This window comes from Thalassophryne amazonica, chromosome 7, assembly GCF_902500255.1.
Source record: "Thalassophryne amazonica chromosome 7, fThaAma1.1, whole genome shotgun sequence".
Classification (NCBI taxonomy): Eukaryota; Metazoa; Chordata; class Actinopteri; order Batrachoidiformes; family Batrachoididae; genus Thalassophryne; species Thalassophryne amazonica.
In genome coordinates this window covers 31,245,689-31,389,867 of record NC_047109.1, presented here as the reverse complement: position 1 = coordinate 31,389,867, position 144,179 = coordinate 31,245,689, and the positions used below count along the sequence as shown (strand labels likewise).

General features: G+C 41.6%; 2 protein-coding genes and 1 long non-coding RNA gene across 6 annotated transcripts in view; all 3 read right to left on the bottom strand.

Annotated features, from left to right (window-relative positions):
* cdk14 (cyclin-dependent kinase 14) overlaps nt 1–1,382 on the bottom strand; it is a 715,009-nt gene extending 713,627 nt beyond the window's left edge. The window contains exon 1 of one of the 2 annotated variants that reach the window (XM_034173976.1): nt 1,030–1,382. In XM_034173976.1, coding sequence (XP_034029867.1) covers nt 1,030–1,123 — 94 coding nt within the window. In that variant the 5' untranslated portion in view covers nt 1,124–1,382. The remainder of the gene's footprint in view (nt 1–1,029) is intronic. The other variant, XM_034173975.1, reaches the window with a different exon arrangement.
* A 27,825-nt stretch (nt 1,383–29,207) lies between these two features.
* Nucleotides 29,208–111,601, bottom strand: LOC117513740 (pituitary tumor-transforming gene 1 protein-interacting protein). Of its 3 annotated transcripts, none has more exons than XM_034173971.1 (7): nt 111,349–111,601; nt 111,199–111,245; nt 104,589–104,697; nt 89,358–89,466; nt 85,096–85,161; nt 64,110–64,156; nt 29,208–29,656 (listed from the first exon to the last, which is right to left on the bottom strand). In XM_034173971.1, the coding sequence occupies exons 1-7, from the start codon at nt 111,470–111,472 to the stop codon at nt 29,607–29,609; spliced, it is 552 nt and encodes a 183-aa protein (XP_034029862.1). In that variant the 5' UTR covers nt 111,473–111,601; the 3' UTR covers nt 29,208–29,606. The 3 variants fall into 3 exon arrangements, with proteins under 3 accessions (XP_034029862.1, XP_034029863.1, XP_034029864.1); XM_034173972.1 differs by having other exon boundaries at nt 111,199–111,249; nt 111,359–111,601; XM_034173973.1 differs by lacking the exon at nt 29,208–29,656 and adding an exon at nt 63,903–64,019.
* Nucleotides 56,497–62,555, bottom strand: LOC117513741. The gene is made up of 2 exons (XR_004561701.1): nt 62,245–62,555; nt 56,497–56,818 (listed from the first exon to the last, which is right to left on the bottom strand). It is a non-coding gene; the product is annotated as an uncharacterized LOC117513741 (long non-coding RNA).
* Nucleotides 111,602–144,179: the final 32,578 nt, after the last annotated feature.

The window sequence follows — 144,179 nt, the reverse complement described above, 5'->3', positions numbered from 1 at the left end:
ACAAAGGTGCAGATAACAGTTGCTTTAGCTGCATTTCTTTTGAAAATGCAACTTGAGGGTTTTTGGCTCCAAACTTTTACATGTTTTTTTTTTAAGCAGGACTTATGTCCTGTGGTGGTTTTTTTTTTTCTGCAATCAGGATACCTGAAAAAATATGAAAGAATTCTAGAAGTGATACTTCCTGGATCAGGGGAACTGAATAAATTTTGGTTGGTGTCAAGAAAGGGAGAAACCAACATCCCTGTGAGGAAGACACCTGAGCACCACATCAGTCTCCACTCATGCTCTCATCTCTCTCTCTCTCTCTCTCTCTGCTAGAGCACAAAATTTGCCACAAACCCCAGTGGGAGATTAACCTGCAAACTAAGCAATATAACCTCATGACCTTCCATTATCTCATCATTTACAAAATTCAATTTAATCTCTCCTTTATTTATTTATTTCTGTAATTTATCTTAAAACAGTCTGGCATTATGACATCACAAGAAGACTTGACAGGACCAAATTAGAAATGCTGGATGTTCCCCCTCCTGCTGGGCAGCAGAGGTAATAATTCCTTCTCCAAAGTATGTGCCCTCAATGAGTGTCCATCTAGTTTTTATGAGCAATAAAACTTTGACGACTAATGATTAAAAAAAAAACTATGTCAGAATAATACAATAAAAAAAATCCAAGCTGACAACTAAAAACTTTTGTATTTGATGTATTTTGGCTATAAAAGAGCATATAAAAAGAACCATTTCCAAGAAGCACAATAAAGCATAAAACTTATTTCCACTGACTGTGATTCTCTAAAAAAAAAAAAAAACAACAGTTCAAAGATATGTTAATGCCAAAGAAAGAGAAGGTCCAGCCAGAAAGTTTGGTTTTGAAACCAAACCAATTAAATTCTAAACTAATTTCAGGTTTACTTTATAGACGATGTTTACAAGATGATGTTTGGTTTTTGTTTTTAGTTTCTCCCCCTCAGTCTCAGCTCACAGTTCTGACACAAAGGGTTGAAAAGAAGACGGGGGAAGAGCTTCTTACCTATACTCCTGAAACTCTCGGATAAAGTTCTCCTCAACTTTTTCATTTTGCCCATTTTCTGGACGGGCTGAGAGGCTGACATCAGGTCGCACATCGCCGCAGAGGGCAGGCGGGCAGGAGGCGGAGCGGCGCTCGGTGCGGCCGCGACGAACACAGTGAGCCGCTGGACTTCTCACATCAACTAACTCCAGCTTCCAGAGTCAAACCCCGCTACATGTCCACGCGAGTCCACAGAGTCCACGGCACGGTCGTCCTAAGTGCTCTCTGAGCGCTCACAAGCACAAACTCAGCTCTTTTCCTCCCTTCGCTCAGTATCCCAGACGCTCCTAGCTCCACCTCAACCGAGATGTCATTTTTGGGATCCTCGCGCTGGTTTCGACCCCCCAAGCCCCGCCCCCGCACGCCGCCATTGGTGCACGCCCCGGGAGCACATTTATCGCTATTGGTCAAACTCGCTGTCAGTCAAACCCGCAGCCCCTCCTGTAATGTGTTGCAGGAGGAGAGGAACCGCTGCCCACTCTGGAAGCCACACATAAATTACATAAAAGAAAAATAGCGAAGCCATTGCTGTTTGGCATAAGTAAAATATTCAGTAATAGTTAGGGTTTATTAACATTGTCAATTCAGTGATTTTCCATATTAACTTATTGTGTAGAAATCTGGGGATCAACATATACAACTTATATACAACCTTTGTTTATTCTGCAGAAAAGGGCTTTAAGGGTGATTAGCAACAGTGGTTTTAGAGATCCATCTAATCCATTGTTCATTAAGGTCAGGGTTCTTAAATTTCGTGATTTGGTCGATTTGAAAAATATTACAACAATGTACCAAGCAAATAAAAATACTTTACCAACAAAACAGTCAAAATATGTTTGAGAAAAGAGTAAGTAGTTATAAACTGAAAGGAATAGAAGTCTTTAGAAACCAGATACAGACCAGAGTAAAAGAACGGAGGTATTGCAGTAAATGGTGTAAAATTATGGAACAATCTCAACAAAGAAATTAAAGAATTAAGGTCGCTTAAATTATTTAAAAAACGTATTAAACTAGATGTATTAAGTAAGTATGAAACTATAAAATAAGTTAGTGGGCTGTAAGGAAGTAAAAAAAAATGTAATTTGTTAATAATGTATAAAATGTTTTAAGTTTAAAAATGTAAACCTGTCAGAGATGTAATCTATTTAATAATGGTCATAATTATGAAATAAGTCCAGTGGTATTTGACAAGTTAAAGAAATACAATCTATTAAATATGTTGAAAAAAATGACGCTGGGATAGTTGAAAGATTGTATTGTAAAAGGGGCAGAAAATATAAGACTTGTTCTTCTCATCTGCTCCTTTTCATTCTGGTAATGGAGATGCTTTATTTCTCTTTTCTGCTTTTTTTTTGTTTTTTTTCTTTTTAAATGAATGAAATAAATATGTGAAGATTGCTTTTGATTTGAGCTCTTTGCTGCTGGAGACAATACATTTCAGTTTCTTTTATAGACAACAGGGAAAAATAAAAGTTGTGTTTGAAAATTTACATTTGTGTATGTAAAATTTTTGTATTAAGCAATACGTTTTAGACAAATATTTTTGTTTCTGGAGAGATTCGTTTGAATACCAAAAATTACATGTTCAAATTTTAATAAAAATAAAAAAAAGCCGAATCAAATTTACTGATAAATTGCTGACAATCTTTCCAAAAGATTTTCGTGATTGGACAGTTCCAGAAAAGGTGATGAATAGTTTCAGGGGGCTTTTTGCAAAAGAGACAGCTGGGATCAATAGTTTTGATAAATTTTACCATATATTGATTAGTGGGGTAATTCAATGCAGACGTTTAAAACGCTACATCTTTCATTTTGTTATTTATCACAAGTTTTGGAGGATTGACCAGCTCGGTTCCAGGTAGTATCATTACAAGTTTCGCCACTACAAAATTGCATTGGCCACAGATATTATATCTTGTTGAACACGAGAACAAATTCTTTGTTATTTTTACGAGCGTTAGATGTAAAACAAGTTTTTCCAATGGCAATGTCAGTTACACATGATACAGACATATTTCCATTAAAGCAATTCGACGCCCACTGTGGGTCTGTACTCCCCACTAGAGGTGGGTGGATCAATACTAATATCAATAATATCGATACCAATGCTGGTATTGATATTGAAGAATCCTTATGTAAAAAAGAATGATACTCAAGCTTTTTCTCATCACCGCACGCACTGACTGCTGCACACGCAGATTCATCAAAGTCTACTCTCTGTCTGTAAGACCAGCGCTGCTCTGTGTCACACAACACGGAGCAGCGCACCCTTGTATTGTGGTTTGTCAGCCCTCTACCTCAGGAGATTTTGTTTTAAGTTGTGGTTGGTGATATTTTGTAAACAAAAAATGTTGATTGTGCTAATAAAGTATTTTGTTGTCACGTACAATGTTTGGGTGAAATTCTATCCTAGGTTCTTTTGGATCCTTTGGATCTATGAGCTTAAATATGAAAAAGTATTGGTATCGGTATCGATTTCGGCAATACTGGGCCTGTATTTACTTGGTATCGGATCAATACCAAAATTCCCGGTATCGCCCACCTCTACTCCCCACGGCACACTGTGTGACGTCACTTCAATCCAACAGATGAGCAGTGTTACTTAAACTGAGCGCCACGTCTGTTTTAGAGCTCCAGTAACATTACAAAAGGATTTCACATCACGTCTTCAGTTCAATCTCTAAATTTTCTCAATCACCACATACTCACAAGGCACCGTAGGGGGCGCACTATCATTACTGCCTTCTTTAGTCAAGCTTTATGCCCCATCACACATAGCCAGAATCACACAGAATGCATCAGAATGACGAATCGGCCCACATCCGAAAAGTGTCCAGTTGCAGTTCAAAAACGTTCTGACAGCCATCTGCGAGAGTCCACACAGTTGGTCAAAATCGGCCGGCGGTCCCGAATGTGATGCCTATGTTCAAAAACCCTCCTGGCGCCATCGAGATGGGACACCTATCCGACGGCACACCATGTGCAGTCTGAGGACCATCTGACCGCAATTTAATATTCTGATGGTGGCAAAAACAGGATCCAAAAATGATTTGATCGCATACTACTGGAACCTTGAGATGGTCTGGCACGGCCAGCCTGCCAGTATACCTGCATGTGCCACATATAATAATGTCCCCCCCCCTCCACACACACCACACACACACACAAAACACACACCACCCACACACACACACAACACACACACACACCCACACCCGAGCACAAAGGAACTGTTGAAATGTATGTGGCACGCTTCATCATAATAATAATTATGAATTATTATCATGTACAGTAAATGTGAACAGCAGCTATCAAACCGAAAGCACCGTGTGCTACTGTGAACATGCCACCACAAATCTGAACAGGCTTTTATATCCACAATAGATCTTACAGTACAGCTATGTGTCCACGCCTTCCATAGGTGACTTAAATAATGTGAACATTGTCTCCATCTATCTCTATATACCACGGCAGCTGCACCTCTTCCGTGGTGCGCAGTAACGCATCATTGCAGGGCTCAGGCTCGGAGCTGAACGGATCTCACCGCTGTAATATACATCACCTTTTAACTCTGTAGGGAGATATAGGAACTGTTGTGCCAGGGCTGTGACAGCATTAACAAACCTGAATCTCCACCTCCAACATGGGTCCAGGAGTGTTTCACAGTGCAGATGTGGACGTGGAGCTGGACGCAGCTGTGGTTAAAACCTCTTACATGGCTGCTGTGTGCTGGACTCAACCACACAAAAATAAGTCCATGTGATAATCCAACCATCGCGGTGTCCAGAGTTGCGTTGTGCTGCCGAAGTGAGCCAAAAAACACACAAAAAAGAATTAAGTTCTGTTGGTATTTTCCTCCTCCAACAGTTTTAAACCTTGTAACAGACAACAGAGTCAGAAACCCAGTGAGACAGAAAGTCAAATATTACCTCGGAGTGCGGCCAGGGCTGTACACCAAGGCTACACTAAAGTCTGGCCTGCGTTTCCGCTCTTTTTATTAAGAGACGCCCTCATCACATAAACAAAAAACTTGTCCTAAGGGTGGGGGGTGATGACGCACGAGACAAGTTTCTTCCCGTAACATAAACGCATACTCAATAAGTGCAGCTGTAAGGAAGGACACTTTCTTTTACACAGGTCAGCACATCTCGTGCGTCTGTTGCAGTTATCAGCTGTCTGCATCTGCCTGAAGTGTCCTGTCCTTCACATCCTTCACACTAAGCACCACATCACAACAGTCAAAACGTTCTCTTACTCCCAGTCGTTAAGAGGCTGCGAAAACAAAGTTATAGTATAATAATAGTACAATCCAGCCCTTCATTCCAGCTCAGATTGACCCCAGAGTGCTAAAACAAAATTGAATTCTCAGGCTTGGTTAAGACAGGTGCAAAACGCACAACACCGGTTCTCATATGAAAGAAGACAAAGCTAAAACAAGTTGAATAACACATACATTCTCAGGGTGAAGTGCAAACAGCACAACACCGTTTTCAGTAAGACAGAAGACGAAGGTCAAATGGTTAACAGGTATACATATAGTATATAGTATATAAAATCCTTACATTTCCCACCTGTTTATCACCTGTTAAACATACAGTAGGCATCACCCAGCTTAGTTAGTTAGTTTATTAACTTAATCTATTCTGTCCACGTTTTTATTATTGAACACCACCACAGATGGAAGATTCGAATCCAGCTGCTATTTGATCAACCAGTTTTATCTCGCAGGCTTCCTCGGGGGACTCCTATTGCGTCAATATATGTTGGATTTCCTACCTCCTTTCCAATCTCTTTTTACGCTATGTCTGGCTATGCCTTCTGCCAATCCTCAGGAATAAGAGAGGCTTCATATGTCGTAACGTCTTCAGGGGTCATGGGTAACAATAATGATATTAATGCACAATAACCTGACACTTTCGTGGCAGTCTGTCAAAGATTCTGTTATCACCACACCACCACCAATACATCACTCCTACCGACTGGTATAAATGAACTGTTTTTTCTGTATTATGCGACTACACCACTTGTCTTTTTTCAGCTAAAGCTTCGAGGCTAAGAGTGTGTTTAACTCATCACGTCAACAGTTCAAGCCGTTGAACTGGAGTTGTGAGCTTTCAATATCATCATAATTCTCAGTACAGTCCATTACAGTTTTCTCCACTAAGGTCTGACGGTTTCAATGCTTGATATTTTGCGCATAGTTTGTTGAAGGCCAGATTACACTGTACAAATGTATTTGACACCATTTTGCCAACCATTGTTTTGATATAAGGGATCACACAACACATGCAAAGTCCAATCAGAATTAGGACTATAATAACTGGTGTCACCATTTTCAATAGTAACTGCCAACATGGTCCTGAAGTCACCAGGACCAGGGATTCCACCGGTTCACGGCTAGGGTGTCTTTAGCATTGCATCACTAAGTTTATTCAGCTCTTCCATGCAGTCCTGCATATCCCCTGAATGAATGAGTCTGGGATGAAAGTACAGCATGTTGTGTTCAGCAGAACCAAACTCCTCCTGTGAACCAGTAAGCAAGTCTAAAACCATGCGATTTTGCATCACCATGGTACGTAAAGCATCTACTTCAGTGTTTTGAGCTGCTACTATTTTTTTTAGTTACATTCATGAACAGACCCAATCGATAATTCAGAGTTTCAATCATTAATGAATTTTTTCCCACTCCTATCCAGGGGAACAATGAATGTGCTATTTTATCTCCTACAGACCACAATTTGTTGGTCCTTTAGTACATCCGAGCCCCACATGTGATCATGTGGTAACACATCTGGGTATATCAATCTCCTCCGTCTGGTGCTGCCATTCTTCTCTGTGGAGGTCCTACCACATATGTATGGTCAGTCACCTGGGTAGGTGCACACACACCACCCCAATTTGGTGGGAGACTCATGTACAGTCTGGAACCATAAAGCCAATAGATGTCATCATACACCGGAGTACCATTTATAGGTGGTAGCAAAAACTTACTAACATAAGCACATAATTCATCCGTTCCCCATGGACAGGAGCCTGTATAATTACATCCCCGTCCAATGTGATGAAGATAAGTACCATCCACATATTATGTTTTGGTTAGGCTTAAATTATTTGATAAAACATACGTTTGGGTACACAGACGTTTCTTAATTTTACCTACATTTTTATTCCCTGTCCCGTAAAAGCAAATTGGGAATGGCCGTTGTGATGACAATTTAACGTGATGATATTTTTGCGTTTCCCTTCAGTCTAGTCAATGGAGCAGCACTTGGGCACGCTTGTACGTCCTCTGTTGAAATCCCTATCATATAAGTGGTTGCACTGAGGCAAGTGGTGTTACATCTTATCAGATTTGCTGAGAACTGCTGCCCCCGAAATACAGTTTGATTATGCATCCGTATGATAAGACATTCTGTCACCCTAGCAGGGTACGGTTTAGCCGCCAGAGCTGGGTGTGTTGAGGATATAGGTATCTGTGAACAAACATAACAATTAGTAACGTAATTCCATTCCACCAGGCCAGGAATCCGAGGAGCACGAAACACACTAAGATCACAACGCAACCGGCTGCCCTACCAACAGTCCGGCAGCGGCGGCGCTGAGCACGCCGCTCCGGGGTCTGCTGTAGTTCAGTCATGATTGCTAGGATACAGTGTTGTTAACCCCTCACCTAATAGTGCAAGGATCTCCCCTGCTTCACTGGCATTGAGACAATCTATTGCTAATTAAAATAGACTCCCTTTGTAGCCAACCTTCCCCTTCCACTGTGGAGGCCGCCAACACACGCTGTATCTTACAGTGATGTATCCACGTTATCTCTCCGCTATCTTTACTGCAGTTGGTGTTGTTACACACTTGTATAGACCTTCCCAACGAGGACTGGACTCTGATGACACCCAGTCTGCCTGGCTAGACTACTGGAAGGCGTCCTGTGGAAGATCAAAATTATTCTGCAGTAAATGTGTTTAAGTTATATTCTTTCTGTGTTAATGTCTTTTTCATAAAATTTGCTAATGTTTGTTCCTCATCTGCTGTTTTAGTATCCATTCAAAATTGTAGACGATATGGTCCGTCCATAAAGTATCTCAAATGGTTTAACCCTGATGGTGTTGGTGTTATTCTCATATACAATTTACTAGTCCAACATTCAATCCAGGTTTGTTTTGTCTCTTCTATACATTTCCTTAATCTTATTTTTATTGCGCCCTTTTATGTGCCCTTTGTCCTTTCCACTAATCCGGCACTGTGTGGTTGATAAGCACAATGATTTTTGAGATTGACCTGTAGCGCTTCTCCTACGTATTGCACTATTGTATTAACAAAATGCGCTCCATTATCTGAATAGACTGTTTCTGGTATTCCAAATCATGGAATGATGTCTTTGCACAATGCCTTAGCCACTGTAAGTGCACCTGCATGTTTTGTAGGGAACAATTCTACCCATTTTGAGAAGGCATCAATTATGACTAAACAAAATTCCTTCCCTTCATGTTTACTCAGCTGTATATAATCCATATGAACCACTTGAAAGGGATATTGTGGTGTTGGAAATTTACCTCTTTGGGGTCTCAAATTGCCTTGTGAGTTGTGTTTTGCACATGTCATGCATGCTCTACAATGCTGTTTTGCATATGCATCGAACCCATAAAGACAAAAAATAGATTGCAATTGCGATATCATACCCCCTGATGAGACATGCGTCACGCCATGGCTCATAATAGCTGCCCATTTAAACATATTTTTTTTTGGCAACATGGGTTTCTTTTGTGGTCATATCCGGAGGGGTGTCATATAGGAGAAAAATAGAAAGAGCTGTTGCCGCCTTTGCGGTTTTGTCAGCAACGTCATTTCCTTTGAAACACTGTCAGAGCCTTTGGTGTGAGCCGCACATTTGCATATAGCAATTTGGTTAGGCAATTTCACAGCGTACTGAAAGCGTACTGGCTGTCTGTATAAATTGATACAGCCGTACCTTTAAACAGATAGCAAGCTGCAGTTAAAGCAACTAATTCAGCTGCTTGTGCTGAAAATGACGATGGCAATGAAGCAGAATCCAATACTTCTGAATTTGTGACAACAGCATATCCAGATTGTGTTTGTCCATAAGCTTTGTCAGTGGAAGAACCATCCACATACACAATTGTACTGTTTGGGATGGGTGTGTCCTGGAGGTCTGGACGTGCTTTCGTACAGACCGTAGCTACATCAAGACAATTGTGCGGCTCACCATCCTCAGGTAAGGGTATCAATGTGGATGGATTCAATGTTGTACATCGCTCTACCGTAAGATGTGGTTGTGATAATAGCAAGGACATACACGAAAGATGTCTTGCTGGGGACAAAAGGCTCATTTTTGTCTGCAACAGAAGTGCAGAAACTGCATGTGGAACTTCCAGTGTCAACTGATGGAATAGAACAACATTACTGCTACTTTGAACAGCCATAAAGGCTGCAACAACAGCCTGTACACATGGTGGTAGAGCACTTGCCACTGCATCCAATTTAGATGAGTAGTAGGCAACTGGCCTCAATTTTGAGCCATACACTTGAACCAAAACACTAGTCATGAACTTATTCTTACAATCAACTGTTTGAATGGTTTACTATAATCTGGTAGTGCCAAAACTGTGGATGACACTGTTTGTTTTACTTTTACAAAAGCTTCCTCAGCATCTTTGTTCCATTCCAACACGGTTGACATTGAAATATCATCCTTGTACATCAAATCAGAAAGTGGACTAGTCAATTCTGCATAGCAGGGAATCCATGCCCTGCAGTAATTAGTCAGTCCAAGAAATGACATCATCTGCTTTTTGGTTTGTGGTTTTGGAGTGTGCAAAATTGCTTCCTTCCTGTCAGACAGGATAGTACGCCCTGTGGCTGATAATTCATGTCCTAAATATTTTACTTTATCCCTACACAACTGAACTTTGTTTTTACTCACTTTGTGGCCATTATCAAATAAGAAACATAATAATGCTACTGTGTCAGTTATGCAGTTTTCTCGTGTGTCAGAGGCAATCAGAATGTCATCAACATACACTAATAGTTGGCTATCTGCCGGTGGAACGAAATTGGCTAAACATGCTGACATGACTTGAGAATAAATAGTTGGACTGTCTGCGTAACCCTGCGGTAATCCGGTTAAATGTATATCGTTGTCCTTTAAAGGTAAAAGCAAACCAGAATTGACTATCTGGGTGTACTGGTACAGAAAAAAAAAAAAAATGCATTACTGATATCTATTACAGAAAAACAACTAGAATTTAATCTCAATGAGCTTAACAGTGTGTGCGGATCTGGTACACATGGTGCTCTTTTAATCACAGCAGCATTTACTGCCTGCAGATCTTGAATCTATCTCCATCCCACTGAGGGCGGAGCCTTTTTTTACAGGAAATATGGGTGTGTTACATGGTGAATCTGGACATGGCACTATTACTCCTGCTGTTAATAAATTCTCTATTACCGGCCTGATTCCTTCAATTGCATCAGGTTTCAATGGATACTGTCTTACACATGGTCTGTATTCTGTTTTTGGTCTTATAACTACAGGTTGTGCATTTTTTATCAGTCCTACGTCTGAAGGACCTGTTGTCCACAATCCTGATGGTACAGAAGAGAGAAGATCATCCTCTTCAGGACTCAACTGAAACACTCAGGATTGTGAAGTGGACACATTAATGTGTGTTCCAGCTGTCAGCACCAATGAGACATTAACTGGCACTTTATACAATTTAGTTGATGGACTGAACTCCGTTCGTGGTCCAACTCTGCTCCAATCAGTGGCTGACAAAGCTGTTATGACTGTCAGTCCCAATTCTTGCCATTCTGTCAAATATGGTTTACAAAGTGACACATGTAATGGCATACCTGTGAATCTCAATTTTAAAACATCTTCAGTGGCACCTGTTACTGTTATGACAGCTGTTGAGTTGCCATCATGAATCAAATCGGTCATTGTCAGCTTCACAGGTGAAACATTTTTCAATTTGTTTTCATACACTGGTGTTCCTGGCAATATGCCACTATGGACTCTAAATACACTCTCAAATCTGCATCTAAACTCTATCCATGGCTCTCCTTCTTTCTGAGTTGTCCTGGTAATTTCAGTATAATTTATCTTTGGTCCTAACACACCTTTTGCACGTGTAATCGTAGCTTCCACTCTTGTTTTCAAGACTAGATCATCATGTGTCAGTGGTACGCCTTGTTGATCTGCAGGATTCCAGTCTCCACGTACCTGACTCCATTTAGGGCCACATGCTTTCATCCACACCTGTTGGACTTCAGGTCCATTAAGGTGGTAAGATGTTCTAATGTTTTCTATATCCTGCATAAATCCCTCAATGTCGACATGTGGCGATGGTATCATGTCGACTGCTGCTTTGATATCATCAGCATTCCATGTCCGATATACGAGCATGGTTGATCGCTGTCCTGCTGTTCCTGCACGAGGATTTGGTACTTCTACCATAGGATAGGCACCTCCCTGGTCACTGTGTTCCACCATGGGAGGGGCTGTGGGCACTTTCGCTTGACTGCGTGTTTGTGGTTTTTCTGGTTTTTCACTTTTACCTTAGGTTTTACTGCTAAATCATACTGTGGTGGCGGTACATCGTCATCCTCTGGTAGAGAGGGATATAAAGGTGTGTTGTCACCGACGATCCAGCCGGCCGGTGATTGTTGAGGCTGTTCTGTTCTCTGTGCTGAATTATCACATCTTCTTCTGCCTTACCTACAGCTTTCCTTTTTCCTTGCTTTCTCTAATCGTCGCTTCTCTGCTCCTTCTGTCTGTTCTCTGCTTCCTCCTCCAAAATGCCACTAAATCTGCCCCTACTTTCTGCATCTTTTTCTCATCACCTTTATGTTGCTGTTCTAACTCCTTCTTCAGCTTCGTGATACTGATCAGGTTCAGTCGTTCCGTCAAAGTCATGTTTATTAATCCAGGTCTCCAATTTTTTGTTGGTCTGGATTTTTTTTGCTTCCATAAATTTCCAGTCGTCAGGTTGATAAATTTTCCTTATTTATAGACGATCTTACCCCCACCATTTTTATTATCCCTTGTTATAATTTGGACTTCAGACGGGGGCACACCTAGGGTGTTCTAAATCTGAAGTTTTCACACTTTCTTTGGACGTGACAATTAATTTGCCGTCGTGTGGTTGATTCCTTTCACCTCCCCGTAGGAAGCGGAATCACTTGCCTCTGCTTCCACACGCACGGTTGTCACTAACGTTGTCCAAAGTATTACACACACACAGTTTTCACACAGTTATTTACACTTGCGCAAAACACTACTTACACATGAAACACTCCTAATAATCGTACGCGTATCTTATGCCAGGGGAGCTCACCCTCCTGTGAAATTTAACTAATGTCCTGCATTAGGGGACTCCGCCGTCCCTGCCAAATTTAACTACTTTTACAGTGCACGTATTTCTACCCGGGATTTCCTTTACGTATTAAAACAGAGGAGTCCGTATCCTCCTTCCGGAATTTAACTACTTGCGTCCCTCGCAACCGTAGAGGAGTCCGCCCTCCTTACAGAGTTTAACTGTGTTTCATTAACAGACGATTCTGTATCATCGCTTACGGAGTTAACTGTTTTATGTGATCACTTTTATCCCCTACCGGTACGCGTATATAAACAGAGGAGTCCGCACCCTCCTTACAGAGTTTAACTGCTTTGCATTAACAGACGATTCTGTATCATCGCTTGCGGAATTTAACTGTTTATGTGATCTGATCACCACTCACTCAGTACTATTACAAAGAAATTCTACTCACTGACTCGACTTCCTGTCTGTCTTCTTCGGGAAAATCTCGTCAACCAGACGATGCCAACGGTGGTCGACAATTGCAGACACGATCAATCGACGGACCTTGGCCAAGATTTACGTCTGGACTTGACGACCTCCGCTGGACACCTCCGGTATTGTGAGATCCCGGACGAGCCCCCAGTCAATGTTGGGTATTTTCTCCTCCAAACATTTTTAACCTTAACAAGACAAACAGAGTCAAGAAACACCAGTGAGACAGAAAGTCAAATATTACGCGCGGAGTGCGGCCAGGCTGTACACCAAGGCTACACTAAAGTCTGGCCTGCTTTTCCGCTCTTTTTATTAAGAGACGCCCTCATCACATAAACAAAAAACTTGTCCTAAGGGTGGGGGTGATGACGCAAGACAAGTTCTTCCCGTAACATTAAAACGCATACGTCAATAAGTGCAGCTGTAAGGAAGGACACTTTCTTTTACACAGGTCAGCACATCTCGTTCGTCTGTTTGCAGTTATCAGCTGTTCTGCATCTGCCTGAAGTGTCCTGTCCTTCACACTCCTTCACACTAAGCACCACATCACAACAGTCAAAAACGTTCTCTTACTCCCAGTCGTTAAGAGGCTGCGAAAACAAAGTTATATTATAATAATAAGTACATCCAGCCCTTCATTCCCAGCTCAGATTGACCCCAGAGTGCTAAAACAAAATTGAATTCTCAGGCTTGGTTAAGACAGGTGCAAAACAGCACAACACCGTTCTCATGAGAAAGAAGACAAAGCTAAAACAAGGTTGAATAACACATACATTCTCAGGGTGAAGTGCAAACAGCACAACACCGTTTTCATAAGACAGAAGACGAAGGTACAAATGTTTAACAGTGATAACATATATATATATATATATAAAATCCTTAACAAGTTCCCTGGAAAGGTTGCGTCTGACGCATAGGACAGCATGGCCCACTGCCAGCAGTGTCCAGTAGCCCCCGGCACACACGCGCATGTGTGCACACATAGCTGCTCATTCAGCCATTGTGAACACACACACACACACACACACACACACACACACATAGTGATTACGTCATCAGTCCAGCTCTGCTCTACGCACACATGCACACGCACGTGAGGTCACTAGCGCTGGGAAGTGGAGAACGGGTGCAGATGTGATTAGTGATGCCGGTAACGCGTTACTTACTCTAATCTGACCACTTTTTTTAGTAACGAGTAATCTAACGCGTTAATCTTTCCAAATCAGTAATCAGATTAAAGTTACTTCTCCAGTCACTGTGCGTTACTATTATTTTTCATTGTGGGTCGATAGCAGCATAAACTTAGTCCGTGGGCAGGAGGTCGGGGTTCGACTGAACTGCCCACTTTAAGCGAGCTGTGAGCTTTTCATCCGCGGTTTTTTTGCAGCTGCTCGACTCGTCCTCACCTCTTAAAGCGCGGTGATCAGCACACCTGCACTGAGCTTTACAAAGACATTTTTATACTTTTTTCCCTCCTTTATTTAGAATTCTGAGCTGAGCCGCTCCGTATCGTCTCGTTAAAAACAGCTGATCCTCCGCGACGCGTCAACAACTAACACTATTAAAAGTGTTAATGCACCTAAACTGTCTTTCTGATGACCACATGATGTGAAAACGCAATAAAACTTTCTTACCTGTAAATCTGGTCATGTTTTCTGCATAAATAAATGTATCCATTCTTTGTGCTCAAACGCCAAAGCAGGGGCGAATCCAGATGGAATGGGGGCGTGGGGCAAGGATGTGCCCCCCTCCCCACAACACCCCTAGATTAAAGGTCCAGTTTTGAAGCCGTTTTTTTACTACAACTACTAATATTGCTTAAAATAATAATAATTTTGACAAGTAAAATGTTTAGAGAGAATTTAAATGTTAGAAAAATGTTAGAATTTAATAGTTACATTTATAAACAATGTAGGTTTGAAATTGCAAGTTTTACTGTTACAGTGCTGTCAACAGGTTAAATATGAGGTCAAGAAAGAGGTCTTTATTTTACTTTTTATAGAACAAGTATTTATTTTCATTGAAGTCAAGAAGGGTGACTATAAGTGAGTTTTGGCAAAACAGGTATCATTGTCATGTTGACGTGGTGTTGTCGGCAGCTGGGGAAAGTAACTAAAAAGTAACTAGTAATCTAACTTAGTTACTTTTACCATTGAGTAATCAGTAAAGTAACTAAGTTACTTTTTCAAGGAGTAATCAGTAATCAGTAATTGGATTACTTTTTCAAGTAACTGTGGCAACACTGGATGTGATTGCATGAGTGAGTGAGTGACCGCACCATGCTGGCTTTGACACATATGGCGTGAGTCTGGTCCATACGTTGGTTGTACTCCGATGTTCAGCACTGGCAGGGTCACTAATTTTGTCCTCAGAATTGAGTGATTCATATTTTTTTCCCTCTGCTTGGTCTAAAAAAGTAACCGTTACTGACTGCCACAATTATTTTTCCTGATTTCTTATAGTGTTTCTTAAGCCAGAAAGTTGCCATTTGAAATGACTTTAGTTTTGTGTCATGTCTGTGATCTGCTTTTCTTCTACAAAATTAAACAACTGAATGAACATCCTCCGAGGCCGGCGGTTCCATAATTTTTCCCAGGGGTTGTAGTTAAGATCTGAAGTGGCAGGCCAAGAAAAATCTCAGATAATAAGCTGAAGTGAAGGATGGTGTAGGAGCCTAAATGCAGTTTATTTTACTTGGAATATTTTTTATTTAAAAAGATGCAAGTTCATAAGTAAGATAAATATTGTTTGTAATTTCATGATTGAAAAAGATTTAAAATACTATTTACACATGTACATTTCATTGATAGTGTATGAGTAAGATAGGACTTTTATTGTGACATTTAAAAACCCACCAGTGGGGTGACTTAGTTTGGTTGTCATGGGAGCGGGGTCAGTAGGAACCAGAAAGGAGATTGGAGCGCAATAGTTTTTTGACCTCTCTTCCCAGGCTCTCTCCTTTTGACTTTGAAAGCCTTGTAATCGTGGATATCTTTCAGTTTTTGTAATGTTGTTTAAGTTTTTCCAAGTAAACAGTAAATTCAAGGACTTTGTTGAATTTGTGAACAAGCAAGTCAAGTACTTACTACACCCTCTCTATGGGAACATAAAAGACAATACCACCAACACAAAGGATTCAATTCGACAGAAACCAAAAGCACAAGAGCTAGATCCAAGAAGGTTTTCACGACATCCGTTGCTTCGTCAGCAGAAAACAAAGACCAGAAGGAAAATGAAAGCTCAACATCTAACAAAACAAAATCAGTGGATGCTTATGGGAAACCATGTCTTTACTGCAAAGGATTCAAGAAGAAGCACATAAGGAAAAGCTTGAGTTTTTGAGAAGGGCTGTGCTTCGCATGCTTCAAACATGGCCATATGAGTAGCAGCTGTACAGAGAAGGCTCAATGTCAAGAATGTGCTCGTTCACATCCTACTCTGCTGCACATCACATTTAAAGAGTCAAAGGAAGAAACGACGAAAGACAAAGAAAGTAAAGATGAGCAAGCTGTCACCAACGCTCTTGTTCAAGCATCTGAACTATGTGGTGTCACCGGGGCCGGTAAAGAAGATTGCTTCCTGTCCATAGTTCCGGTACAAGTCAAGGCACAGAAAGGAACCAAGATAGTGACCACGTACGCGTTTTTGGACCCAGGCAGCTCTGCTACCTTTGCTATGGAGTCACTAATAAATGAGCTGAACCTGAATGGACGCCGCATAAGCATCTCCTTGCGAACCATGGGGAATGAGTCTGTGGTGAATACGCATATAGTGACAGGACTGGAAATCAGTAACCTGGAAGGTAACCAGTTTATTGAACTTTCAGAGGTGTTTTCTGAGAAGGCCATTCCTGTGACAAAGGATAATATCCCGCGCCAAGAGGATGTCAGTAGGTGGCCTCACCTAAAGGAGGTGAAGCTTCCCGCCGTTGAAGCAGAAGTTGGACTGCTAATCAGAGCTAACGTTCCCAAGGCCATGGAACCACTTCAGGTGGTGAGTAGCGTGAATGACGGGCCATATGCTGTGAGGACAGCGTTAGGCTGGACAGTCAACAGTCCTCTTAAAGAAGGCAACGATGGACTGAGAACTAAGTCGTCAGCAGTTACAGCTAACCAAATCTCAGTAGCCAGGCTAGAAGAGCTTTGGCATCAACAATTCAAGCTGGATTTCCCCGAAGCAGGTCAGAGTGAAGACATTGAAATGTCAAAAGAAGATCACCAATTTATGAACATGGTGTCTCAGTCTGCACAACTGAAAGATGGTCATTACAGTATTTGCCTTCCACTGAGAAACAAATCGCTGTGCATGCCAAAAAACAGATCAGTAGCAGAACAACATGCACTGAACTTCCAAAAAAGATTCACTAAAGACACAGACTACCTTGAAGAGTATGTTGCATTTATGGAAGACATTGTCAAGAAAGGCTACACAGGTCAAATCGACAGAGCTGAATGCAAACCGACTGAAGGAAGAACATGGTATCTGCCCCATCATGGAGTCAGACACCCAGTCTTGTGCGTTGTCTTTGATTGCGCAGCAAGCTTTGGAGGAACATTGCTGAATAAGCAGCTTCTACAGGGACCAGGCCTGACAAGATCGCTAGTTGGGGTCCTCACACGGTTCAGGCAAGAAAACATTGCCATTATGTCAGTCGTGGAAGCCATGTTTTACCAAGTGGCAGTGAAGGAAGAAGATACAAATCTACTCTGGTGGCTGGAAGGAAATCATCAGAAAGAGTTTGCTGATTTCAAGATGATGGTGCACACCTTTGGTGCAACCTTGTCGCCAAGTGTTGCGACTTACGCCATGCAGACGTGTGCAGCTGATTTTGAGGATGAATTCGGGCAAGAAGCCGCCACCACAGTGAAGAAAAATTTCTATGTGGACAACTGCCTCAAGTCAGTAGCTGATGAGGACGCAGCAGTCACTCTGTGCTCCAACTTACGAGGCATGCTGGCAAGAGGTGGTTTTCGGCTAACCAAATGGGCAAGCAATAGCAGGAAGTTGCTCAACTCAATTCCTGAAGATGAGCGAGCACAAGGATTTCAAGATCTTGACTTGAACATGGACAATTTACCAATGGAGCGAGCACTGGGAATCCAGTGGTGTGCCGAGACGGATCAGTTTAAGATCAAGATCTACCTCAAAGAGCATCCACACACCAGAAGAGGCCTGCTCTCCTTCCTGAGCTCCATCTTTGACCCTCTGGGGTTCATAGCTCCAGTGGTACTGCCCGCCAAAAGAATTTTGCAAGATCTGTGCCAGAAAAGGTACAGCTGGGATGGAAGCCTACCAGAGGATGTCATAAGGAATGGACAAAGTGGACATCGGACTTGCAACAGCTAGAGCGGTTTGACGTTGATAGATGTATCAAGTCGGAGGCGTTTGGTGCACCAGTCTTCGCTCAGCTACACCACTTTGCTGACGCATGTGAAGACGCTTATGGAACCACAAGCTACCTTGTACTATGCTCCTCAGCTGGTGAGACCCAATCCTCTCTGATGACGGTGAAGGCACGGGTAGCGCCCTTGAAATCCCCGACCATACCAAGGATGGAGTTAACTGCGACCTCAGTTGCAGTCAAGATGGACGAGCTGCTGAAGAAAGAGCTTGAAGTGGAACTCCATGACTCGGTATATTGGACAGATAGCACAGTTGTGCTAAAGTACTTGAACAGTGAAAACTCCAGATTCAAGACTTTCGTGGCCAATAGGGTGTCAGCCATCCTGCAGCACTCTCAGGCTTCACAGTGGAGGTATATCAATACCAGCCTGAATCCGGCGGATCATGTGTCCCGAGGCCAGTCTGTTGAAGCTTTCTTGAAATGTTGAAATGTGAAAGCTGGCTTTCCGGACCGGATTTTTTTGTGCTGCGAGGAAGACCAGTGGCCAAAGAATCCAGATCCTGGAATGATAAATGTGGATGACCCAGAGGTCAAAAAGGTTCAATCTCATGCCATACAAGTGCAAGACTTAAAGGACCCGATGGACCAGCTGATGTTGTACTACTCATCCTGGATGAAGTTAAAGCGTGCTGTAGCCTGGTACCTGAGATTGAAAGATCTTCTGAAAGAACTGAAGGCAAGCAGAAAGACGGAACCAAGTCTATCAATCAAGCAAAGAATGCACAGATTCAAGAAAGAATATAAAGGAACAAGACTTACCTGTGAAGATTTGACAAAAGTAGAGACAGAAATTGTGAAATACGCACAAAAGAAAGGATTCCAAGAAGATCTGGAAATGCTAAAAGAACAACAAAGGGTCAAGAAAAGTAGTTCGCTTCACAAGCTAAACCCAGTGCTACAAGATGGACTCATAAGAGTGGGAGGTAGGCTGAGCCGCGCAACAATGCCAGACGACTGCAAGCAGCAAGTTATCTTGCCAAAGGACTCGCACGTCACAAGGCTCATTCTTAGACACATTCATGATGTAACAGCACATGCAGGAAGGAATCACATGCTGGCTCAGTTGCGTCAGAGATTCTGGATCCCTGGAGCAAATGGAGTCATCAGGAGAATGTTGTCTAAGTGCATCGCCTGCAAGAAGATGCATGGCACAGCCGGCAAGCAACTCATAGCAGATTTACCAACATGCAGAGTTCTGCCTGACGATCCTCCATTCACGCGAGTTGGCGTCGACTACTTCGGCCCATTCCTGGTGAAAAGAGGAAGAGGACATGTAAAAAGATACAGTGTCATTTTTATTTGTCTCGCAGTTCAAGCGGTGCACTTGGAAGTTGCGTCCTCGCTTGACACTGATGCATGCCTGAACGCAATAAGAAGATTCCTAGCAAGAAGAGGACAAGTCAGAGAGATGTATTCAGACAACGGGACGAACTTCAGAGCAGCTGAAAGCCAGATGAGGAAAAATGATAAGTGAGTGGAACACAAGCAAAATTGAAAGGCACCTGCAACAGAAAGGTGTACAGTGGCACTTCAACCCTCCGACAGGTTCCCACCACGGAGGAACCTGGGAGCGGCTCATCCGCTCTGTGAGAAAGATTCTGAACGCCACAGTGAAAGAGCAGATGATGGATGAGGAAAGCCTCCACACCCTGTTGTGCGAAGCAGAGGCCATCATAAACAGTAGGCCCATTACCAAGGCGTCTTCTGGCATAAATGATTTAAGGCCTTTACCCCTAATCACCTTCTGTTACTGAAAGTCAAGCCTGAGCTGCCTCCTGGAGTGTTCAGCAAGGACGATCAGTACACAAACCAAAGATGGAGACAGGTCCAGTACCTCGCGGACATATTCTGGAAGCACTGGTGCAGGGAGTACCTCATGCAGCTCCAAGAGCTGCAACAATGGTTAACGCTAGACAGGAACTTCTGCGTCGGTGACGTGGTGCTGATTGTCGACACGTCTCCCAGAAACTCCTGGCCGCTTGGAAGGATCACAGAGGCTTTTCCAGACCGGAGAGGTTTCGTTCGGCAGGTGAAGGTCAAGACCCGGACCAACGAGCTCTTGCGCCCAGTAACCAAGCTGTGCCTGCTGCAAGAGTCGGAGACGGATTAATGGACTTTCACATATCCTTTTCATTGGTGATAGAGTGATATAGTTATGCACTTAGTTAAAATGTTATACAGTTTTGACTTATGTGAGCTTAAAGTAAGATAATGCGAATAAGTGTAGAATTAGGCTCCTTGTGATTTAAGTTTGAGTAATTGTTTCAAGGCATTGATAACAATTAGGGGCTGGAAATGTAGGAGCCTAAATGCAGTTTATTTTAGATGGAATATTTTTTATTTAAAAAGATGCAAGTTCATAAGTTAGATAAATATTTAATAGTAATAATAATAGTTTTTTGACCTCTCTTCCCAGGCTCTCTCCTTTTGACTTTGAAAGCCTTGTAATCGTGGATATCTTTTCAGTTTTTGTAATGTTGTTTAAGTTTTTCAAGTAACCAGTTAAAATCAAGAAGTGGACTCGAGTGTTTTGTTACAAGGGAGTCTAAAGCTAAAGCTTCAATAGGAACAATAAGAACCTACAGATGGTGAGAACAGTCATAGTCAACTCACAGACCTGCTCCAAAGACCTACAACATGATCTTGCTGCAGATAGTGTGCATCGTTCAACTATACAGCGCACTTTGCAAAAGGAGATGCTGTATGATGCTGTAATGCAGAGGGAGCCTTTTCTGCTTACACGCCACAAACAGAGTCGCTTGAGGCATGCTAAAGCACATTTGGACAAGCCAGCTTCATTTTGGAATAAGGTGCTGTGGACTGATGAAACTAAAATTGAGTTATTTGGACATAACATATGCGTGGCTGAAAAAGAACACAGCATTCCAAGAAAAACACTTGCTACCTACAGTAAAATTTGAAGGTGGTTCCATCATGCTGTGTGGCTGTGTGGTCAGTGCAGGTACTGGGAATCTTGTTAAAGTTGAGGGTCACATGGATTCCAGTCACAGATTCTTGAGAACAATGTTCAAGAATCAGTGACAAAGTTGAAGTTGCGCCGGGGCTGGATCTTTCAACAAGAGGAACAAGTACAACATTCTTGAATGGCCATCTCAGCCACCAGAGCTTAATATTACTGAAAATCTGTGGTGTGATTTTAAGTGGGCTGTCCATGCTCAGAAACCAACAAACCTGAGATGTTTTGTAAAGAAAAATGGTCCAAAATACCTTCACCCAGAATCCAGACTCTCATTGGAAGCTATAGGAAGCGTTTAGAGGCTGTTATTTCTGCAAAAGGAGGATCCACTAAATGTTGATGTATTTTTTCTGTTGGGGTGCCCCTGCACCTGCCAAAAAGGATTATGCACCTGCCAAATTGTGTTGAAAAATTATTACACACTTTCTGTAAATCGTAGAAACTTCATTTCACCTCTCAAATATCACTGTGTTTGTCTGCTATATGATACAGTGGGGTAAAAAGTATTTAGTCAGTCCCTGATTGTGCAAGTTCTCCTACTTAGAAAGATGAGAGAGGTCTGTAATTTTCATCATAGGTACACTTCAACTGTGACAGACAAAATGATAAAAAAAAAAAATCCAGGAAATCACATTGTAGGATTTTTAAAGAATTTATTTGTAAATTATGGTGGAAAATAAGTATTTGGTCACCCACAAACAAGTAAGATTTCTGGCTCTCACAGATTTGTAACCTCTTCTTTAAGAAGTTCTTCTGTCCTCCACCTGTTACCTGTATTAAATGGCATCTGTTGGAACTCGTTATCTGTATAAAAGACACCTATCCACAGCCTCAAACTCCAAACTCAACCATGGCCAAGACCAAAGAGCTGTCGAAGGACACCAGGAAGAAAATTGTAGATGTGCACCAGGCTGGGAAGAGTGAATCTACAATAGTCAAGCAGGTTGGTGTGAATAAATCAACTGTGGGAGCAATTGTAAAAAAAAAATGGAAGACATACAAGACCACTGATAATCTCCCTCGATCTGGGGCTCCACACAAGATGTCATCCCATGGGGTCAAAATGATCATGAGAACGTGAACAAAAATCCCAGAACTACATGGAGGGACCTGATGAATGACCTGCAGAGAGCTAGGACCAAAGTAACAAAGGCTACACACTACGCAGAGAGGGACTCAAATCCTGCAGTGCCAGGCATGTATGCTTAAGCCAGTACATGTCCAGGCCCGTCTGAAGTTTGCCAGAGAGCATATGGATGATCCAGAAGAGGATTAGGAGAATATCATGTGGTCAGATGAAACCAAAATAGAACTTTTTAGTAAAAACTCAACTCATCGTGTTTGAAGAAGAATGCTGAGTTGCATTCCAAGAACACCATATCTACTGTGAAGCATGGGGGTGCAAACATCATGCTTTGGGGCTGTTTTTCTGCAAAGGGGACCGGACGACTGATCTGTGTTAAGGGAAGAATGAACGGGGCCATGTGTCATGAGATTTTAAGCCAAAACCTCCTTCCATCAATGAGTGCATTGAAGATGCAACGTGACTGGGTCTTCCAGCATGACATGATTCCTGGATTTTTTTCCCCTCATTTTGTCTCTCACAGTTGAAGTGTACCAATGGTGAAAATTGCAGACCTCTCTCATCCTTCTAAGGAGGAGAACTTGCACAATCAGGGACTGGCTAAATACTTTTTTACCCCACTGTATATTTAATTTACGGAAACTGTCTGTAGCAAGGGCGTAGGTTTGGTCTCAGCTTTGGTAGGGACAATACCACCACCCCCTAACCCACTCATACCATTAGACGCACAAGTACAGCATAATACATAACATATGACGACATAATGCTGAATAATTTAACACTTTATTTACATTATTAAGTGTGTAGGCAGACAAAGAAATAGCTTAAATAACAAACCCAAAATCACAAATCTATTCTATAGGCCTACACCTGAGAGAACAAGACAAGAAAAAAAAATACTTGTGGAGCTAACAAAAAAAAAAAGTTTTTGCAACCAAGATGTATAATCTATTCTCATCAATAATGCAGTTGTAGGTATCTGGCAACCTAATTTGCCAACAAAAAAAAGGGCTTTACAATGATATATATGGTGTATTACGGTAAACGTAAGCCTGTGATGTCATAACGCAGAGGAAAAACACGGAAGTTTCACACTAGTGCGCCGCTGATTCTCATTACCGTAAGTTCTCATGTAAGCCCTCACGCTGAAAAATTTCAACACTGACAGCAAGCCAAGAACCCGTGCTTTCCAACAGTATGCTATATGTTGCATATATTACGGTAAAGTGCGTTCGGTGACTTTTGAAACGAGGGAAAAGTATGAAAAAGAGCGCAAAAGTGACAGAAAAGTACAGAGACAGACAGCAAACATAAATGTAGTAATTTTTGAGGAAAAGGCAGGGTGTTAGTGTCATTTGTGAAGGTGTGCGTGCGTGTTTGTGTGGGTGTGCAGTTTATTTTAAGTGTGGCGCACAGCATTGTTCGCAAGCCCTCCGCCCCGCCCTTCTTGTTTTTCTGCACCGGAGCAGTGTTGCCAGATATGAAATATGAAACTATCGTACCAAAACCTCAAAATGATCGTATTTTGGGAGAAATTATCGTACACAAACAAAACGCATACAACGTAGCTATTTTAGCGTTTTTTTTTAATTTACAAAGAATTTTATGTCACATTTTTAAACAGTAATTATAGTAATGGGGAAACTATGGCACAAAAAGAACGCAAATGCACAAGCAAATGCACTACCAGACTAGAAAGATTTTTTTTTTCTGTGAAGGGACACAAACGTGTTAATTACCAGACTAGAAAGAGTCGAATTCAACCTCGAGGTCGCTGTCGTCATCCGATGCCATGGACACGTGCAGATTTTGTTGAACACAGAAAAAAATGTTGACACCTCCATAAGGAACTTGAACTTTTTTTTATTCTTCTTGTATATCTCTTTGCTCTTGTGTTTTGTTCGTTTGTTATTGCATTTGTTGAAATAAAGTTTCGAAAAAAAAAAAAGATGTTGGTTGGGGAATCTTCCTGTCACGGCAGAGATTGGATGGGAACTCATTACTTTGTATAGAGAGGGGGCGGGCTTTCAAATGACTGTCCCGGTCGCCCAAAGCCAGCATTTGATGCCGCCTGAGTGCAACACCTGCAAAATGATTCTTGGGTGTCAGAGAGAGATGCGTGTTTGGGCAACCAACTGAAATTATCGTACATATTGGATTTTTTCCCATTATTGATCGTACATTTATTGATCGTACATCGTACAGAGGGCAAAACTATCGTACAAATACGATCATTATCGTACATCTGGCAACACTGCACCGGAGCCACCCATCCTCTGCGCTCCGGGACCTCCCACTTTACAAATGAAGCACTGCCTGCCACGAGATGCGCTTTGTTTACGTCCATGTGAGAAGAACGTGAGCTAATGAAATTGCAACATGGGTAACCCTGTCACTCTGGCACGTCGAAAACACAAAACGTGACGACTAAAATTATAGTATCGAGTTCGCAAAAAAATAGTGAATGATTTTGTTATATAAAAAAAATTCTAAATATTGGTAGGGACTATTTTGCCATCCCAAAATATTGGTTGTGACTTGTCCCTATGGTCCATATGCAAACCTACGCCCCTGGTCTGTAGTCAGTTATCAAAAACTGAGTGACTCTTCCACACTGAATATCGTGAGGGAAGTCATCACAACCGCTGACTTTATTTGTTAAAGATATTTAGGAAACAATGTCTGGCAATGATATTTATGTTTTTTTAGTTGTAAAAATTAATCAGAATGACAAAAGGTCTTTGAGATAAGAAAGCTGAAATAATCTTTAAATTGTGCAGCACTGAGCTGTTTTGTGCCGGCTGATCATCTCCGATCTCATCATGTGTGCTGCAGGCACTACAGCAGCCGCATGACTAATTCACAAGAATCACAAGAACAGTGGAGTCAGAGCACAGTCGTGTTTGTGTGACCGCCACAAACCATCACTCTGTGGAATCTGCAGGAATGTTTGTTTTCAGGATAACTGAGATAAAGTGGCCGTCCGCTGAGGCAGCTTCATTAATGAGTGACTGCTGAATGTTTACGTGGTGTCAAACAGTACCTGAGCAGCACTTGCGCATACTAAACCCCATCTGGATCTATATGATGACTTGGATCACACGAGGTCATGTTGGACACATGCTTTATTTATTTTGACCTCACTAATAAAAATCTATTTGGAGAAGCTGTTCTCTTGGCATAGCAAAAGGTCTTTGTATCGGTCAGGCAGTTGGGTGTCATCCTGATGGACCAGAAGAAAGGAGCTGTTGTTCCAGCATGGAAAAGGTGACGATGAGACATAATGTTCTTTTACCTCGTAGACACTATTGTTAGATATATGTGGGTTCATTTTCTATTTTGTTTAGGTATCAAATATTTTACTCTACGTAAGTGATCATACTTATGAATTATCGTTGTTAGCTTAAACGTGCATGTAAACTGGGTCTAACTAGTTTAAAGCCAAGTACACAGAGCCAGGTTTCAGTATGTGCCATACATGCGTAGGCTTCAAGATATAAGGTGGACTTCCCCCTCTGTCTACAGGAAGCCAATAAGGATAGGTTTTGCGAGAATAAAGTCCACCCATTCCAAACGCCTACTGGTGTCTTTTATAAAAACTGTTTACTTCCACTGTTCGTGGTTCTTACTGGGCAAAACTCCTGCGTGAGCTTTGTCGGTGAGAAACCAGGCCTGTAACCTCACCGTAACTTTGAAGAAATTTAATCTGAGAAATAGTTTGTTTCCGGACCTTAGCCTGGACTAATAAAAACAACAGAGTGAAGTTAATAATATGGTTCTGATAAAGTGCGTAAATATGTTACTCAATGCGAAAAGAAGATCCCGGTTTTAACTGCTGAAAACAACAGACACAAGAGTGCTCTGAGAGCACAATATCCCCTGCTGGTAAATGCTGCTTTGGTACAACTGCCCACTACATTCTGATAACATTTCAAGGTGTTTGATAATTGATGTTAGAATGCAAACACCAATTCATGAAACTGGCAGTGTCCATGTTTCTTAACCAAGGGCCATAACTCTGGTAAAATAGGCCCGATTTAAATGATATGATGAGTATTACTAACCAATAACAAGGACTTGCATCAAGTTTCACGAAATTGTAAATGTGTGAGAGTTGATTTCAGGATGAATGGGAGGACAGATAGAAATTGCCACGACACAATCCCCCTTTGGGTCTTTGGCCAGCAGGGGATAAAATGAATGTCACAAGAGTGGATACTGCTGGCGATTGCCATTTGCTTTATGCATCATTCTTCGCAGCTTGTCTTTCATTTTCAAAGTAAACTGCAATAACTGCTCAGTTCTTGGAGCATGCACTCATGTCACACATCTCCAACCACCCAGGAAGACAACCGGTCCATCCTCACCTCTGAAAACTGGCCCTAAAGCCTGTCAAAGATGAACTCGTCTGTTCATTGGTTAGTAGCATTATTAAGCGTCTCACTTGACATTTCTCCATAAAATTAATAATGACTATAAACTATGAGATGAAAAGAAAACTTATCTCACAACCTGAAGACAAAAAGATAACAGTGAAGCAAAGTTGTTGGGAAAGTGTCGTGACACAGACCCACAACATGGGGCGGTAATGAACGGACAATGGATAAGCCAAAAAGTAACAATTTAATGTTGTGAATCGCACAACGAAGTACAGACAATAACAATATGGTGGAATGTCAATTATACACAAGGTGACGTGTGGGCAGGCTCGAAGATAGAAGACGTCTGGCGAGAGAAGAACCGGATCCCACACAGCTTCCACCACCAACGGATCTGAAGAACACCGGAGCCGCCAAGCCTGCGCCCCAGGTGGCCACTGTCTTCAGCAGTCAGACCCGGTACTGCTGGCAGAGAACAGAAACAGTATTGATGAGTGCGAGTTCGCACACTCAGTAATCCCACAGTCTGTGTTCTTTAAGGAGGGAGCACCTCCACCTCCAATCACACGCTCGTGCAGCTCCTGTTTAACCACTTATCTGGTTTGGGGTGTGAGGCGAAGCCGTCGCAGTCCACACCAAACGCCAATACCGCAGATAAGAACGCCGTCACAGGAAAACAGCTGCAAATGAGAAGTTCAGACTATTACTCAATGTTTTGTTCAGCAGAAAAAAATTTCTCGGCGAGGAGGTGGAGTTGCAGTCCGGCCTTTATGGAGATGGTGATAGTTGACTGAGTGACAGCTGGTGCTGATGAAGAGTGACAGCTGTCACTCCCAGTGGCTCCGGCGCCCTCTCCTGCTTGAAGCCCGCACTCCAAGCAGGGCACCATCTGGTGGTGGTGGGCCAGTAGTACCTCCTCTTCAGCGGCCCACACAACAAAAGTGAGATTACAAAGAAAATGTTATTAACTCTTCTCAGAACCAAGCAGCACAATGGTGAAATACCTCCATTACACTTGATTACAAACTATTGCCAAACCTGCAACCCCCACCCCCAAAAAAATCCATCTTCAAATGATGTGAGAGCTGAGACTTGGAATAAAATGTTTGTGGGTAGAGCTGAATGGAGCCATTTTCCACATGGTGAGATCAGGTGTTCTAAATGTTCTCCAATGGGTGATATTTTTTATATTTAAATTGTATGTGGACTCAGATCATCACCTGTATTTCAGGGGCTCTTCCAGTGACCAATATGTTAGATGTTAGAAGACAAAAAGGCAGACCCTTGCACTGAGCATACCCCGCCGGTCATTTTTACCACAGCATTCAAGTGGCAGCTCTTACACCCGGCTACTCCACTCTTGATGTCTCAGGTTAACATGTTTCCTGCTTGGTGTGAACACTGGAGGACAAGTTGTGCCGATCCTGCATGAGGACGTCTGGAGATGACCACAATTTGAGTCACGCCGAGCAAAAATTTAAGGTATGTTCAAAACCAGTGAGTTCAACAGATCTTTCCCAACCACCATTGCTGGAGGACATGAATGCAACTGATACTCAAAAGTCCTTCCTCTTCGTATAAATTTGTGAAATCGGGTTCTAAAAGTGAACTATTGGTGATCATACCCCTCTGGTAATCCATGATGAAGAAGTCAATCAGGTCAGCTTTTACAGGTATCTAGGCATTTACTTAGATAACCAGTTCAGCTGGGAAACGCATGTTAATAACTTATGCTCTCGTTTACAGCAGAGGTTATATTTTCTGCGCAGACTTAGGGCGTTTGGGGTTGAGCAGAAAATCTTGTTTTTGTTTTATCAGGCTGTTTTGGAAAGCATTATCCGGTATGGGATGTCATCTTGGTACGGTAATCTCTCTGTCCAGTTAAAATCTAGGCTTGCTTGTCTTGTGAAGACTGCTATGAAAGTAGTAGGGAGGATGGGAAACTCTTCCCTGCAGTCCATGTATGAACAGTCTGTTCTCAAAGGAGTGCAGCGAGCTTTGTCAGATCCTTCCCACATCCTCTATCCTGAGTATGAACTACCGTCTGGTAGGCGATACAGAGTCCCTCAATGCAAATTGAATCGCTTTAAAAACTCATTTGTGCCCACATCAATTAGAGTCTTAAATATGGTTCCTGGGATAGGTAGTAGGATTGTGCGTTAATGACATGGTGGCATTGTTATTTTAGTGTTATTTATTCACTGTTAGTATTTTCCTTAACCATATGTGGGAGATGGCTGTGCAATAGGGGTATGTGTTTTTAGAGATATGTGCAATATGCATGAATTATTATGGGAGACCGCTGTGCAATACGGGCATGTGTAATTTGGATATATGTATTAGGGATGTGCAATATGTATGACTGATGTGTGTATTAAGTTATGTAATTTGTATGAGTTATGTAATTATGTCATGGCAGTTTGACTTTTTACTTGTGCAGCTCTTGGAGTCTAAGACAAATTTCCCGGAAGGGACAATAAAGTGTATCGTATCGTAACTTTATTCATGCCACCATACACATCAACGGTACAATGATCAGCTTGTATGTTGTAGAATAATACTCAATACTAATGTACAAAGTGTAAAATCTGTGAAACTACAGTTAAAAAAAAAATCATCAGGTTATTTCACAAAAGAAATCAGCATTTTAAAAACAAGCTTCAGCATTTGCAGGACACAGCAATGGAAAACAGAATAAATTCAGACACTCTTCAATCAGGATTCTTATTGTTCCAAAAAATGTGAAATTAAACATTTGCCTGAATTTGATCAGTGTGGATCAATGTATTTCTGTTTTGTGTTGCATCAGAAAAAGGCATGACTCCAAGCTAAAACAGAAGACGGGTGAGCAGCTGGACAGACAGTCCCAGGGACGGCGCCGTTACTCATTTTCAAACTTGCTGTAAGGATGGTCCGAGTCGCTCATCAGACCTGCAGGGAGGACAAACATGTCAGAGAGTGCACCGTAAATCTGCCCTTCTGTTCAAGGAAGTCTGACATTTTTCAACGTGGGCTTTTTAGAGGTTTTGGTGGTGGGGGTGCAACTACTGACTTGTTGTTTAACAGATGGATTATTTTCTCAATTAAGTGATTAGATGTTAGGCCTATAAACTGTCAGATAATTGAGAAAAATGTTGATCTTTTTCCAGATGACACCATCACATGTCTTGATTTGTCTGGATTTTGGGGGGGACTCAAAAATAATTAATCAATCATAAACATAGTTATTGATTAACTTAATGGTTAATCATTGCAGCTCTATTTGGGATTCATCATTTCACTTGGGACAATTTTTTTTTAAATTTTATTTTATTTTACTGGCGCATTATTGGATGTGGCACTAAGAAACAGTTTCGTAAGACCCAGCACATCCTTGACCGTCCACATGGAATCATTGAGTGATTACAGCGAGAGGAGGGTGGTGAGGCTAAGGCCAGGCTAATCCATAGTCTTTATATTAAAAAAATTATATGCACTTAGTGAGGTGAACACGCACACAATCAGCTCCAGATGGTATCCACGCAAAGGACACCTCTAATATCATTTTCACCTGTTCAGTGGTGACAAAAGTGGTTTGCTCTGAGGGTTTCTGAACATTAATTAGCCGGTTAGCCCACAGCGGTATTAGCATTCTAAATAAACAATGCACTGATTCAACAGACCGTTGTTACATACTGAGTGCACATGCGCAGTGGTGTGTAAACGTAACAGAATTAAGTATGAACTTTCAACTCTATTGCCGGCACAGAGGGACCAAACATTTAATGCATATTCATCCAAAACATGTCCAAGGAGCAGCTCTCAGTGCTGGTGTCGCTAACTGATAGGTCCCTCTGTCTGACCGGTCCCCTTGCCTTCACTGCGCATGTGTCATTTCGGAGCGTCAGCAGCGATTCACCAATTATTGCTTAAGAGTATTACTTTGTCATCTGATGGTTAGTAATGACATTATTCCCCTTGATCGCTGCGGGTGTAGAGAGCCAGACTCAGAGAGTCGCACTCTGATCACAACCCACCCCCGTCTTTTATGACGAAATAATGCTGAATTTATGTGGAAATGATTGTTCTTCAAAAACTTTAGCTATCGGTCACTGGTGACTGGAGTGCAGTTTTAAGCAGAAACGAGGCGATATTTGGTGATTTGCTACTGATGCTACGAAATGATGCAAGTGCAGTGAAGGCAGGGGGACCTTCACTGCGACAGGCTAAGGTCCCCCCGCCCTCTACAGTATGTATAGTTGATGGGTTGGGTTGGACTGGTCACGTCAGCACAATGTTCAGCCTCTTAAATTTTTTATTTTTTTTTGGTACGGTGGATCATCAAGTAGATTTATCATCTTCACGAGCAGAAAGCTGAATGACAGAACACTGATCACCAATAAATGGAGCAGTGTGAAGCAAATAAAACCTTTTTCAGCTTTTAAAGTACAACCTCAATTCCAGTGAAGTTGGGACGTGTAAAATGTAAATAAAAACAGAATACAATGATTTGCAAATCCTCTTCAACCTATGTTCAATTGAATACACCACAAAGACAAGATATTTAATGTTCAAACTGATAAACTTTATTGTTTTTGTGCAAATATTTGGTCATTTTGAAATGGATGCCTGCAACACGTTTCAAAAAAGCTTGGATAGTGGTATGTTTACCACTGTGTTACATCACCTTTCCTTCTAACAACACTCAATAAGCGTTTGGGAACTGAGGACACTAATTGTTGAAGCTTTGTAGGTGAAATTCTTTCTCATTCTTGCTTGATGTACGACTTCAGTTGGTCAACAGTCCAGGGTCTCCATTGTCGTATTTTGCGCTTCATAATGCACCACATATTTTCAATGGGCAACAGGTCTGGACTGCAGGCAGGCCAGTCTTGTACCTGCACTCTTTTACTACGAAGCCACACTGTTGTAACATGTGCAGAATGTGTCTTAGCATTCATCGTCTTGCTGAAATAAGCAGAGACATCCCTGAAAAAGACGTTGTTTGGATGGCAGCATGTGTTGCTCCAAAACCTGGATGTACCTTACAGCATTGATGGTTCCATCACAGATGTGTAAGTTGCCCATGCCATGGGCAATAACACACCCCCATACCATCACAGATGCTGGCTTTTGAACTTTGCGCTGGTAAAAATCTGGATGGTCTTTTTCCTCTTTTGTCTGGAGGACACGACGTCCATGATTTCCAAAAACAATTTGAAATGTGGACTCATCAGAACACAGCACACTTTTCCACTTTGCGTCTGTCCATTTCAAATGAGCTCGGGCCCAGAGAAGGTGGTGGCATTTCTGGATGTTGTTGATGTATGGCTTTCACTTTGCAAGGTAGAACTTTATCTTGCACTTGTAGATGTAGCGACGAACTGTATTAACTGGCAATGGTTTTCTGAAGTGTTACTGAGCCCACGCGGTAAGATCCTTTACACAATAATGCAGTGCCGCCCGAGGGATGGAAGGTCACGGGCATTCAATGTTGGTTTTCGGCCTTGCTGCTTACGTGTAGAATGTTCTCCAGATTCTCTGAATTTTCTGATTATATTATGGACTGTAGATGATGGAATACCTAAATTCCTTGCAACTGAACATTGAGAAACATTGTTCTTAAACTGCTGGACTATTTTTTCATGCAGTTGTTCACAAAGTGGTGATTCTCATATTTGCTTCTGAATGGCTGAGACTTTTGGGGATGCTCCTTTTATACCCAATCACGAGTGTCCTCAGCTCCCAAACACTTATTGAGTGTTGTGAGAAGGAAAGGTGATGTAACACAGTGGTAAACATACCACTATCCCAACTTTTTTGAAACGTGTTGCAGGCATCCTTTTCAAAAAGAGCAAATATTTGCACAAAAACAATAAAGTTTTCAGTTTGAACATTAAATATCTTGTCTTTGTGGTGTATTCAGCTGAATATAGATTGAAGAGGATTTGCAAATCATTGTATTATTATTTTTTTTACATTTTACACAACATCCCAACTTCATTGGAATTGGGGTTGTAACTGATTTTTTTTTTTTTTTCCTTTTTGTCAGTGGAGTGACAAAGCAGCAGCAGGATGGAAAATGCACCTGGACCACCGTATTACACTGAGGTAATTATTCAGAAACACTGTATTTATCCACAAACAGTTTCTACAATAAGGAATTAAAGTATTTCCAAAACAAGGTGGTCTTATCTGGACAGCAGTGTGTCTATTATGATGGATCCAGATGAAAGGAGGCAATAATTCAGATTAAAGGACTTTATTTACTCTGTGTGTGCAGGTCGGCTTCACATAAGGCAAACGTCTGTTTTGTGAATTAAAAAGAAAGAAAATACAGGCTCTAACGGCTTTATTCCTGTTTGTGGGGATTTGTTTCGGATGGACAAAAACATTAAAACGTTTGTTGAGTTCGAGTTGGGTTTGGACAGGACTATGAGGCTCGATCCAAACTTTTAATGCCCTCCAGATCTCCAGATTTCCTGCTTTCCTCCCAAACACAATTGTGCTATCAACTGTGCAAAGCAGGTTTCAATTGAGACATTAAATATAGATTCACACAAGCTGTTTTTATTGTTGCAATATTGATTGATGACAAAAATGTGCGCACAGTGTGTACAGGATTCCCGCTGACAGCGGAAATGTTCTCCATTAAATATTGTCTTTTTGTTCAGATTGTCACATCTGGGACACATTTAAGGGAATTTGCCCACACTTTCTTTGGGCAAGTTACAAAGATGTCTTAATTGGACAGCAGTGTGTCTATGATGATTGATCCAGATGAAAGGAGGCTAAAAAAAAAGAAAAGAAAAAAAGTTGATCATATCTTATTTTAGGAAAATTTATCGCAGTGTTCTCCATGAATTCAGTTATGTTCATGTATTTACACGGAGCCTGCGGGTCCACATTAAAAGGCGCTGCTCCCAACGCTGCTCTACATGAGTGACTACGCATGAGCTAAACAATGTACAGTAGTGTTCAGAATAATAGCAGTGCTATGTGACTGAAAAGATTAATCCAGGTTTTGAGTATATTTCTTATTGTTACATGGGAAACAAGGTACCAGTAGATTCAGTAGATTCTCACAAATCCAACAAGATCAAGCATGCATGATATGCACACTCTTAAGGCTATGAAATTGGGCTATTAGTAAAAAAAAAAAAGTAGTAAAGGGGGTGTTCACAATAATAGTAGCATCTGCTGTTGACGCTACAAACTCAAAACTATTATGTTCAAACTGCTTTTTTAGCAATCCTGTGAATCACTAAACTACTATTTAGTTGTATAACCACAGTTTTTCATGATTTCTGCACATCTGCGAAGCATTCATTTTGTTTGTTTGGAACCAAGATTTTGCTGGATTACAAGTGTGCTTGGGGTCATTGTCTTGTTGAAATACCCATTTCAAGGGCATGACCTCTTCAGCATAAGGCAACATGACCCCTTCAAGTATTTGACATATCCAAACTGATCCATGATACCTGGTATGCGATATATAGGCCCAACACCATAGTAGGAGAAACATGCCCATATCATGATGCTTGCACCACCATGCTTCACTGTCTTCACTGTGAACTGTGGCATAAATTCAGAGTTTGGGGGTCGTCTCACAAACTGTCTGCGGCCCTTGGACCCAAAAAGAACAATTTTACTCTCAACAGTCCACAAAATATTCCTCCATTTCTCTTTAGGCCAGTTGATGTGTTCTTTGACAAATTGTAACCTCTTCTGCACGTCTTTTATTTAACAGAGGGACTTTGCTGGGGATTCTTGCAAATAAATTAGCTTCACACATGCATCTTCTAACTGTCACAGCACTTACAGGTAACTCCAGACTGTCTTTGATCATCCTGGAGCTGATCAATGGGTGAGCCTTTGTCATTCTGGTTATTCTTCTATCCATTTTGATGGTTGTTTTCCGTTTTCTTCCACGCGTCTCTGGTTTTTTGTCCATTTTAAAGCATTGGAGATCATTGGAGATGAACAGCCTATAATTTTTTGCACCTGCGTGTAAGTTTTCCCCTCTCCAATCAACTTTTTAATCAAATTACACTGTTCTTCTGAACAATGTCTTGAATGTCCCATTTTCCTCAGGCTTTCAAAGAGAAAAGCATGTTCAACAGGTGCTGGCTTCACCCTTAAATAGAGGACACCTGATTCACACCTGTTTGCTCCACAAAATTGACGAACTCAATGACCGAATGCCAAACTACTATTATTGTGAACACCCCTTCTACTTTTTTTTTTTTTTTTTTTTTACTAATAGCCCAATTTCATAGCCTTAAGAGTGTGCATATCATGAATGCTTGGTCTTGTTGGATTTGTGAGAATCTACTGAATCTACTGGTACCTTGTTTCCCATGTAACAATAAGAAATATACTCAAAACCTGGATTAATCTTTTTAGTCACATAGCACTACTATTATTCTGAACACTACTGTAACAACAATCTATTCATTTTTGTCTGGAGAAAACCGTGGCCAACAAATGTTCAACTTGTCTTTAATTTTGGCCCCATGTCCTTCATCATCACACTACAGCTGTCCATGAAGGAGAACTGACACCACACACCTTTATCATTGTGTATTACAGCTTTTGTGTTACAATAATCTGTTTAAATATCATTTACATTATGAAGTGATTCTTCTCTTATCTGATAAACGTGGACTTTACGTGAAACTAAATGACATAACCTTTAGTTTCAGTGAGACTTTATGTGTGCTTTGATCACCACATCACCATTTCTTTGTCAATATCCAAACTGTGGCATATGACAGCAGAGCAGAAACATGGATGCAAAGATAATTAGAAAAAATATATTGTTTATAGTGACAAACACCTTGAGGACATAAGTGAGCAGAGTGACTTGATCATCTGAAATGTACTCTGTGCACATCCTCACTGTGATGCCATCAAGTCAAACAACAAACCACAATCACTGATTTGCTTTTCATGAACATCAAAAGGACACAGGAGCAACGAATAAGGCAGAACATGGTGCTGGCACAGTGCGATCCCACAGCTGTGCACTGTGGCACAGCAGCGTGCACAGACCGCTCCATCCATACACAATAATGTGCTGTAGACTGCAAGAAAACACAGAATGGATATGAATGTGTGCACGGAGATGGAGCTCTCTGAAAGGAGCAGGATGCCACATTTCAATCTGCTGCCTACAACTTGATCAACAGTTGTTTAATTATGATCCTGAGGTTCTTTTGGACCTTTAGAACAAAGGTTCAGTCCTTCCTGGATGCTAATTTGGGCCTCCTTCCTCAGTGATTTAATGTCTCCATGGCCCAAAGAGTCATATTTTTCTGCATAATAGATTGTAACATTTCCTGAACATTTCCAGATGATTCTTAAAGAAGGAACTTGATTAGTGGAGATCCAAAGTTAAGTCCCCCCCCCCCCCCCCGCTCTGAAACAGAAAAAAGAACATCTTCAATTATGGACATACAGTTGTGTTCAAAATAACAGCAATGTGTTTAAAAAAGTGAGTACAGCTCAAAATCCTTATAATTGCTTTTATTTCCACACACGCAAATGAATGACGAACACGGCACATTCTATTCCAAATCAAAACATGAAGAAAAACTAATTTGCTATTACTTTACAAAAGGCGAAGAAAAAGGAATACGAGGTCTTTTAGAAAAGTATCCGACCTTTTTATTTTTTGCAAAAACTATATGGACTTGAATCATGTGTGATTGCATCAGCCAAGCTTGAACCTTCGTGCGCATGCGTGAGTTTTTTCACACCTGTCGGTTGCGTCATTCGCCTGTGAGCACGCTTTGAGTGAGCACTGGTCCTCCCCCCTCGTCGGATTTTCATTGTGAGGAAAATGTCTGAATGGCTGGAGCAGCGCTACATCAAATTTTTCCAGAAACTGTGAGAGACAGCCAGGTGGACACCATTCGGAAAATTCAGGTGGCTTTCAGGGACGATTTTATGGGCATCACACAGATTAAGGAATGTTAGAGCCGGTTTAAAGATGGCGCACAATGGCGGAGGGCGCCGCGCTCCGATAGACAGGCTAAAACGACCAGATCATTTCCAAACTGAATGCTGTGTTGATCCGGGACGACATCTGACTACCAGAGAAATGGCAGAAAAGGTGGACATAGCACTTTTCCGGCACATTCCACTGTTAAAGGAGATTTTGTCATGAAAACAGGAGCGGAGGAATTCGCCACGGAGCCTCTAATGGCGCGGAACGAAAGCACCTCCGTGTTGGTCTCACAGGACATGTGACATGCCCAGATCTTCGACAAATTCTCAGATACTCACTCGACTGAAAAGCCACCCAAAGCCGTCTGAGTCTTCTGAATGGTGGAAGAGCTGGGCATGTCCCGTGAGACTTCCAACACGGAGGTGCTTTTTTGTTCTGCGCCATTACGCGGCTCTGTCCTGACGCGCGAATTCTGCCGCACGTCTTTCATTACAAAATCTCCTGTAACAATGTAATGTGCCGAAAAAGTGCTATGTCCACCTCTCTTGCCATTTCTCTGGTAGTCAGACGATGTCCCGGATCAACACAGCCTTCACTTTGGAAATGATCTGGTCGTTTCAGCCTGTTGATGGCCGCTCGAAGCGCGGCACGCCCTCAGCTGCTGTGGGCCGTCTTTAATCCGGTTGTAATGCTCCTTAATGTGTGATGCCCATAAGATCTTCACCGAAAGCCATCTGAATTTTCCGACTGATTTCCACCTGGCTGTCTCTCACAGTTTCTGAAAAAAGTTTGATGTAGCAAAGCGGCAGTCTCTTGGCCATTTTCCTGACAATGAAAATCTGCCGAGGGGGCTGTACCACTCCTCCCACAAAGGGTGCTCACAGGCGAATGACGCAACCGACAGGGATGAAAAAACTCACGCATGCGCACGAAGGTTCAAGCTTGACTGATGCAATCACATGTGATTCAAATCCATATGGTTTTTGCAAAAAATAAAAAGGTCGGATAGTTTTCTAACAGACCTCGTACTCCACCATGCTTCATTATCTTCAGTGTACTGTGGCTTGAATTCAGTTTTTGGGGGTCGTCTGACAAACTGTCTACAGTATGACCCCCAGACCCAAAAAGAACAATCTTGCTTTTATCAGTCCACAAAATGTTGCACCATTTCTCTTTAACCCCTTTATGCTCAGATTTTTTTTTTTTTTTTTTAATAAGTGGAAAATGTTGCCTTCGTACCTTTGAGATTTTTTTACTGTGAGTAGAAAATGACAGTGATACACTTCAGAAACAATTGTTGCCAGCGGGGGAAAACAGGTTAAGCCAGTTAATGTGACCTTTGAAGAAAAAAACGTGATGAAGAGGTTGCAATTTGACAAAGGGACTTTTGGCTTCTTACCCATAGATTGGCTTCACATCTTCTAATTGATACAGGACTCAAGTGATAACTTATTTGATCACCCTGGAGCTGATCATTGGCGGAGTCTTTGCCATTTGGGCAATTCTTCGATCCATTTGAATGGTGGTTTTCCATTTTCCTCCACATCTTTCTGGTTTTATTGCCAATTTAAAGCATTTGAGATCATTTTAGCTGAGCAGCCTATCAGTTTCTGCACTTCTGTATTTGTTTTCCCCTCTCCAAACAACTTTTTAATCAAAGTACGCTGTTCTGGAATGACCCATTTTACTCAGATTTTGAGAGAAATGCAAGACAACCAGCATGAACAATATTTGCTCCCTTTGTCCTTAAATAAGGCCCACCTGTTTGACACCTGTTTTTTTCAATGAGCACTGCAGTGTTCCAAATTCATTTGCGTGTACAGAAACATTTTCAGCTTTACTCACACATACTGCTATTAATTTGAACACAACTGTACACAGTCAAAGGTCCCTCAGTTAATTATACCTGTTAGGAATTTAGAAGCTTTAAAAACAAATTTTCTGTTGTGGTTTTAAAAAGGCATTGGTGTTTGTAAATCAGTGACCCAATGAAAATCTGATATGGAATAAAAACTAAAATACAAATCTAAGTAATATTTTCTTTCAATAACTTTTTGTGGAAATAAAGCAGACACTGAATTAAAACATAAACTGATAAAATGAAAAAAAAAAGTGTCACTGGAAAACTTTAGACTGAACATGTTTAGCTAAGGTCTATGTAAATATATGGCTCATTGACCAACTGCAGTTGTCAAGGGATGCTCAGATGTGAAGAATTAAACTGGTAATCTGATCTTATTGCCTGCCCCCGACCCCATCTCCTCATGTTTTGGTAAACGGAACCTAACTGTATGTAGCCCATTCCAAACTGTTCTCTAAGATCCAGGATATGTTTGGATTATACAGGAGAGATGACTGTGCTGTGAAAACACCCCCAGCTCATGATCAAATTCCATATTCAATTTCTGCAGAAAATAATACCAATTCTCATTTTTCTGGACAAGTGCATGGCTCCCTGCAAGGCTCCTATCAGTGAAGCTGATCCACAGCAACATCCACTTCTTACACATGAGCCTTGTACATAAGTATTTGAGCAGTGAATTTTTGTAATATTGTGGACAATATTACATCACACTAGGCAGCTCTTTAAGAATTGTTTTTCCAAATTCGGAACATTTCCACATTAAGCAAAATGGTGGCCTTTAATGAGCTAGAGGGGGTTGTACATGCATTTGTTTCCTCGTAACTTGATTATTGTTACAGTCTCTTTACATACCTCAATAAGAAAGAGCTGGCCTGCCTGCAGGTAGTGTAAAACTCTGCTGCACAACGTCTTACCCGCACCCACAGGAGAATGCATATTATTCCTATTCTCAAGCCTCTACATTGGCTCCCTGTTTTTTACAGGATAAATTACAAAATCCTCGTGCTGACCTTTAGAGATTTACACGGGCAGGCACCGGAATACTTTAAGGATCTGATCCAGTTTTATGTTTCCAGCAGGAGCTTGAGGTCTTCCAATCAGAACCTACTGATGGTTCCCCGTACTTGTTTTAAAACTCGAGGGGACAGATCCTTTAAAACTGTGGCACTTTGCCTCTGGAATGAGCTTCCCTGTTGTCTTCGCTCTCTGGATTCTGTGTCTGCTTTTAGACAGCAACTAAAGACACATTTTTTTCAAACTGGGTTTTTAGTTTCAATTACCTGACTGTTTTTATATTTGTATGTGTTGTTTTTATTGTCTGTTTATATCATGTGAAGAAATTTGTGACCTTGGTCTGAGAAAAGTGTGATATATATATATTATACACACACACACACACACACGAGGTCTGTCCATAAAGTATAGGTCCTTTTTATTTTTTTTCAAAAACTATATGGATTTCATTCATATGTTTTTGCGTCAGACATGCTTGAACCCTCGTGTGCATGCGTGAGTTTTTCCACGCCTGTCGGTGACGTCATTTGCCTGTGAGCACTCCTTGTGGGAGGAGTCGTCCAGCCCCTCGTCGGAATTCCTTTGTCTGAGAAGTTGCTGAGAGACTGGCGCTTTGTTTGATCAAAATTTTTTCTAAACCTGTGAGACACATCAAAGTGGACACGGTTCGAAAAATTAAGCTGGTTTTCAGTGAAAATTTTAACGGCTGATGAGAGATTTTGAGGATATACTGTCGCTTTAAGGACTTCCCACGGTGCGAGACGTCGTGCAGCGCTCTCAGGCGCTGTCGTCAGCCTGTTTCAAGCTGAAAACCTCCACATTTCAGGCTCTATTGATCCAGGACGTCGTGAGAGAACAGAGAAGTTTCAGAAGAAGTCAGTTTCAGCATTTTATCCGGATATTCCACTGTTAAAGGAGATTTTTTTAATGAAAGACGTGCAGGCGGATTGCAGCGTCGGCTCGCAGCCGCTGCGACGCTCCGCCACAGGAAAAACACCTCCGTTGGAAGCCTTAAGGACAAGTTGGAACATGTCCAGCTGTTAAACAATTTCTCATATACTCACTCCACTGAAAGCCATCAAAAGCCGCCTGGATTTTACAAATGGTTATCAACACGGAGGTGTTTTTCCTGTGCCGCCGCACCGCGCCGGCTGCGTCCCGACGCGCGGACCCGTCCACACGTCTTTCATAAAAAAAATCTCCTTTAACAGTGGAATATCCGGATAAAATGCTGAAACCGACTTCTTCTGAAACTTCAAAACCTCAAAATCTCTCATCAGCCGTTAAAATTTTCACCGAAAACCAGCTTAATATTTTGACCCATGTCCACTTCGATGTGCCTCACAGGTTTAGAAAAAATTTTGATCAAACAAAGCGCCAGTCTCTCAGCAACTTCTCAGACAAAGGAATTCCGACAAGGGGCTGGACGACTCCTCCCACAAGGAGTGCTCACAGGCGAATGACGTCACCGACAGGCGTGGAAAAACTCACGCATGCGCACGAGGGTTCAAGCATGTCTGACGTAAAAACATATTAATGAAATCCATATAGTTTTTGAAAAAAATAAAAAGGACCTATACTTTATGGACAGACCTCGTATATACACACAGTGAGGAAAATAAGTATTTGAACACCCTGCGATTTTGCAAGTTCTCCCACTTAGAAATCATGGAGGGGTCTGAAATTTTCATCTTAGGTGCATGTCCACTGTGAGAGCCATAATCTAAAAAAAAAAGTCCGGAAATCACAATGTATGATTTTTTAAAATAATTTATTTGTATGTTACTGCTGCAAAAAAGTATTTGAACACTTGTGAAAATCAATGTTAATATTTGGTACTGTTAAGGATTTTGTATATATGTTATCACTGTTAAACATTTGTACATTTGTCTTCTTTCTCATGAGAACGGTGTTGTGCTGTTTTGCACTTCACCCTGAGAATGTACGTGTTATTCAACCTTGTTTTAGCTTTGTCTTCTTTCTCATGAGAACGGTGTTGTGCTGTTTTGCACCTGTCTTAATGCAATCCTGAGAATTCAATTTTGTTTTAGCACTCTGGGGTCAATCTGAGCTGGGAATGAAGGGCTGGATGTACTTATTATTATAATATAACTTTGTTTTCGCAGCCTCTAACGACTGGGAGTAAGAGAACGTTTTGACTATTGTGATGTGGTGTTTAGTGTGAAGGAGTGTGAAAGACAGGACACTTCAGGCAGATGCAGAACAGCTGATACCTGCAACAGACGAACGAGATGTGCTGACCTGAAAGTGTTCTTCCTTACAGCTGCACTTATTGACGTATGCGTTTATGTTATGGGAAGAAACTTGTCTTGCGTCATCACCCCCACCCTTAGGACAAGTTTCTTGTTTATGTGATGAGGGCGTCTCTTAATAAAAAGAGCGGAAAAGCAGGCCAGACTTTAGTGTAGCCTTAGTGTACAGCCTGGCCGCACTCCGCGCGTAAAATTTGACTTTCTGTCTCACTGGTGTTTCTTGACTCTGTTTGTCTTGTTAAAGGTTTTAAAAATGTTTGGAGGAGAAAATACCCAACATTGACTGGGGGCTCGTCCGGGAGCTCAACAACACCGGAGGTGTCCGGCGGAGGTCGTCAAGTCCAGACGTAAATCCTTGGCCAAGGTCCGATCGATCGATTGATCGTGTCTGCAATTGTCGACCATCGTTGGCATCGTCTGGTTGACGAGATTTTCCCGAAGAAGACAGACAGGAAGTCGAGTCAGTGAGTAAAATTTCTTTGTAAACAGTACTGAGTGAGTGGTGATCAGATCACATAAAACAGTTAAATTCCGCAAGCGATGATACAGAATCGTCTGTTAATGCAAAGCAGTTAAACTCTGTAAGGAGGGTGCGGACTCCTCTGTTTTAATACGCGTACCGGTAGGGGATAAAAGTGATCACATAAAACAGTTAAACTCCGTAAGCGATGATACAGAATCGTCTGTTAATGAAACACAGTTAAACTCTGTAAGGAGGGCGGACTCCTCTACGGTTGCGAGGGACGCACGTAGTTAAATTCCGGAAGGAGGATACGGACTCCTCTGTTTTAATACGTAAAGGAAATCCCGGGTAGGAATATGTGCACTGTAAAAAAGCGGTTAAATCCGGCAGGGACGGCGGAGTCCCCTAATGCAGGACATTAGTTAAATTTCACGGGAGGGCGAGCTCCCCTGACATAAGAATACGCGTACGATTATTAGGAGTGTTTCTATGTGTAAATAGTGTTTTGCGCAAGTGTAAATAACTGTGTGAAAGTGTAATACTTTGGACAACGTTAGTGACAACCGTGCGTGTGGAAGCAGCAGGCAAGTGATTCCGCTTCCTACGGGGAGGTGAAAGGAATCAACCACACGACGGCAAATTGATTGTCACGTCCAAAGAAAGTGTGAAAACTTCAGATTTAGAACACCCTAGGTGTGCCCCCGTCTGAAGTCCAAATTATAACAAGGGATAAAAAATATAATAAAAATGGGGGGTAAGACGTCTAAAAATAAGGAAAATTTATCAACTGACGACTGGAAATTTATGGAGGCAAAAAATCCAAAAGCAACAAAGAAATTGGAGACCTGGATAAATAAACATGACTTTGACGGACGACTGAACCTGATCAGCATACAAAAGCTGAAGAAGGAGTTAGAACGGGAACATAAAGGTGATGAGAAAAAGATGCAGAAAGTAGGGGCAGATTTAGTGGCATTTTGGGAGGAGGAAGCAGAGAACAGACAGAAAGGAGCAGAGAAGCGACGATTAGAGAAAGCGAGGAAAAAGAAAGCTGTAGGTAAGGCAGAAGAAGATGTGATAATTCAGCACAGAGAGCCAGAACAGCCTCAACAACCACCGCCGGCTGGATCGTCGGTGACAAAGAGACCTTTATCTCCTCTACCAGAGGATGACGATGTACCGCCACCACAGTATGATTTGGCAGTAAAACCTAAGGTAAAAAGAGAAAAACCAGAAAAACCATAAACACGCAGTCAAGCGAAAGTGCCTACAGCCCCTCCCATGGTGGAACATAGTGATCAGGGAGGTGCCTATCCTATGATAGAAGTACCAAATCCTCGTGCAGGAACAGCAGGACAGCTACCAACCATGCTCGTTTATCGGACATGGAATGCTGATGATATCAAAGCAGCAGTCGACATGATACCATCGCCACATGTCGATATCGAGGGCTTTATGCAGGATATAGAAAACATTAGAACATCTTACCACCTTAATGGACCTGAAGTCCAACAGGTGTGGATGAAAGCATGTGGCCCTAAATGGAGTCAGGTACGCGGAGACTGGAATCCTGCAGATCAACAAGGCGTACCACTGACACATGATGATCTAGTCTTGAAAACAAGAGTGGAAGCTATGATTACACGTGCGAAAGGAGTGTTAGGACCAAAGATAAATTATACTGAAATTACCAGGACAACTCAGAAAGAAGGAGAGCCATGGACAGAGTTTAGGTGCAGGTTTGAGAATGTATTTAGGGTCCATAGTGGCATATTGCCAGAAACACCTGTGTATGAACAACAATTGAAAAACGCTCTGATCCAACATTCCAATAAGGATATAAAAGCTTGGATACAGAAACATTGGATTGGATTGCCTACAGGCACATTGGAAGAAACACATACACACTGCTGTCATGCAGAAGAAGTCTTAAAGCAGAAAAAGACAAGAAACAGCGACAAAGGAGTGTATGTAGCACATGGAGATGATGAAATATATTACCAGCAGGGTAACTTAAGACAGCAGAAGCAGTGCAAACGCCCCAAAAAGCCATGGCAAAATAGACAAGGTGGACAGCCACAACGTCAAGGACCATGGCAACCACAACAGCAGCACAGACAGGGAGGGCCACCACGTGGTCCCCTGATTTGTTGGAACTGTGGAAGAGAGGGACATATGTATAGAAATTGTCCGAATCCACCTACTGAGGGAGCAGCAGGGAGAATTCCACAACGGAATAATCCTCCGCAGCCACAGTATCCACAATGACTAGAATCCATAATCCATGATTCCACATCAGATAGACAGTCTGATTGTGATATGGATCTGTGTGCCTTGCTGGGAAATCCGGTACCAAAACCAGAAGTGACTTTGTTGGTAAATGGACGACCAGTGACATTCCTTTGTGATACAGGAGCATGTAGAACCACATGTAATGACAACATACCTGTCCATCAATTAAGCAACGAAATCTTTAGGGTTCGCTCTGCAAATGGACAAACATCAGACGTCCCTATCACCAAACCCATAACGTTGACAGATCCACTTGGCCTGACGTGTACTATGTCAGTGTTGAGCATGCCACAATGTCCAGTTAACCTCCTAGGACGAGACGGATTGACTGCATTGGGCTTGTCCATAATTGTGGAACAAGGGAAATTAGTTGTTGAACGCACAGGAGGCGTTAACATGGTAAGAGAAGAAAGCGCTGACCCCACATTCCACTATTACTATACATTTGACATTTCAGAAGAAGATGCTGCAGGATGGGGTAAAGATGTCGTCTTGCAAGCGACAGCCCTACTAAAAAATCCTGAACAACAGATGTCACCACCTGACCTGCATGTCACAATGTGGCATAAAGATCCTCCAGGTCCGGATGGTGACTATGAAACTAAATTGAAAAATGTTTCACCTGTGAAACTGACAATGACCGATTTGATTCATGATGGCAACTCAACAGCTGTCATAACAGTAACAGGCGCCACTGAAGATGTATCAAAATTGAGATTCACAGGTATGCCATTACATATGTCACTTTGTAAGCCATATTTGACAGAATGGCAAGAATTGGGACTGACAGTCATAACAGCTTTGTCAGCCTCTGATTGGAGTAGAGTTGGCCCACGAACGGAGTTCAGTCCATCAACCAAGTTGTATAAAGTGCCAGTTAATGTCTCATTGGTGCTGACAGCTGGAACACACATTGATGCGTCCACTTCACAATCCTGAGTGTTTCAGTTGAGTCCTGAAGAGGATGCTCTTCTCTCTTCAGTACCGTCAGGATTGTGGACAACAGGTCCTTCAGACGTAGGACTGATTAAAAATGCACAACCTGTAGTTATAAGGCCAAAAACAGAATACAGACCATGTGTAAGACAGTATCCATTGAAACCTGATGCAATTGACGGAATCAGGCCAGTAATAGAGGATTTATTAACAGCAGGAGTAATAGTGCCATGTCCAGATTCACCATGTAACACACCCATATTTCCGGTAAAAAAGGCTCCGCCCTCAGTGGGGTGGAGAATGATTCAAGATCTGCAGGCAGTAAATGCTGCTGTGATTAAAAGAGCACCATGTGTCCCAGATCCACACACCTTGTTAAATTCGCTGAGACCAAATTCTAATAGTTTCTCAGTAATTGACATAAGTAATGCATTTTTCTCTGTGCCAGTACATCCAGATAGTCAATTCTGGTTTGCTTTTACCTTTAAAGGACAACGATATACATTCACCAGATTACCGCAGGGTTACGCAGAGAGCCCAACTATTTATTCTCAAGTCATGTCAGCATGTTTAGCCAATTTCGTTCCACCGGCAGATAGCCAACTGTTAGTGTATGTTGATGACATTTTGATTGCCTCTGACACACGAGAAAACTGCATAACTGACACAGTAGCATTATTATGTTTCTTATTTGACAATGGCCACAGAGTGAGTAGAAACAAAGTTCAGTTGTGTAGGGATAAAGTAAAATATTTAGGACATGAGTTATCAGCCACAGGGCGCACGATCCTGTCTGACAGGAAGGAAGCAATTTTGCACGCTCCAAAACCACAAACCAAAAAGCAGATGATGTCATTTCTTGGATTGACAAATTACTGCAGGGCATGGATTCCTTGCTATGCAGAGTTGACTAGTCCACTTTCTGATTTGATGTACAAAGATGATATTTCAATGTCAACCGTGTTGGAATGGAACAAAGATGCTGAGGAAGCCTTTGTAAAAGTAAAACAAACATTAGTGTCATCCACAGTTTTGGCACTACCAGATTATAGTAAACCATTCATTCAAACAGTTGATTGTAAGAATAAGTTCATGACTAGTGTTTTGGTTCAAGTGTATGGCTCAAAATTGAGGCCAGTTGCCTACTACTCATCTAAATTGGATGCAGTAGCAAGTGCTTTACCACCATGCGTACAGGCTGTTGTTGCAGCCTCTATGGCTGTTCAAAGTAGCAGTAATGTTGTTCTATTCCATCAGCTGACATTGAAAGTTCCACATGCAGTCTCTGCACTTCTGTTGCAGACAAACATGAGCCTTTTGTCCCCAGCAAGACATCTTTCGTGCATGTCCTTGCTATTATCACAGCCACACCTTACGATAGAGCGATGTACAACATTGAATCCCTCCACATTGATACCTTTACCTGAGGATGGTGAGCCGCACAATTGTCTTGATGTAGCAACAGTTTGTACAAAAGCACGCCCAGACCTCCGGGACACACCCATCCCAAACAGTACAATCGTGTATGTGGATGGTTCTTCCACCAAAAATGCTTATGGACAAACGCAATCTGGATATGCTGTCGTCACAAATTCAGAAGTATTAGATTCTGCTTCATTGCCATCGTCATTTTCAGCACAAGCAGCTGAATTAGTTGCTTTAACTGCAGCTTGCTATCTGTTTCAAGGTACGGCCGTATCAATTTATACGGACAGCCAGTACGCTTTCAGCACAGTGCATGTGTTTGCAAAACTGTGGGAGGAGCGTGGAATGGTGACATCGTCTGGAAAGCCAGTGACTCATGCCACTCTCCTAACTGCCCTACTGCAAGCTGTGAAGTTGCCTCAACAAATTGCTATATGCAAATGTGCGGCTCACACCAATGGCTCTGACAGTGTTTCAAAAGGAAATTATTTTGCTGACAGAGCAGCAAAAGAGGCAGCAGCAGCTTCTTCTATTTTTGTTGTACAGGAAACTACTCCAGATTTGCATTTAGGTCATACACTGCTTGCTGACATGCAACAGCAGGCAACAGACAGAGAAAAACAAATGTGGATAGCTAAAGGAGCTACGTATGCAAATGACTTGTACGTATGACCACAAAAGAAACCCATATTGCCAAAAAATATGTTTAAATGGGCAGCTATTATGAGCCATGGCGTGACGCATGTCTCATCAGGGGGTATGATATCGCAATTGCAATCTATTTTTTGTCTTTATGGGTTCGATGCATATGCAAAACAGCATTGTAGAGCATGCATGATATGTGCAAAACACAACTCACAAGGCAATTTGAGACCCCAAAGAGGTAAATTTCCAACACCACAATATCCCTTTCAAGTGATTCATATGGATTATATACAGCTGAGTAAACATGAAGGGAAGGAATTTTGTTTAGTCATGCCTTCTCAAAATGGGTAGAAACATGCAGATTCACTTACAGTGGCTAAAGCATTATGCAAAGACATCATCCCACGATTTGGAATACCAGAAACAGTCTATTCAGATAATGGAGCGCATTTTGTTAATACAATAGTGCAATACGTAGGAGAAGCACTACAGGTTAATCTCAAAAATCATTGTTCTTATCATCCACAAAGCGCCGGATTAGTGGAAAAGATGAATGGAACAGTAAAAAACAGACTTAGAAAGACAATGGAGGAAACAGGCAGACCATGGACGCATTGTGTAGATTTGGTAAAAATGTATATAAACATAACTAGTACCATGGGGTTGACACCGTATGAAACATTGTTTGGCAGAAAATATCGATTGCCATATTATGGACAAATTTGGGATGTACCTGAGGAAGCCAATTTGGCGGATTACATGAGAAAAATGTTAGAAGGACAACGAGGGAGAGATCCAAACACTGATGATCCCATTTCTCCACAGGAGGACCCTAAAGTGGTACCTGGAGACTGGGTGTTGATAAGAAGCATCAAGAGAAAACACTGGCATTCACCTAAATGGGAAGGGCCCTATCAAGTACTACTCACAACACCCACAGCTTTGAAAATTGGGGAAAGAAGTACATGGATTCATTTAACTCACTGTAAGAAAGTCATTTCTGCAGACACAGACAAACAGTAAGAACAGTAGGACAAGACTAGTAATAGTGTGTGAGCTTGGTGTTAAGATCCAGGTTAGACACGAAAGCTAGCAGAAGACATTAAGAAGCCACTGTTCTGAACATAGGTGTGCTGTAGTGTGCAGAAATGGCGAAAGAAAAAAATAAAAAGAACGAGGGTTTCTGGACCCCACGGACAGTCCTTGTTATGCTACTTTTCTTTTTTGAATTGGGATTATTATTAAAAGCCATGAGCACGGGACATGATAATAAGGATCACATCCACAGATTGCAGAGACCAAAAAGAAGTAACGAAGACCCCAGTCCGATAATAAATGCCACAGTACATAGCTGTAATGGGAATAATGCGTACCGATTTGGTGTACAAGCCTGCATTCCTAGAAATACATCTGTGATCATCTCTGTACCATATAGTGGTCTTACCCATGGAATGCCGGATGGTGACAGAGGGACTAATTACGGAAATAGTTTCTCATGGTATATGACCAACGATCAACAAGATAGGAGATGGGAAACGTTGGTAGCCGATGAATGGAGTAGATGGACACCAAGATGGGCACAAACCGAGTGGGCTAAGTACCAGAGTCAAATTCTCAAAATGTATCAAACAGATGATAAGCTGTCTATAGTGGTGAATACCACAGAAAAAGGAACCATATTCCCACCTGATATAGAGGGAGACTGTTGGTTGTTCCTCCTTTGGGTATACAAACAAGGAAAAGATCCGTATTTCCATTTCTTCCTCTGTGAAACAGATAGAGTACAGCAACCAATATTGACCGAATTAAGTACGTCAAAGGGGGTGTCCATACAAGCAAAGGGGGTGCCCATACAAGCAAAGGGGGTGCCCATACAAGCAAAGGGGGTGTCTGTACAAGGCACAAAAGACATGAAGGCAGATGACTGGTTCCTAGTAACTACAGGAATTAGTGGACAAAATAACAATTGGCTTTTAATGGCAGAACAAGCAGGACTAGCAGCAAAGAAGGACTGTGTTGTATGTATGGGACCCAGACCTATATTACAGGTAATACCGGCAGCATTACCCAAAGACTGTCTACTGACTGCTATGACACAGACATACATTGCGGCAAACAACAATTGTTCTAAGTGGGACAAGATTTATCCAGTGACCAAATTGACTAAGATTAAACCTTTATTCTCAAGCAAAGTTGGGCATGCTAACCATACATGTGTACACTTGACAGGGACAAGTAAGACTTTGGGTAGCTTAAACCACACCGCCTGGTGTAAGAATGTGGTCCATAGTACTCCCACATTCAAACCTGTCGGGAGGAGTGACGTATGGTGGTGGTGTGGGGATAACAGAATCTTTGACAGACTGCCACGGAATGTGTCAGGTTATTGTGCATTAATATCATTATTGTTACCAGTTGAAGCCATACCCATGACCCCTGAAGACGTTACGACATATGCAGCCTCTCTTATTCCTGAAGATTGGCAGAAAGGCATAGCCAGACATAGAGTGAAAAGAGATTGGAAAGGAGTGGGAAATCCAACATATATTGACGCAATAGGAGTCCCCAGGGGAGTGCCTGACGAGTATAAACTGGTTAATCAAATAGCAGCTGGATTTGAATCTTCCATCTGTTGGTGGTGCTCAATTAATAAAAACGTGGACAGAATAAACTACATCCACTACAATGTACAGAAATTAGGAAATTGGACTGAGGAAGGATTTAAGGCTGTCCATTCACAGTTAGAAGCCACGTCCCTTATGGCCTTCCAGAATCGTATTGCTCTGGATATGTTGTTGGCAGAGAAAGGAGGTGTTTGTGCCATGTTCGGAGAACAATGCTGCACATTCGTTCCCAACAACACGGCTGCAGACGGCAGTCTCACTCAAGCCATTGACGGGCTGAGGACGTTGAACAGGAAGATGAAAGAGCACAGTGGAGTAAACACCGAAGGCTGGGATTGGTGGCTGGAAGGGATGGGAAAATGGAGGTCTTTGATTTCTTCACTATTAGTGTCTATAGCAGTATTTGCTGCAATTCTAACATTGTGTGGATGTTGTTGTATTCCATGTCTCCGAGGCCTTGTAAATAGAATGATAACCACAGCAATAAGTCCAGGACCAGGAGGGGGTCCGGCATCATATCCACTTCTGGGGACAGACGACAACGAGGAGGACGATGGCTCTCCTGACCTGTACCCAGACCAATGGAAGTATGATGACCCAGACACCGATGATGGTGACAATGACGACATCACCTCTGGGGTGTAAGCCTAGAGAGAGAACATACCATGATGAACCTCTTAGTGAAAATCTCAAAAAGAAGTGCCAAGCTGAGTGATGCCTACTGTATGTTTAACAGGCGATAAACAGGAGGGGAATGTTAAGGATTTTGTATATATGTTATCACTGTTAAACATTTGTACATTTGTCTTCTTTCTCATGAGAACGGTGTTGTGCTGTTTTGCACTTCACCCTGAGAATGTACGTGTTATTCAACCTTGTTTTAGCTTTGTCTTCTTTCTCATGAGAATGGAGATGTGCTGTTTTGCACCTGTCTTAATGCAATCCTGAGAATTCAATTTTGTTTTAGCACTCTGGGGTCAATCTGAGCTGGGAATGAAGGGCTGGATGTACTTATTATTATAATATAACTTTGTTTTCGCAGCCTCTAACGACTGGGAGTAAGAGAACGTTTTGACTATTGTGATGTGGTGTTTAGTGTGAAGGAGTGTGAAAGACAGGACACTTCAGGCAGATGCAGAACAGCTGATACCTGCAACAGACGAACGAGATGTGCTGACCTGAAAGTGTTCTTCCTTACAGCTGCACTTATTGACGTATGCGTTTATGTTATGGGAAGAAACTTGTCTTGCGTCATCACCCCCACCCTTAGGACAAGTTTCTTGTTTATGTGATGAGGGCGTCTCTTAATAAAAAGAGCGGAAAAGCAGGCCAGACTTTAGTGTAGCCTTGGTGTACAGCCTGGCCGCACTCCGCGCGTAAAATTTGACTTTCTGTCTCACTGGTGTTTCTTGACTCTGTCTTGTTAAAGGTTTTAAAAATGTTTGGAGGAGAAAATACCCAACAGGTACAGTAACCTTTGTTTGCAATTACAGAGGTCAAACATTGCCTGTAGTTTTTCACCAGGTTTGTACACACTGCAGCAGGGATTTTGGTCCACTCCTCCATACAGATGGATTCCAAATCTTTCAGGTTTGTTGTTTCAGCTCCCTCCAAAGGCTTTCTATTGAGTTCAGATCTGGAGACTGGCCAGGCCACTTCCGGACCTTGAAATGCTTCTTATGGAGCCCCTCCTTAGTTGCCCTGGCTGTGCGTTTAGGGTTATTGTCATGCTGGAAGACCCAGCCATGACCCATCTTCAATGCTCTTACTGAGGGAAGGAGGTTGTTTGCCAAAATCTCGCAATACATGACCCCATCCATCCTCCGTTCAATACGGTACAGTCGTCCTGTCCCCTTTGCAGAAGAGCACCCCCAGAGTATGATGTTTCCACCCCCATGCTTCATGGTTGGGATGGTTTTCTTGGGGTTGTTCTCATCCTCTAAACATGGTAAGTGGAGTTGATTCCAAAAAGCTCTATTCTAGTCTCATCTGACCACATGGCCTTCTCCCATGCCTCCTCTGGATCATCCAGATGGTCACTGGTAAACTTCAAACAGGCCTGGACATGTGCTGGCTTGAGCAGGGGGACCTTGCTGCCCTGCAGGATTTTAAACCATGACAGCATCATGTGTTACTAATGTAATCTTTGTGACTGTGGTGAACAGGTGTCTTTTATACAGGTAACAAGTTCAAACAGGTGCAATTAATACAGGTAAAGAGTGCAGAATAAGAGGGCTTCTTAAAGAAAAATTAACAGGTCTGTGTAAGCCAGAATTCTTGCTGGTTGGTATGTGTTCAAATACTTATTTGCAGCAGTAACATACAAATAAATTATTTAAAAAATCATACATTGTTATTTCCGGATTTTTTTTTAGATTATGTCTCTCACAGTGGACGTACACCTAAGATGAAAATTTCAGAACCCTCCATGATTTCTAAGTGGGAGAACTTGCAAAACCGCAGGGTGTTCAAATACTTATTTTCCTCACTGTATATATATATATATATATATATATACACTCAACAAAAATATAAACGCAACACTTTTGGTTTTGCTCCCATTTTGTATGAGATGAACTCAAAGATCTAAAACTTTTTCCACATACACTATCACCATTTCCCTCAAATATTGTTCACAAACCAGTCGAAATCTGTGATAGTGAGCACTTCTCCTTTGCTGAGATAATCCATCCCACCTCACAGGTGTGCCATACCAAGATGCTGATTAGACACCATGATTAGTGCACAGGTGTGCCTTAGACTGCCCACAATAAAAGGCCACTCTGAAAGGTGAAGTTTTGTTTTATTGGGGGGGGGGGAGGGGGGGATACCAGTCAGTATCATTTGCCTCATGGAGTGCAACACATCTCCTTCGCATCATCCATGAAGAGAACACCTCTCCAACGTGCCAAATGCCAGCGAATGTGAGCATTTGCCCACTCAAGTCGGTTACGATGACGAACTGGAGTCAGGTCGAGACCCCAATGAGGACGACGAGCATGCAGATGAGCTTCCCTGAGACGGTTTCTGACAGTTTGTGCAGAAATTCTTTGGTTATGCAAACCGATTGTTCCAGCAGCTGTCCGAGTGGCTGGTCTCAGACGATCTTGGAGGTGAACATGCTGGATGTGGAGGTCCTGGGCTGGTGTGGTTACACGTGGTCTGCGGTTGTGAGGCTGGTTGGATGTACTGCCAAATTCTCTGAAACGCCTTTGGAGACGGCTTATGGTAGAGAAATGAACATTCAATACACGAGCAACAGCTCTGGTTGACATTCCTGCTGTCAGCATGACAACTGCACGCTCCCTCAAATCTTGCGACATCTGTGGCATTGTGCTGTGTGATAAAACTGCACCTTTCAGAGTGGCCTTTTATTGTGGGCAGTCTAAGGCACACCTATGCACTAATCATGGTGTCTAATCAGCATCTTGATATGGCACACCTGTGAGGTGGGATGGATTATCTCAGCAAAGGAGAAGTGCTCACTATCACAGATTTAGACTGGTTTGTGAACAATATTTGAGGGAAATGGTGATATTGTGTATGTGGAAAACGTTTTAGATCTTTGAGTTCATCTCATACAAAATAGGAGCAAAACCAAAAGTGTTGCGTTCAGAGCCCATAAGTAATTGGACAAACTAAACAAAACATAAAGATTATTGTTCATAGAAATCACTTTCACATTTTTTTAAAAGACAGTCAACTTTTCCAAGTCATTGTATAAGCCTTGGACTTTATTTACTTCAAGCATTAAGAAATCCAAACAGCATGGCACTGTATGTAAATTTGTCTGGAATAGGTATTTCTCAAAAACCAAAATGTTGCTGCGATTGGCGAAGCTGCACGTAGTGCACCTTGATTTTTACACAAGGAAACACACCAAATCTTTGCTCCAGTCTCATGTAAGGTTGGGACCGATCCGATCCAGTGATGGTATCGGCTTTCGATATCAACGTAATTCAAGTATCGGAAAATACCGATACAACCTGTGGCGTTTTCCGATACTAAAAGAGAAGCCACGTCTGTAAAACCTCTCAAGTGCTGCATGCTCTCTGCTCTATTTACTGCTGAGTGTGAGGAGGTGAGGGGGAGGTTTCTGAGCTGAAGCCAGGCTGTTTGTTCCACAGTCGAGGATTTTAAGCCATGGGTAACGGCAAATTTCCGCCTGACTCTCGGGTTCAAATTGTCTATGCCGCCAAGCACGGGTTTTCTGAAGTACACCTTTACTGTTACTGAAAAATCAGCTACTGCAATGTCCAGAGGCTGTGAAATGCTATGAAACAGCAGCTCAGAGTACAACATAGGAGCAGAGCTGAACAGAATTTGTTTCTATCCACTGAATGGGGAAAAAAACTCCATCAAAATCCTTCAGTATTAATCCAGAGTTCCTCTCGTGAGCGTGGCTGATGATACATTTAGAAATTTACGGCTTATTTTACAGTTAAAAGGCTTCATGTTTCCAAAAAATTCTCGGTTTGCTCGGCAGGAAAACGGCAAGCAAGGGAGAAAGAGAGACAGAGAGAGTGAGCAAGGGAGGGAGAGCGAGGGAGAGAGGATTTTTTTTTTTTTGCTCCAACACTTGCTCTGACAATGTAAATGTGTGTTTCAATTGAAACTGAATTGAGAGAGAGAGAGAGAGAAAGAGAGAGAGAGAGAGAGAGGACTTAATTTTTACTTCAATGTAAGAATATGTTTTTCATGTCAATAATATTCCATTGAAATTGAGGTGAGAGACGGAGAGAGAGCTTTGTCTTTTCTCCTGTCTATAAATTAAAGGACTTAATTCTTTCACCAAAACATCAAATCTAGGCTTCCATCTTAGATGTACCACCTGACAAATTGTAGCTGAACTTTCAGGTCTTCTTTATAAGAAAATCCTCCTCTGAACACTTCATCATGAAGCTGTATAACTGGGAATACAAAATATCCTCATAAAATCAACAAAAATGACAATAATAATATTAAATCAAACAGAGCTCTGGTGTTGAATAGTATCGGTATCGGCAGATATCCAAATTCAGGTATCGGGATCGGATCAGAAGTGAACAAAATGTGGATCGGTGCATCCCTACTCATGTCTTTGTCAATCTGTAGCCAATCGCTGGGTGTTCTTTTTAGGAAAATCCTGTTCTGTGCCACTCCACCGTAAAGCAACACATTTTAAGTGAAGCTGATGATATGTTGCAGTAACAGATTGCAGACCAGTTAGCTGGCCCTGGAGGATGAACCAGACACCATACAACAAGAAGAGATGTGGACTAGCTGGATTGCAGGGGACTAAAATTATTCCATTATCTTCCATTCTCTGCTCCCCCACCTCAAGATCACAAGAAATTTTCTCTTTTATGCTGGAAAAACAATGAGGAGAAAAACTGCTAGCTGATGGCTGCTCTTGGCTCCTGTCTGGGACTGCACTGAAGCTGCCTGGATTGTATTTCACAGGATACCTAGAATGAGTTTGAAAGGAGCACAGCTCATCCTCGTCCCCAAGGAAGTAAACTAATGAGAGCAGGAGGCTGCAGACGCACACCGCTATCCATCACTCTGTCATGTTGTCCATACAGAAAAACCGCATAACCTGACGTCTCACTTCACTGACGCTGCCAGAGGACTCCCCGCTAACACACACACAGCACGGACTCAATCAATGGGAAGTGATTCCTGGGACACAATTGAAATTGCTTCTACATCGATATCAGAAAATGAATGATTCCCTACTTGTCTATGCTGTGACAGAGGGGACACTTTTTAACTTCAAATCTATTTCTCCAGCAGGTCCTCACTGAGCTGTAGTGATCCATCAGTCTGTCCGAGCATAAGATCAGACTATCAGATGAAATGGGACCGTGTTGCCTCCAGGACAGTAACGGGTAAAGGTGACCTCTCCTCTGAAGAGGTCAGAAATACATTACTGTGAACTGATACTGGAGTCCAAGAAGACCCCCGTGTGCAGCAATCGCAACCTTTTGCGAAGCACGAGTATAATTAAAAAAGAAAAAAAAAATCTTTCTTTTATTATCCAAACTACAGAGCGACAACATGCATGTAGTCTTGAGAAATGTTGAGTCATTACTGTTAATTAGAAAATAATGCAGCACTATTCGTGGCCAAGGACAGCTGCATGGCCAACTCTTCTCAGTATATATAAAAATAATAAAAATAAAAAGTCACATGACATCCTGGTCACGTGAACAAAAATAATGATCAAACCTGGCTTGTGGAGTAGGTCTACATTAAATTTCTCAGATAACATTTTCTGGCTGTTGTTTTTGGCTGAAAAGAGGTGTGTGTGTGTGTGTGTGAGAAATAGTGTTTCCTTATTAGGTGGGCCCAGAGAAAAATGGGATGATGAATTTGATGTTTAAGGCTTTAGCCAAATCTAAATTCCTCAAGGATTTATGTTTCACAATTGATCACTTTGCATGATTAATTGTGCACCAAAGCCAGTTCATTAGATTTTGTCATTAACGTGTCATTTTATTTTTCCAAAGCTCCAGTGACGATATTTAAAGACACACTGGTCAACAGTCAGGCTGTGTTAAAACACGGTCAGAATGGCTCCTTGATGTGCAAAGATCAAATGCAAATCTCTCATGGTCATAGAAACCTGTGAATGGGGCAGAAGGCTGACAATTTGTTGAATAAATTGACTGATCAGTTTTCCTACTCACGAACACGCTTCACCCAGACACAGACACATGACAACAAAGTTAATTGCGAACACTTTTGACAATCTATAGTGCATGGTCTAAAGTGTACAGTGATGGTGCATTTGGGGCGTGTACAGATTCACTTTGCCATTAACATGGTGTACCAACAGAGCACACAGTCAGGTACTGGGTACAAAGGGTTTGGATTTGGTCACTTAGTCACTGTTGTGTTTCAAGCATAAAATCAACTCAATCAAAGTGTCACCTGTTAGTGCCTTCAACAGATAAGTGCAACAACTGGAGCATTACTATTGAGCTACCCAAGTCAGAAATAAGTACCCCTCCAAAGCATCAGCCCATAGCCAGTCCAGTAATAAACATATAACACAACCCAGTTATTCAAATTTTATTTTGTCCACTGGTTTTTACTTTCATTTAATTTTTAATTTGCCTGTTCCATCCACTATCTATACAGTTTGATGAGTAATGACAAAGGCTAATCTGCATCAGTGTGTACAAGCAGCGAGTGTGTATGCCCTATGCAAAGCGTACCTGAATACTGCACCAACCGTGCCCACTGAACACACCTCAGTTTAAGTCCAACACACACAAACGAAGCACAAACAAGCAGCAGACACAATATTTAATGAACGTGATCCTTGGCCATGAAAAAGATAACTACATCCAATGGAAACAATTAAGCACACCTGTGCCATGCTTTTTGATGGGTGGAAGACAGGGCTCTACGTCAAAAAAATGGGATTAAGCAAAGAAGGAAGCTTTGCAAACCATTTCACAACATCCATTATGGCTTCATCCACTAATGCATCTATATCGCCCTCCACAGGCCAACGTAGGGCCAATACAGCAGCACAGAATCATTGCATCTTTCAGCACAATGGATAATATAATTTTATAGGATAGATGTGATAATATTTTTGTGATTTCTGGTAAGGTGCTTTTGTGGTTGAGGTATCATATTTAGTTGATGGTGACAATATGTTTTCAACAATGTTTCATTTGGACACTCGTTTGTGAGGCATGAGGTTCCTCATGGGTCAGTTCTTGGCCCATTATTATGCTCTCTGCATTTGGCACCTTTGGAAAAGCTCTTTTGTTGCTTTGGGATTAGTAATTGCTGTTGTGCAAATTGTTTGCGGTTGTATATGCTGGTGAATACAAGAGATGGAACAAATATTGCAACACTGGAGTCTTCCTGGTTGCTGTGAGGAACTGGCTGTATTCTGATGTCCTGCTGTTCAGTGCTAAGAACACTGAGATGCTGTTTTTTGGGCCTGCAAAACTCAGAAGTATGTGATAACGTCAATGTTTCTTTAGGTGGTGGGGTTTATTAAAAACAGTGAGAGTTCAGAATCTTGGTGTTGTTTTTGATTAGTCATTGTCCTTTGATGTGTACATCAGGGAGATGACAAACTGCTTTCTTTCATATGCGTAATATTGCAAAAATTAAACTTAAGTCTAAAGCTACTGCTGAAGTGATAATTTATGCTGTGGTGGCACCTACATTCCATTACTGTAATATGTTGTTTTCTGGCATGCATCTATAAGTCTTTAAAAGTTTTCAGACATTTCAGAATACAGTTGCTCGACTGCTAAGAGACACAAATTTGAACATAGTCACCTCAACTGTTGTCTTCTCATCAATGGTTGCCTGTTTGAGTGAGTGCAGACCCTCAAGGTCCTACTATACCAGGGGTGCCCAAGCTCAGTCCTCGAGATCTACCTTCCTGACACTCTTAGTTGTCTTACCTGCTCCAACACACCTGAATCTAATGAAACCCTGCTAACGCATCTTTCATTTGATTCAGGTGTGTTGGAACAGGGAGACAACTAAGAGTGTCAGGAAGGTAGATCTCAAGGACCAAACTTGGGCACTCCTGTGCTATACATTTACAAGATACCAAATGGTTTTGCACCAGTCTACATGACAGAGTTGGTTAAACCATATGTACCTACATGAGCGCTGCAGTCACAGGAGACTGGTTTGCTGTGCGTCCCCAAGTTCCATTAAAAAACAAAACAAAACAAAAAACAGTGAGCCGCCATGTTATGGCAAAATTTGTCACCCCTACATAAATTGTCTGTCTGCGTTCTACTAATGGTCGGTTTTCTAACAGTTAGTTTTTGCTATGATGGGGAGTTGGCCCTGTGATACCTAGTCAGCTGGTGGAGTTACCACCTTACAGCATGCTGGCAGGCTGCAAATCACCCTCAAGAGGAGATTCGGACAGAACTGCTAATTTGTGTCATCCTGATGCCCCCCCCAACGGTTTACAGGCCATACACCGGGCCCAGTCTAGTACCAGGTAGGGTAAACTGCCAAACCTCGACAAAAAACAAAAACAAAACAAAAACAAAAAAAAAAACAACACGGGGAACCGCGAAACATTCCACCTGCAGTCGGGAGGGACACACGGTCGGACAGATGTGAACGGTACCACGGTGGCGGATGCGTGCTCTCATGCTGGCAGCGCAAATGGCCCCACCTTTTCTAAGTGCCCTGCGAGTGGTGTTGAACGTTCGTGGGTGGCAGTTGGAGTCCAGCTGACTTCCGCCGAGAGTGGGTCGAATGGCCACTCACACGGCATCCAGTATTAATGTGTGTGTGTTTTTTTTTTTAACATTTTAGACGTTATTTATGACTAATATATAATAACATCAAAGGACATGAAACATAACACAATAATGAAACTGGCTCAAGTTGTGGATCTTACAAAAGATATATTACAAATAGGGGTGCCGGAAAAAAATCGATTCACGTCCGAATCGTGATTCTTATTTATTACGATTCTAAATCGATCCAAAATGCCCAAGAATTGATTTTTAAAAAGCATTTTTTAAAACATTTTCTTACTTACTCGTTGCGTGTACTGTTTGTCAGGCAACGGCCTCCATACTACAGCATCCCTGTGAGGGGAGGGTCCGGCGTGCTTCAAACATTCATGAGCTGCAGCTTAGCATGGCGGACAAAGAGCTAATTCAGCCAGCACCGTCTTTGCTGAAGGCAAATGTTTGGGTGCATTTTGGATTTTATTATTTGCTGCGGAAGAAGGAGCTTGACATGACTTATGCAGTGTGCAAAATCTGCAAAATGAAAGTCAAGTACTTCGGAAACACTTCAAATCTGCAAGCCCACATGCGACGCCATCACCCGGAGGTAAAAGAAGTGGAGCAGCGGTCTCTGCTGGCTACTGACCAGCGCTTCGCTAAACTGCCAGCCAACTCTGAACGAGCAAAGCAGATAAGTAAATTTACATCTAGAATCACTTGATTAACCTTGTAAAGCTGCATTTTCTTAAACATAAACTTTTTTTAAGTAATATAACTATTTCTCAGAGCTCTTTCAATCGAAAATCGATTCTGAATCGAATCGTCACCCCAAGAATCGGAATCGAATTGAATCGTGAGCTGTTGTACGATTCACATCCCTAATTACAAATATTGAATTAATATTAAAAATTATCTTTTCTACAAGAAAATATATTGTCAACACCACATGACAATGTGTCTGATCATTACAAATGGTGTAATTACTTCAAAAAGGCTCCAGTCATGGTAGACAGACCAGCAGGTGGTTAAAAAAATGGTCAGATTTTTTTTTTTTAAGGTTGCCTACTTGGTCGCTCCGCTCCCTCACCATAGCAATAGCCCTCATTCTAAAAAACATGCCATCCATACAAAAACAAAAGAGAAAAGCTTTTTATGTCTAGGTTTTCGTGATGAGTATAACCAATCATAGTTGTACTGTTCCATATTACTCCAGCCATAGCTTTTTATTTGTCACTGAGTTTTACTTTCCCAACAAAGGGGTGACAATTTGTGCTGCGAGTGCTTGCATAAAATGTCAGCCCTAAAATTGTAGGGGAGACATTTAATTTAATTTGTGCCAGGAGAGGGTGCATGAATTGTTGCCGGCAAGAATTTATGTTGGGGTGGCAAACTGTGCTGTAAAGGGGTAGTTAAGGGTTTTACATTTGTGCTGTTACCATGGAATAGTCTACCGACTGAAACAAAGTGGTAGGTCTTTAAGACCAGACTTAGAACTCATGTTCTCGAGTGCCTATGTTCACTGAGCGTCTGTAATTTTGTTTTCATCTTTGTCTTAATTCTGTTTGGAGATGTAAATCTTGCTTTTATGTAATTCATTGCTGTGAAGCATTCTGTATTTTGTTATGGCCCAGTCACACAGCATAAAACGATTCCTGAACGAAGGGAAAAAAGTAAAAAAGTCATAATTCCTTGAGAAAAGGTAGACAAACAAGATTTATCACCAAATAGCCTGTGAAGCAAGAGCGCAAAAGGGACGAAAGAGGAACAAAACAAAACCGAAGCTAATGTTGATCTTGACGCTTTAAACAAAATGAGCCTGGAAGTTACAACTGAAGCAGTGTGTGTCTGTATCTCTGAGTTCCAGGACTTGGTGCTGGGATGGAGCTCATAGTGCCTGAGTTCTGGAGAAACCGCAAACAGAAGCTGTGGAGATCTGTGCGCAAGAGTGATCATCTCCTTCATCACCAGAACCCTCACTGTCTGACAACACGCTGCACGCTACGTCTTGCTCCAATAATAAAAAAAAAAAAAACTGGTGTGCCGTGGTCATTGCTCTATCACTGTATTACGTTACTAAGCCATATATAGATTTGTAACAGAAAACTGTCAAAAGGGGGACAAACTATAAGTGTAAAGATGATTAAATATATCAGAGCAGTAAACTGATCAGTCCGTGTGAATGTGCATTGACTCCCCATGTGCAGTTATTTCCACAAGCTACAGCTGATCCACAATGTGAATTCTGTCTTCCAGAACAGCTCTTTATATAATCATTTTAATTATCTACCTGTTGCCACATGTACATAAGGGCTGGATTGTCATTCCTAAACTCAGTTATATTTAATAAAAAAATAATAAGCGCACGCAGGAGCTGCTGCTGTCGATGACGCTGCGTTCATGTACCATCGGAAATTACACAACTTTTTTGTTGTTTCAAATTCAGCAGTTGCTTGTGGCAAAATAATTAATTGTATCCACACAAAATATTAATTCTGTCCTATATAAGGTGCCTGAGCCCAGTGAAGCTGACCCCCCACCCAGATAAAAAAAAAAAAAAATCCAAGCAAGCAGGCTGAGACTGCCCTGTAATTTCCGACAGTACATGAACGCAGCGGCAGCAGCTCTCAGAAACGGCTTTTGCGCTGTGTGAAAACATTCAGCTGGTTGAACGAAGTCAAACTAAAGCCTGGTTCACACGGCAGGATTTTAAAATGATCTTTAGGTTTACAAAACCTAAGAGACCACACACGTGAAGATAAAAAAAATCATGGATCTAACAGGTTTGGTCGTACAGTGTGTGGTGTTTAGCCACACGGTAAGGACAACACCACCACACACGAACAGATTTCACACACGAACATTCACAGCTCAGACAGGAAATCTCGCAAGATTAAACTTGACTTCAGAGCAAACAAATGGAAGTACTTTGTGCACTATTTAAAACAGAGGGAAAAAAAAGATACAAAAAGAAAAAGAAAATGAGTTCTTTAAAGGAGTGGCGACAGCGCGACCACTGGACTTTTTGGTAAGTCAGAACAGCTGTTTTGATTTTATTTTCCGCTCCGTACGTCCATCACCTCGCTTTCTGATTGGCTGCACGTCACATTCAGCAGGCTGTATGCTTGTTTGTGGTCGGAAAACACAACACGCTGCAATATCAGGGCAAAAAAAAATCCAACATGTTGAATATCCCAGATTTGTGATCGGAGCGCACCTGACGTCCTTCCGAGCAGATCAGAGTGCTCTTAACACACCACACACGGGAGGAATATCTGATAAGATTATCTATCTCATCACGATTGTCGGGGCGTCCTTAAGATTGTCGGAAGGGGAAGATCGGGTCCGATATCGTCCTAATTATCCTGCCGTGTGAACCCGGTCTAAACGCTAACGTTACAAAAACTAAGCAAACGATAAAAAAAACTTCAAAAACGACAGCAAAACAAAATACGGATGAACTTTGTTCAACTTTTCGACAGTTTAAAAATACTGACGAAGCGCCAGCTGCAGGAACGAAGCTGGGCGAAGGCTAAATGATGCAAATGAAAGTCCAGATTTCTTGTTTCGTTTGGGCTTCATTGCCCTTCGTTAAGCGCCCTGTGACTTCGTTAAGAGCCATTAAACAGCTACATACCGTCATTATAATTAACATTACTGTTGTTATTTTTAGGTGCTTAATCTTAAGTTACTGTAACTTAGTAGCATGATTATTATTAAGTAATAAGAGTAGAATGCCATGAAAGAACAAGTGCAATACTCACCGAGCCAAACCTCGAACATGTGAAAGGTATCGTCTATAGTACCAAGTTTGTATGAAATCCTTGTGGCTTTATCACGTACACAAGGTTTCAAAGACTCTGCCCCTGGTAGCCTCAAATAGAATAAAAAATGCCCAATGTTGAACTTGCAAAGTTTCATCTTGACACACAAAGTATTTGTGAAGATATTGCATACAACTGTTTTTTGAGACTTGGCCATCTGGTGACCACAAAATTAACTAAAATGCACATAACATAGAAACTGAGTTGTTTGTGAGGTAACCTTGTGGGCCAAGTTTCAACTTGATACAAGATGTTTTTCCTCAGAGTACTGTGCATACATCGACCACACGGACACAGATGCAATTCCTTGCCAAGCAATTCCTTGCCAAGCAATTCCTCCACCTGCTTTACTTTCAGCGAGGCGGGCACAAACCAAATCACCACTGAGTGGGACGGGTTCACCTGCTCGTTGGTGCAAACAAAAGGTAGCAGCAGCAGCTTAACACTCTTGCTCAGGGATGCAGTGCAGCAGTGAGTAATGCAATGCTGACACTGCTAGCATGCACACATGCACAACATGCACTGGCTTACAGATCAGCAGACGTAAAGCAGATTCATCCGACACACAAAAAGACACACATTCTACAGGTTGAAGAGAGTCCACATCAAATAAACCATATGTCTCTGTATAAACCACATCACAGCAACAAACCGCAGACCAACACTCATTAAAACATGCACATGAGGTTTATTAAGTTCAGGCTGATTTCATGGCTCTTGACCAAGGCGATGTTTGAAGATCAGGAGCTGGTCCCTGGCTGCTGCTCATTTGGTGCTTGCTAGTCCTAGTGGTAAGATTGTGTGTAACCGTGACTGGAGCGTTAAACCCTATGGGGATTAATAAAGTGCATATCTTATCTCTCTGTCATACGTACCATACTTCCGGCGGATCTCATCGTTTTTTGCCTTTCTCTCCAATTTCCTGCAAGAAAGAAAAAAGTAGGATCAGTTAATCCACAGGGCTGAACGTTAACATTAATCAAAGTCAATATGGAAGCACCACAAATCATTGTAGTACTTTTACCCCAGGTGACCTGATTTAGCATGACGTGTCTGATGTGTTTTAATTCTCCATTATGGATCCTTTTTAATCATGTGAGTGTGCTGTAACACAGATAAACACCTGGTAAAGTCAGCACGTACTGCCACTATCGTTATCCCTGTCTGGCTTTTGCCTCTATTTGACAAGATGCCATGTGTTATCTCGGATATCACCAGGCAGAGATGAGATTATCATAAAGCCTGGGGAAGTGATCCATCACGTCTGTGCACAGCTTTTAGAAAGTTACAGTGACTTTCACAGAGAGGGGGATCCAGTTGAAGGCAAAAATACAGATTTTAATCTAACCTGTCATAGTTTCCTTACTGCCAGCAAAAATAATTTCAAGCACATGTAGCTACACTTGGAATACTGAGCTTTCAACACCACCATATTGTGCTTTTGATCATTTGAGTTCAGAAAATGGGTTTCCACTGCAGAGTTCTTTTAATGAGCACATATTTTCCACTAAATATGAGGACTGTACTGTCTAAATAGTGACTGAACTATTTGTATAAATGATGGGCAAAGACGTCGATCAGACAAAAGCTACATGCCGGCATTGTTCATCTGTGGTCGGGTATGGAGCTGGTTGTATATTAAGAATTGGACTCCCATGGTACAAGAAAAGGGCAAGTGCACTGCAACCCCAGCTCACCGTGGAATTTAAGCAGTTCCCAAAGCAATACCCAACACCTTAAGTAACGGACAGGCGACCAGCCTGTTTTTGAGTTTTAAACGCATGCCGAAAGTAACAGAGCCCAGTTACAAAATTCCTCCCTCGCTCATAAAAAAAATTTCTCTTTTCCATCGTACTGAAAATGTATTTTTTGTGTACAGGTACACCTCTATTTTGTGACATACATGTCACTTCATAACATGTCATAGGACCTCCTGAACTACTAAAAACAAACAAACAAAAAGAGTCTGGAAAACATGTTAATTATATGAATGTAATTCACATAAGATCAACATTTACTTTCGGCTCCGGCTATTCTGCAACACTGTCGGTGAAGGACTCTTATTTATACTATGTGAACGCTGTCCAAGCAACTTTTATTGTACTCTTAGCCTAAGAGTACAATAAAAGTTGCTATGGTAGTGTTTTAACCTTTCGGAAGCACAAACCCGTAAACAGCAGAATAGGAATGACAATGACATCAATTTGATGTGCCGGCACATGAGAGTTATGTACAACTCTTGTGTCCATTTAAATAAAACATCTCATTTCATTACAAATAACTCACCTGTTTAGTATCAAATCCATTCTGCCTTGTGCACAACTCTGATATTGCAAACTCTCAAATTGATGTTATTGTCATGAGACTACTACTGATTTAAAACAAACACTGCGTTCATGTGTAAAATAATGAATAAAAAAAAAATTCCCTGTGCAAAACATAAGTTATTATGGGTCACCTGGTACATTTACAGAACTCTGGAAAGACCAGCACACACTGATGATGTCGTCACAGCTAAGACATGAAAGTGACGAGAAAAACCTTGTGAAAAATAATTTTTTTGCTTTTTACAATGTGCTGGGGTTATGAAATTAATTTAGGGTGGACGTTTAATCAAATTTAATATTTTTTTTAATTCAGCTCGAGAGGGTGTTTCAATGCACCGGTACGGTAATGTGTCTTTTACTGTTATTTTTCAGATGGCATTGGTTCTTACTTTATTAGTTTATCTTGAAACTAATTAATTATTTTGATGCCAGGCTACAATGTAAATTAAAATTCAATGCAGATTTTGTTATTTTTTTAACTGAGTGGTGGGAGATTTCTTTGCAGCAGGGTGAAAGTGACTAGACCTGGCAGCGGAACACAGTGATCAGTCAGTGTGTGCAGGGAAATGTGTTCAAAGACTCACTGTCCATCTTTAAATTTGCTCTGGAAATACAGTGAACAAAAATATAAATGCAACACTTTTGTTTTTGCTCCCATTTTTCATGAGCTGAACTGAAACATCTAAAGCATTTTCTATATACACAAAGGGCCTATTTCTCTCAAATATTGTTCACAAATCTGTCTAAATTTGTGTTAGTGAGCACTTTTTTGCCAAGATAATCCATCCCACCTCACAGATGTGGTATATCAAGATGCTGATTAGACAGCATGATTATTGCACAGGTGTGCTTTAGGCTGGCCACAATGGAAGCCCACTCTAAAATGTGCAGTTTTGCCTTATTTGGGGGCGGGGAGGGGGGTGTCAGAAACTATTCAGTATCCGGTTATCACCATTTGCCTCAAGCAGTACGAGGTCTGTGAGAAAACTATCCAACCTTTTTATTTTTTTCAAAAACTATATGGATTTGAATCATGTGTGCTTGCATCAGACAAGCTTGAACCGTCGTGCGCATGCGTGAGTTTTTTCACATCTGTTGGTTGCGTCATTCGCCTGTGGGCAGGCTTTGAGTGAGCACGGGTCCACCCCCCTCGTCAGATTTTTATTGTTTAGGAATGGCGGAGCGACTGCCGCTTTGTTCCATGAAAATTTTTTCAGAAACTCTGCCAGACAGCCAGATGGAAACCATTTGGAAGATTCAGATGGCTTTCGGTGAAGATTCTATCGGTATCACACGGATTAAGGACCATTAAAACGGCCCACAGAGGTGGAGGGCGCACCGCGCCCCGGGCGGCCATCGACAGGCTGGAACGAGCAGATCACTTCCAAATTTAAGGCTCTGTTGATGCAGGACGTCGTGTGACTAGCAGAGAAGTTTCAGAAGAGGTCGGGATCAGCACTTTATCGGCACATTCCACTGTTAAAGGAGATATTGTAATGAAAGACGTGCGGACGGATTTGCGCGTCGGGACGCAGCCGCTCATGGCACGGGACAAACAACACCTCTGTGTTGGAAACCATTCGTAAGATTCAGACGGCTTTCGGTGGCTTTTCAGTCGAGTGAGTATCCGAGAAATTGTTTAACAGCTGGGCATGTTCACTTCCAACACGGAGGTGTTGTTTGTCCCGCGCCATGAGCGGCTACGTCCCGACGCGCGAATCCATCCGCACGTCTTTCATTACAAAATCTCCTTTAACAGTGGAATGTGCCGATAAAGTGCTGATCCCGACCTCTTCTGAAACTTCTCTGCTAGTCACACGACATCCTGCATCAACAGAGCCTTAAATTTGGAAGTGATCTGCTCGTTCCAGCCTGTCGATGGCCGCTCGGGGCATGGTGCGCCCTCCACGGCTGTGGGCCGTTTTTAATCCAGTTTTAATGGTCCTTAATCCGTGTGATACCGACAGAATCTTCACCGAAAGCCAGCTGAATCTTCCAAATGGTTTCCATCTGGCTGTCTGGCAGAGTTTCTGAAAAAATTTTCATGGAACAAAGCGGCAGTTGCTCCGCCATTCCTAAACAATAAAAATCCGATGAGGGGGGTGGACCAGTGCTCACTCAAAGCCTGCCCACAGGCGAATGACGCAACCAACAGGCGTGAAAAAACTCACGCATGCGCACGAAGCTTCAAGCTTGTCTGATGCAAGCGCACATGATTCAAATCCATATAGTTTTTGAAAAAATAAAAAGGTCGGATACTTTTCTAACAGACCTCGTACAACACATCTCCTTTGCATAGAGTTGATCAGGTGTTGCATTTATATTTTTGTTCCGTGTATAACATACACCATAATCCCATGAAAAGCATGCCGCACTCTTCAGAAGACAGTTTTCAGAAGTTAGATGTATTTTAGCTTTGTGGAAAGTCTTGTTATGACCACATACATTACTGCAAGAAGCATACGCAGTACTGCTGTCAGCATCAAAGTCTAGGTGTCTTTATTAGTCTACCTAGGGAGAAATTTGTCTTGGCCAGAGGGGTCTACTGCACAAACAACAAATCCCACCCATCTTTTCTGTCCACCCTGAGCCTTCTGCTCATTTATGAGCTTCACTGACAGTGGGATAAACAAGTGTTTGTATCGGTTATATTTACAAAGAGGAACACTAATATTTACAAAGTAGCACAGTAAACCTCATATCATGGGGCTGAGATTAACATCGCTTGTAATCAACGCAAACCAGGTGTATGATTCTATGACATGCAACTGTAGACAGCTGTTGTGATGCATCAGGCCTGATTTCCTTATTTGTGGAAGGAGATAGGCAACTGGGTCCTCAAATGAACAATGGGAGATCATCTTACAGGGCTGTTTACACTGTACATTAATTAGCAAATACATTGTGTAAAAAGTAATAAAACAGGCCAGATTATCTCTCATTTTGGATGTCAGAGCAGAAATATATTCCTTCGTGCCCATCTTCATATGGTGTTCTGCTATTGTGTCAAGGGTCATTAAACTACACCAACCAGTTTATGAGGAGTTGCGCTTACAAGATACGTGGACAGATGCATACACAGAGTGATGACTATATTTTACCACTATGGAAGACTAATATCAAAGCAACTGCAAGGATGGCAAAGATGTAATCCATTCTGTTTCAGAAGGCTGTCTCGACTCGATAAAAATGAGTGTTTTTTTTTTTTTTCTTTTATATCTCATACCTGACATTAAGAAAAAATGAACAATGGGTGACATTTCTCTGAGAATGTGCTGGAGGTTAGGCTCATAATGAAAGCTTGTTGCTGTGAGGTGGTTCTCAGAGTCCAGAAGAAATGGTCTTCTGAGTGTCCCATCATCTGGGTGCTGCTCAGAGCATTAACTGCATCTATGCAGGTCAGTGCACTAACTCTGACTAGGATGATTTTATCAAGCACGCTTCAGCATGTGAGGTTCAAAAATTCTCTCTCACAGCTCTGATGTTCCGATGTCCTGAGCTCTCCACACGATGACAATAAAGCACAGTTAGCAACCATTATCCTGCACGACTGCACATTTCTGAACAAATCATCCAGTCATCCTTACAGGATTAATACACTGGAAGCAGTGGCATCATATAGAAACAAGCCAATATGAGGTCCCCCGCCTATTATGCTGATATGTATATGTGCTGTAATTGATGTAATGTATTTTTCTGTAATTGTTGTATGGCTCTTGCCTTATAATAATAATATAATAATAATAATATAAACCGCCTTGGGGCGACTGTTTGTTGTGACTTGGCGCTATATAAATAAATAAATAAATTTGATTTGATATTCCGTTTGTTAGCTTACAAGCTATAGTTACGTTGCGCTAGATGAATTGTTTTCGGTTTAGATTGAGTCAGATTTATTTTCAGTCAGTTTTAGATTGTTTCAGGTAGGTTTTCCTGGAGCTGCACTCACTTTGGTTTTGACTAGGTTGGCTTTGTGTTTTTGTTGTTTTACAACACAGATATTGTTTATTCAAGTATGGCAGTGGTAGGTCCATGACCTATACGGGATCTAGGCGCTCCCACCATCACGAGCCTCCCAGCTGACTGGGTTATAGCAGTGGGTAGATGGGACTCATAAGCCCTGTTAAGGCGGTCCACCTAGGGGAAGGAAAACCCTGATGTTAAAGCCCCAGCCTGGGTTACTGCCCCCGTGCCTCCGAGGAAGGTTCTTTAGCCAGAGGCTAGGAGAAGGTCACTCTGATGTAAAACCTACAGCCTGGTGGTTGCCACAGCCGTCTCAGCTTGTCTGTGCCACTGTGGAGTGCCACCTTGCCTAAAGAGTGGAATTGGTGTGCGCGAGCTGATCCCCACTTTAAGCAACGAGCGCAGGCGGGAAGGAAAGCCCTGCAGCGATGGGAAGAGGCGAAAACAGCAGGTGCATGATGGCACTGGGAGCTGCAGTCTCGATCCTGCATGCAGGCGGCTCAGGAGCTATGGTCGTTTGATTGCTGACCCGAGACAACAGCATCATCCGGCAGGGCCCTGGGTGACCAAGCAGCCCTGTTCAGGGATAGCCCTGCTTGCTCCACATGGAGACAGACCTAGAAAAGGTGGTCTAAACATGGCTTGTCTCACTAGACCCGGTTGGCTCACCGCTGCCAACGGGCATCACTACACGCGGTGCGAAAAGCAAAACAAACAACCTGAAAATTGCGTGCTGGAATGTACGCACAATGATGGACTCAGACAATAGCGATCGTCCTCGAAGACGCTCAGCCTTAGTCGCCAAAGAGCTAGCAAGTCTTGACATAGACATTGCTGCACTCAGTGAGGTGCGCTTTGCAGACCAAGGGTCACTCACCGAGGAAGGCACAGGCTACACACTGTTCTGGTCAGGGAAGGCTAAAGAAGATCGTCGACTCTCAGGGGTCGGGTTCATGATTAAAAGCGCCATAGCACATAGGTTACACAGTTTGCCAGTTGGACATTCTGACCGACTCATGTCACTCCGGCTCCCCATCAACAACAAGGATTTTGCCACTATTGTTAGTGTGTATGCACCAACCATGCAGGCTGACATCGGAGTTAAGGAGGCTTTCTATAGCGATCTGCACAACCTTCTACAGCGCGTCGACACCCAGGACAAGCTCCTCATCATGGGAGATTTCAACGCCAGAGTGGGTCGCGACTCTGATGTATGGAAGGACGTGCTAGGGAAACATAGGCATAGGCAACTGTAACGACAATGGTCGCCTGCTGCTGGAGTTCTGCTCTGCACATGACTTGATGATCACCAACAGCCTGTTCCAACAGAAAGAGAGATTCAAAACAACCTGGAGACACCCACGCTCCAAACACTGGCACCTTCTGGACTACGTTCTGATGCGACAGCGTGATAGAAGAGACGTACTACATACCAGGGTGATGCCTAGCACGGATTGCTATACGGATCATCGCTTGGTCTGTTCCAAGATTGCTTTCACTTTCAAGCCCCCTCCAAAGAAGAAAGGCCCACAGTTTAAGAAGCTACAAGTCCACAAGCTGCAAGATGTAGACACAAAAATGGAGTTCCAGGCCAAACTAGAGGAGAGACTGGGTGGAGAAGAAGGCCTGCCTGACAACCCTGAACAACAGTGGATGAGATTAAAGACCATCCTTCAGGAGACGGCAGCAGAAGTAGTGGGCTTCTCAGCCAGGAAAAATAAAGACTGGTTTGATGAGTCTGATGCACAGATCCAGGAACTACTAGAAAAGAAACGTGCATGCCACAAGACTCTTTTAGCTAAACCTGATGACCACTCTGCCAAGACAGCTTACAGAAATGCCTGCTCCACAATGCAAAGCAAGCTCTGCATACTGCAGAACGACTTGTGGCTAGCTTTTGCGGAGAAAACACAACAACATGCCGATGCCGGAGACATGCGCTCCTTTTATGAAGCCCTTAAGACCATCCATGGGCCAGCACATCAAGTGCAAGCACCCCTGCGCTCCTCAGACGGCTCCACCCTTCTGACGGACAAGGAAACCATTATGCAGCGTTGGTCAGAACACTTTGAAAACCTCTTCAGTGACAAGCGCACTGTGCAAGAGTCATCAATCGAGAAGATTCCCCAGGTGGAGGTGAAATGGGAACTTGATGACCCCCCAACACTTGAAGAGATCCGAAAGGCCACCACGCAGCTGAATCCAGGGAAGTCTCCTGGCATAGATGGCATCCCAGCAGAGGTGTACCAAAATGGAGGTGAGGCAGTCCTCGACAAGCTTCAGATTCTCTTCTCCAGTTGCTGGGAAAAGGAAATGTTTCCACATGACCTTCGGGATGCAGTCATTGTCTCCCTGTACAAGAACAAGGGCGACAAGTCTGACTGTTCTAATTACCGGGGCATCACTCTCAATAGCAGGTAAGATTTTGGCTCGAGCGCTGGTCAACAGGCTTACCTCTACCACAGCGCATGAAAATACTCCCGAGAGTCAGTACAGATTTTGGGCCAACAGGGGAACCACCGACATGATCTTCGTCCTGAGACAGATCCAGGAGAAGTGCAGAGAACAGAACATGGCCCTTTATGCAGCCTTCATAGACCTAACCAAGGCTTTTGACACGGTCAGTCGTGAGGGTTTGTGGAAGATTCTTGCACGCCTTGGCTGCCCTCAAAAGCTCCTCACCATCATCCGCCAGCTGCATGAAGGCCAGATGGGACAAGTGAAGTACAACGGGACTCTGTCCGGCAGCTTCCCCATCTCAAATGGCGTCAAACAAGGTTGCATCCTCGCGCCCACTCTGTTCTCCATCTTCTTCAGCATGATGCTTCGTGAGGCTAAAGAAGACTTGACAGACGGCATCTATATCCACTTCAGAACTGACGGAAGTCTGTTTAACTTGCGGCACCTTCTGTCCCACACTAAGATCACAAAACAGCTAATCATGGAGCTGCTCTTCGCAGATGACTGCGCCCTCGTCGCCCATACGGAGCAAGCCTTGCAGCACATTGTCAACTGTTTTGCTGAAGCAGCAAGAGCCTTCGGCCTCACCATCAGCCTGAGAAAGACAGAAATGCTATATCAACCGGTTCCCCATACAGCATATACCCCACCCCAAATCAACATCGAGGGTACAAGCTTGAATGCAGTAGAGCACTTTACGTATCTCGGTAGTGTTATCTCAAATGATGCATCTGTTGCCAAGGACCTAGACAGTCGCCTTGCAAAGGCCAGCAGTTCTTTTGGTCGACTCTCAAAGAAAGTCTGGCAGAATCATGCACTGCGCCTTTCCACAAAAGTGCAGGTCTACAGAGCCATTGTGGTCCCTACCCTCCTGTATGGAGCTGAAACCTGGGTTCTGTATCGCCAGCAGATCAGATTACTGGAACGCTTTCATCAGCGTTATCTCCGAAACATCTTCGGGATTAAGTGGCAGGACTACATCTCAAATGAGGACATCCTTACCAGAGCCAAACTGCTGAGCATGGAGTCTATTATACTCAAACAACAGTGTTGTGTGGGCCGCCAGAAGAGGAGGTACTGCTGGCCCACCACCAGAGGGCGCCCTGCCTGAAGTGCGGGCTTCAGGCACGAGAGGGCGCTGCCGCCACGGACACAACCGGGAGTGACAGCTGTCACACATCAACTCATGACAGCTGTCACCCATCATTTCATCACTCCATAAAAGCCGGATGTCATCTCCACCTCGCTGCTGAGATATCATCTACCTGTGAAGGTAATTCTCTGCTGTACTGAAAACTGTGTCATAGTCTGAACTCTTTTTGCAGCCGCTTTCCTGTTGTGTGCCTTATCTGCTGGATTGGCGTTTGGTGTGAACAGCGACGGCTTCGCTTCACACCCAAACCAGATAAGTGGTTAACAGGAGCTGCACGAGTGTGTGATTAGAGGTGGAGGTGACTTTCCACCTTCTGACTGTTTTGGTTACTGGGTGTGCACACACCCACATCTCACTGTTTGGGCTCCTCGCCAGCAGTACCAGATCCGACAGTCGGGGACGGTGATCACCTGGGATTCGGGACTTGGCGGCTCCAGTATTCACCAGGTTCGGTGGCGGCGGAAATCGTGTGGTTCCGGCTCTTCTCAGGACAGACGTCTTCTATCCTCGAGCCTGCCCACACGTCACCTTTGTGTACTGACTGCTATCAGATTCTGAGATTGTCTGTATATTCGTTGTGCACATTCACAACATTAAATTGTTACCTTTTGGCTCATCTATTGACCGTTCATTTGCGCCCCCTGTTGTGGGTCCGTGTCACTACACTTTCCCCAACAGGATATCTCGGCCAACGTCATGGATCCCGAGGGGCGTCAACCATCTGTTGGACAGCCAATGGAAGAGCAGGGTGCGCAGGCGTCAGCTGGAGGCGTGATTGGTGAGTTGCAGCACATCCTCACCGCCTTTACTGCTCGGCTGGACCTGATGACCGAGCAACACATCATCCTTAATCGCAGGATGGAGGCTCTCACCGCGCAGGTGGAAGCGCGCGCTCAGGGCGCTGCTGCAGCTCCTCCTCCTGCCGACCCGGTGCCGAATACAGACATTCCACTGGTCATTCAACGACCCCCCCCACCATCCCCTGAAGCATACATAAGCCCCCCAGAGCCATACGGAGGTTGTGTGGAGACGTGCGCAGACTTTCTTATGCAGTGTTCGCTCGTCTTTGCACAACGTCCCGTGATGTACGCGTCTGACACCAGCAAGGTGGCTTATGTGATTAATTTGCTTCGAGGCAAGGCACGCGCTTGGGCTACAGCGCTTTGGGAACAGAGTTCACGGCTCCTCGCCTCTTATACTGGGTTTGTGAGGGAGCTCAGAACTGTTTTTGATCACCCTAACAAAGGCGAAACCGCATCTACTGTGCTGCTGTCAATGAGACAGGGGCGCCGGAGCGCAGCCGAATATGCAGTCGACTTCCGCATCACGGCTGCGAGATCCGGCTGGAATATGACTGCGCTCCACGCCGCCTTCACAAACGGACTGTCGTCGGTCCTGAAGGAGCACCTGGTGGCTAAGGAGGAACTGCAGGATTTGGCTGAGCTTATCGATTTGGTTATACGATTGGACAATCGGTTAGAAGAACGCCGACGGGAGCGAGGCGAAGGGCGTGGTCAGGCACAAGCCGTCCCTCTTCCTCCCGGGTCCGAAAGAGAGCCGTCTTCCCCACGCTCCACAGCCACAGCGCTCCGTGTGGTTACAGCTCCCCCTGCTGACAGTGCTAGGGACATGAGCAGGGCCACATTCAGACAAAGGAGTCTGGTCCGCGGGGAGTGTTTTGTCTGCGGCTTGAGTGAGCATCAGCAGAGAGACTGCCTCAAACGGTCAAAACACAAACGCCCGCCCTTAGAGACTGGGCTGAGGGGGGGTCAAAACATTCACGTGGGTCATACACATCACTTTCCGCAACAAACAACTTCGTTGGGCAGGTCACGTAGCCAGGATGGATGATACACGCATGCCGAAATTAATTCTCTTTGGCGAGCTCAAGGAAGGGAGACGAAACCAAGGGGCCCCCAAAAAGCGCTATAAGGACCAGCTGAAGAAACAGCTCTCCCTTGCAGGCATTCAGCATCAGTCATGGCAGCATCTAGCTACAGATAGACTCAGCTGGCGTTCCAGCCTGAAGTTTGAGGCAGAAAAAAGTGAGGCCTCACGCCAGAAGCTTCAAAGACAGAAAGAGCGGGCAGCAGCACAAGCCCAGCCTACTCAAGTGTTCATTTGGCCCAAGTGTAACAGGTCTTGTGCATCCCTCTTGCTTGCCTTTACTGGTGGTTGGCTCTCACTGCGGTATTGTATCACTTCCTGTTCCGGAGCACAGCGGTGTTTTTCTGTATCTGTTAGCTGTTTAATCTGCGCAGTTAGATTGATCTAGTTATCTAGATTACGATTTGTTTCCTAGTGTAATCTTTACGTGCCTTAACTAAAGCACTCCTTCTGCTGAATCACCTCTAAATTATTTACACATTATTCACTTTGCGTGTTTTTAGGAATCCGCTAGCTTAGCGTAGCTACTAGCTCTTAGCCGATTTAGCATGGCGGCTTCTCCTGTCTCTCCCGCACTTTTCTGCTCTGGGTGTGAAATGTTTAGTTATTCCTCGGCCTCCTTTAGCAGTAACGGTACTTGTAATAAGTGTAGCTTATTCGTAGCTTTGGAGGCCAGGCTGGGCGAATTGGAGACTCGGCTCCGCACCGTGGAAAATTCTACAGCTAGCCAGGCCCCTGTAGTCGGTGCGGACCAAGGTAGCTTAGCCGCCGTTAGTTACCCCCTGGCAGATCCCGAGCAGCCGGGAAAGCAGGCTGACTGGGTGACTGTGAGGAGGAAGCGTAGCCCTAAACAGAAGCCCCGTGTACACCGCCAACCCGTTCACATCTCTAACCGTTTTTCCCCACTCGACGACACACCCGCCGAGGATCAAACTCTGGTTATTGGCGACTCTGTTTTGCGAAATGTGAAGTTAGCGACACCAGCAACCATAGTCAATTGTCTTCCGGGGGCCAGAGCAGGCGACATTGAAGGAAATTTGAAACTGCTGGCTAAGGCTAAGCGTAAATTTGGTAAGATTGTAATTCACGTCGGCAGTAATGACACCCGGTTACGCCAATCGGAGGTCACTAAAATTAACATTAAATCGGTGTGTAACTTTGCAAAAACAATGTCGGACTCTGTAGTTTTCTCTGGGCCCCTCCCCAATCAGACCGGGAGTGACATGTTTAGCCGCATGTTCTCCTTGAATTGCTGGCTGTCTGAGTGGTGTCCAAAAAATGAGGTGGGCTTCATACATAATTGGCAAAGCTTCTGGGGAAAACCTGGTCTTGTTAGGAGAGACGGCATCCATCCCACTTTGGATGGAGCAGCTCTCATTTCTAGAAATCTGGCCAATTTTCTTAAATCCTCCAAACCGTGACTATCCAGGGTTGGGACCAGGAAGCAGAGTTGTAGTCTTACACACCTCTCTGCAGCTTCTCTCCCCCTGCCATCCCCTCATTACCCCATCCCCGTAGAGACGGTGCCTGCTCCCAGACTACCAATAACCAGCAAAAATCTATTTAAGCATAAAAATTCAAAAGAAAAAATAATATAGCACCTTCAACTGCACCACAGACTAAAACAGTTAAATGTGGTCTATTAAACATTAGGTCTCTCTCTTCTAAGTCCCTGTTGGTAAATGATATAATAATTGATCAACATATTGATTTATTCTGCCTTACAGAAACCTGGTTACAGCAGGATGAATATGTTAGTTTAAATGAGTCAACAACCCCGAGTCACACTAACTGTCAGAATGCTCATAGCACGGGCCGGGGCGGAGGATTAGCAGCAATCTTCCATTCCAGCTTATTAATTAATCAAAAACCCAGACAGAGCTTTAATTCATTTGAAAGCTTGACTCTTAGTCTTGTCCATCCAAATTGGAAGTCCCAAAAACCAGTTTTATTTGTTATTATCTATCGTCCACCTGGTCGTTACTGTGAGTTTCTCTGTGAATTTTCAGACCTTTTGTCTGACTTAGTGCTTAGCTCAGATAAGATAATTATAGTGGGCGATTTTAACATCCACACAGATGCTGAGAATGACAGCCTCAACACTGCATTTAATCTATTATTAGACTCTATTGGCTTTGCTCAAAAAGTAAATGAGTCCACCCACCACTTTAATCATATCTTAGATCTTGTTCTGACTTATGGTATGGAAATAGAAGACTTAACAGTATTCCCTGAAAACTCCCTTCTGTCTGATCATTTCTTAATAACATTTACATTTACTCTGATGGACTACCCAGCAGTGAGGAATAAGTTTCATTACACTAGAAGTCTTTCAGAAAGCGCTGTAACTAGGTTTAAGGATATGATTCCTTCTTTATGTTCTCTAATGCCATATACCAACACAGTGCAGAGTAGCTACCTAAACTCTGTAAGTGAGATAGAGTATCTTGTCAATAGTTTTACATCCTCATTGAAGACAACTTTGGATGCTGTTGCTCCTCTAAAAAAGAGAGCTTTAAATCAGAAGTGCCTGACTCTGTGGTATAACTCACAAACTCGTAGCTTAAAGCAGATAACCCGTAAGTTGGAGAGGAAATGGCGTCTCACTAATTTAGAAGATCTTCACTTAGCCTGGAAAAAGAGTCTGTTGATCTATAAAAAAGCCCTCCGTAAAGCTAGGACATCTTTCTACTCATCACTAATTGAATAAAATAAGAACAACCCCAGGTTTCTTTTCAGCACTGTAGCCAGGCTGACAAAGAGTCAGAGCTCTATTGAGCTGAGTATTCCATTAACTTTAACTAGTAATGACTTCATGACTTTCTTTGCTAACAAAATTTTAACTATTAGAGAAAAAATTACTCATAACCATCCCAAAGACGTATTGTTATCTTTGGCTGCTTTCAGTGATGCCGGTATTTGGTTAGACTCTTTCTCTCCGATTGTTCTGTCTGAGTTATTTTCATTAGTTACTTCATCCAAACCATCAACATGTTTATTAGACCCCATTCCTACCAGGCTGCTCAAGGAAGCCCTACCATTATTTAATGCTTCGATCTTAAATATGATCAATCTATCTTTGTTAGCTGGCTATGTACCACAGGCTTTTAAGGTGGCAGTAATTAAACCATTACTTAAAAAGCCATCACTTGACCCAGTTATCTTAGCTAATTATAGGCCAATCTCCAACTTTCCTTTTCTCTCAAAAATTCTTGAAAGGGTAGTTGTAAAACAGCTAACTGATCATCTGCAGAGGAATGGTCTATTTGAAGAGTTTCAGTCAGGTTTTAGAATTCATCATAGTACAGAAACAGCATTAGTGAAGGTTACAAATGATCTTCTTATGGCCTCGGACAGTGGACTCATCTCTGTGCTTGTTCTGTTAGACCTCAGTGCTGCTTTTGATACTGCTGACCATAAAATTTTATTACAGAGATTAGAGCATGCCATAGGTATTAAAGGCACTGCGCTGTGGTGGTTTGAATCATATTTGTCTAATAGATTACAATTTGTTCATGTAAATGGGGAGTCTTCTTCACAGACTAAAGTTAATTATGGAGTTCCACAAGGTTCTGTGCTAGGACCAATTTTATTCACTTTATACATGCTTCCCTTAGGCAGTATTATTAGACGGTATTGCTTAAATTTTTATTGTTACACAGATGATACACAGCTTTATCTATCCATGAAGCCAGAGGACACACACCAATTAGCTAAACTGCAGGATTGTCTTACAGACATAAAGACATGGATGACCTCTAATTTCCTGCTTTTAAACTCAGATAAAACTGAAGTTATTGTACTTGGCCCCACAAATCTTAGAAACATGGTGTCTAACCAGATCCTTACTCTGGATGGCATTACATTCATGGCATTCATTGGCTTCCTGTTAATTCTAGAATAGAATTTAAAATTCTTCTTCTTACTTATAAGGTTTTGAATAATCAGGTCCCATCTTATCTTAGGGACCTCGTAGTACCATATCACCCCAATAGAGCGCTTCGCTCTCAGACTTACTTGTAGTTCCTAGGGTTTGTAAGAGTAGAATGGGAGGCAGAGCCTTCAGCTTTCAGGCTCCTCTCTTGTGGAACCAGCTCCCAATTCAGATCAGGGAGACAGACACCCTCTCTACTTTTAAGATTAGGCTTAAAAATTTCCTTTTTGCTAAAGCTTATAGTTAGGGCTGGATCAGGTGACCCTGAACCATCCCTTAGTTATGCTGCTATAGACGTAGACTGCTGGGGGGTTCCCATGATGCACTGTTTCTTTCTCTTTTTGCTTTGTATGCACCACTCTGCATTTAATCATTAGTGATCAATCTCTGCTCCCCTCCACAGCATGTCTTTTTCCTGGTTCTCTCCCTCAGCCCCAACCAGTCCCAGCAGAAGACTGCCCCTCCCTGAGCCTGGTTCTGCTGGAGGTTTCTTCCTGTTAAAAGGGAGTTTTTCCTTCCCACTGTAGCCAAGTGCTTGCTCACAGGGGGTCGTTTTGACCGTTGGGGTTTTACATAATTATTGTATGGCCTTGCCTTACAATATAAAGCGCCTTGGGGCAACTGTTTGTTGTGATTTGGCGCTATATAAAAAAATTGATTGATTGATTGATTGATCCCGCATCGGACTTTTCAGCCACCAGAGGGCTTCTAGAAAATAAATAATAATAATAATAATAATAAAAAAAAAAGGCCTTCCCACTATCCTCGCAAGCGATGAAACTGCCAACAACAACATGTGATGTGTACATGCAGTTGATAACAGATAATTGTGGGAACTGAAAACATGAATTTCTATACAATGATATGCCAGAGAGAGACGTATCATTGTGAAGAGTACAAATCACTGCTGCAATTAAAGTGCACGTGTACTGTTCAGTGTCATTAATTATTACCTCAAACCAAAATGTGTGTGTAAAAATGAAAGTAACCATTTTCGGGGTCAAACTGCACCTTTTTTCACTAACTCATGTTTGACCTTGAGATCCAAGGTCAAATGCAGTCAGGTCAAGGGAGTCAGGATGCATGATTTACTATAGGTGTTCAATACAAACGTTAGCTGTAGAAGTGATATTTGGAGAGATACAGTGACAATCTGGGGTCAGGCGGTGAGTGTTGTTGTCGGCCATGATCTTGGATGGCCCTGAAAACCTGGGCCAAGGTCACACGCCTGGATGTCACATTTGTGTCTGTGTACAACATAGTATGGGTGTGTATCATGTATGCAATGGGTAAGAGGGAAATCTAGAGCACTTAAAATGTGACGGATGGATGGACAGAGCCCATTTCAATGGTCCCCCTTATTTCATAAGAGCAGGACGTGATCACTTGTCAAAGCGCTGAAATGCAGCACACACCATTGTACAATTCAGTGAGAACCTGTTTTTTTTCTGTTTCAGCAGCTGGTTCTCCAGAGGCTTCAACTCACTGGTGATCGCATGACCTCAGCTGCTTAGGCAGGGCAACCAAATTGGTGTTTTGGGAGAGGAGAACAATGAACTCCTCCTTTGGGGAAACAGTCTATCTGGGGCTTCAGGAACAACACAGCACACAGCCTCAAACTTTCACTGGTCTTTTTGTTTGGCACTGCGCTATTCTGTTGCAGGAAAAAACAAACAAACACGCCACATACACCCTGTTCTCAGAATTTGAGAGGTGTAAAATGCCTACATTTTGAGAAAATACAGCAGACTAAGCAATGAAGCAGTACTACAAAAGCAGTATTATGAGTCATCAAAGATGTACCTGTCTCCATAGTTACACAATTTTATTTGCTGTTCTACAACAGTTGAACGACAAACTGTTGATCACTCAAAACTGAGTGCCAATATTAACCCTCTGATCCAGCATTTTGGGTTTTTTTTAAAAAGCTAAACGACAACAACTTTCAGAGTCCAAATGTGTAAAAATACAAATTGTTAAGTTTTCAAATTTCAGCCCATCTTTGAACAAACCATGTGCACTGAATGATTCTGTAACGAAAAATAAGCAAAGCGAGGACTTCTGGAACTAGTAAACTGTGAGACAGGTCACAAATAATAAATAATTATTTGAAACAATAAATACAAGCCCCATTTCAAGATAAAATCCTGTCAAACAGATTTTTCTAGAAGTACAATTCAATGCTGAACAGAGAAAATGTAAGTGGAGCTGTATCAGAAATGATTACGTATTGCCACTTGTCAGTGACTGATAGCTGAGTCGGCAGAGTCACAGAGATCAAACGTACACAAAGCTGTGATCATAACTGCAGTTCTATGAGCCGACAAACCAAGAACAGATCAACAATTGTCTGCTGGAGAAAACATCCAACGTGCCTGAATTCAAATGATTCACCAAAGAAGGGTGGGTAGAAACTCCTCCACGCTGGTGGAAAGACTGATGTGACAGACAAGCCACAACACAGGAGCAATCATGAATTCACATGATGGTGGTCCGGGGGGGGGGGGGGGGGGGGGGGGCAGGAACAAGTACTGGGGCTCAGTGGTATGGTCTAAAATTGATATTGCTGTATAATTTGAAGCATGGACAGTAATGGCATACAGTAGTGTTCAGAATAATAGTAGTGCTATGTAACTAAAAAGATTAATCCAGGTTTTGAGTATATTTCTTATTGTTACATGGGAAACAAGGTACCAGTAGATTCAGCAGATTCTCTCAAATCCAACAAGACCAAGCATTCATGATATGCACACTCTTAAGGCTATGAAATTGGGCTATTAGTAAAAAAAAAAAAAAGTACAAAAGGGGGTGTTCACAATAATAGTAGCATCTGCTGTTGACGCTACAAACTCAAAACTATTATGTTCAAACTGCTTTTTTTTAGCAATCCTGTGAATCACTAAACTAGTATTTAGTTGTATAACCACAGTTTTCATGATTTCTTCACATCTGCGAGGCATTAATTTTGTTGGTTTAGAACCAAGATTTTGCTCATTTACTAGTGAAACACCCATTTCAAGGGCATGTCCTCTTCAGCATAAGGCAACATGACCTCTTCAAGTATTTTGACATATCCAAACTGATCCATGATACCTGGTATGTGATATATAGGCCCAACACCATAGTAGGAGAAACATGCCCATATCATGATGCTTGCACCACCATGCTTCACTGTCTTCACTGTGAACTGTGGCTTGAATTCAGAGTTTGGGGGTCGTCTCACAAACTGTCTGCGGCCCTTGGACCCATTAAAGAACAATTTTACTCTCATCAGTCCACAAAGTATTCCACCATTTCTCTTTAGGCCAGTTGATGTGTTCTTTGGCAAATTGTATCCTCTTCTGCACATGTCTTTTATTTAACAGAGGGACTTTGCGGGGATTCTTGCAAATAAATTAGCTTCACACAGGCATCTTCTAACTGTCACAGCACTTACAGGTAACTCCAGACTGTCTTTGATTATCCTGGAGCTGATCAATGGGTGAGCCTTTGCCATTCTGGTTATTCTTCTATCCATTTTAATGGTTGTTCTCCATTTTCTTCCACGTGTCTCTGGTTTTTTTGTCCATTTTAAAGCATTGGAGATCACTGTAGATGAACAGCCTATAATTTTTTGCACCTGCGTATAAGTTTTCCCCTCTCCAATCAACTTTTTAATCAAACTACGCTGTTCTTCTGAACAATGTCTTGAACGTCCCATTTTCCTCAGGCTTTCAAAGAGAAAAGCATGTTCAACAGGTGCTGGCTTCATCCTTAAATAGGGGACACCTGATTCACACCTGTTTGTTCCACAAAATTGACAAACTCACTGACTGAATGCCACACTACTATTATTGTGAACACCCCCTTTTCTACTTTTTTTTTACTAACTGCCCAATTTCATAGCCTTAAGAGTGTGCATATCATGAATGCTTAGTCTTGTTGGATTTGTGAGACTCTACTGAATGTACTGGTACCTTGTTTCCTAATGTAACAATAAGAAATATACTCAAAACCTGGATTAATCTTTTTAGTCACAGAGCACTACTATTATTCTGAACACTACTGTATATTGTGATTCTTGTATGTACAAATTTTCATATAACTAACACTGAAATCAAGCCAGTGTTTAAGCTTGTCACTTTAACAACTCTGCCATACATTAAGAAGAACACACCTTCAATCCAAGATACTTCTTAATAATTGTATTAATTTATTTTATTATGTCCACCAAGGATGTAATAAAATCTGCGTTGATTTACTTATTTTTTTGTCTGTCAACGAGCAGGATTATGTCAAAACTACTGCACAGATTTTGACGAACGTTTGACCACAGATAGATATTAGGGCATGGAAGACTCCACCAAATTTTGGAGGTGATCCAGTGTCGCAGACCGAACGGTCCCCCCCCTAAATATCTGACCGCCTGCCTTCACTGTGCATGCGTCATTTGGGACCACAGCAGCTCGTCTGAGTCTGACTCGCTTCACCCAAAGCGATAAAATTGATTAATGGGATTATTAACCATCAGATAAAGTAAAATGTCTTAAATCATTCTAAAGTTAGTTTTAAGCAGAAACAAGGCTGTTTTAAGGTGAAATTTGAAATGATCGACATGCAGTGAATGCATCAGCTAGCAGCTCATGTGGCCGCGGCAGTCTGATCACTTCCTCTCTTTTATGATAAATTTATGTGGAAATGATTGTCGTACAAAAGCTTCAGATATCTGTCGCTGAGACAGATGATGACTGGAGTGCAGTTTGAAGCAGAAACAAGCTGATAATTGGTGAACCGGAGCTAATGACGCATGTGCAGTGAAGGCAGGACGGACCGATTTTTAGGGGGGACTGTTCGGTCTGCGACATCGGCTCAGGATGGGCGGATGTCAGAAATCTCTGATTGCTGTTGTTTTTATTATGAAAATGAAGTAAACAGGGGAAGGTCATATCAGATGCACTCAATTGGTGTGTATTAGAAACTATGTGAAATGTTTGTGAAACTCTCACCGTGTCAGCTCTCTTACCACTCCGTGCTCATCAAACAGACGGAGACTGATGCGCACTGCTGATCTGTGTCAATAAAATATATTTGTTGCATATTTAAAACAGAATGTTAAACTGTTTTGAAAACATGCACTGTGGCTGTGGCTCTGTCCTGCAACAGCAACTGCTGTGACTGTTCGCTCCATTAACTCCACAATTATAAAGTGAAGCAGAGACAATGTCCACGCACTTATTTGATTCATGATTAATCTGCTTTAATTAACAACACATAAATAAAAAAAATGCCTGGATCTGGTAATTTTTCTGAAACAAAGCCGTGTGGTTTTTACCTTTGATGCAATTCAATGACATCAAACAAGTGCAAAAGTGGTTGGCCAGTATAATAAAAATCCCAACCTTTGTGTAAATTTATATAATACTGACGACCGTTTGTACCGTTCACTCATAGTTACTACTTTACATGGTGTTGATTTAACCCTCTGAGGTTGAAAAGTTTAGATTTTATTATTATCTCTCAGTTTAGATCGCTCAGTTTAGACAGGCGGCCAGCTCTAAGAACAGTCCTGGTGGATCTGAACTTCATCCATGGGGGCAGCTGTGCTCATTGGGACCTTCAAAGGAGCAGAACTGTTTCTGTACCCTTCCCCAGATTTGTGCCTCAAGACAATCCTGTCTCAGAGGTCTACAGACAATTCCCTTGACTTCATTCTTGGTTTGTGCTCTGACATGCACAGTCAAATGTGAGACCTTACATGTGTGTGCCTTTCCAAATCACGTCCAAACAACTGAAGTTACCCCAGGTGGACTCAAATTTCACCACGAAAACATGTGAATGATCCTGAGTAAAATATCAGTTTTGATATTCTACAATGATTTCCCTGTATAAAGTCATGTATGCATGATACACATTTGACACTCAATGACAGATTTGTGGAATGCATTGTGACTATGTAACCACCAACCCGCCACAACCAACTCAGAGTGCTGTAGCCAAGTCTGATGGTATTCCACAAAGAGACGGCTCCATGGAAAAACAAACAGTCACAACTCAAAGGTGAGAAGTCTGACTAATTTGGTAGTTTTGCTACATTATCTGCTTGCCACCAAACTGGAAGGGTTTATGTGATCTCTTTAAAACAAATATGACTGTCTTACCGTTCTTCGGCACGCTGTCTCATCTCATCTCGCCTCCTGGTGTATCTTTCTTCCTCTCGGTCAGACCTAAAGTGGAGAGGTGGCATCAGAAAAACAGAATTATATTTTTGTTCAAACTGATAATCAACAACACCTTCATACTCATCTGAACGTGTCACATTAGATAAAGAATCATCACATCAACAGATTTACAAAATGCAAGAGCTGCAAAAGGACATTCATTCAAAACACTGAAATACAAGTACATCTCATTCATGAGCCCAAGTGCAGGCTGAGCAACAGAAGAAGAAAAGAAACTGATGTTCAAAAGTAAAACAAGAGGCTGTGCTGTAGAAACATGTCATGTGATAATGGAATTAGAAAATTTAACTGAGGCTGAACAAACAAAAAGTGAGAAACTGTCTGGATGCAAAAGAAGGAAATGCAACTGCAGCAGCATTCTAAACAGATACTCTCTGTGTGTGTGTGTGTGTGTGTGTGTGTGTGTGTGTGTGTGTGTGTGTGTGTGTGTGTGTGTGTGTGTGTGTGTGTGTGTGTGTGTGTGTGTGTACTTCATCCTGTTTTCCATCAGATGATAGACAAACGACACTGATCCACCATGGAGGCTGTCAGTCTGACAGACTGCAGCTGACTGATTGACGTGACATTTTCATTTTACTGAAGCACAATTAGGTCACCATAAATCCACAGACGGAGCTCACAGAAAGGAAGCTACAATAACAAGACTTTCAATACAACGGCAGACACTCACTCTAGTCTGTTTTTTTTTCTTTCTTTTCAACAGACTCATTAATGCGACTGTGCAATATATATATATATATATATATATATATATATATATATATTTATTTATTTATTTATTTATTTTCTGGCCCATGTTAACCCCCAAAATGTGATTCAGCTGCAAATCGTGAATCAATCCACAAACCTTTAATTGCAAAAAGGTGAATACTGGAAAAATATGAACGCGGGTCTCACAATACGTGACTGCAGGTTTTACAAAACGTGAATATCATTCATTATATATATATATATATATATATATATATATATATATATATATATATATATATATATATATATATATATATATATATATATTTTTTTTTTTTTTTTTTTTTTCCCCACTTTAAGTAGTTTATGGATTTCAGTTTACGGGTCAATTACTGCAGAAATCTTGATCGCAAACCCGATCACCGCAAAAATTATTATTATTATTTTTTTTTTTGTGGGGGTCACAGCCTGAAGAGGTGGTCCCAGCAGTTTTTGCTTCTGGTGTGATGCGCCCGGACCCGCTGGGAGCATCCCGCTCCGGGGACAGTGTAAGGTGAGGAGTCTGACTGGGACGGTCCATGTGTCAAACTCACAGAGGATTGAACACCCCCCCTCAAAAGTAAACAGCTCAATAAATCTTAAGAGAAACATGATAGAAAAACACACAAAACTTGTTTTTAACCTCAGGAAAGTAGACAATGAGGTACAACCTTATTTTTATCCAATGAACCATCCTCTGAGCTGGAATAAATAATATTAATCTAAACAAGCAGATGGCAGAGAAACGGAAGCCTAGGGGCCATCTATAAAGTGCAAAAACAAGACACCAGAACAATATTCAATAAATTGAGGAGTGGTGTCACCGAATGTTTCTGAATGGGTCCCTTAGCAAAGGTAAATTGATCAAAATAAATACGACAACAAAAACATGAAAACAGATATAATGTAATTTTGAAAACATTTAATGTGCAGATCTCAAAACTACTGATACAATTTGCTGGAAGGTACATCTAAGATGTGAAAGAATAAATTTATGGTCAGCAGCTGAAGTGTCATCTTTTTAACACTAGATGGCGCACCCGCTCTGAATACATGAAGCGCTTTCAGGACGGTCAATTCCTCATTTACAAAACTCAGCATGAAACCATCAAAACATTTTATAAAAAAAAATACTTAATTTACTCATATCTGAAGTCAGTCTTGGTAAACTGACGTTACCTGGCTGATTTTGTCTTTCTGCTCCGGTTAAAAAAAAAAAATCATTGCGTTATTAAATGTGGCGCTTTCTCAAATGTTTGATTCGGGTTGCGACGGAGACTCCGCTTTCCCCCAGTGTGTCGGCTAAAATAAATAAACAACGGCTTTGCAAATATCAGCGACAGCAGGCGCCTCACAAAGTTACATGAACAGCAGTGAGAGTCAGTCACCTGGTTCACACACACAGCCGCGTCACAGAGGACTCCTGGATTGAGAAACGCCGCGGGCATTATGGCGATTAGTCGGTGGAGTCCAAATCTCTACCGTCGGCCAAAATTATACCTTGTACTGGATAAACCGCCTAAACCGTGCAGGCCTAGGAGAATTTTTTTTAACTGCAGTGTACGTAATGTTGGTTGAGACATTATCTGGTTGCTATTTGCTATAGACAGTTTCATGGACATCTGCATTTTGGATTTGGCGCGGTTGCACGCTGGGATTGTTTGGGGACAAGCAAAGCATCGTCCGCCTACTCCAACGTTATAGATCTGGGTGTGATCCAGTAATGAAGTCATAAAATCTCGCTGAATCTAATTATCGGCACGTGTAATCTGATGGACCACATATCAGTCATTGTAGCTGCACCTGTAAATTTACAGCCTCTAACAGAAACTCTTTCTGCATGTTAAACTGTTCTGCTGTTTATGCTTTCAGTCACATAATGTATACCATAAATATTCCAGCACCAAGCTTAGGTTCAGCTGTTAAGTTGTTTTTGAGGTTGTGTAGAGGGAAAATGATCATTTCTCTACATTGATCATGGATCCACTACTACTGATTCATAAGCAGTGAGTCCACAATTTATTCACAAAACTCATCAAAGCCATTTAAAGATGTCAATTGTGACTCACAGTTCTGCTGATTAAAGTTGCTGCTGGGAGTCTTGTCTGTTGTTGTGGGCAAGAAAAGAGAATCATCTCCTGACTTAATTACTAAATCACACCCGAGGATCACAACTTCTGCAACACGTTCCGGCACATGGGGTGCTTTATTTGTACCCAAACTCAAAGTGTAGTATCTGTCAAATGGCTTATTCCCTGTGCTGGAACAACATAGGGGTTGAACAGCAAAAATGTCAGTTGCTCCATCTCTGCTAGCTTTATTGCACGACAAGGATAATGGCACAGATAATGAAAAACAGCGACATCCAAATTATGGCAACAAACTTGAAAAACCCAACAAAATCAGTCAAATGAATTAAAAACAGAACATAAGAAGAATGAAGTGATTCATTTTTGGTAAACTTGAACGCATCAGATAAATCCAAAAAGCAACTTGGGCTTATCTACGTCATATCCCAAAGATATGTCCACCAGCTGCTGGATGGATTATGGAAAATTACAAACCACTGTGGTTGAATTTGAATATGCTGGCTCACTGGTTCACTCTGCCATTTGGCACCTATTTTTATGTCAGTGTCAACAAACAACTGCAAGAAACTGCAGGTTGAACGGCTAATTTTTGGATAATTTTTGATCTGGGTGTATTTTTAAACAATTATGTTATGCCTTTCATTGGTTTCCAAGTTGATTATATTTGATGAACCTCCACATCACTCCCACCACCACTTTAGCACAGTTAAGGACAAGCAAACACAAGTGAAACAGCACCCTTTAATGCCGCGCTTCTACATATATAATTTTACAATGCTTGGAAGTGTGCTTCTTGACTTGCCTTCTTTTATTTTTCCAAATGAGAAAGGCTGGTCGTAAATTGATTTCAATCTTCATGAGAACACGATCACTAAAATATACAATAATCAAGAAAATGTCTTGATCCTTCTGCAGTAAGTGTGACAGTGGATTTTGCCATCAATAGGAAAGACTGACCTCAAAGAGTGTATGAAATTTTGTTTCTATTTGTGGCAAAAAATAAAAAAATAAATAAAAAAATCACCAAACACTTGCAAACACCATTTACAGTTGTGTTTTTTTTTTTTTTTTTTTTTTTTTTTACAGCTGTGCAGTACTGAGGAAAAAATGTCAGACAACTGCAAGCAGCACACAGAATGCCACTTGGCAAACTTAATTCACAGGAAGGTAGACTTGTGACACCTACTGGAGCTAAACAGTTACTGCATCTATGATGCAATTAAAATACAGCGTAGATCAAACACCTTTTGAAACTGTCTGTCTGATCTGAGCTGGCACACAGCAAATGCAGCCAAGATCAAGCTCATGACCACAATTTTAATAGAACTGAAACACCACTGTCTTGTTAAATAGTCTCACCGTGATCGACGCTTTTTGCAGCAACAGCAGCAGCAGCAGCAGATGATGAGGCTGAGAAGAAGTGTTCCACCTATTACGCTCAGAGTAATGACCAGAGCTTCAAAGTTCACTGAAACAGACAAGAGGACAAAGCACTAAACAACAAACATACAAGAACTCATCGAAACACAGAAAAAGGAGAAGAAAAAGAAAAAAAAGCAACTGAAAGAACACGATTGTGAAAAAATTGGGTCTCTTCTCCAAACAACACCTCTGCCCGACTTGTTTGGCAATGCTGCCACCTGCTGAAATGTTAGCAGCAATGCAACCATCATTATTGTGAAGATGAAACTAAACTTGCATTTCCAAGGAAAACATAACAGACACAGATACATGATGGCCAGGAAAACAAAACTACTGCAGCAGCAGTGCATGTTCTGCTCCTTTCTGGGGTTTGAATGCCATCACAGAATTACTTTGTCGAGCCACTGACAACATACTGAAAATGGAAGCAACAACCACAGAGCAGGCACTCACCCTCCTTGTGATAACTGCAGGTACATGTATCCACCGCTGATTAAATTTTGAGGTACAGTAAAAAACGATGTCAATAATTCAACAAAAATTGATGTTAATGTTTTATGTCTTATTTGTAGACAGCAAAGAATTTGGACATTGTGACAATGACAAAATGACAAAGTCAAGACAGACCAACTGAAGAAACAAGAAAACTTGTGTTAATCTGGAAAAATGACATCCATTTTAAGCCTTCTTTTGGCATGCTTTGGCCTCAATAAATATAAAAAAAACATGTTTTACATACATAGAATCTGTAGACTGCCAGCAAAATGTAGATCATCTGAAAATGCAGATACTGATTTTCAAGTTATTTATTACCATGAGAACATGTGATTACACAAACTGTTGTGGCCACAGCTGTGGAATTTCAGCCAGCTTCATTCAGTGGGCTCAGGCAAAATCAATGTTTGTGTCAAACTCAATATAGTTCAAACTACAATACTTTATTGTTAAATATTACAAATAGTAAGTAATTATTATCATTATCACACTCATCTTCAACTGCTTAGTCCAATTTGGGGTCACAGGGGGCTGGAGCCTATCCCAGCAGTCATAGAGCGCGAGGCGGGGTACACCCAGGACAGGACACCAGTCTGACACAGGGCCACAAACAGATAAACACACACATTCACACCAACTCACACACCTACGGACAATTTAAAGATTCCAATCCACCCATGACCTTCTTGCTGTGAGGCAACAGTGCTAACCACTAAGTCACCGTGGTGCCCGTAATTACTGATTATTTTAAATAATGTTTTTTTTTTTTCAAAATGTCTTTAAAATGTCTTCTGTGTCTTAGTTCCCCTTTAAAGTGAACCTTCAAAAGGAAACTAAGTAACTTAGTTCTACAGTTTGGGAGTAATTGAAATGGCTAAATGATTTGTTTTGGGGAGAATGGGGGCTCTCTCCCCCCACCAGGGGTCTCGTAGCAGAAAACCAGCCTTGTAACTTCAGAGACACAGACCCGGTGTTGTGTAAACGAGAGTCTCGGGTCTTGCGACAAACAAACTGCTTTATGGCACAACAACACCACCACCACATACATGCCCCCTGTCGACGCATCGGCGAGCTAGCGGCTATGAGAACAAGCCAACAACTTTATTTCTTACATGCTCATAATCATGACAGAACCAGCAAACCCCCCCTCCCCCCCCAAAAAACAAACAAAAACCAGGCTGTCCGAGGAATCAAGGAAGACAACAAGAGTGCTCTGATAGCACAATATCCAAAGAGAATAATGCGACCAAAAAAAAAAAAAAAAAAAAAAATCACAACCAGACAAAACAGCAACAAGCTGACCAAGCTGACAGTTCTGCTTTAAGGGGTGCGTGGGGCCATATACACAGTGTGTAAAATAAGTATTGAACTTGTCACCATTTTTCTCAGTAAATATATTTCCAAAGCTAATTGACATTAACTTTTCACTGGTAACAACCCAAGTAATCCAAACATGCAAACAAACCAACACAAGCAAGTACAGAAATTAAGTTATGTGTAATACGAGGTCTGTCAATAAAGTAACGGTCCTTTTTATTTTTTTCAAAAACTATATGGATTTCATTCATATGTTTTTATGTCAGACATGCTTGAACCCTCGTGCGCATGCGTGAGTTTTTCCACGCCTGTCGGTTAAATCATTCGTCTGTGAGCATGCCTTGGGAAGGAGTGGTCCTGCCCCCTCGTCGGATTTTCATTGTCTGGAAATGGCGGAATGAAAAGGACTTTTTTTCCATCAGAATTTTTTCAGAAGCTGTTAGATACTGGCACCTGTAAATCATTCGAAAAATTTATCTGGCTTTCGGTGAAAATTTTACGGGCTTCACAGAGAATAAGGACTGTTACTACAGCTTTAAGGACGCTCGGCACGCCGCGCTCTGAGCTGCGACGACGAGGCACAAACCACCGGATCATTTCTAAACGGATGGCTCTGTGGATACGAGACTGTCGTGTGCTCTTTCTCTGGTTATCACAAGAGCTGGACATCAGCCATTTTCCGGCAGATTTCACTTTTAACAAGAGATTTTGTCATGGAAAGCCGCGCGGAGGCTTCACGGGTCACGACCAATTCGCTGATGAAGCGAGACAAAGGAACACCTCTGTTTCGGAGTGCCAGGGGACAAGTTGGGACATGCCTATCTCGGCTTTCAGTGCTTACCAGTCGAGTGAGTATAAGAGAAATTGTGGCGAGCTGGACATGTCCCAACTTGTCCTCTAACACTCCGAAACAGAGGTGTTCCTTTGTCTCGCTTCATCAGCGAATCGGTCGTGACGCGTGAAGCCTCCGCGCGGCTTTCCATGACTCTCCATAACTCTGCTGCCCCTGCTGCGGGGCTGCTGCTCACTCTCTGTCATAATTGTGTTTATAAACCCGTCACCATTTGTTTTATTATACATCTGTGTAGTTGATAAATAAAATAATCTTCACAGACTATTTGCTCGCTCGCTCGCGCACAGAAGATAAAAATAACTCTTTACTGCCTGCTGTGGGGCTACTGTTCGCTCTTCCCCCAAAAACTCTGTCATAATTGTGAAATAAAGGACAAAATGGTCATAAGTCCTGCTCACAGGCTGGCTACCAGAGACATGACATGTTCACATCCAACTCAGTCAAACTCCAGATATCTCACGCCATTACATATCCAGTCCCTGATTGGTCATCGCGGCGCGACTAGATGAAAAAGTTCTGATTTTTCAACTTGGGGAGGAGGGCAACGCGACGTGACGCGACGCAATATCGCGACGCAATATCGCGCCAATCGCTCAAAATCGCTTCACTTGCATTGCTGCATTCGTGTCCATCGTGTCGCGTTAAGTGGCTTGGCGCCACAACACCTCCTTCCATAGGGATTACACGGCAACCTGTTGCTGCTGTCGCTCACGTCGCGCCTGGTGTGAACGCGGCATAAGAGTTTGGTGTTTGTGTTTGTTCTGCTACAAAGTTTGAAAAAACAAGAAGATGTGAACACTTTTCCTTATAGCAGTTCTTTAATTTCAGAAATGCAACAGAAACAACCACAAATAAAAAAGTAGGGACTGTATGTAAAATGAAGATAAAAATAAAAATGTTGTTATATTCCCAGTTTCACCACTCACCCACAGAAGCCAAAAGTTCTTCCAGAGTTGTGTCTTGGTGGTTTCCCTCACTTGTCTCCTTCCAGCATGGACATTTCGTTTTTGAGAACTGGCTACCTGACACAGATTTACCATAAAATACTACACTGTATTTCTGAATGATCGATATAAATGAAGTCTAAGAAATATTCAGTGAGTTGGAAATGTTCATGTATTCATCCTTTGACATTTCTCAAGAAAACTGGCTGTAAATATTATTAACTAATTCTTCCATTAACAATAAACTGCCCTGTCCCAACCTTTTTTTCTTGGAAAATTCTGCAGGCCTCAAATGTAGGAATGGATATATATTAACAAAATAAATAAATAAATAAAAATAAAGCTGACCTCACAAAACATGAAATATGTTGGTTTCATACAGTCTGCAGTTACAGAAATAGAAGACAAAGTAAACATCAGAATCATTACATGTCCATCACCACCACATTTTGAAAAACTAGAAGACCACAGGCCATGCATTATTTATGTTTTATGTCTTTTAATGACTTTTTTATTTTTATTTTTTGGATTAAGGCAATAAGTGTCTCCCTGTATTACCACAGATGAACTGTTTCTGTTGCCACATCTTCTGAAATAAAACTGTCAGGTAGCCAGTTGTCAAAAACTAAATGTCCACGCAGGAAGAAGACAAGTGAGAGAAGCCACCAAGTCACAACTCTGGAAGAATTTTTCGGTTCTGTGGGTGTGAGTGGAGAAACTGGGAATATAACATTTTTATTTTTATCTTCATTTTACATACAGTCCCTACTTTTTTATTTGTGGTTGTTTCTGTTCCATTTCTCAAATTAAAGAACTGCTATAAGGATAAAGTGTTAACATTTTATTGTTTTTTCAAAGTTTGTAGTAGAACAAACACAAAAACCAAACTCTTATAAAGAAAGAAAACATGCACAAATGTGCAGGAAAAAACTGAACAACACAGAATGATTTGACTCATGATTTTTGAAAATAATAAGCGGTAACTTACTTTGAAATAAATGAAACAGAACTGCAGCCTAATCATTTTGAAAAATAAAAATCAGCAGCTTGTACTTTTATTCAGACTAGAGTTAATTTCCTCTTTTTTCTCCTCCTCAGTCACGTTTTGTGCTTGAACATAAAACAACTACATTAAGCCCTCTAAAATAAATATCTGGAAAATAACAGCCTGTTCAAGTTCAGAGTTCTCAGCTGCTTTATGTGATTTCTGCTTCTGAACATCACTGCAGAGTTTCTCCATATCAGATTTTTTAATCACACGTGTGTGTGATTTTTATTCTGTTCATTCATATATTCTTATTTTAAGGAATTTTGACCAATTTATTTCATCTCATAATTTCAGTATAACTGTCACCGACATGCGCGCACGGTGTGAACAGGACGTACCATCAGAACAGTCCAGAGAGAAATAAAGGCAGCGCCACAGTTTAGTTTGTGTGTTTTTCACTCTGTGCTCAGCACGCGCCCCCCTCCTCGCAGCCAGCTGACTCTCTCTCTCACACACACACACACACACACACACACACACACACACACACACACACACACACACACACACACACACACACACACACACACACACACACACACACACACACACAGCTGCAGCAATCGGACCCAGTCTTAATTTTAGATGGTTTTAAGCAAAGCCACCCGCTATTTTTTTGGCGTCTTTTTCAAAAATTGACAATGACAGCAGGACGGCTCGCTGCCTAAAACCTTGGTTCTCGCTCCCGTCTGCTCCTGTGAATTTTTAATTCCGTATCATCCCAATCACGTGATAAATAGCAAAGTTGACTTCCATCCCATGGGAATCCCACGGGAAACCCGTGACCCGTGGGACTCCCGAAAAAATGTCAGCCTCTACTACGAACGCACACTCCATACAGTGGTCTCACGCACACATTAATATCATGTTTTCCGATTGTCCGCTGCGTGGAGAGTGGCGGGAAAAACCGAAGACGCTTTCTCGCGAGGTGCGAGAGAAGACGTGATGTAAATAAGAAAACAAAAAGGCGGCAGTCAGGTATTTTGGTTCCGAGCGATGTAAATAAAGAATTTGAACGTTTTAAACCAAAAAAGAAAGCCACTTGTCCGGTCAGACAACAATTTAGAGCTATTGCTTGTCCGATCACATTTTACACTTGTCCCGGACAATCGGACAAGCATTAATGTCAATGTCTACATAAGGACGGCATTCTGTGCAGTACGTGTACGGACGAGAAGAAGCGAGTGACAGCCGGACTGGGTTGCAGTTATTGTGAATGATTAAACATTGGATAGTTTGTCTTTAAAATAAAAGCTAAAGAACATAAACACAGCAGTGTAAGTGTGGGCAATGGTGTGCCATGAAGATCCAGAATGGTGAAGGTTTTCCTTACAACCATTTGCTTCAGGTGGTTTAACTGATTAGGTCCTCCCATCACCTTAAAATCCTGATGATCTGTGAAATCATTTGCTGACGTGATTAGGGATGGGTATCGATAAGATTTTATTGATATCGATACCATTATCGATTCCGCTTATCAATCCAATTCCTTATCAATTCCCTTATCGATACCTCTTGTGAATTTTGTGTGTACTAAAAGTAGGCTTTACAGGTTTTCTATGTCAATGGGTCAAAGAGCTTTTTCTTATCATGCACCCGCTCTGTGTAACGGTCTTCCTGTGACTGTGAGTCAGTTGGAGTCTGTGAACATTTTTAAGTCAAGACTTAAAGCCTATTTTTATTCTCTTTCTTATTAATCATTTTTTTATAGTTTTTATCTGTTTTATTCTTTTACTTCTGTTTTTAATTATGTATTTGAATTTTTAAATTTTTACTTATTTTAATTTATGCTGAACTGTTCTGTGAGGCGCCTTGAGACGGCTTTTGTTGTGATTTGGCGCTTTATAAGCCAATTAAATAGAAATTGAACAACATTTTATTGAGTCCTAAAGTAAATAAATATGTAATTGGTCACTGGATCCTTAAACTTTGGACATAATAAACTCTACATGGTGGATCCTTGATCTCTGGACATAAAAAGAAATAAACAATATCTGTAGTTATTGTCAAATGCATTTCCTTTCAGACATTATTGGCATGAATGTCTTTCCATACATCTGAGCTGAGCTCAGCTGGCTGCACTGCATGTCAGGATGTAATTTATAAAGAATGCAGGACGTCTCTTTTTGGGAGGAAAAAAAAAAACAACAACATTTTAGTCGATTGTAGTTTCTTGTCTGTGTTATGTTTGTAAGAGGTGTCATTTTATTTAAAGCGAAAATTTGTTTTGAAGTTATGAATTCCGACCGGACTCTGTCTCAGCAGACAGCCGTGCAACGTTTGCAGCTGTGCCAATGGAACGGAGGATGATTCTCATCTCTTGACTGCAACAAGACGGGTCCCAGTTAGTGACTTTAATCCAAACAAAAGTGACTCACAATAATGGCTTTGAGAGGGGTTAAGAAGCAGACTTGCTGTTTCTGAAGAGGAGCGAATCAAAGAACCATGAGCCAGTGGATCAAAGCATTGCTTCATTGGTTCATGCTTCAAAGTGGTGTCGCGCTGTAGAAACGGTTGATTACAGAGCCGCTGTAGGGTCTGTAATCAACGCAGAGGAATGATCATTTTCCCAACAACCACCCTCAAAAACAATGGCTGCTCTGAAGGAACGATAAGGGAATTGTTAAGCAAAAAGGCTATTGATATTGGTGGATTGAATCATTTCTTAACGATACTCAAAAGGAACCGGTTCTCGATACCCATCCCTAGATGTGATTGGTAGTCAAGAAACAATGCACCTTTTTGGACCTTCAAGCTCACCCCTGCTGAAAACTTTGGTCCGGACTGACAGGATTTCACAGCAGACAATGCTGTGCCTTTTAGTCAATACCACATTAGAGAGGAAATATGTTTGTGTTGCAGAAATGGAATCCAGTATTTGTAACCTGTTTTCCATTTGAGCCATGAGTATGACGGTTGACTGCACTCACCCACTCAGCTCTATTTCCCTCCAGGTAAGATGTGTTTGCTCACCAGAACCTCCTACCTACAGAACATCAAATATCCTAAAGCTATTTGCTTCCAAAAGTAACATGTATCTGTATTATATAGCTAGTCGAACAGCATTTGAGGACTTCCATCAACATATACAGCGGGTTCACTTTTTTGAATGATCTTTCACACAGCACTATTTACAGTTTCTGCATTTTATCTTTATTCAACCACAGCAACACAAATTTCTAAAGGAAACAAACAGCTACTTTAAGGAACTAAAACCTTTAGTGAACTTCCTCAAATCAGTCCACAAGCATGAATGTCACTGAAACTCAGAATTCTGAATTTAACAACATACCAATTAACTATTATGTTAAGCAACATAATTTTCAGTTTTCCAACAACACTTGAGGGCTGAAACACAAATGTAAAAGAGTGCTTCAGTTCCACAGAACCTGTGATAGAGATTTGCCATCATTAAGCACCAATGTTAACATTCTGCAAATGATGCAATCTCTGGCAGAGGCCAATGCACTCTCATCAGTTTTGTGGCCAACAAACCTTTTGCTATCTAGTGTGCTTTATTAATAAAATATGAACAATTTGATAACAAGGATTTCGTTGCCAATGATACCATTTACTTGTCCCATAAATCATCACTCAGACCATGTTACCAGTCAAGTTGTTTTTTTAACTAACATGTTGGCTTTATCAGTGTAGATGCCTTTCGTGAAACACAAATTATTGAGGAGTTTTAAACAGTGTGAATGGCATGAAAGCATTATTACGAGGGTACACTCACAGATGATGGTCAAGGACATTTTCACGAGAGACCAATAACAACATTTTTAAAAACATACCATTTTCAATATTTGATGATCCAAGTTCTGACATGCCATTACATGAACCAACATTCTTTTGTTCCACAGAAACAAAAAGCATGAACAAATATTCATCCTAACATTTATTTTGTGTAGTTTTTACAATAAGTCCTCGCGTAGATAACATGACATAACACAGTTTGAAATTCAACTTGTTTAATTGAGTTGTTTTACTCTACTGACACAATGACTTAATGTTAGACACAAAGATAAACATGGTCACTTTGCTGATCTATATTTATTGCCCTTTACATAAAGTGAGGCAATTAAGTATTTGATCCACTTTTGATTTGAAATTGAAGTTTTCCCACCTACAAAGAATGGAGAGGTCTGTAATTTTTATCGTAGGTACACTTGAACTGTGAGAGACAGAATCTTAAAAAAAAAAAAAAAAATCAGAAAATCACATTGATTTTTACATAATCTGAATTTTATTACATGAAATAAGTATTTGATGCAATCGAAAAACAGACCTTAATATTTGGTACACAAACATTTGTTTGCAATTACAGAGGTCAGATGTTTCCTGCAGTTTTTTACCAAGTTTGCACACACTGTGGCAAGATTTGTTATTGAGTTCAGGTCTGGAGACTGGCGAGGCTCCTCAACGACCTTCAAATACTTCTTACAGAGCCCCTCCTTAGTTCCCCTGGCTGTATATTTCAGGTCACTGTCATGCTGGAAGACCCAGCCATGACCCATCTTTAATGCTCCTACTGTCAGAAAGAGGTTGTTTGGCAAAATCTCACAATACATGACCCCATCCATCCTCCCTTCAATATGGTGCAGTTGTCCTGTCCCCTTTGCAGAAAAGCACCTTCAAAAATGATGTTTCCACCCCATGCTTCCTGGTTGGGATGGTGTTCTTGGGGTTGTTCTCATCCTCTAACACACAAGTGGAGTTGATACCAAAAAGCTCTATTTTGGTCTCATCTGACCGCATGACCTTCTCCCATGCCTCCTCTGGATCATCCAGATGGTCACTGGAGAACTTCAAATGGGCCTGGACATGTGCTGGCTTCAGCAGGGGGACCTTGTGTGCCCTGCAGGATTTTAAACCATGACAGCGTAGTGTGTTACTAATCTCTGCGACTGTGGTCCCAGCTCTTTTCAGGTCATTGACCAGGACCTCCTGTGTAGCGCTGGGCTTTCTCAGAATCATCCTTACCCCGCAAGGTGAGATCTTACATGGAGCATCAGACCGAGGAAGATTGGCAGTCATCTTGCGTTTTGTCCATTTTCTAATAATTATGCAAACAGTTGTTGCCTTCTTACCAAGCTGCTTGCCTTTTGTCCTGTAGTCCATCCCAGCCTTGTGCAGGGCTACAAAATTGGAGTGTGATTGACTGAGTGTGTGGACAGGTGTCTTGTATACAGGTAACAAGTTCAAACAGGTGCAATTAATACAGGTAAAGAGTGCAGAATCAGAGGACTTCTTAAAGAAAAAACTAACAGGTCTGTGAGAACCAGAATTCTTGCAGGTTGGTAGGTGATCAAATACTTATTTCATGCAATAAAATGCAAATTAATTATTTAACTAGAAGCACTCGGACAGCGCAAATCTCTGCCAATGCCATAGGGTCACTGACATCACATGGAATACCCTTTGGCAAAGTGAGTTATTCCACATTGTTTCACACATCTACTGTCATGTTTCAGATTCAATGGTTAACCCTCTGGGGTCCGAAGGCATTTTTTGGACAGTTCACTCGCCTGGCATAAATGTTTTATTATTGCTGTTAACAGCTGTCCCTGCATCCCACAATCAAGTTTTATGTCTTTTTTTTCAGGACAACCTGTACTTTCAAAATATATATGCTATAGTTCTGTTTTATAAGTGTAATAAAGGTTTACAATCAGAAATAAGAAAGGAAAAAGTAAAGCGGGACACACATTTATTCAAAACACACAGCAAACTATAATAAACTAGTAACACATCACTCCTAAAAACAATCTTTGGTGTGTCACGTGAGGTGAATCTGCCCTACGATTGGATTTTGGAAAACCATGTGACGGTGAACCAATTCCGATTGGACACTCACATTGTTCACGTCATCCCACAGCTTCTATGAGGAGTAAAAAGATGGTGGACAGTGGCTCGAAAGTCCGCGGAGTTAACTTTTCAGCAAAAAAAAAAAAAAAAAGTAAGTTTCTATCTCATATCATTAAAAAGTTATTTACATTTTAGCAAAGCTTGGTCGTCGTATACGACGGCATCGGCCCCAGGGGGTTAAACCCTTAGATCTTCAGCAAATGTATTTATAAAAAGAAACTGCATGAACTACACAAGTTTTTTATTTTCTAATAACGAGTTTATTCAATGAGGAGAAACATGCTAAATTATTGTTGTGTTGTAACTATTATTATTAACTATTATTAACTATTATGTTATGGTGTTAATGATGGCTTTCGTTTAGCTTTTCTGTATGTAAATCCCATTTCCTTTAGGCGGTTTCTTACAGTTCGGTCACAGACGTTGACTCCAGTTTCCTCCCACTCGTACCTCATTTGTTTTGTTGTGCATTTTCGATTTTTGAGACATATTGCTTTAAGTTTTCTGTCTTGACGCTTTGATGTCTTCCTTGGTCTACCAGTATGTTTGCCTTTAACAACCTTCCCATGTTGTTTGTATTTGGTCCAGAGTTTAGACACAGCTGACTGTGAACAACCAACATCTTTTGCAACATTGCGTGATGATTTACCCTCTTAAGAGTTTGATAATCCTCTCCTTTGTTTCAATTGACATCTCTCGTGTTGGAGCCATGATTCATGTCAGTCCACTTGGTGCAACAGCTCTCCAAGGTGTGATCACTCCTTTTTAGATGCAGACTAACGAGCAGATCTGATTTGATGCAGGTGTTAGTTTTGGGGATGAAAATTTACAGGGTGATTCCATAATTTATTCCTCAGAATTGAGTGAGTCCATATTTTTTTTCCCTCTGCTTGTTCTAAAAAGTAACCGTTACTGACTGCCACAATTATTTTTCCTGATTTCTTAGTGTTTCTTAAAGCCAGAAAGTTGCCATTTGAAATGACTTTAGTTTTGTGTCATGTCTGTGATCTGCTTTTTTTCTATAAAATTAAACAACTGAATGAACATCCTCCGAGGCCGGTGATTCCATAATTATTGCCAGGGGTTGTATACCTTCGTGTTCATTTTTAACCAGAAAAAGTCATTTTCCTATCTGCAAAATGCACACCTTGTCAGCTAATGTCAGTCAAGTCCATCTAAAAGTTTTGTTCAAAATTTTGATCAGATATCAGTGAATTTTGTGATGTCCTTTTGATGGAGAGAGACCTAACACCCCTATTCCACAGGGTACCATTCTATTACGAATGCCATGATCAAATCAAATCAATTTTATTTATATAGCGCCAAATCACAACAAACAGGTGCCCCAAGGCGCTTTATATTGTAAGGCAAAAGCCATACAATAATTACAGAAAAACCCCAACGGTCAAAACGACCCCCTGTGAGCAAGCACTAGGCGACAGTGGGAAGGAAAAACTCCCTTTTAACAGGAAGAAACCTCCAGCAGAACCAGGCTCAGGGAGGGGCAGTCTTCTGCTGGGACTGGTTGGGGCTGAGGGGAGAGAATCAGGAAAAAGACATGCTGTGGAAGAGAGCAGAGGTCAATCACTAATGATTAAATGCAGAGTGGTGCATACAAAGCAAAAAGAGAAAGAAACACTCAGTGCATCATGGGAACCCCCAGCAGTCTAAGTCTGTAGCAGCATAACTAAGGGATGGTTCAGGGTCACCTGATCCTGCCCTAACTATAAGCTTTAGCAAAAAGGAAAGTTTTAAGCCTAATCTTAAAAGTAGAGAGGGTGTCTGTCTCCCTGATCTGAATTGGGAGCTGGTTCCACAGGAGAGGAGCCTGAAAGCTGAAGGCTCTGCCTCCCATTCTACTCTTAAAAACCCTAGGAACTACAAGTAAGCCTGCAGTCTGAGAGCGAAGCGCTCTATTGGGGTGATATGGTACTAAGAGGTCCCTAAGATAAGATGGGACCTGATTATTCAAAACCTTATAAGTAAGAAGAAGAATTTTAAATTCTATTCTAGAATTAACAGGAAGCCAATGAAGAGAGGCCAATATGGGTGAAATATGCTCTGATACAAGGAAAGTGCAAAAAAAATGGATAAAATTGCTTACTCCAGCTTGCCTCCTGCAGGCTGGCTTAGAAATTGCAGACCTGGCAACTGGCAAGCTTATTGAGTGCTGACCTGGCAACCCGCCCAAAACCAAAAGTAGGAGCGGTGTCTGGCCACGCCCTCATACAAAATCATACAGTGTAATGTGATTTTCTCTATTCTTTGTAGGTGGGAAAACTTGCAAAACTGACAGTGAATCAAATACTTATTTGCCTCACTGTACATATTGCTGACTGTGTGAGAAGCATGGCGTCTCCAGGTTTAGCCCAACCACTTTCAGTGACTGTCCCTACAACTTCTTTGGAGGAATAATTGCAAAAATGCATGCAGTGCACTGGCCCGTTTAGATTCAAATTAAAGTGCACCCTTGCACACAAGTGTGAAGCTTGCTACCTGACCTGAGTACCATGTGAACTGCGAAAATAAGGGCTCCAATGACCAGGTCGTGATTGTAATTAAAGGGCACATACACTCTCAATGTAAGGACCCCAGTGACCTCCCCTTGGTGCCCCCAGTCACCATAGCAGATCTGGTGTCAATTGCTTAATTGCTGTGACTGTGCATAGCACACGCGCGCACATGCGCGCACACACACACACACACACACACACACACACACACACACACACACACACTTTTAACCTAAAGGCCCTAGTGACCTCCCCCTTTTTGTTCTCAGTCACCATAGCAATTTTGGTGTTGATTGCATAATTACAGTGGTTGTGCATAGCAAACACACATACATGCACGCAAACACACTTTCAATCTAAAGCCCCTTTCACACCAGGCCAACGTAGAGTTGCATAATGCGGTGTACCGACTACGCCGAGCTTATGCAGTCCTCTGTGGCAACACGCCAAGGGACATGGACTCAAAAATGGACTAAAAAATTAAACATGTTTAATTTTAACTTTTAATTTTTTTCATGGACATTCGGTGTAGAACACTGTGTCCAGTGCTCTATGCAAGCCTATGCAACACTCTGCTACTGTATGTATGTCTGTGCAACACTGCATTACTGTACGAGGTCTGTCCATAAAGTAACGGTCCTTTTTATTTTTTTCAAAAACTATATGGATTTGATTCATATGTTTTTACGTCAGCCAAGCTTGAACCTTCGTGCGCATGCGTGAGTTTTTCCACGCCTGTCGGTTGCGTCATTCGCCTGTGAGCACGCCTTGTGGGAGGAGTGGTCCAGCCGCTGATGGAGCGAGACAAAGGAACACCTCCGTTTCGGAGTGCCAGATGACAAGTTGGGACATGTCCAGCTCCCCACAATTTCTCTTATACTCACTCGACTGGTAAGCACTGAAAGCCGAGATAGGCATGTCCCAACTTGTTGTCTGGCACTCCGAAACAGAGGTGTTCCTTTGTCTCGCTCCATCAGCGGCTCCATCGTGATGCGCGAAGCCTCCGCGCAGCTTTCCATGACAAAATCTCTTGTTAAAAGTGAAATCTGCCGGAAAATGGCTGATGTTCAGCTCTTGTAATAACCAGAGAAATTGCACACGCCGGCCCCGGCTCCACAGAGCCATCCGTTTAGAAATTATCTGGTGGTTTCTGCCTCGTCGTCGTAGCTCGGAGCGCGGCGCACCGAGCACCATTGTGGGCCATTCTTAAACCTGTAGTAACACTCCTTATTCTCTATGAAGCCCGTAAAATTTTCATCGAAAGCCAGATAAATATTTCGAATGGTTTCCAGCTGCATGTCTCTAACAGTTTCTGAAAAAATTCTGATGGAAAAAAAGCCCAAATCATTCCGCCATTTCCTGACAATGAAAATCCGATGAGGGAGCTGGACCACTCCTCCCACAAGGCGTGCTCACAGGCGAATGACGCAACCGACAGGCATGTAAAAACTCACGCATGCGCATGAAGGTTCAAGCTTGGCTGACGTAAAAACATATGAATCAAATCCATATAGTTTTTGAAAAAATAAAAAGGACCGTTACTTTATGGACAGACCTCATACAGACAGACCTCATAGCCTTCGCAATTGTACGCTATCCTACGCCAGTCCGTCTGAAAAAACTTAAGTTTTTTTTATCAGTACATACCGGCATCGCTAGATTTTATTAATCACGTTGGACTCTGCTGAACTTTGCTGGCAGTGAATCTTCAAAACCACAGAAGACGAGGAGGTGGGCCAAAACCACAAAAGAACCTCCCGCGCACAACGTAAGCAGCCATTCCTGCGTAATGAATACGCAGCACAATAAAACTCTAAGCAGGACGGGTGTGAAAGGGGCTTAAGGGCCCCAGTGACCTCCCCCTTGGTGTCCCCAGTCACCATAGCCAGTTTGGTGTTGATTGCTTAATTACTGTGGCTGTGCATAGCAAACACACACACACACCCCTTCAGCCTTATATACTTGATGTCAGCATCAACACACTGCGATTTCATGCAAGACAACGAATAAATTCATGTCTAGAATAAGTCTCGATAATTCATACAAGTGTGCACATTTCTCTTAAACATAGCATTCAGATAATCATGACTTTTCATCATGTTTCACATCGTAAGCAGAAGATCAACTTACGCCAACACACTCCCCAACGGGCTTGGGACCACTTGCACACTGATGGTGGAGGCAGAAGCCAGGACACCGGGTAGTGTGTACAATTGTTGGTGGTAAAACACCACAGACACTGCAGAAAAAGACAAAGCATTATGACTGTACTGACATGTGAAAACCACATTCATGGTGTGAAAATGATCATCCCTTATCAATATCAAGACAGCCCGTTGAAAACTATCCAGAGTCCATGCTTTATGAGTATATACAGAAGAATGTTTAAGTGAAGCTTGAAAGAGTCTTCATTATGTTTCATTCACAATTGTATTCAATGTCTATAATAATAATGTGAACTCCAGATTCCACATTCCATTTCATTTAAGCACCAACTCTGGTGCTTATGAAATATATTAAGGAGGAAAATTCTAATGATGATAATAAAATTGAATTCAATACAAGTTAATTCTCTGTTTCGCAGTTGTGAATCTTGCGCCATCTCGCAGTCCGTGACTCACGCTTTCAGCAGAGTTCCATGTCAGGAGCTCAGCGCTCACAATGTAAGCCATCCTCGTGAAGTGTGGACAATAAGACAACATCGGAGCACGGCAGAAGTCCATTACAGTTGCTACACCTCCTCTAGATAACCCTCTCAACTTGGGAGAACATGTCATCATCATAATTGCCTGTGAACTCGCTGGATCAACGCCATCCACATCCTTGCTTTGCCATTGTTTACATGCGCTGTGAGACAGCGGAACTCCGCTAGCGCCACGGAGCATTCTGGGAAGCGCAGGGGGCCACCAAGGGGATTATGAGAAACATTAACGTACCGAATAGCAATAGTGAACACTACCATTAAACATCTATAAACTGACAACAGAATCAAAATATTTAAAATGCACATATGAGGCCAACACTGGCATCACATGACCATGCTTCCTGCTTTCCTGACAACTGCATCTCAGTTGAAGACTTCTGGTGCTCATCTGTGGCAAACCAGAAAGCAAAAAAAAAAAAAAAAAAAAAAAAAAAAAAAAAAAAAAAACACACACGCAGGAATCTATTCCAGAAGAATCCAAAGCCTGAACTACTGCCTCTGCACTGACCATGGATAACATTCACTAAATCCTGGCAATAGCAAATGAAGATGAAAGACGAGACCACAGAGGAAAGTTAAATACTACACTTCTAAAGACTGTATATCATAAATATATATATTTTAGCTGATCATGTGACCCTCACTCCTCAACCCCACTGGGAAAACCATACCGCATATTTGGTAATTAAATAATTAAAATGCATTTTGAAATGAACTCACTGCCTGCCTGCCAGTGTGTTTTTTATCCCAGACTTGGCAGGAGGAAAAGTGGTAAAAGTAGCTTATTAGAGTTAGACAATGTCTAACTTAATTGGTATATCTTGATGTGTACCATAATACATCATATGTCAAAAGTGAAAATTGGATGAAATGTTGCAGTTCCACTACAGCAGCAGGACATTCTGAACAAAATAGCTGAAAGTGCAGCCTAAAGAGATGCCTCCACAGCGCTCACACCCCTGCTTCAGTAAAACACACATACAGCTCACCAACAATTAGTGCAGCTCAACGTTTAGCCATAAAAATAAAAACTTGCATCATCTTTAATTTTTCCACTCTGGCTGCTGCTCCTTTACAAAAATAATCATCAATGCACAATTTGACCTCTGCAAAAATTGCTTGTAGCCATTTGTGTATTTAATATTTTCTATGGCTGTCAAAATAATATGTTAACTTAGATTAACTGATTACAGCATCTATAACGTATTACATATTTTTAATTCACATTAATTGCACTTTGAGCCATTTCTTTCTGATGTCACTGACTTGATCAGTAAATAAAGAGTGTTGGGGAGCAATAACTGGCTTGGTGGTGTGCGCCCCTGGACACTTTTTTGCACAGTTTGAACAACACCAGACCAGAAGTATTTTTTAATAGCACTAACTGAAAAATAATGCTATCGCCATATTCACACAACATAGATTAGCCTTTTTTTGTTATCTGACAAATATTTTCCCATGTCTCATCTCCATGTGTGACACATATGAAATAGTTTTCTTGCAAAAGTAACTTGCTTTAATAACTCATCAACAGATCTCAAATGTGGGGGTTTGGGCCATAAACAGAAACGCTTGTTAGGTTTAACAGTGATTAATTAACAGCCAAAAAGAGCTCCTACAGGTTTAAAAACCATGTCAAGATGCTTGATTCACAATGTTTTTCATGCAGATTTTAACATTCAATGGACAAATTTTAAAATGAAATGGCCTCGTCTCCAACAACATAATTGTTAAAGGGGTAATATATTGCCACATCAGTTTTTTTTATCTTCATTTTATATTTTATGTATTTGATATTTAATGTTAATAAGCATTAAGTCAATTTCAATTTATTAATTTATATAACGCCAAATCACGACAAAGTCGCCCCAAGGCGCTTCACATAATTCACAACAACACAAATTAATCTAAAATCAAAATTAAAAGCAAGAAAAGCACAGTTAAAAGATAAAACACAGTAGAATAAAAAGAAATTACAAAACAAACACAAACAGATTAAAAAATTAATGATAAGACAGTCTAAAAAAGTGGGTCTTCAGTCTTGATTTAAAAATCTCCACCGTGTCAGACTGCCGAATAACAGCAGGTAGATCATTCCAAAGAGCCGGACCACGGTAGGAGAAGGCTCTATACCCCACAGACTTTTTGTTCATCCTCGGAACACACAGAAGCCCTGCGCCCTGCGAACACAAAGGCCTAGCAGGTACGTAGGGCTTAACCAAGTCCGCCAAGTAGGAAGGTGCCAGTCCATGAACAATTTTATAAACCAACAATAAAACTTTAAAATCCAATCTGGCAGAAACCGGTAGCCAATGAAGGGATGCCAGAAAGGGAGTAATGTGGTCAAACCTTCTATTTTGTGTCAAAATTCTGGCAGCAGCATTCTGCAGCAACTGAAGTCCTCGAATGCTAGACTGCGGCAGGCCAGAGAATAAAGCATTACAATAATCCAATCTAGAAGAGACAAATGCATGAATCAGAGTCTCAGCATCAGCCATAGACAGGATGGGACGAATCTTTGCTATATATAAGTCAGTGGTTTCATTTCAGAGTGATGCAGTCATTCATGCAGAACAGGGCCTGCATGTTTCCTCTGTACAAAATATAACCCAATGCTAAAATACCCTCAGCCGTATGAGCATAATATGTAACGGAATGTGACCTTTTGACCTCTTAAAATAGGTCAAGGTTAGCCATCTTTGAACTTGTCTAAGGTCTGTGTGCCAAGAATGCTCCCTATGAATTTGAAGACCTTGGCAGCAGCTAATAGGAATGGATTTATGCTGTCGGCCCTATGAGCATAAAAATAGGAAACAATGTGAACTTCAGACCAAGAATGTTCCCTTTGACTGTGAAGATCCTGGCAGTAATAGGACTGGACTTACGCTGAGAACAGACAGACAGACAGACGGACGGATGGGCACAAGGTCTTTGCAATATACGATGGCCATATTTTGGCCATGGGATAAAAAAAATAGAACACAAAAGTCTAACATCAAATCAGGCCTGGTAAAAAAAAAAAACTTTTTTCTAAAAAGTCATGATTTGTGATTTTTTTTTAAACTGAAATACCTTTGATTTAAAACAACTTTTTCATTTTTATTTATTTCAATCTTCTAAATTAGACTATACAAATAATATTAGTTATAATCATTACTGACATGTTAAAACATAAAGGTGCACATACAACATGTACAAGTACCATTAATTAATGGCACTGACATTTCAGTGATGTTTTAAACACTGATTTCGAAAAAAACAATTTTATGACTGATTTTGTTTGTTTGTTTGTTTTTCATTGGGGTTTTTTGGTGCAGGATCCAGTGCCTTGGATGTCTTTTAATGCATTGACTGTGTTTTCATTTATTATACTGTTCAGTATTCATTACCTGTCCCTCCAAGCATTTTAATGCAAAACATACTGAATTTAGTTGTAACCAAATTTGTTATGAAAAAAAAAAAATACCTTGCCTTGTGGAGGCTGCTGCTTTGTCACAAAGTTAACAAAAACCAGTTGAGCAGCTCTGCTCACTTCAGCATTACTGCGGTGAGAAAAGTGATGAAAAATTCAGTTTAAACACACACACACACACACAGCTGATGAGATCACCAAGAGCAGTAACATTTAACCTTCCAAAGTGTACATACAGCAACAGTGGTCGATTACAAGTTGATCAATAATTGCTCAGGATTGGTTCAGTACTTCAATCATTTGTTTTAATGGAGGTCTTTAAAACACAGTCTGAGGCCCCATTCTGACTTCAACAGATAGTCCATAACTGTGAAAAACTGGTGTGTGAAGTTTATGGTTACCCATGAATGTGATCTTGCAGGTGGTGTGATGACATAATGTGCAAGGCTTGTATCATGCAGTGTGTGCAAGAACAACCTAAGCATAACCATAGACGCCGTAGTACACAACATTTCTAGAGAACGTCCCAGAGATGTTACGCTGTGTAGGTTTCACAGTGGATTTCACAGTGGCTCCTCATGTATCAGAAAACGTCACAGGTTGGATCGGTATTTTCCAATACTTGGATTATGTCAGTATCGGAAGCCGATCCCGATCCTTGGATCGGTTGCAACCTTATCCAAGAGTTCAATCTTTGTCACATCAGAGCAGAGAATTTTATTTCTCATAGTCTGAGAATCCTGTAGGTGCCTTTTAGTAAACTCCAGCTGGGCTGCCATGTGCCTTTTTCTAAAGAAGTGGCTTCCATCTTGATTTCTTAGTTTTTTATTGTGTGTAGAATTTTGAGGAAAAAAACAAGAATGTCATCCATTTTGGAATGAGGATGGAACACAATAAAATGTAAAAAAAAAGTGAAATGATGTGAATACTTTCTGGATGCAATCTACATATGGAGGTGAGAAGGGTGATTTACCAGGTTAATGTATGTTTGTTTTTCGTAATTTTTATTACAAAATAACAAATATGTAAATGTCCAGTGTCTCATTAAAGATGAATATCATCTACTTGCTGTTGATGAAACCAGGCAAGGCTCCACGTTGTAGTGGCAGTAATGTTGTTTCTCTGCATGCAGGCTGAGATAGAAAAAAAGAGCTCTTTTCTGCACAGCAAAAATGTATCAATTTATTTTCTCTTACCGAAAGCAGTACCATTTACATTGGAGCATATAATTAACTTTAATTGAAGCAGATAGCATTGGGTTGTGTGTGCGGTCATTAATGTTGGAGATTACTGGGATGTAATACTGGGTTTCAGTACACATCCTTACTGGACGGTCATTTTCATTAGGTTGATTTGGGTTTGGTTATTAAAAATTCTAACCAGCTTATTGTCTCAATATCAGGCAAAATTTTCTGAATATTCACTTTGTAAATTGTTTTTGGAAATTGTGTCGCTAGCATGGCCCAAGCAGAGGGTCACCCCTTTGAGTCTGGTCTACTTGAGGTTTCTTCCTCAAATCATCAGAGGGAGTTTTTCCTGACCACTGTCACCTGTGTGCTTACTCTAGGGGTTGGTCACCTTACTTGAGGCGACTTTGTTGTGATTTGGTGCTATACAAATGAAAATAAATTGAAAATTGCATCATGACAGTGAAGCTAATGTCACAAAAGCTACAGATACATGCAAACAGCGCTAACAGTGATACAAATTAAATGGTATGCAAATTTCACTCGATGGAAATACTGCAGAACAGACTACTTATATGATCTGTTATGACAATTAACCACAAAGCAAGCTATATTATTATATATTTGGAATAAAATACGCAGGACGGGCAGTCAATCAGTCCACAGCAGTTAGCAGTCTCTGTTAGCGGGGCTCTAGACTCAGCTCATGGCATACACTGTCACTCAAAGCGACCATAACCCAAATTATTCACAACTTTATGCTTTAAAAAATATATGAAATCAATGAGTTATAAAAACTAATAAGTAAATCAACTCCCCCCCACACACAAATGTGCGTGCGCGCGCGCGCGCACACACACACACACACACACACACACACACACACACACACACACACACACACACACACACTCGCACAAAGTTGGTTATTTCTGCTCTAAATTTTGACATTTTAACACAAGAGTCTATGGAGTGGAACTTGCTTTTGGAGTCAGCCTGAAGCAGCAATTCAAGGAACTGCAAGATTTTCCACTTCCAGTTGGAGGTTGGGGCTCCTTATCTAACAACCTCAGAGATCATAGGACAACAGGGGCATAAATCCGACATTAATGAGTGCATACACACAACCCGATGCTATCTCCTTCCATTAAAGTTAATGATAAGCTCCAATCTTCAATCTGTCTGTGTATGCATTGCAGAATTAATGAATAAAGTTTGATTTGATAGACCCACATAAAGTCTTTAACCATAGTCAGTGTTTAAGAAGTTTCTGAAAATTCTGGCTAAAAGGCAGGCAGTAAAGAGTAATCTGCAACGTTTCCACCACAGTGGATGTCAGACTTTGAACAATTGATGTTTGATAAACAACACATCATAAAAAAATACTTTATGACGAAGCATTGTTTGGGGCAAAGGGGTGGGTGAGACCAGTCTTACCTCGGCATGTGGGACACAGGTGTCACATGTAGAGTACACAGAACAGGCTGAAAACACAAAACATAAGATTAACTAACTGACAGTAACAGCATTAGAAGCAAAACGGCTACTGTACCCTGCACTTAAGTGTTTATCTGAAAAATAACTTACGTGCTGGTGCTGGTGACGGCGACGGTGTTGTCTGACATACTGCCTGGCTAACAAAGCTGACGAGAACGACGGCAGCAAACACGAAAATGGGCAGAATTTGTCTCTCTGTTGTTAAAGTGAGCATTGTCAAAATAACAACAACCGTTTCACCTTTTAACAAATATCAGAAATGTAAATCAACGAGTCCACAAAAGGCTTCAGAAAACTCTTGTTTCTGTTTTGGTCTCGTGAACTCGCGCACTTCCGCCTGGACGCAGCATAAACACACCGGAAGTATTGTGGCAGCCATCTTACTACACCCATCAGACAATCTGCACCGCACCCACTGATAGCCAATATTTTTGAATTCATCATTCTTCTTCTCCAATTATTCTTCTCTACAAGAGTCAAGACAGAAGTCAGACCACCAGAGCAAGAATTTTAGCTGAGGAAGCTTCTGTGATTTGAAGCGAAACGTCCTCGCGTCAAGCAACCCAGTCTAGTCAAAGATTCAAGCTTTTTCTAATATTTTTGAAACAAACCGGCCGCCATATTACCACTTTGATGTCCCGCTCCTGAACGCTCTTTTCTATTGAGCTTTAATGAGGCCCACACAACTTTATTCTTTGTAATTTTGTTAAAAAATATCTTCAGTGCAGCTATAAATTGCACAAATCACCAGATCAAAGGTTGTGGACAAACATTTCACAGGTGAGTATGATTGAAATGGGAAGTGGCTTATTACACAACATGTGTAGCAACATGTTGTGTTTTGTGTTGGAAGAACTATTTTAAGACATTTATTAGGATCTGCGTACACACGTACACGTGTGTGTGTGCGTGCGCGCGCGTGTGTGTATATGTGTAACGGAGTTGAATTGTGCCTGTTAAATTATGGCAAAAAAGGTGCAACACCGCTATCTAGTGGCGTAGTGGTGGACTTGGGTAAAGCACAGAAAAAAAAAGAGGACTTCACTGTGGCCCACAAGGTTTAATATTAGATCAGGCAGGTTTTCTTGTATTGATTTAGCTATAGCTTCTCCAGCATTGGCTCGGGTGGGAGAGTGGGATTGTTTAGGGTCCAGTGCCCTAGGGAGTGATCACTTTCCAATTATGCTAAAGTTTAGTAATATGTTGGTAAAAGAAGATTTTGGTAGGCCTAACACTTTTGATTTTAGTAAAGCAAAGTGGAGGGGATTTGTGGAGGGGTGTAATGGTGATGTGGGTCAAGTAAATGATTACACTATAGATGAGTGGTGGGACAGTCTTTGTGAAATCATTACGAAAAATGCTTGTAATATATTCCTCAGATACGAGGTTTGAAGGAGAGGGTTAGTGTCCCGTGGTGGAACAGGGCATGTACAGAAGCTGTAAAACAGAGGAACCGTGCTTTTAGGGTGTTAAAGAAGTACCCTTTATATCAGAATGCAGTTGTATATAAGAGATTGGTAGCTATGGCTCGAAGGACAATTAAGGCAGCTAAACATGACAGTTGGAGGAAATATTGTAATAAGCTGAGGGCGGAGAAGTCAGTGGCTGAGGTTTGGTCAGCTGTGCATCATATGGCTGGGATTTGTAGGCAAAGATTAATTCCTGTGTTAGAGCATAAGGGAGTGGAAGCCTTATGTAATAGACAGAAAGCAAATATGATGGCTGAGAAGTTCCAGGAAGTTCATAGCAGTGATAATATTGGGGTGGGTGGGAGCAAGCAAAGGAGTGAGACTTTGACTGGTCAGAATTTTAAACTTGAGGTTAATGTTGATAATTCTGACCCTGTTAATTTATTATTTTCATTGAAGGAATTGCAGAATGCCCTTAACAGAGGAGGCAAAACCGCTCCAGCAAAGGATGGGTTAAGGTATGAGATTTTTAAGCACCTTGATGAGGTATTTTTGGATGAGATCTTAGCTCTGCTTAATAAGGTGTGGGGAAACGGGAGAGTTACCTGCTTCTAGGAGGCTGGCAGTTGTGGTTCCTATTTTAAAACCAGGTAAGGATGCCAAGAATCCAGGGTCATACAGGCCAATAGCGTTAACATCAGTTATTTGCAAAATTATGGAAAGAGTGGTTACTGATAGGTTGGTTTACAAGCTGGAGAAGGAGGGGCGATTTTCCAAAGTACAAAATGGTTTTAGGTTGGGGCGCGGAACTATGGACTCTGTGTTATTGCTGGAATCAGAAGTGCAGAAGGCATTGGTTAACAAAGAGGGCGTTGTTATCAAATTGTATGGTGCTGGAGTACGCGGCCGTATGTTGAAGTGGATTGCAGCTTTTTTTCAGAAGCGGAGGATCCAGGTTAGAGTGGGTAATGTTCTGTCTGATGTCCTGGAGATTGATAATGGTACTTGCAGGCGCAGGGTAGTGTGATCAGCCCTGTTCTTTTTAACATCATATCAAATCAAATCAATTTTATTTATATAGCGCCAAATCACAACAAACAGGTGCCCCAAGGCGCTTTATATTGTAAGGCAAAAGCCATACAATAATTACAGAAAAACCCCAACGGTCAAAACGACCCCCTGTGAGCAAGCACTTGGCGACAGTGGGAAGGAAAAACTCCCTTTTAACAGGAAGAAACCTCCAGCAGAACCAGGCTCAGGGAGGGGCAGTCTTCTGCTGGAACTGGTTGGGGCTGAGGGGAGAGAATCAGGAAAAAGACATGCTGTGGAAGAGAGCAGAGGTCAATCACTAATGATTAAATGCAGAGTGGTGCATACAAAGCAAAAAGAGAAAGAAACACTCAGTGCATCATGGGAACCCCCCAGCAGTCTAAGTCTGTAGCAGCATAACTAAGGGATGGTTCAGGGTCACCTGATCCAGCCCTAACTATAAGCTTTAGCAAAAAGGAAAGTTTTAAGCCTAATCTTAAAAGTAGAGAGGGTGTCTGTCTCCCTGATCCAAATTGGGAGCTGGTTCCACAGGAGAGGAGCCTGAAAGCTGAAGGCTCTGCCTCCAATTCTACTCTTAAAAACCCTAGGAACTACAAGTAAGCCTGCAGTCTGAGAACGAAGCGCTCTATTGGGGTGATATGGTACTATGAGGTCCCTAAGATAAGATGGGACCTGATTATTCAAAACCTTATAAGTAAGAAGAAGAATTTTAAATTCTATTCTAGAATTAACAGGAAGCCAATGAAGAGAGGCCAATATGGGTGAAATATGCTCTCTCCTTCTAGTCCCCGTCAGTACTCTAGCTGCAGCATATTGAATTAACTGAAGGCTTTTCAGGGAACTTTTAGGACAACCTGATAATAATGAATTACAATAGTCCAGCCTAGAGGAAATAAATGCATGAATTAGTTTTTCAGCATCACTCTGAGACAAGAACTTTCTAATTTTAGAGATATTGCGCAAATGCAAAAAAGCAGTCCTACATATTTGCTTAATATGCGCATTGAAGGACATATCCTGATCAAAAATGACTCCACGATTTCTCACAGTATTACTAGAGGTCAGGGTAATGCCATCCAGAGTAAGGATCTGGTTAGACACCATGTTTCTAAGATTTATGGGGCCAAGTACAATAACTTCAGTTTTATCTGAATTTAAAAGCAGGAAATTAGAGGTCATCCATGTCTTTATGTCTGTAAGACATTCCTGCAGTTTAACTAATTGGTGTGTGTCCTCTGGCTTCATGGATAGATAAAGCTGGGTATCATCTGCGTAACAATGAAAATTTAAGCAATGCTTTCTAATAATACTGCCTAAGGGAAGCATGTATAAAGTGAATAAAATTGGTCCTAGCACAGAACCTTGTGGAACTCCATAATTAACCTTAGTCTGTGAAGAAGACTCCACATTTACATGAACAAATTGTAATCTATTAGATAAATATTAAATACAAACCACAGCAGCGCAGTGCCTTTAATACCTATGGCATGCTTTAATCTCTGTAATAAAATTTTATGGTCAACAGTATCAAAAGCAGCACTGAGGTCTAACAGGACACGCACAGAGATGAGTCCACTGTCTGAGGCCATAAGATAAATACAAACATTACTGAAAGCAGCCAAAGATAACGATATGTCTTTGGGATGGTTATGAGTAATTTTTTCTCTAATAGTTAAAATTTTATTAGCAAAGAAAGTCATGAAGTCATTACTAGTTAAAGTTAAAGGAATACTTGGCTCAATAGAGCTCTGACTCTTTGTCAGCCTGGCTACAGTGCTGAAAAGAAACCTGGGGTTGTTCTTATTTTCTTCAATTAGTGATGAGTAGTAAGATGTCCTAGCTTTACGGAGGGATTTTTTTATAGAGCAACAGACTCTTTTTCCAGGCTAAGTGATGATCTTCTAAATTAGTGAGACGCCATTTCCTGTCCAACTTACTGGTTATCTGCTTTAAGCTGTGAGTTTGTGAGTTATACCACGGAGTCAGGCACTTCTGATTTAAGGCTCTCTTTTTCAGAGGAGCTACAGCATCCAAAGTTGTGCTCAATGAGGATGTAAAACTATTGACAAGATACTCTCTCACTCACAGAGTTTAGGTAGCTACTCTGCACCGTGTTGGTATATCGCGTTGGAGAACATAACAAAGAAGGAATCATATCCTTAAACCTAGTTACAGCGCTTTCCGAAAGACTTCTACTGTAATGAAACTTATTCCCCACTGCTGGGTTTTCCATTAAAGTAAATGTAAATGTTATTAAGAAATGATCAGACAGAAGGGGGTTTTCAGGGAATACTGTTAAGTCTTCAATTTCCATACCATAAGTCAGAACAAGATCTAAAGTATGGTTAAAGTGGTGGGTGGACTCATTTACATTTTGAGCAAAGCCAATTGAGTCTAATAATAAATTAAATGGAGTGTTGAGGCTGTCATTCTCAGCATCTGTGTGGATGTTAAAATCGCCCACTATAATTATCTTATCTGAGCTAAGCACTAAGTCAGACAAAAGGTCTGAAAATTCACAGAGAAACTCACAGTAACGACCAGGTGGACGATAGATAACAACAAATAAAACTGGTTTTTGGGACTTCCAATTTGGATGGACAAGACTAAGAGTCAAGCTTTCAAATGAATTAAAGCTCTGTCTGGGTTTTTGATTAATTAATAAGCTGGAGTGGAAGATTGCTGCTAATCCTCCCCCTCAGCCCGTGCTATGAGCATTCTGACAGTTAGTGTGACTTGGGGGTGTTGACTCATTTAAACTAACATATTCATCCTGCTATAACCAGGTTTCTGTAAGGCAGAATAAATCAATATGTTGATCAATTATTATATCATTTACTAACAGGGACTTAGAAGAGAGAGACCTAATGTTTAATAAACCACATTTAACTGTTTTAGTCTGTGGTGCAGTTGAAGGTGCTATATTATTTTTTCTTTTTGAATTTTTATGCTTAAATAGATTTTTACTGGTTGTTGGTGGTCTGGGAGCAGGCACCGTCTCTACGGGGATGGGGTATTGGGGGGATGTCAGGGGGAGAGAAGCTGCAGAGAGGTGTGTAAGACTACAACTCTGCTTCCTGGTCCCAACCCTGGATAGTCACAGTTTGGAGGGTTTAATAAAATTGGCCAGATTTCTAGAAATGAGAGCTGCTCTATCCAAAGTGGGATGGATGCCGTCTCTCCTAACAAGACCAGGTTTTCCCCAGAAGCTCTGCCAATTATCTATGAAGCCCACCTCATTTTTTGGACACCACTCAGACAGCCAGTAATTCAAGGAGAACATGCGGCTAAACATGTCACTCCCGGTCCGATTGGGGAGGGGCCCAGAGAAAACTACAGAGTCCGACATTGTTTTTGAAAAGTTACACACAAGTCAATATTAATTTAGTGACCTCCGATTGGCGTAACTGGGTGTCATTACTGCCGACGTGAATTACAATCTTACCAAATTTACGCTTAGCCTTAGCCAGCAGTTTCAAATTTCCTTCAGTGTCGTCTGCTCTGGCCCCCAGAAGACAATTGACTATGGTTGCTGGTGTCGCTAACTTGACATTTCTCAAAACAGAGTCGCCAATAACCATAGTTTGTTCCTCGGCGGGTGTGTCGCCGAGTGGGGAAAAACGGTTAGAGATGTGAATGGGTTGGTTGTGTACAGGGGGCTTCTGTTTAGGACTACGCTTCCTCCTAACAGTCACCCAGCCGGCCTGCTTTCCCGGCTGCTCGGGATCTGCTGGGGGACAGGTAACGGCGGCTAAGGTACCTTGGTCCGCACCAACTACGGGGCCTGGCTAGCTGTAGGATTTTCCAAGGTGCGGAGCCGAGTCTCCAGTTCGCCCAGCCTGGCCTCCAAAGCTACGAATAAGCTACACTTATTACAAGTACCATTACTGCTAAAGGAGGCTGAGGAATAACTAAACATTTCACACCCAGAGCAGAAAAGTGCGGGAGAGACAGGAGAATCGGCCATGCTAAACTGGCTAAGAGCTAGTAGCTGCGCTAAGCTAGCGGATTCCTAAAAACACACAAAGTGAATAATGTGTAAATAATTTAGAGGTGATTCAGCAGAGGGAGTGCTTTAGTTAAGGCACGTGAAGCTTACACTGTGAAACAAATCGCTATCTAGTTATCTAGGTCAATCTAACTACGCAGATTAAACAGCTAACAGATACAGCAAAACACCGCTGTGCTCCGGAACAGGAAGTGATACAATACCGCAGTGAGAGCCAACCACCAGTAATGTGCTGACAGTGAGGAGTGTGATTATGGTGATAACATAATGATTAATGATATATTTGATAACATTGGTGGTGGGTTTGGACTTTCTCTGTTTGCTGATGATGGGGCACTTTGGAAAGGGGTCGTAGTGTTCCCCATTTATTAAAGAAAATGCAAGCAGCTTTGAATGAAGTAGTTAAGTGGGCAGGAAGATCGGGGTTTAAATTATCTGTGGAAAAAAGTAAGTATCTAATATTTGGGTATAAACGTAAAGGTTGCAGTTCTGTAGGCTTGTCTCTGTATAATAGTGAATTAGAAAGAGTAAAAATTTTCAAGTTCCTAGGTGTGGTTTTTGATGAGATGTTAACATGGAAAGCTCATGTGGAGAAGACTGTGGGTAAATGTGATAAAATTATAAATGTTATGGGGTGTCTTGCAGGAAGTAGTTGGGGTGCAGATAAAAGTGCACTTCTCATGATACATCGGGAAATGGTTAGAGCTTCCCTGGACTATGGTTGTTTAGTGTATGGTAATGCAGCAAAGACAACTCTCACAAAGCTGGATGTTGTGCAGGCTAAAGCTCTGAGAGTGTGTTCTGGGGCAATGAGGACCACCCCGATCCCGGCTCTTCTAGTGGAGTGTGGAGAGATGCCTTTGAGTCTTAGGTGGAGAAAGTTGGGCCTACAGTATGCTGGAAGATTGCAGGCTCAAGATCAGAGTAACCCTGTGAAGCATGTGCTGGAGGAGAGCTGGGAGTTTGTTAAAGGGGGGAGATGAGGGTCTTTTGTTAAAACAGTGTGGGCTGAGTCACCAGAATTGTGTTTTGAAATGTTCCTAAGAGTGGTTTGGACCTCTGTTCCCCCATGATTGCTGCCGGACTGGACTGTTAAAGACGTTCTTAAGGAGAGGGGCAAGGAAAACCCAGTAGGCGTGGTCAACAAAGTAATTAATGAGCATTGGGATGATGGGCACTTGGTAATTTACACTGATGGATCTGTGGATCCGACTACCAACAGAGCGGCTTTTGCTGTGCACATTCCTGAGGTTGGCTTGAGCCAGGGTTATCGACTTCCAGATAATATGTCAGTATTCACCACAAATGTCAAACCAGAGCAGCAGGCTCAGAGGTCAAGCTAAAGATGTTGTGAAGTTTGGAATGAGGAACAGCGGCATCGATGTGACTCTGAACCTAGATGGCATTTATGCCCTCCTCCGTAAACATTTTGCTGCTGTCCCCTGTTCCCGTCTTCCTCTAGCAGACTTTTACACTACACTCCCAAAGAGTAACAAAGATGCGTATGACTACTGGCTGAGGCTCAACCAAGCTGCAGATGTCGCTGCTGACCGCCTCAAAGAACAGGGCAAGGAACTACATTGCCCCAGTCTGGAAGTTACATGTATGTTTATAAAGAATTGCCCCTCCAAAGAGCTTGCTATGACATTCAGGTCAAAGACAATTGATAAGTGGACTGCGGTTGCGGTTCAGGATGTGTTGGACGAGTACCATGCTGAGAGAGGTTTGAGAGGTGCTATTGCTGCTGTGAGTAGGAAGCCCAGTGAGAATGTGTATGTGAATAAAGTTGAGGTGCTTCACACTGCAGTACCTCCACCTGACTCAAGAGACCCTCACACACCCAAGTCATCAGACCTGGTGGCTGTTGAACGTGTCATCACTATGATGGAGAAAGTTCTGCTGGAGGAATTAGTTGAGTTTACGAGAAAATTGCGTGGAAACCCATTGCCTTAAACCACTTTAGTTTTTACACAAGCTAAAACTAATCAGGTTAAGTTGTATTAACACGTAAAAGTAGTAGTTGTTACTCAAAATCATTAGTTCACATAAATGATTTCTCTTTGTTGGATAAAATAACAATTTTAAGTTAAACATACTTAAACATATATAACAAATAACATTACAAACATTATTAATCACTACTTAAAACAATTTGTTAATATAAGTTATGTCTTACTGTAATTTAATTAATTATACCATCTTGATTTTGAGATTATTGTATTAAATACATTGTTTCAACAAAAGTGGAGGGGAGAAATTAAAGAATACATTTATATGTTCACTTCAAAATGCCAAGAGGGAATATGAACATACATACGGCCTCATTTATCAAACGAACGTACAGCAGAAAATGTGCGTTCGACCATTTCTACGCAAACTTCGGTATTTATCAATTTGGACACGAGCGGAGGCTAAGACGAATCTCATGACAGAGCTCACGTCTGGTCTGAGCTCGTGTACGCAAATCTGAGTCTGTGGATTTGTGGCGCAGCACTACAAAATCTGTCTGAGTCTGAAAATAATTCTGAAACAAACCACAGCTGTCATGCAAGCATAAGCAGCCACATATTCAGAACAGTTCAAAAAGGATTCTTAAAATGGATTAAACAAAATAAATTTAAAAAAGCCCACGTTTTTAATGATACTGCTTCCTTTGTAAAATAAAAAATACATATGCTAAATAGCCTAAACATGACAACTAATCATTGCACATTAAAATGCCTAATGCTGCGCTTAAGTGCCGCAACACGTTTTTTGGTGGCCAACTTTAAATCGGACCACTTTTCCTTGACCTAAATGCAAAGAAGTCTTAATCAATTAGCAGGCATAAGCTTTTAACTGTGGGTGCATAAAAGATTGATTCAAAATCATTAGACATAGGTTAAGTCAAAGAATTCTTCAAACCTCAGCCAGAGTCTGTTCCTCTGCGGCAACGCTGTTGACCGCCTCCGTTACACTCTTCCGCACGGCATTTTTATGAGCACCTTTGACTTCACTTTTCAGACTGCCAAAAAGTACAAGTTTGTTTTTCTCCACCTCCGATGTTAGGATGCTGATTTCCATCTCCGAAAAGTTTTTCTTCTTCCCAGTGCTTCTTTTCTCCATGTTGAGCTCAGTGGGCGAGGCTTCCGAACCATGAATATTTAAGGGCGTAACATGCTAATGACGATTAAATTCAGCCGCCGCATTTATCAAGAGCCGATCATTCGTACACTGGGATGGGTCAGATATGAATGTTTCATAAATCACACGTGTGTCTTGTCGTAAGACCAATTATGCGCTCAGATCTGCGCCTGTTTTTACGGAATGTTGATAAATGAGGCCCACAGTGTTTAAAAATGCCTGCCATATTGTGAACAGAAAAAAAAAGACATGCTCTGAAACTGCACTGTAAAAAATAACTAGCAAATGTTTACTCAAAAAATAATAAATAATACAGTAAATAAAGTGGCAACAAAGTGACAAATAATATCATTGAATAGATTTTAAGTTCTACAATTTTGATTAAAAAGTATTGAATACATTAACTAAACCTAAACAAAAAAAATTAAGTAAAATCTATTCAATTATATTATGTGTCACTTTATATACTGATCTATACGCACACTGAACACGGCCACATGTTGCACCTTGGAAACAATAAAATCAATTCAGTTATATTATGTGCCACTTTATAAACTGACCTATACACGCACACTGAACATGGCTACATGTTGCACCTTGGGAACAACAAAAGCAATTCAGTTATACTATGTACCACTTTATAAACCTAATATACTGACCTATACAGGCACACTGAACGAGGCCGCAATGTTGTGTCGTGGAAACAAACAAAACAAAAAACACACAGCAGCCATAGCTTCTCACAGTAGACTCACCATAGCTTTTCTTTACATTGTAAGCTGGTTTGTCAATGTTTGTAACTTGTGTTTCAATTCGCTGTGGCCCAGTGCAAGAAGTACCTGTTGGATGAACTGGAATGTGAGCTTCATTGACTGGGTAGTTGAGATGCAGTGCATATACAAGTCCAAACAGGATGCACATAGCTTTTGGCAGGTCTTGAATGTTTTTCATCACAACTTCTTTCTCAATGATTATCTTTAATGAGGCTGGACTGAGATGCAGGGAAGACGAGAGCACAGCACCTTCATGCTCAACGAGGAGGATCCCAATGTCAAGTTGGCAGTATGAGTCACCATCATCAGAGTCCTTAAGAAGCAATATCAACATGAGAACACAATCACAACATTTCTCATTTATTAATCAACAATGTCAAGCAATATAATCCAATCACACGCTAGAGTGGTAAATACATCACCCAGGAAGGTTGGAAAGAGCTGTTATTAAGGTTAACAAGTGAAAGTTACGGGTCCCAGGCGTGGTGACCACAATAACAAAAAGAATGTGACCTGTAAAATGAATGGAGAGTTTCAGAGCAGGGAACACAGGTGCACTCGTACTTTCTCCAGATCGTGTCTGAGACGAAAACGGACGGTCCGTTCCTTATATGCGATTGGGAAGCGCAACTACCACGCCAAAGGTTCCGCTTACTATTTCTCTCCTATTTCATTCATATTCACCAAGACTCACATTATATATGCTCACATACTCATGAATGTAAATTCATACTGGTCTCAAGTATCAGATCATATTTGCACAGGCTAAGTGGTTATGAGAAAGTTTTTAGTTGAGAATTCAATACAACATCAAATGTGGTTGCACATATTTGGGTGCACCACACGCTCCCCAACAACAAAAGTGGCTCCTGACACGTGACCTAAATGCATGAACACACTAACAGAAATAATAAAAGTCTCTTATCAAAAGTCTATGGGATGTCTTCAGGCATCTTCCACCTTCAGATATCGGTATAATTCAATAGCAAGGAATAACGAATGGAAATGGCAAATAAGGGTTTGGGGTAAGGTGAGGAGGATAGGGAGAAGAGTAATACTGAAAAGGATATGGGGTGAGCTGCTGAACACCAACAGCGTTCACAGAAGGACGAGGCTCGAAGGCTGGCTGGCCCAGGGATGGGTAGGTGAAGACCATGTTGGGTCGTCTCTGTCTGGTGGACTGTCTCAGGTGGGGTGGTGACTCAGGTTGGTGATCCCACTCAGGTGCAAGGCTGGGACCCGACTCAGAATCAACTGCAGGTCCAGGAATGGGTTCTCGAGAGTGTTCTCCTTGGTGAAGCTGAGGTACTCGCCCGTCATTGTTTGATTGAGGTAGGTCTTTGTTTTGTTCATTTTGGCTGTCGGTTGCTTCTTCTGCTGTAACTTTGTCCTTTCTGCATTCAGGCACATGGACGCTTCTCAGTCTTGCTTCGCATGGTCCAAGTCTGCTTAGTGACTCACTGTGAGCTGGTTCAGCTTGATGTGAGCTCTTTTGCACATATCTGGGCACACAAAACCAATAAGGGGGTTCCTCTTCGTCTGAGTCACTGGTTTCAGGACTTTATGACTCTTCTGATTCTGCTGCTTTACTTGTGGACTTTTTGTTTTTCTTTTGTGGCTTGGCAGCTGGACTTTGGACAGTGCCTACTGGAAAGTCATTTACTTGTAGTAGTAAGTTCCTATGCAGAGTGCGGATAGGACGACCTCCTGTCTCTGGACTCACTTTGTAGACAGGGTTTTCTCCGATCTGTTCTCTCCCCATATAGATCGTTGGCTCCCAGTAGGGTCTCAGTTTGTTGGGACCACCTCTTTCACTTAGGTTCCGCACGAGTACTCTGTTGCCAACCTGTAGCGTTACTCCTTTGCATCTTTGGTCATAGCTTGCTTTGCCTTTCGAGCTTGACTGCTGGCTGTTTGCACTGGCAATGCGATATGCCTCTGTCATTCTTCCCTTCCATGTCTGTGCATATCCTTGTGGGGTCTCTGCATCTTCTTCTGTCATGAGACCAAAAAGAAGGTCCACTGGGAGACGGGGATGTTTGCTGTACAGCAAGTAGTATGGAGAGAAACCAGTGGCCTCATGCTTAGTAAAATTGTAAGCATGGATGACATGGAGTAGGTGTTCCTTCCAGTTTTGTTTCTCTTTCTCTCCCAATATACAATGCATCTGTAACAAAGTACGGTTCAGTCTTTCAGCAGGGTTGTACTGGGGGTGATAGGGGGAAGTTCTCGAGTGACCAACACCTGTGAGCTCTCTGAGGGACCTGAATATTTCATTCTCGAACCAGTGACCCTGGTCGTGGTGGAGCTTAGAGGGGTAGCCAAATCTTGGTATGAAATCATTGAAGAGACGATCTGCTGCTGTCTTTGTTTTCTGTTGCGAGGCTCTTTGCTAGCTTGGCGAGGTCTTTGGTGGTGAGTGTAAATAAGCGTCTTGTAATGCTCCATGTCAGTTCCTTCCGTGTTATTGACATGTTGCTTGTGTGACTTGTCTGTTGTTTCTTTTTTCCCGTTATGTGATAGTTTTGTGGTCTGTGGCTTACAGCAGAGCAGTTCCACTTTGAGGTTAAGGCCCTTTTCCACCTTAACCTCTCTCTGGACACCCACTAGCTGGTCTGGCTGATGCAGCAGTCTGATCGCTGTCATGGTTCTGGTATCACTGGATCTTCCCTCAACGGCTTGAAGAGGAGAAACCCTGGACGAGCCCCCACAGTTTGTTATGGTTCCCAGGCTTGGTGACCACAATAACAAAAAGAATGTGACCTGTAAAACGAATGGAGAGTTTCAGAGCAGGGAACACAGGTGCACTCGTACTTTCTCCAGATCGCGTCTGGAGAAAGTAAGTCTGGAGAAAATGGACGGTCCGTCCCTTATATGCGACTAGGAAGCGCAACTACCACGCCAAAGGTTCCGCTTACTATTTCTCTCCTATTTCATTAATATTCACCAAGACTCACATTATATATGTTCACAACATACTCATGAATGTAAATTCATACTGGTCTTAAGTATCAGATCATATTTGCACAGGCTAAGTGCTTATGAGAAAGTTTTTAGTTGAGAATTCAATACAACATCAAATGTGGTTGCACATATTTGGGTGCACCACATGTACATTTTTAACTGTATAAGAACTCATTGTATGAGGGTGCTGCAAGACAGAGGAAATCGTGGCAGACTGGAAACCTCAACAAATCACACAGACACATTTTGATTACCAAGAACAGGGTTACTAGAGTTGCATGCAGCACTGCTGTTGGTGCAGAGCCGTGTCCACAAATGTGCTGACCATGCTGGGCTTCCTGGCAACAGGGGCATTCCAGTGTGAGGTCACCGATCAGCCAGGACAATGCCAGTCAACCTTGAGCTGATCCAAGCCAGTTGTGTGGAACGCAATCATCCTAATGTCATCCAGGTACACACACACACTATATATATATATATATATATATATATATATATATATATATAATATATATGAAAGCTGCCGACAGCTTGTAGACAGAGCGGAAATTAAGCTGTTCACTTCCGCAGCGGAGGTGAAGTTCACCTAAAAAAAAAAAAAAAAAAAAAAAAAAAAAAGAACGACTTCACCTTCTGCTCACTTCAGAGCAGAACAGCGGCTCATCTCAGCTCACCTCCGAGGTGATGGCCGGTGTCCAAGAATTACACATTTTGAACCGATTACCATGGTAATGGTCCAAGATGGGAAAATATCAGACTGTCATCAGCCAATCAGAGCACGTGCAGCGTTGCACCCATATAATAAATCTGGATCATTTTTGTGCTTACGCCAGTTTCTGGGATTTTGGTGTATGCCATGTTTTAGTAGGAAATCTGCACACGTCTTTGTACATGAGGCCCCTGGTCCTTTAAGATGCTCTTTGAGACAATATGGCAAAGACTGCTTTGTAGAAGTCTGTGGGATTGTCACCAAGGATAACAGGAAGCCCTCTGAGCTCAGCGGGTGTTTTCACCCATGAACTCCTCTGCTCAAAGTGATGTTAATCAGTGAAAACACTTGTTGGTGTCAGTGGCTGCAAAGAAAACCTGCACCCTTTTGGCCCTTTCTGGAATACTTTGGACACCACTGGTCTACAAGAGAGCTGAACCAAGAAAACCCAATACTGATTGTATTGCAAGACTAATACACTAGCAGTTTTGTGACATAATGTTGTCATACATAAGCTTTGGAAAAACGATGCAAGTGCATTATGGGTATAGACTAACCTTGGTCTGTTGTGAAAGCTGTGTCAACAGCTGCCCAGCACTCCCTCTCTTAGCTCGAATATCTCGATAAGGCGTTGACTGTGTCGATCAATGCCTTCATAGAATTCTTGCTTGAGGTCCTTGCTCACAATCCTGTTGAACTCCATGTAAACCTGAAAAACACAGAAATGGGCAATGAAATAAATTAATAAAAGATGACAAATGGATGTGCAGAGAAATCAAACAACAAGAAAGCCAGAATGCATTATATTTATCTTCATCGTACCTGATCTTCTGTGAAAAGAGCAGGCCAGCGTTCCACCATCTGGCTTATGGCAGGTTCAGACTCCACCACCTCTTTTCTTCTCAAAGGAAATGTCAGGTCCATCTTCTGTCTCACAACTGGTCCATTTGGTGTTCTCTTCTGCATTTCATTAACTAGGTCCTTACAGGCACCCTCAAGGGCTGCCTAATCAAATCCCTCTGGAAAGTTGGGCAAGTAGTTGAGTTTCCCTTTCTTTGCCTTCTTGATTTCTTGTTAACTGGTTGGTCTTCTCCTGAATGCCGTCCCGTTTACCGGCATTTACGGCAACATCAAGGCATCCTGACCTCCTACGCTTTGTTCTGTAGTTAGCCATTTTATATTTTAGACTTTTTCCAACCACTGCAGTGACTGGTGGAGCCTCGTTCCTGGAGAGAGGGGTGTTTGCTTATCAGTGCTACTGCTTGAGCATTATTTGGGTATGGTGTGTAGCTATACATGCTCCCTGCCAATCTTTCAAGGATCTTGTGTTTACGCTCCTTTGATACTCTCAGGAGTGTTCCGTCCCTAAGACACAGCAGATATGCTTGCCTAAGTCTATATTCTACATCAACAGAAAAGGTTGGGATATCAAAAAATCTCTGGCCACTGTGTCTGTCGCTGCTGAGATGAATGTGACAGGCTCTCCGTATCTGCTGCACTGAGTGTGTCGCTCAAGATTTCATCAGATGTTGACACAGGCACCAGTTCAAGTACAGGGATGACTTTGACTGTTGTTTTTTCTGGAAGCTCTTCAATATCTGTCAGATTGCATAGTTCACCATTGAATTTAGGATCTTTGTATTGGAGACTGAAGTTGTAATCAAGTCCCAGTGATTCTTTCAGTTTGCTTATCAAATCCTCCACTGTAGCAGGCCTCATATTCAGGATGACCTTTCTTATATCTGCCTCTGTGAGAATGACCCCTAAGGTCATCTTCTGGTGTGGCATCATCTAGAGAATAGAAATAAGTAGCTCCTTAGAAATATAAGGACATACATTAGTTTTACTATTAGAGGAAAGTTAATTACAATAAAACTTTGTGTGACAGGTGCAATGCATTATCATGAAACAGCTGAGTACATTGGTGAAAAAAAAGCTGGAAAATGAGAGAGCCATGTTGCTTGGATTGATTAAAGCAATCCTCCTTGTGCCTTTTAAACACTGAATATAATGCCTGAGTGTCACTATTAAATTGCCTCCAAATCTATGCTGGAAGAGGGAAAACATCATTCAGCTCTTTTAGTTGCACCACAGAAAGAGAGGGGTTAGTGCCCTCAGAGTTCAAAAGATCTGAGATGCTCATGGTACCATGCAGTCATCATGTTGCAGACAAACAAGATCTCTGTGTTAATTGCCACAATCTGTTTGATCTGTCTAAATTTGGGGAGGCCTCAGCATGAACTGACAGAAACTATTATATCAGTGCAATATCTAATTCCATCTACAGAGACTGATGATGCCGCAAGAACAGTTGCAAGCTGAGGAACTTTCTGGCAGATAACTTGTTGGACATTCTTAGGGTAAGATTTGATCGATCCTGTAGTCACCTTGTCAATTTCAGTTGAGGGTTTGAAAAATGAACTTGTGTCCATATAGTAAGCCATCATTTTCTGATGCTTTACAGCCAGTGTAAGAGCTGCATTTCTGAAGTTGTGAGCATTACAAATGACCCGTTTGAAGAATTTGTGCTTTCCCTCAAAGCACATTGTCCAGACATCTGAAAGTGGGCCAAATGCCTTAATCAGCTGAGGATAATGTTCAGTGAAGTGGTGTTTTGGACGTAGGCTGAAACCAGGGAATGTACTTTGCAATAGTTCTCTGTGTCCTGACACTTTGCAGTCAAGAAAATGTATTGACTCTTCAGTGTGCGTTGTTGCTACAGCCAACTCAACAATGTCTTTAAGGAGCATCAGAATGTTCCATGCATTGTCTCCTTCAGGTACTTTATGGCCTATGAGAAGTGGGAGCAGTCTGAGTAATGCCCAGTTCTCATGGCCATTTCTTCCTATGGTTCCTTTGGTAGAAAAGCCACGGGCAATAGGCTGAGGCTGGTCAGTTTTGTCATTAAAGGCATATGCAAAAGACTTAGTGTGGTTCAGTGTTTCTAAACTGAAATACTTCTTAGAAATCAGGTCTGAAATACAGAGTGATAACTCAGCAGGAACAGTGCCTTCCAAGAGGTCATGCAGGATGTCAGGGGGGTAACCACGAACAACATGAAAGTATTCCAGATTGTCAGTCAATACACATCCTCCTTTCACACCATACTCTTTAGCCACAGTGGGATCCTGTCATACCTCCTGCACCTGCCAGTTGTGTGTGTCTCTAGTTCTGGGTTCAAACGTGTCTGAACGTACCTCCTTGTCTTGGATCTCTCTCCTCGTAACCATGCAGAATCTGCAGAATCTGTCCACTGTGAAACTCTTGAAGAATCCTGCAAGTGAATGAGCAGCCAAGTTATCAGCAGCCACATATAACACTGTGCCTTTGACACATTCTCCCAACTTCTCAACATATACACCATGTTACTCCAAAGAAACCAGATCTTGTATGAGAGGATGAGAATTTTGGCATAGCCATATTCTTTTACATCAGTTGCTTTACACAAATGAGCAAGCTGAATGGAGTGGAGTGTGGACCTGTATTTTGATGGCACATTAGCTATCACCCAATACACTGCACTCATTTTGTGTTTCTTTTTCGATGTTCCTAAAGGACTGGGCACTTCAAAGACGTGTGTAAAGTCCAACGGCAATTTTGAATTCCTCAATTTCAATTTATTAATTTATATAGTGCCAACTCACAACAAAGTCGCCCCAAGGCGCTTCACACAATTCACAACACAAATTAATCTAAAATCAAAATTAAAAGCAAGAAAAGCACAATAAAAAGATAAAACAGAGAAGAATAAAAGGAAATTACAAAGCAAACACAAACAAATTAAATTAATGATAAGACAGTCTAAAAAAGTGGGTCTTCAGTCTTGATTTAAAAGTCTCCACCTTGTCAGACTGCCGAATAACAGCAGGTAGATTGTTCCAAAGAGTCGGACCACGGTAGGAGAAGGCTCTATACCCCACAGACTTCTTGTTCATCCTCGGAACACACAGAAGCCCTGCGCCCTGCGAACGCAAGGGCCTCGCAGGTACGTAGGGCTTAACCAAGTCCGCCAGGTAAGAAGGTGCCAGTCCATGAACAATTTTATAAACCAACAATAAAACTTTAAAATCCGATCTGGCAGAAACCGGTAGCCAATGAAGGGATGCCAGAATGGGAGTAATATGGTCAAACCTTCTACTTTGTGTCAGACGTCTGGCAGCAGCATTCTGTACCAAGTCCTCGAATGCTAGACTGCGGCAGGCCAGAAAATAAAACATTACAATAATCCAGTCTGGAAGAAATAAACGCATGTATCAGAGTCTCAGCATCAGCCATAGACAGGATGGGACGAATCCTCACCACATTTCGCAGATGAAAGAAGGCAGTCCTCGTAATGTCTCTAATGTGGGGACCAAAAGACAATGCAGGATCGAAAAGTACTCCAAGATTCCTCACTTTGTCCATATGATGCACAACACACGAACCAAAATTAAGCGCCAACTGGTCAAAATGATGCCGATGTCTGGCTGGACCAAGAACCATCATTTCAGTCTTATCAGAATTCAAGAGTAGGAAATTATTAGACAACCAACTTCTCACAGATATAAGGCAATCTTCCAAGGCTTTTATATGGGCAAGATTACCAGCAGTTACCGGCATGTACAATTGAGTATCATCAGCATAACAATGAAAGGCAATCCTGTAATGCCGCAGAAAATGCCCAAGGGGTGCTATATAAAGTGAGAAAAGCAAGGGGCCTAACACAGAAAGAATTAATAAGAAGTAACTCTAAAGACAGAACCCAAGTATGTAAAAAACAGATGTGCATTCAGTGCTGCAATGTCACTCAGGTTGTAAAACACAGCGACTGGCCAACGCCGTGTTCCTGAATGTACAGTGTACTTTCGCACGACCCATATTTGGAGTAAGCGGTTGAAGATGAGTGAGTGATGCGTGAAATAATAAACAGGAAAACTAATTAACATGGATGAGGAATGCCAGATAATATAAACACTACACAAGAATACAATACACAGGAGATGACACTAGAAATATAAACCCAGATATCATAAATTAAGCACCAGAAGTGTGAACCACGACAGGAGCAGTGGTAATTTGAAGTTTTAAGTTGAGTTTTTTTAAATTACTTTGACAACATACTACATGAATTTTGTTGTGAATAAGCAACCTACAGCCAAGCTCTGTTTGGTCAGAAGCAGAACAGAATTTTATTATTTGTCCAGACAGTTGAATTTCATTTTTAGCAAGCCAGAAAATTATATTTCCAGAGGTATATTATCTCCTGTCTGATCTGGATACTGCATCCTTGTCGGTGAACTTCATGCTGCTTTTTGAGATCCACGTTTCTCCTGAGTTGTATAATTGTTGCATGGCACGACTACTGTTTTTTGTACTTGACCTGTGTTTATTTGGATCACCCTTTTGCTTTCCCCTCCAAAAAGACTGTTGCTCTATGGACTGCTCTCAAGTGTATTAACCTTGCATTTGCTTTTGCTCTTGACCTTGATCCAATCTGCCATTTTGTTTTGTTTGTGCTTTTGTTGACTGTTTTTTGGATTCGTTTTTATTTCCGGTGTGTTTTGCACAATAAACCGGTGTTTGTTTGTTTTTTGTTGTTTTGTTTTTTCTTGCTGTTTTTTCACCACCAACCTTGTTCCTGCTTTGGGGTCCCTCTCACAACCATTACAGAAACATTTTAGTTTATATTTAACTTTATATGTCACTTTCTAAAATATCTGAGAAAAAGTATTGAACTTTTTCACAATATTCTAATTTTGTGAGATCCACTTGTATATATTAAAAAGCAGTTAGCTTCATACATTCATGGACATCAAAGTAAATTATTATTATTATTATTATTTACATTTATTTAACCAGGAAAGTCTCACTGAGATTAAAAATTTATTTTGCAAGGGAGTCCTGGCCAAGAGGCAGAAAAAGTTACACTACAATTCGAATTAAATTCACACAATTAAAATAAAAAAGATTAACAAAAACAGTTACAATTTAAAGACGTCATCTCAAGTCTGGACTTAAATGTGCTCCATGAAATAAGTTCAGTTAATTTCCAGTCTTTTTGCAACATGATCCATGTAGACAGAGCCGAGTAAACGAAAGCCCTTTCTGTTCTGTGCAGGCAGATGGAACAGAGAGCAACAAATGATCATTTGAAGGCAAAGAATAAGAATCAACACTATCAACACGACCCTTAACTGCTGGTGACTCTGGTACTGGCACATTCCGATCTAATGGCAGCATTCACATAAGAAAAGGTGGCCAAATGAGTTGTAAATTACCCCAGCATTGCCATTTGGCACCCTCCGGTAGAAAAAGGTGTAGTGAGAAAAGGCTGGTAGTTCTAGTCTGTCACCAGAGGCACTGCAGTCAACCCAGAAGTGTGATGTCACTGTATGGGCATATGCTTACAGCACAACATTTTTGCAAGGCATTTTTTTCTCATTTTATTTTTTTCAGAGATGACAGAGTAGTAACACCAGACGGTATTCTTTTTGAACTTACGGTGTGATGAGGGTATTAGTAAGAGTAATGACAGTGATTTTGACTACAGCAGACAGCAGTGATAATGAACAATCATCCAGGACTGAAAATCTGCTTTGGTGTGTCTGCGGTCATTGTGGGTTGACGCCGTCAGTTTTGAAGTCGCTCTGTTGTCAAGTAAATGACATGTTTAGACTGAAAATGGATGTGGGACTCATTGCATCTCCAACATTGGCTCATTCAAAAGAGCCTCGACCCAGTTATTTTGGAAATTATAATGGCATCCCTCAAAGAAGTTATCGGCGAGGATTTGAGAGACCTGATTTCAAACAGTTCCGTATGTATCTCACATACTTTAGTTTGTCTGTAAGCATGGATATTGTCATTTTACAGATAATTCACCAACCTTTTGCATCAGTGTGATATTCTTATGTCCACAATATAGGACCAAAATTGCCACAGTAATGGATTATTTTAGAGAATTTAATACTATTTCACTAGACGTGCTGACGAAACCCGTGATGTCTACAAAAAGCACAACCTGCTTATTTGATCCTATGCCAACGAAACTGTTTAAGGATCTGTGGCCCATTCTTGGGCCGACTGTGCTGGAAATTGTTAATCTTTCACTAACCACTGCAGTCTGCTTTCAGAAATTATCACTCCATAGAAACAGCACTTACCAGAGTAGTGAATGATTTTCTGCACGCAGTGGATTCGGCTACCACTATGGTTTTAGTGCTTTTTGATCTTAGTGCTGCATTTGATACCGTGCATCATCATGTTTTACTTGATAGGCTGGAAAATTATTTTGAGATTACTGGAAGTGTCCTTGCTTGGTTGATGTCATACCTGTCCAGTCGTTCTCATTGTGTTGTGTATAATAACACTACCTCTGGCATTGGTGACATGAAAGTGAGTTCCACAGGGGTCTGTGCTAGGCCCCTTGCTTTTCTCCCTTTATATAGCGCCCCTTGGGCATATTCTGCGGCATTTTGGGATTGCCTTATATTGCTATGCTGATGATACTCAATTGTACATGCTGATAACTGCTGGTAATCTTATCAACATAAAATCCTTAGAAGATTGCCTTGTATCAGTGAATAGTTGGTTGTCTAGTAACTTTCTACTCTTAAACTCTGATAAGACTGAAATGATGGTTCTTGGTTCAGCCAGACATCGGCATCAATTTGACCAGCTGGTGCTTAGTTTGGGTTTGTGTGTTATACATCATACGGACAAAGTGAGGAATCTTGGGGTACTTTTTGATCCTACGTTGTCCTTTGACCTCCACATTAGAGATATTATGAGGACAGCCTTCTTCCATCTGTGAAACATAGCGAAGATTCATTCCATCCTGTCTATGGCTGATGCTGAGACTCTGATACAGGTATTTATCTCTTCTAGATTGGATTATTGCAATGTTTTATTTTCTGGTCCAGCATTACGGGTCTTCAATTAGTGCAGAATGCTGCTGCCAGACTTTTGACACAAAGCAGAAAGTTTGACCACATTACACCCATTCTGGCATCCCTACATTGGCTTCCATTTTCTGCCAGACTGGATTTTAAAGTCCTGTTGCTGGTCTATAAAATTGTTCATGGACTGGCTCCTTCCTACCTGGCGGACTTGGTCCAGCACTACGTATCGGTGCGGCCCTTGTGTTCGCGAGGCGCAGGACGGCTGTGTGTTCCAAGGGTGAATAAAAGGTCTGTGGGGTTTAGAGCTTTGTCTTACCATGGCCCTGCTCTCTGGAATGATCTACCTGCATCTATAAGTCAGTCCGACATGGTGGAGACTTTTAAATCAAGATTGAAGACCCACTTTTTTAGACTGTCTTATCGTTAATTTATTATGTGTTCATGTTTGCTTTGTAATTTCTTTTTATTCTACTATGTTTTTACCTTACTGTGCCCTTTTCGATTTTAATTCACTGTGTGTGCTATGAATTGTGTGTTAGTGAAGCACCTTGAGGCGACTCTGTTGCGAGATGGCGCTATATAAATTAATAAAATTGAATTGAATTTTTAAAAAGTGTAACATGGAACAGTGGTGGGCACAGATAACCAAAAAATTAACTTCGATAACAGATAATCAGATAACTGAAAAGTTATCTTTGATAAAAATAAAACAATAAACCACCCAAAAATGTATCGGAAGTTACAGATAACCGATAAATCCCAGTATTGTCTCTGGTACATTTGCAACTACAGTACTAACAAACTGAATCTGAGTTTTAACACCACGATCACTTCTGGTAGTATCAAAAGCGACAACTGACCCAAACAATGAGCCCACACTTCTGTCTTTGAACATCTTGCCCCCTGCAGGAAGCTCTTGTTTACTACATGGATTCCAGCACAGAAGCACACTGAAAGCAGTCACAAAGCTCAGCTCTCTACCCAATCACAACTCTCCGGTCAGGTGGAGGTCTTGGAAAATAAAGCAATGCTGAGTTATGGTTTGGTGTATAAATAAAATGAATACTGATAGAATAACTCCATTAATGTCAATTCTGTCATTTGTACATAGTTAAAATATAACATATATCTTTTAATGTTGAATAATGCACTAATTCTGAAGTTTTGTGAAAAACACAGACAGGTCACAAAGGGTTCTGGGTAAAATGTGCCTCTTCTGCTAAACACTGATTGGTTGAGTCACTCATTATGCAAACCAACACATTAATGTGATGTGTCGTGTGTTGGTATTTACAGATAAATGTGCTTTTGTAAAATATTCCATTTTTTTATTTGTAAAAACAGGAAGCCCTGGAAGTGTCATCGCAAAATGTTTTGCATGTGGAGAGAATGTGCGCTCATTTTATTATATTGTGCGCCCGTTTTATTATATTGTGCACACATTTTATTATGTTGTAAAACGTGCACTCAGTTATTGTCTTAACACATACATGTTGGCTATTCGCCCTATTGACGTTATAAATCCCGCAAAACCTCGGAGAGGTCGCCGCGCTGTGAGATCTCAGTAACATTGAGAACTGCATTGAGACACTCTGATCACGCTGCACTTTAACCGCTGTACACAGACAACACCATTAACATCACAACATAAAACTATTTTTATATTGTGCCTAAAACTCTCGTGAATATATTCTCTGGGTTTTTAGATGTTGTTATTGCATTTATTATATGTAAACATGCGAGAATCACAGGCTGTCTCTCTGTTATTTTCAGTGGGAGCTGCTGTGAGCTATGCTCGCTTCCTGATCATGTCGTTCTGGGGGAAAATGAAGTTTGCTCTTTAATGTCTTGATTATTGTTCTTTACAACACTGTTTGTCCTCTTTGTTCCAGACTAATATATATAATATGTCTGAAATTCAGTTTGCGTTTATTAAATTCCACGCAGATTAAACGTAACAGACACGGATTATTTGTTATAATTGTTTTAGCAAGTTTTCAGGGTATCATGCAGCAGTCTCTTATTAACGTGATGAAAAGCATAAAAAAATACATTTTTGTAGTATAATACTCATTTACAGCTGTCATTGTGTTGATTCTCTATATGTTGTTTGACTGCAGCAACTCGCTGGCACGCAAAGGATTATGGGATACGTCAATAGGGCGAATGAACGCTACTGGCCATAGATGGTAGTAGAGACCTTGAAAACTTGCCAAAACAAAATTCCAGATAATCCGTGTGTCCCCAGTTCCCCTTTGCCTGCAGAGCATAGAGTGGTTTCTTCTTAAAGCAGCTCTTCTCTGTTTTGCAGAGAGTAGAACTATACATCGCATGCTGCAGAGACCTGATGAACATGAATTGTAATTTGTTTCCCCACATTAATTTGGTATCAGTGCTCCTCAAGATTCAACAAGGCTAAAAGCCTCATAATTTCTCTCTTAGGAGCAATTAGAGATCAGCTGAGTTTGATTGAATATTACAAATATGTACTTATCTATAGTAATAAATACTGTATAATGACTCTATGGTATAATAATATTAGCAATGATTGCCAAAAGAATCCATGTCTGCAAATTTCACACCTGTTGATGCATTGTCCAAAAAATGTTTTTTTAATTATTGAATTTTATTGTTTCAGATTGTACAGATACACAGCATACCACAGTTTTACCTGGTGGGTCTATGACAAGCGTGGGAGGAAATGGCATTTATGAAGGCTTCCACGCTGCACTGAGTGGGGACCCAGTCCAGTTTCCCCATGAGGACCAACACATGACTTCACATTTGTAAAATGACACTTGACAAATGAAAAGTTTTGGATGTGGTTGCTTGATATAAATAAAATCAGATTATAAACTGTAAATAGTGCCAACTGCTTAATTGAAAGTCAAAAAGTATAATTGCTTATTTGTTGATAAACATTTATTTGAGCCTCTTATTTTGCTAAACGGAGTGTTAATGATCATTTTTTTTCCCCTAAATTTTCCATATGCAGTTGTTCAATGGACTGCTCACATTTACCACTAGGCAGATAAGCAAACTTGCAAATATTTATGTTGATATAATTGAGCTTAATATTGTTTCACATTCATTTGTGAATTGGAAATCTTTTTGTTCCATAGCAAAACATGACAACAATAGATGTTATTTATTCACATGTGACATCTTATTTCTGACAGTGATAATACTGTTGTCCAATAAGTTTCCACATAAATACTCATTCAGTCTTTGTAGTTTCTCGGTTTGGAGCCCTATTGCTGCTAATAACTTTTTTAAGCCATCCATCATGGATTCAGGCTTCCAACGTTGGCACCGAAATGGTATCAAACATTTCAGGGATCTGTTGATGGATGGGATTGTAGCATCATTTGCTCAGATTAAAGAGAAATTCAATCTTTCAAACTCTGACTTCTTTCGTTATCTTCAAGCACGTCACTTTCTCACATCCCAATTGCCCAATTTTACATCTACCAAAGAGACCGAAACAATGGACAGAATTATGTCATTAAACCCGTCAAAGAAAGGTCTCATTTCTAGGCTATATAATCTAATGCTGGATCTAAAAACCCCATTACAAGATAAATCCAAGATGGCTTGGGAAAAAGATATTGACCTCCCCATATCTAACGATGCATGGGTCTCTGCTCCAGGGCTGGTTAGCTCATCCTCGCTTTGTACACGGCACCAGCTGATCCAGTTTAAGGTGGTACATCAGGCCCATTTTTCAAGGGCTAAGCTGGCTTCTATGTACCTGACGGTCAGCCCATTATGTATCAGATGTAATCTTGCAGAGGCCTCGCTTCGCCATATGTTTTTTTCATGCGTTAGTGTGAGTAATTTTTGGAAGGAAATATTTGAAACATTATCTCATGTATTCAACACCAAACTGGAACCTAACCCCCTAGCAGCTATTTTTGGGGTACTTGAGGACAAACTACATTTAAGTAAGGTTAAAAAACACTCTATCGCCTTCTCTTTACTCATAGCACGATGTGCAATCCTACTCAGATGGAAAGACGCCTCCCCCCCATCTCACTTACAGTGGTTGCAAGATATAATGTCTTGTTTGAAACTTGAAAAAATTAAGTATTCGCTCAAACAATCTCTGGATACTTTTGATAAAATATGGGGTCCTTTTTTGAGAACATTTCCAGCTCTTTAGCAGCCTTGACTTGTAGAGACGAACGATACTTGGGATATTACACTAGGCAGGTCCTATGGTGAAGGGATGGTACAGTACTGGAAGTGATAGGTTGGAATTTGGAGTAGGGGTTGATTTTTTTGTTTAGTTTGTGTGTCTGTTTGTATATAAATATATATATAAAAAATCAGTTGATATAGATTTGTTCGGGCAACTTTTTATTTTGGCTTGACAAATATATTCTGTATTATGATGGTGTGCCGTGTTCTTTTCTGTTTTGTACATGTAATTTCAATAAAATATATTTGAGTAAAAAAAAAAAAAACTCATTCAGCAATGTTTATGGAATCCTGAGACATGATTTTGGGTGGCTTGGCTTATCCTTCTTCCCAATGGTTTTCCTTGCTTGTTCTGGTACAGTTATGGCACCATCTTTGGAATTAGCCCCTAAAACAAAAAGAAAAATTAGAAAACTTCATACATTGTAGCAATAACTTCCCTCAAGTGAAACAAATGACATTTTTCCCAGACTTTATATACAATCGAAAATGTCAATAGCGTCCAATCTATGTTCAGAACTTTGCAAATAGTTGCTTTGACAAAACAACAAAAGCAGTTTTTTTTTTTTAGGGGAGAGTTTTAATTGGATTAGTAATTTCCCATACTTTATATACATACATATACAGTTGTATGTAAGAGTTTGGGCACCCCTGATATTTTTCATGATTTTCCTTTATAAATCATTGGTTGTCTGGATCAGAAATTTCAGTTCAATATCATATAGCATACGAACACACTGATATTTGAGAAGTGAAATGAAGTTTCTGGTATTTACAGGAAGTGTGCAATAATTATTTAAACAAAATTGGGCAGGTGCATAAATTTGGGCACCCTTCTCATTTTGTTGATTTGAATACATTTACCACATAGCACAAAATTCGTTTGGTAAGCTCATTGACCCTTGACCTCCTTACACAGGTGAATGCAATCATGAATGCAATCATGAGAAAGGCCATTTGCAAATGTTTCCACATAGCACAAAATTCGTTTGGTAAGCTCATTGACCCTTGACCTCCTTACACAGGTGAATGCAATCATGAATGCAATCATGAGAAAGGCCATTTGCAAATGTTTCCCCTCTTTGCATCTTGTCTAGTGAGTGGCAACATGGGAGCCTCTAAACAACTCTCAAATGACCTGAAAACAAAGATTGTTTATCTCAGAGATTTTAGCTGTCAGTTTCCACTGTGAGGAACATAGTGAGGAAATGGAAGACCGCAGTACTAGTTAAGATCTGAAGTGGCAGGCCAAGAAAAATCTCAGATAAGCTGAAGCGAAGGATGGTGAGAACAGTCATAGTCAACTCACAGACCTGCTCCAAAGACCTACAACATGATCTGCAGATAGTGTCTCTGTGTATACGCGTATTTCAACTATACCGCGTACTTTGCACAAGGAGATGCTGTAATGCAGAGGAAGCCTTTTCTGCATACACACCACAAACAGAGTCACTTGAGGCTAAAGCACATTTGGACAAGCCAGCTTCATTTTGGAATACGGTGTTGTGGACTGATGAAACTAAAATTGAGTTATTTGGACATAAGTATGTATGCATGGCTGAAAAAGAACACAGCATTCCAAGAAAAACGCTTGCTACCTACAAGGTAAAGCAGGTCTTCTATTTTTTGCAATGGAGCCTGTGACTTTGGCGTTCTCTTGCACCTCCCTGTTTGTGCTTCTATGCCAATTTGTATGATCAGCTTTTACCTGCAGCTTGCCTCTGAAGCTTTCGCCGCTCAGCACCTGCCAGTGAAGTTTCTGATCAGAAACTCAGCCTGGAAGTATTCTGCTGTGTAATCTTACCTTGAACATTCCTAAGATAACTGCGTTGTGAAGTGCTTGCCACTCACCTCTGCCTCTGCTCCCCCTCAGAACCTCAGCTCTGTGGCGGCCACCTGGCACCAGCTACTCTTAGGTCCAGTCCTCGCTGTGGCTTCCTGGTTCCACTGCCTGGAGTGGGGCATGTTCTCCACTTAACAGACCACTTGATTATTATTCTGTTGCTTTGGGTTAAGCGTGAATAAATCTTTAGTTATTCTTTTTTTTTTCTCCTTTCTGCTTTTTTGCATTTGAATCCAGCTCAAATCCCAGTTCGGCCTAACTCCGAACCCAATCATAACAGTATCATCAGGATTACAGTGTCCTTCAATAAGTTTTTTCCTTTAGAACCCATAAGCTTCGCTTCAAAATCTCTTTCACAGCAGTCCCACTCGAAATAGCCGCGACACACTTTGAAGAAGCTGGTAATAGGTGGGTCCTTCATTTTCATTGTGCTTACCCACAGCCCTAGCCTTTCCTTATTTTTCAGTGGTAGCGCATGATAGTTGACATTATTTCTTCTGTATCCTTTGATACTACAGCTAGGAGCCATGCAAGAAACACCTATTTTTGCTAAAATGCTCTTCTACTATTTCTTGCCTGCACATAAAATCCAAAGGGGAGATGATGGCGCGCAAGCTTGGTGTACATATCGTGACATCATAAAACCTTTGACCAATCACATGCGTGCTTTATCCATTTTTATTTTACTGATTTATTAATTATTATTAAAAACAAACAAAAAAAGAAAGGTGGGATATGCATGTTTTTAGTATGTTCTATAAGATAACAGTTAAATTTAGGCTAGTCCTCCTCTTCTTTCTACCCTTTTAGATTTATTTTTTTAGTAAACACAGTGGGTCGCAACCTCAATTTAATCTAAAGTCTGGTTCTTATAGTGAAGCTTAGGACTAGTGGCATCACTTTAGTATTTTTTCTGTTTTTCCTTGTTCCTTAATACTGACAAATTATAATGCATTTGTCTTTCTGATGCCTAATTCTGTTTTTTCTCTGTTTGAGGTGCGACTCCATCCAGAAGTGGGAGTGGGTGTCTTCTTCTGCAAGCCTCCCGTCCTGTACACCAGCATGGACTCACAAAATTTCCTGTATATTTGTATTGTCAATTGTCAGTAGCATGGCCCAAGCAGAGGGTCACCCCTTTGAGTCTGGTCTGCTTGAGGTTTCTTCCTCAAATCATCAGAGGGAGTTTTTCCTTACCACTGTCGCCTGTGTGCTTGCTCTAGGGGTTGGTAAGGTTAGAAATTACTTGTGTGAAGCGCCTTGAGGCAGCTTTGTTGTGATTTGGTGCTATATAAATGAAATAAACTGAATTTAATTCCAACATATTATTTGCAGTAACACCTTCTTTTGTTCTTTTATGAAGAGTGCTCAGGATACAAACTAGACAACGTAAATTTTGTTTCTTGATGCCACTGTATATGATTTGTATCATGGCCACATTATATAACATTTGTTCTGTTTTTACTTTTACTGGGACCTATGTTATTTGGACATCATAGCAATTAGTGAGAAATGTTGATTTTTACAAATTCAAGCTGTATGATTTGCAAATAAAGTGCGTTTGTCATCTGTATGTATTTATGTTAGTTTCCTTTGGCAGCCATTTTGAAAATTGCATGCCACGCCTTCTTAATTTGAATATTTCACTGGTGTCCACCCTTAGATTATTAATTATAACCTAAAGATTGAGTGGGGGAAGTTTCATGCTTTCTTCAAAATGTGATTGGCCTATTTGTGGCACCTTAGAAGCTGTACTATTCTTAGTTTGTATTTGTTGTTCGACTCACCCCTTTGTCTGCATTTCCGATGATTGTAATTTATTTCATTTATATAGCGCCAAATCACAACAAAGTTGCCTCAAGGCACTTCACACAATTAAGGTCTAACCTTACCAACCCCATTTGTGTTATTTACCTTGGAGTGTTTCTGTTATTTCACGTGCATCTGTCAGTTTGTCCTTCTGTTTTCTCCTGCACACCTGTCAGCCATTAGTTAGTCTTTATAGTCCCTCCTGGTTCCCTCACTGTTTGTCCAGATCTCACTAGTCAGCTTGGAGTTATTAAATCATTTATGGGTTTTTTTTTTTTGCACACATCCCTCTGAGTCTGGCTGCCTGCTTTTGGGGTTCTACTCATCATTGTCCCAGGCACCGAATCACAGACAGTAAATTAACATTAAAAAATTATGTAATTCACAGGAAATAAAAGGGTTGAGCTCTTCTTCTAAAAACTGAGGTGTGAGGTCCAAGGTTCTAAAAACATTCTGGACTCACACGCCATTCCAACTCATTATAGAAACTTTGCATAATTTATTACCACCTTTGAAAAATGTCAGCGACTTATTTTATAAATACTACCCAATCTAGATCCCACAGAGCCCCACGGGCAACACGGTCGTACAGTGTTATTGCTGTAACTTGGCTTCTTGGATGTGATGCTGCTGTTGCTGCAACATTTGTTGGTGGTATAACCACCAGCCGTCAGTGTTAATCTCAAACCAGCTTTCAAATCCAAGACTCATAGTAATTGCCTGATTTGAAGCAGTTTAAGCTGATTTGCAGTCTGTCAAAGTTACCAAGAGATTTGGGCTCATACTGTTTCCACTTTTGTTCCGTGTTCCCTACAAGGACAGAAGAAGGAAAGAGAATTGCATTCTCTCTCTCTCTCTCTCTCTCACATGCTGTCTTGTGTCCATGATAACTTGGACAAAATTTTTCTGATTTTCACCAAATTTGTAGGGGACATCCCAAATGAGTGTAACTCAGACATTTTCAAAATTTGGCGTGATGGAGTTTCATCAAGCGCCTTAAAGGAAAACCCAGTTTTCTGAACAGATTGTCGATTCTTTGAGTTTTTTTTATTCTTTTGTTCAGGATCAGGTGGCTGTTTTTTATATCCCAACCCTAATTGATTATCCATAACAAATCAGTAAACAAACAAACAACACCAACACATCAGTACTTCTCTGTAAATGATAATTATAGTGGATGATTTTAACATCCACATAGATGCTGAGAATGACAGCCTCAACACTGCATTTAATCTACACTCAACAAAAATATAAACGCAACACTTTTGGTTTTGCTCCCATTTTGTATGAGATAAACTCAAAGATCTAAAACTTTTTCCACATACACAATATCACCATTTCCCTCAAATATTGTTCACAGACCAGTCTAAATCTGTGATAGTGAGCACTTCTCCTTTGCTGAGATAATCCATCCCACCTCACAAGTGTGCCATATCAAGATGCTGATTAGACACCATGATTAGTGCACAGGTGTGCCTTAGACTGCCCACAATAAAAGGCCACTCTGAAAGGTGCAGTTTTATCACACAGCACAATGCCACAGATGTCGCAAGATTTGAGGGAGCGTGCAATTGGCATGCTGACAGCAGGAATGTCAACCAGAGCTGTTGCTCGTGTATTGAATGTTCATTTCTCTACCATAAGCCGTCTCCAGAGGCGTTTCAGAGAATTTGGCAGTACATCCAACCAGCCTCACAACCGCAGACCACGTGTAACCACACCAGCCCAGGACCTCCACATCCAGCATGTTCACCTCCAAGATCGTCTGAGACCAGCCACTCGGACAGCTGATGAAACAATCGGTTTGCATAACCAAAGAATTTCTGCACAAACTGTCAGAAACCATCTCAGGGAAGCTCATCTGCATGCTCGTCGTCCTCATCGGGGTCTCGACCTGACTCCAGTTCATCGTCGTAACCGACTTCAGTGGGCAAATGCTCACATTCGCTGGCGTTTGGCACGTTGGAGAGGTGTTCTCTTCATGGATGAATCCCGGCTCACACTGTTCAGGGCAGATGGCAGACAGCGTGTGTGGCGTCGTGTGGGTGAGCGGTTTTCTGATGTCAACGTTGTGGATCGAGTGGCCCATGGTGGTGGTGGGGTTATGGTATGGGCAGGCGTCTGTTATGGACGAAGAACACAGGTGCATTTTATTGATGGCATTTTGAATGCACAGAGATACCATGACGAGATCCTGAGGCCCACTGTTGTGCCATACATCCAAGAACATCACCTCATGTTGCAGCAGGATAATGCACAGACTCATGTTGCAAGGATCTGTACACAATTCTTGGAAGCTGAAAATGTCCCAGTTCTTGCATGGCCGGCATACTCACCGGACATGTCACCCATTGAGCATGTTTGGGATGCTCTGGACCGGCGTATACGACAGCGTGTACCAGTTCCTGCCAATATCCAGCAACTTCGCACAGCCATTGAAGAGGAGTGGACCAACATTCCACAGGCCACAATTGACAACCTGATCAACTCTATGCGAAGGAGATGTGTTGCACTGCATGAGGCAAATGGTGGTCACACCAGATACTGACTGGTATCCCCCCCCCCCCCCAATAAAACAAAACTGCACCTTTCAGAGTGGCCTTTTATTGTGGGCAGTCTAAGGCACATCTGTGCACTAATCATGGTGTCTAATCAGCATCTTGATATGGCACACCTGTGAGGTGGGATGGATTATCTCAGCAAAGGAGAAGTGCTCACTATCACAGATTTAGACTGGTTTGTGAACAATATTTGAGGGAAATGGTGATATTGTGTATGTGGAAAAAGTTTTAGATCTTTGAGTTCATCTCATACAAAATGGGAGCAAAACCAAAAGTGTTGCGTTTATATTTTTGTTGAGTGTAATAATACTGCCTAAGGGAAGCATATATAAAGTGAATAAAATCGGTCCTAGCACAGAACCTTGTGGAACTCCATAATTAACCTTAGTCCGTGAAGAAGACTCCCCATTTACATGAACAAATTGTAATCTATTAGATAAATATGATTCCAACCACTGCAGCGCAGTGCCTTTAATACCTATGGCATGCTCTAATCTCTGTAATAAAATTTTATGGTCAACAGTATCAAAAGCTGCACTGAGGTCTAACAGGACAAGCACAGAGATGAGTCCACTGTCTGAGGCCATAAGAAGA

Excerpts from the sequence above, each read along its gene's own strand:
- LOC117513740 (XM_034173971.1), bottom strand. The coding sequence starts at position 111,472 with ATGCTCACTTTAACAACAGAGAGACAAATTCTGCCCATTTTCGTGTTT. Across the intron at positions 111,246-111,348 it reads GCCGTCACCAGCACCAGCAC|CCTGTTCTGTGTACTCTACA; the intron begins GTAAGTTATTTT and ends TTGTGTTTTCAG. Across the intron at positions 104,698-111,198 it reads CCTGTGTCCCACATGCCGAG|TGTCTGTGGTGTTTTACCAC; the intron begins GTAAGACTGGTC and ends CTTTTTCTGCAG.